The sequence below is a fragment of the Oncorhynchus kisutch genome, linkage group LG28 (assembly GCF_002021735.2).
Source record: "Oncorhynchus kisutch isolate 150728-3 linkage group LG28, Okis_V2, whole genome shotgun sequence".
Taxonomy (NCBI): Eukaryota; Metazoa; Chordata; class Actinopteri; order Salmoniformes; family Salmonidae; genus Oncorhynchus; species Oncorhynchus kisutch.
In genome coordinates, this window is record NC_034201.2 from 40,175,691 (window position 1) to 40,288,198 (window position 112,508).

At 42.5% G+C, this 112,508-nt stretch overlaps 2 protein-coding genes across 6 annotated transcripts; both read right to left on the reverse strand.

The window, feature by feature from the left end:
- Window positions 1–15,406: 15,406 nt before the first annotated feature.
- On the reverse strand, window positions 15,407–65,349 carry LOC109872752 (septin-8-A-like). Of its 3 annotated transcripts, none has more exons than XM_020464058.2 (10): window positions 65,081–65,349; window positions 50,480–50,594; window positions 49,999–50,194; window positions 48,967–49,153; window positions 36,558–36,719; window positions 35,181–35,277; window positions 31,195–31,363; window positions 30,045–30,177; window positions 27,399–27,568; window positions 15,407–17,792 (listed from the first exon to the last, which is right to left on the reverse strand). In XM_020464058.2, exons 1-10 carry the CDS (start codon window positions 65,108–65,110, stop codon window positions 17,630–17,632), a joined length of 1,422 nt encoding a protein of 473 aa, XP_020319647.1. In that variant the 5' UTR covers window positions 65,111–65,349; the 3' UTR covers window positions 15,407–17,629. The 3 variants fall into 3 exon arrangements, with proteins under 3 accessions (XP_020319647.1, XP_031663661.1, XP_020319648.1); XM_031807801.1 differs by lacking the exon at window positions 15,407–17,792 and adding an exon at window positions 20,578–25,491 and having other exon boundaries at window positions 27,395–27,568; window positions 65,081–65,336; XM_020464059.2 differs by lacking the exon at window positions 15,407–17,792 and adding an exon at window positions 20,578–25,491 and having other exon boundaries at window positions 65,081–65,335.
- Window positions 65,350–75,863: 10,514 nt separating this feature from the next.
- LOC109873188 (protein Shroom1-like) lies at window positions 75,864–109,744 on the reverse strand. 3 transcript variants are annotated; one of them, XM_020464774.2, is made up of 9 exons: window positions 109,557–109,744; window positions 83,972–86,691; window positions 83,758–83,810; window positions 82,846–83,442; window positions 80,446–81,045; window positions 80,290–80,364; window positions 80,090–80,195; window positions 78,152–78,424; window positions 75,864–77,718 (listed from the first exon to the last, which is right to left on the reverse strand). In XM_020464774.2, the coding sequence occupies exons 2-9, from the start codon at window positions 86,552–86,554 to the stop codon at window positions 77,464–77,466; spliced, it is 4,542 nt and encodes a 1,513-aa protein (XP_020320363.1). In that variant the 5' UTR covers window positions 86,555–86,691; window positions 109,557–109,744; the 3' UTR covers window positions 75,864–77,463. The 3 variants fall into 3 exon arrangements, with proteins under 3 accessions (XP_020320363.1, XP_020320362.1, XP_020320364.1); XM_020464773.2 differs by having other exon boundaries at window positions 80,446–81,048; XM_020464775.2 differs by lacking the exon at window positions 80,290–80,364 and having other exon boundaries at window positions 80,446–81,048.
- Window positions 109,745–112,508: the final 2,764 nt, after the last annotated feature.

Sequence of the window (112,508 nt, forward strand, 5' to 3'; positions counted from 1 at the left end):
ACTAGCTATTCATGTTAAAAAAATGTTTGGGTTCAGTTCTGACACCTTGGTCTCCTCCCACATAGCTGCGTGGTTTATTGTGACCCCAGGTTTGTCTCAGAAAGCTGATGACATCATCCACACAAAGGATCTGTTTCCAAGGTTATTGGAACTAAGCAACAATGTCGGATCAATTGTTATGTAAAGAAAGAAATGGTTTAATTTAGAACATGTACTGTACATACTGTTCAGGCATATTGTAATTCATTTTGAGTCGGAGAGAGAAAACAACAGTTACGTGGTAGATGTGAAAGATTAGCATATTCATTGGAGTAGCATTGTTAGCTTCATGTCTTGTCACCTTTTCCAGCACAAACTATCAGAATGAATCATTATTATTTTAACTAGGCAAGTCAGTTAAGAAGAAAATACTTATTTACAATGACGGCCTACCCGGGCCAAACACTGACAATGCTGGGCCAATTGTGCGCTGCCCTATGGGACTCCCTATCACAGCCAGATGTGATACAGCCTGGATTTGAACCAGGGGCTGTAGTGACTCCTCTTGCACTGAGATGCAGTGCCTTAAACCTCCCTACATTTACAGGGTACCATAATCATTGTGTTCACTACCAGTCAGTCACCTTCGGTACAACATACTATGTATGGGGAGTCGCACTCTTGCTGGAGTTTGGTTGTCGGACCTAAAATCCCGCCTGACAAGGCCAATGAAATCCACACCTCGCTGGAAGCCACGCCTTCCAAAGATGATAAGTGTGACAGTGGTTTTTGACCAGAGCTGGCACCTCCTCTTGACAATGCTTCGCTCTTTTCTAACACTTTGCTAGAAATTTGCATAAATTAGAGCAGAGCTCACCTTTTTCTACCGCTCCGCTAGCAGGTTTTTCGCTGCTCACCTTCCCACAATTCCCCACACATTTCTCCACATGCCCTTGGGGAGACTTTCGAGACCAGGCTAGCTAGCTAACAAGCTCTGCATATTGTGCCAGCCAGGTTAGCTAACTCGTGGAGGTGAGCTAGCTACCGCTAGCTATTCTGGCTACCTAACAGTGGAATTGCTTTGGTAGCTTGTTTAGTATATGTAGCTAGCTTGGTTATTCTAAACTGCTGTAATCAAAGAGGCTAGCTAACTGTCATCGGAATTGAATCATTCCTATATGTGTTCATTGACCAATTCAATTAAAATCACTCTGTCTATTTCTAAGAATTTGTAAGATCCTTATTTGCATAAAATAGACAGAGACCAGTCTATTACAAATTAGTCCATCCTTAAATCTCCTTGACATGTTTATATTACAGAGATGAAGATTGCACAAAAAAGTACTGAGAGAGGCTTGTAAGGACAGAGCCAGCTGATTTTGAAGTGGGACACATACCTTTGCTTAAACCAAATCATGTGATTGCTCTGAAAATGGATCCACCCATAGCACCACTGCGTCACTGTAGCAAGTGATTTAGTACCTAAACATCTAAATGTCCAAGCTCCATCGACTCCAATTACCATGACATAACCGAAAAGGGGGAGTGGACTAATTCAATAAGCTTGTGGAGTAAAAAGGTAGCACTTAAAAGTCTTAAATACTTTCAGTGTGAGTTACTGTATACCCACACTGGCAGAGCTGGGCAGCGACTAAAGTGATGGTTTGGCGTTTCAGAAGTTCCTCACTGATGCACCTCTGCATCAGTCATGATATCATTATATAATATGCTGTTGCTTAGAGATGTCCTCAGCGGTGATAATAATGATGAACACCATAGGACAAGGTTTCTGTGCACCAACACTGCCATCCATTAGATGAGTGATGTACTGCACTCTCTCCCACACACTCCTCCGCAGAAGAACTCCTTCCTATCTGCATCTATTTTACAGCCATGGTGTGGCAGTGAGGGCTAAGAAATCAACTCTAGAGTGGATAATGTAAAATGACATGAAAAATAAACAACAAAAAAATACTGAAATGTAATCTGCGGGTAGATAACAAACAGGGGCTATGTTGATCTTCACAATAAATGATTGAGGTCATTGGTAGAATTGAGTCTGATTGCAACTTCAATAATATACATAGACTCGTGGCTAGAGGGAAATGTAAACACTCCCTGGAAGTAATCAGCCTTTTGAAGCGAAAAATAACAATATTAGAGAAACATGTCCTTCTCACAGAGAAAGGGAAACATGTCCTTCTCACAGAGAAAGGGAAACATGTCTTTCTCACAGAGAAAGAGAAACATGTCCTTCTCATAGAGAAAGGGAAACACGTCCTTCTCATAGAGAAAGAGAAACACGTCCTTCTCACAGAGAAAGAGAAACACGTCCTTCTCACAGAGAAAGAGAAACACGTCCTTCTCACAGAGAAAGAGAAACACGTCCTTCTCACAGAGAAAGAGAAACACGTCCTTCTCACAGAGAAAGAGAAACACGTCCTTCTCACAGAGAAAGAGAAACACGTCCTTCTCACAGAGAAAGAGAAACACGTCCTTCTCACAGAGAAAGAGAAACACGTCCTTCTCACAGAGAAAGAGAAACACGTCCTTCTCACAGAGAAAGAGAAACACGTCCTTCTCACAGAGAAAGAGAAACACGTCCTTCTCACAGAGAAAGAGAAACACGTCCTTCTCACAGAGAAAGAGAAACACGTCCTTCTCACAGAGAAAGAGAAACACGTCCTTCTCACAGAGAAAGAGAAACGCGTCCTTCTCACAGAGAAAGAGAAACGCGTCCTTCTCACAGAGAAAGAGAAACGCGTCCTTCTCACAGAGAAAGAGAAACGCGTCCTTCTCACAGAGAAAGAGAAACGCGTCCTTCTCACAGAGAAAGGGAAACGCGTCCTTCTCACAGAGAAAGGGAAACGCGTCCTTCTCACAGAGAAAGGGAAACGCGTCCTTCTCACAGAGAAAGGGAAACGCGTCCTTCTCACAGAGAAAGGGAAACGCGTCCTTCTCACAGAGAAAGGGAAACACGTCCTTCTCACAGAGAAAGGGAAACACGTCCTTCTCACAGAGAAAGGGAAACACGTCCTTCTCACAGAGAAAGGGAAACACGTCCTTCTCACAGAGAAAGGGAAACACGTCCTTCTCACAGAGAAAGGGAAACACGTCCTTCTCACAGAGAAAGGGAAACACGTCCTTCTCACAGAGAAAGAGAAACACGTCCTTCTCACAGAGAAAGAGAAACACGTCCTTCTCACAGAGAAAGAGAAACATGTCTTTCTCACAGAGAAAGAGAAACACGTCCTTCTCTACTATAACATTGAGTAAATAATTTATCTGTATACAGAACAACCATCTTATCTCCATTGTCCCAAAGCAGAGCTACACACATTCAGCCACAACCTATTCATAGCCTCCAGTCATCCAGACTGTACTGTACACTGCCAGCTGGATGTTATAGGGAACAGGACAGTGTTGATGATACTACAAGCAATGGCTTCTATAAGTTGTACAGCGTGTCTTTAGGGACAGTTTGCAGCAGTGAGAGATGATGATTATTATACAGTTCATTGGGAAAGTACTCAGACCCCTTGACTTTTTCCACATGTTGTTACATTACAGCCTTATTCTAAAATTGATTTTAAGGCTGTAACATAACAAAAATGAGGAAAAAGTCAAGGGGTCTGCGTACTTTCCCAATTCACTGTATTCCCTCCCCAGGAAAGGAGGAGTCAGTCATTGAAAAAAAAAAAAAAATTAATGATACAATGACAAACCATTTTGATGAGAGATTTTCCAGAGTTAGTGAGTGAAGCAAATGTCTAAGCCTCACCCCAGGCAACATTTACATTTGCTTCACTGAGGGAAAATTGGCTAAATGTGTCACCAGTCATGATCTCCATCAGCCCCTAAACAGAGCGTGCCCCCTGGCTCACATGGCTAATGGAGCAGCACTAAGTTCAATGAGAAGGCCTCTAGAGAGTCAAATGTGTGATTGATAACATTTTTGGCAAACCAAGTTAAGATTTATGGATAGTGTCGAAAAAGAACGGCCTGGTATTTATTGTCTGGATGATGTCTCCCTCAAGTGGTTGTTTGGATGTAGTACTCCTAAACGCTGCCAGAAATAATACATTCTTCATCAAATAAATCATTAAATCTACATGACAGAAAGTCCTACATCAAAGAAGCTTGACAATGAGCAAAAAACTATTTTGCTTGACTTTCTTCATCATGGTGGACCTCTAAGAACAAACGTCTGACATGCCAGCTGGATCTAAAGCATTCCTATTAAATGCAGGACAGCATGCCACCTACGTCTTCCATCTCTGTACACACAAGACTAATATTACATTATTCATACGTGACATTTCATGCATTTACAGTTATTACTTCAAGGGCAACAGCCAGCGTGAACGTGCGGTAGAGCGAACAGCTCTTACAAAATGCCGAGGTGAAAACATCTCCTAATGTTTCCAACCTCAGGGGACAGGTTGCTTTATAGACTGCCTGCCAATCACCAAGAACCGATAGAATGAGCAGCATCCTGGAATGATCTTATCTGTCTACCAGACGCTTACAGAACAGCGGGAATTCTACTAATCCAAAGTATTACACACAGTTGACCCTCCCCCTTAACAATGTGATAATACCTACTGACTGCGGTTATTCCTGAGGAGATCTAGCAAACTGAAAGTACATAGGTTTGATCAAAAAGATTTAGCGTCTGAGACCAAGCATGAATCCACATGCAATCGCGAAATATGCAGCCTATCTCCGCTGCACTGTATCAGCACAATGGACAGCGCCCTACACACTAAAGCGAGGCCGTTTTGGTAACTAATATATGCTACAAGATAGGGTAATTCACATAGTACAAACAGCCTTTGTGAATGCAGCCGTACACAGAGATACCTTACCAAAATAATGCAAACTAAATGCGGAAAGTAATAGCCTGGTGATTCATGCATGCAATCAAAAATACTGAATAGCAGTTTGGCTTAGAATACCGACATGAATGAGAACAGAACAAAATAGCAGATCGATACTAATAGGCCTAGTAAACAAAATATCGGATCGATAAAGGCATGGCAAAATATATATTATGGCAAATTACATTGACAGTTAACAAGCACAGTAAACAAAAAGTGAATGGAGACCCAAATAACCAAAACAGCCTACAATGAGATACAGCCACGCACAGCTGTCGTGACAAATAAATAGGCCTATAGACCCGCTTCAAACATGGAAAATCATGGCGCTCATGAGTTCAGCAACACGTTGTGATATGGCACAATACACTTCTGTGGATCCAATTCCACCCACGTAATAAATTAAGCAATGCCAGCCTACCATAAACACGTTTCCAATATGTACAGTTCCATTTATGACCACGAAAATCAATAGGCTACCACACCCAGAGAGCCTCTGTATTGCCCTCTGTAATGATCATTACATGAAACAAAAACAGCCTATAGACTGCATTGGATGCTGGACAGTTTGAAGCATTGAGTGACTCGGTCTGTATGGAGTTGAAGTCAGAAGTTTACATATGCCTTAGCCAAATACATTTAAACTCAGTTTATCACAATTCCTGACATTTAATCCTAGTAAAAATGCCCTGTTTTAGGTCAGTTAGGACCACTCTATTTTAAGAATGTGCAATGTCAGAAAAATAGAGCATTTTTTTCAGCATTTCTTTCTTTCATCACATTCACAGTGGGTCAGAAGTTAACATACACTCAATTAGTATTGGGTAGCATTGCCTTTAAATTGTTTAACTTGGGTCAAACTTTTGGGTAACCTTCCACAAGCTTCCCACAATAAGTTGTGTGAATTTTGGCCCATTCCTCCTGACAGAGCTGGTGTAACCGAGTCAGGTTTGTAGGCCTCCTTGCTCGCACACGCTTTTTCAGTTCTGCCCACAAATTTTCTATAAGATTGAGGGCTTTGTGATGGCCACTCCAATACCTTGACCTTGTTGTCCTTAAGCCATTTTGCCACAACTTGGAAGTATGCTTGGGGTCATTGTCCATTTGGAAGACCCATTTGCGACCAAGCTTTAACTTCCTGACTGATGTCTTGAGATGTTGCTTCAATATATCCACATAATTGTCCTTCCTCGTGATGCCATCTAGTTTGTGAAGTGCACCATTCCCTCCTGAAGCAAAGCACCATCACAACATGATGCTCCCACTCCCATGCTTCACAGTTGAGATGGTGTTCTTCGGCTTGCAAGCCTACCCATTTTTCCTCCAAACATAACAATGGTCATTATGGCCAAACAGTTCTATTTTTGTTTCATCAGACCAGAGGACATTTCTCCAAAAAGTACGATCTTTGTCCCCATGTGCAGTTGCAAACTGTAGTCTGGCTTTTTATTGCGGTTTCGGACCAGTGGCTTCTTCCTTGCTGAGTGGCTTTTCAGGTTATGTCGGTATAGGACTCATTTAACTGTGGATATAGATACTTTTGTACCCGTTTCCTCCAGCATCTTCACAAGGTCCTTTGCTGTTGTTCTGGGATTGATTTGTACTTTTCGCACCAAAGTACATTCATCTCTAGTAGATAGAATACGTCTCCTTTCTTAGCGGTATGACGGCTGTGTGGTCCCATGGTGTTTATACAGTGCCTTGCGAAAGTATTCGGCCCCCTTGAACTTTGCGACCTTTTGCCACATTTCAGGCTTCAAACATAAAGATATAAAACTGTATTTTTTTAATGAAGAATCAACAAGTGGGACACAATCATGAAGTGGAATGACATTTATTGGATATTTCAAACTTTTTTAACAAATCAAAAACTGAAAAATTGGGCGTGCAAAATTATTCAGCCCCCTTAAGTTAATACTTTGTAGCGCCACCTTTTGCTGCGATTACAGCTGTAAGTCGCTTGGGGTATGTCTCTATCAGTTTTGCACATCGAGAGACTGACATTTTTTCCCATTCCTCCTTGCAAAACAGCTCGAGCTCAGTGAGGTTGGATGGAGAGCATTTGTGAACAGCAGTTTTCAGTTCTTTCCACAGATTCTCGATTGGATTCAGGTCTGGACTTTGACTTGGCCATTCTAACACCTGGATATGTTTATTTTTGAACCATTCTATTGTAGATTTTGCTTTATGTTTTGGATCATTGTCTTGTTGGAAGACAAATCTCCGTCCCAGTCTCAGGTCTTTTGCAGACTCCATCAGGTTTTCTTCCAGAATGGTCCTGTATTTGGCTCCATCCATCTTCCCATCAATTTTAACCATCTTCCCTGTCCCTGCTGAAGAAAAGCAGGCCCAAACCATGATGCTGCCACCACCATGTTTGACAGTGGGGATGGTGTGTTCAGGGTGATGGGATGTGTTGCTTTTACGCCAAACATAACGTTTTGCATTGTTGCCAAAAAGTTCAATTTTGGTTTCATCTGACCAGAGCACCTTCTTCCACATGTTTGGTGTGTCTCCCAGGTGGCTTGTGGCTAACTTTAAACAACACTTTTTATGGATATCTTAAAGAAATGGCTTTCTTCTTGCTACTCTTCCATAAAGGCCAGATTTGTGCAATATACGACTGATTGTTGTCCTATGGACAGAGTCTCCCACCTCAGCTGTAGATCTCTGCAGTTCATCCAGAGTGATCATGGGCCTCTTGGCTGCATCTCTGATCAGTCTTCTCCTTGTATGAGCTGAAAGTTTAGAGGGACGGCCAGGTCTTGGTAGATTTGCAGTGGTCTGATACTCCTTCCATTTCAATATTATCGCTTGCACAGTGCTCCTTGGGATGTTTAAAGCTTGGGAAATCTTTTTGTATCCAAATCCGGCTTTAAACTTCTTCACAACAGTATCTCGGACCTGCCTGGTGTGTTCCTTGTTCTTCATGATGCTCTCTGCGCTTTTAACGGACCTCTGAGACTATCACAGTGCAGGTGCATTTATACGGAGACTTGATTACACACAGGTTGATTGTATTTATCATCATTAGTCATTTAGGTCAACATTGGATAATTCAGAGATCCTCACTGAACTTCTGGAGAGAGTTTGCTGCACTGAAAGTAAAGGGGCTGAATAATTTTGCACGCCCAATTTTTCAGTTTTTGATTTGTTAAAAAAGTTTGAAATATCCAATAAATGTCGTTCCACTTCATGATTGTGTCCCACTTGTTGATTCGTCACAAAAAAAGACAGTTTTATATCTTTATGTTTGAAGCCTGAAATGTGGCAAAAGGTCGCAAAGTTCAAGGGGGCCGAATACTTTCGCAAGGCACTGTACTTGCATACTGTTTGTGCAGATGAACGTGGTACCTTCATGTGTTTGGAAATTGCTCCCAAGGATGAACCGGACTTGTGGAGGTCTACAAATTTTTTTCGGAGGTCTTGGCTGATTTATTTTGATTTTCCCATGATGTCAAGCAAAGAGGCATTGAGTTTGAAGGTAGGCTTTGAAATACATCCACAGGTACCCCTCCAATTGACTCAAATGGTGTCAATTAGCCTATCAGAAGCTTCCAAAGGTATGATATCATTTTCTGGAATTTTCCAAGCTGTTTAAAGGCACAGTCAACTTAGTGTATGTAAACTTCTGACCCACTGGAATTGTCATACAGTGAATTATAAGTGAAATAATCTGTATGGAAATAAGTGTTGGAAAAAATTACTTGTCATGCACAAAGTAGATGTCCTAACCGACTTTCCAAAACTATAGTTTGTTAACAAGAAATTCGTGGAGTGGTAGAAAAACGAGTTTTAATGACTCCAACCTAAGTGTATGTAAACTTCCAACTTCAACAGTGACAGCCAATGTTAAAATATACCTTAAAGTCAAATGGCCATGGTATGTCCATGGCTTTGATGCAGACTGAAATATGGTTGTTTACTGACATCTAGTGGTGGTGATACGCAACTGCAGGTAATTTGAGTCAATATTCTGCAGGATTCAGTGCTGTTCAATTTTTTCCGTGGTGCATGCAGTTAATTTAAGTCAACAAAATGTAGTAACTGAAATTTTGTTTATGATGTTATTACAAATGGTATTATATTATAGGATATATTATCATGTGTCATGTACACTCTACAGAGCGAGCCAGGACCCTGATACAGTTTTGTCAGGGAGGAGTGTGGAAGTGGAAGAAGAGGTGAAAGACAGTGCAGCAGAACCAATGCAGACGATGAGGATGGAGCAAATGAGAGAAGGTGCACAGAAAGAGACAGACAAAGTGGGGAAGTAGAAAAACAAGCTGATCAGTGACTTTGCTAGCAAGAAGGCTCAGTGGTGGGCTCTTGGTGAGTAAGGCTGAGCAAGGGACAGTGATAACTGTTAAATGGCATTGTTATGGATATTGGAACACTACACCCATGATGCCCACAAGCTGAGAACAAGACTGAGAACAGACTGAGAACAAGATATATCTCAAAGGAATGGCTGGATTGCCATACAATTGGTTGTGCACAATCAAGACCCCAAGTGGAAGAAACCTATTGATTTGGTGACCACTTGACCTTTTCCTCTAGAGCCACCATCAGGCATTTTCATTTCCATTTTGTTTTCCATTTTCCATTTCCACTTTTACAGCTGCTTATTGTCTAGTTGGTATGTATACTTAGTTAAATTTGCTGCTGAAATTATTATTTTGTTTGTTATATCATTCTATAGGTGATAATGTTCATTTATTTTAATTGAAGAGGTTAATGTATATTTAAGTTATATTTATTTTAAGTTATTCATGTTAAGAGAATTGTCCATTAGAGAATTGTCCATTAAAATTACATTTAGACTGTAAAAGATGTCCTTTAGCACATTTCTTTTAAGGGGTATCAGTCTTGCATCAATAGTGAATTCCACTGGATGCAGAATGTTGCATGTATGACTGCACAATGTTATATTTTCACAGCTCACTGTCAGTAAATATCCTACGGTAAATATTGGACTACAAGAGAGTTGCAAGCCTGCAAAGGTAGAGTTATTTAAAGCTTTGAATGGCTCGATTGAGTTCTGGAGGTGTGTGGTTTCAGCAATTACGCAGGATTGGTGTGGCCTGTGGTGGTGGGGCCCAATGTTCTATATTTTCATGGGGCCCAAAATCCCTGACAGCGCCCCTGATTATGGCAGCCTCCCAAACCTCTCTGATTCAGAGGGTTGGGTTAAATGGGGCGGCAGGGAGCCTAGTGTTTAGAGCGTTGGACTAGTTACTGAAAGGTTGCAAGATCGAATCCCTGAGCTGACAAGGTAAAAATCTGTCGTTCTGCCCCTGAACAAGGTAGTTAACCCACTGTTCCTAGGCCGTCATTGAAAATAAGATGTTATTCTTTAACTGACTTGCCTAGTTAAATAAAGGTAAAATTAAAAATAAAAAAATGTTTAAAAATGCGGAAGACATTTCAGTTGAATGCATTCAGTTGTACAACTGACTACGTATCTCCCTTTCCCCATCACTACCTTCAGCAGCCCTGTATCCTCAAGTCTTGCTTGTGTTGTACGAGCGCATTTGATGTTAGAGGAACTTTACAATTTGGTCACAACTTTTAACAACCAATGACACAGTAGCCAGGTGTCCCCTTCTCCTTTGGCTTTGTTTGAATACTTTGACTAAGCAAATTTCTGATATCCAACGTGGCAGCAGCAGATTAGTTGGTCAGAGCTATCTAAATTGGCTAAGGCTAATAAACACGAACATTTGTACAGCTAGCTAATAAGATAACTAAACTCTGTAGTGGTGGGGCGTGAGGCAGAGTTGAGTGAAGCAACTTTAATGGTAAACTTGACCCTGCCCTTATAAGTCAAAATCAGCTATTACAGGTATCACGTAATTCACTTAGCCTACCACAGACGAGAAGCGTTTTTTCCCGCTTTTTATGGAAACCCAAAAGAGTCATACCTATCCGCCCCAGTGGCTTTCCATAGCCCTCCTACACACACCGTGGTGAGCTCTATCAATTGTGCTTACACATTGCATGTGCTGACACAGCGCAGCGGAGATACAGATTTTGTGCCAACCTGTCATTCAATCATTTGAAGTTGTTTTCTATTTTTATATAGGGACATAAAACTAAAACTGAAGGGGCACAAGTTTCAGCTGAGGGGGCTAAGCCACCTTTTGGCCCCTAGTGGAGCCAGGCCCAAGGGTACATTGACTACATTGGTTGGTTGGAAAATGTTAGCCAATAGTGGCAATGGCTACATATACATATACCAACCGAAAGTGTGGACTGCACTGTCTTTGTCCATGGCCTCCTTACAAGGCAACAAAAATGAAATGTTGTCATTTGGGTGAACTATCCATTGAATATTGTCCATAACCTTTATTATCGTCCAATTAATATAATTAGACAATACAAATGGTAAATATAAATCATTCATCTATTTGCGCCAACTTATTTTTCCTTATTTGTTTCTTCCTGAGGTTATCTTGATGGATTGATACAGTAGGTAGCACAACAGCATATGCATAGTATACTAAGGTGTGGTGGGGTGATGAAAACAGAACAAAAGCAACCGGATACTAAACCTCACTGACATCAGAGATAAAACCCAACAATAGCTTTAAACTAAAAAGAAAGAACATTTGTTTTGCACACTAAATAATGACAACGAAACCATTTATTATTCAGTATCCACAAGTAGTATGTTCTCCAACGCATGTGAAACAGTCTTTACACGCAACTAAATCATGTATTTGTTGTAACATATAGTGTTAACGTCAATGCACCTTTCTTTTACAAAATAATGTCTAAAATGTAACAAAATTGTCTATTGATATCCTTCATTGAGGGCCTTATATATCGTAAAGCACATTTTATTTGGGGAGAACAAATGCCACCAGAGAGAACTGTGCCACCAACTGTGGTTGGAGGTATAAACTTGTTTCAGTTTCATGGTTAAGAGGGATTTATGAGGTGTATGGGCCCTGGGGGAGGCATTGTAAATACTTACCAGCCTGTGAGTAAATTATTTTGGAGCCATAAAAGGAACATAAACATATCCTTTTGAATGTGACTGAGACAATCTTGTCTGTCTAATAAAATAATTGTTAATCAACAGAAAATAAATTGACGTTTTGATTCAGATTTCATGTTCCAAGTTTACAATTATGCCAAATACAGTGTGTTTCTGGAAAATATACATGATCAGCTATTCTGTCTTGTGTTGGTACACTGTGTGAACAGGCAGAACAATAGATCGATATATTGATGGATATGTCCACTACCATTCAAAAGTTTGGGGTCACCTAGAAATGTCCTTGTTTTTGAAAGAAACGCACATATTTTGTCCATTAAAATAACATAAAATTGATCAGAAATACAGTGTAGACTAGAGGTCGACCGATTAATCGGAATGGCCGATTAATTAGGGCCGATTTCAAGTTTTCAAAACAATCGGAAACCGATTTGGCCAATTATTTATTTCTTTTTACACCTTTATTTAATCTTTATTTAACTAGGCAAGCCAGTTAAGAACACATTCTTATTTTCAATGACGGCCTAGGAACGGTGGGTTAACAGCCTTGTTCAGGGGCAGAACGACAGATTTTCACCTTGTCAGCTCGGGGGATCCAATCTTGCAACCTTACAGTTAGCTAGTCCAACGCTCTAACCACCTGCCTCTCATTGCACTCCACAAGGGGACTGCCTGTTACGCGAATGCAGTAAGCCAAGGTAAGTTGCTAGCTAGCATTAAACTTATCTTGTAAAAAAACAATCAATCATAATCACTAGTTAACTACACATGGTTGATGATATTACTAGTTTATCTAGCGTGTCCTGCGTTGCATATAATCTGACTGAGCATACAAGTATACAAGTATCTGACTGAGCGGTGGTCTGCAGCAGCAGGCTCGTAACCATTCATTCAAACAGCAATTTTGTGCGTTTTGCCAGCAGCTCTTCGTTGTGAGTCAAACATTGCACAGTTTATGACTTCAAGCATATCAACTCCCGAGATTAGGCTGGTGTAACCGATTTGAAATGGCTAGCTAGTTAGCGGGATGCGTGCTAATAGCATTTCAAACATCACTCGCTCTGAGACTTGGAGTAGTTGATCCCCTTGCTCTGCATGGGTAACGCTGCTTCAAGGGTGGCTGTTGACGTTGTGTTCCTGGTTCGAGCCCAGAGGTTCGGAAGCTATACTGTTACACTGGCAATACTAAAGTGCCTATAAGAACATCCAATAGTCAAAGGTTAATGAAATACAAATGGTATAGAGGGAAATAGTCCTATAATTCCTATAATAACTACATCCTAAAACTTCTTACCTGGGAATATGGAAGACTCATGTTAAAAGGAACCACCAGCTTTCATATGTTCTGAGCAAGAAACTTAAACATTAGCTTTCTTACATGGCACATATTGCACTTTTACTTTCTTCTCCAACACTTTGTTTTTGCATTATTTAAACCAAATTGAACATGTTTCATTATTTATTTGAGGCTAAATTGATTTTATTGATGTATTATATTAAGTTAAAATAAGTGATAATTCAGTATTGTTGTAATTGTCATTATTACAAATAAACAAAAAATACAAAAAACAAATTGTCCAATTAATCGGAATCTGCTTTTTTGGTCCTCCAATAATCGGTATCTGAGTTGAAAAATCATAATCGGTCGACCTCTAGTGTAGACATTAATGTTGTAAATGACTATTGTAGCTGGAAATGGCTGATTTGTTTAATGGAATATCTACATAGATGTACAGAGGCCCATTATCAGCAATCATCACCTGTGTTCCAATGGCACATTGTGTTAGCTAATCCAAGTTTATAATTTTAAAAGGATAATTGATCATTAGAAAACACTTTTGCAATTATGTTAACACAGCTGAAAACTGTTGTGCTAATTAAAGAAGCAATAAAACGGGCCTTTTTTCAGACTAGTTGCGCATCTTCAGCATCAGCATTTGTGGGTTCGATTACAGGCTCAAAATGGCCAGAAACAAAGGACTTTCTTCTGAAACTCTTCAGTCTATTCAGTACCGAAAGTACTGACTGTCATGTAAAGCCATGTTATTGATGGGAAATATGCATTGTCAGCATTACTGCAAAAGTGGTATTAGACCTACTTGTTTTGTGGTATCACTGATCTATGCCATGTCTGTAAATGGTCAAATTATTTCCATCCTATGCAGTAGCCTAACACTCAACCTTTCTATGCTTACATCTAAGCCTAAGCAGTTGTTTGCTGCAGTTGTTTTGTGTTGTATTCCTGTGAATCGAAATAATACAAAATGGTTTCAGAATAGTGGTTGAGGGAGAACAACCAAAACAGGTAAGCATAGCCTACTGCCCACTGTAGGCCCCTTTATAATGTAATGTCCCAATTTTCTGTACTCAAGAGAGAGCTCAAGGAAAACAACTTGATTAGGTTTCAGATTGAAAACAATATTCAGAATAATAACTTGATTTTATGCACATACAAAAAGTAGCTCAAATAATATATTATTTGATACTTATTAGGGGCTGGATTTGGGTTCTCTTATTGTGGTGGCTTTATTTATATTTCATTTTTTTCCCGTGTTTATGCTGTTTTTTTTTGTTTGTCAGTATAAGACTGCATGGAATTAAGTGTGAGCTATCCTACAATATTTTACTGACAACATTCCATCTTGTTTGATTTAATCATTTTGCTATGGTAAACATGGAAGATTAAAACTTGAACATAAATACGCCTGTTGTCAAAGAATAACATACCTGCATTTCGAACGGAAGAGGTAGGAAGACTGATTGAATAAATAGGTAGAAAGAGCTCAGCATGCAATAATTGGCTGTAGCTGCGACCAGCTGCTCACTATCCCACTCATGTTGTGTGTTCTGTTTTGTGCATAATAAGCCAAAGTAGTTTTGCGCAGAACTTAGAGTACATTACTTTAAAAATGTGCAATGTTTTTGTACACCACGCACAAAAAAGCAGAAAATTGCGTGCAATTGTTTACAAAAATATAACGCGTATTTCTTGATTTCCTATATTCAATCCATCAATGGAGCGCTTTATGAGCTTGTAGCTACACTGTCGACAAATCACTTCGCACCTTATCCACAATCCATTCAGTGGGTGGGTATATTCTGTTTAGAATTGTGTATTCACTCTATCCAAATTTGACATTTCCAGCGTGGGACAAGTGACAAGATTAACCTTTTGCGAGGAAGAAAACAAATACTAGTGCTATTTTTGATTGGACACTGTAACCTAATACATTTCAGACAGGGTTTTGTTACAAAGTATTTATGACGTGGATGTTCAATGTACCCTATTATTTTTTTTGAAATCTTCAATTGTGTTTAGCTACTCTGTGATGCATATCATAATCTCATTGTAAATGTCATGGCCTGTAACACTAAACAGTGTGTCCCTCTCAGGTGGTGGAGAAGCCTGGCCAGCACCAAGGTCACATTGAAGAACCCAGGAGCTTTCAAGAAGCAACGTTTTGATGGCTATTGGAGGGTGCACTGGTCAGGGAGAGGTGCTTGTAAAGTGCCAGGCCTTTAAGATTAGAATCTACAAGGAGGATGAGGTGGGATTTTTTAATCTCTTGTAAATTTAACATCAACACATCATTTAACAGTAAACAAAGAACAAGTGTATTCTTTCTTATAATCGATCAAAAAACAAAATGTTTGTTTAATACATTTATTGGCTTCCTTGTTGCTGTCTGTTGAAGCAGGTGATTGGGTCAGTCAAGGACCTTGTTGTGCAGAGCGGGTGCAACTTTTCAATAGCTGAGATTCTTTGCATGGAGAGTTTTATACTAGATGAGCTGAACTGGGACCTGTACGCCACAACACCAATCGACTTCCTTTGCATGGTAAGTAGCTGTTAAAACGTCCTCGCTGCTTTGACAGGCTCACACAGCAGTAGAAAAGCACAAGGGACACACACACTTCTTCTCGTCAAAGATGTCCATTGTTAACTTCTCCCCCTCTTGGAGAATTGGTCCTATAAATTGTGCATTGATTTGACTTGTGCCCCCCTGTGATATGTCTCTGTCCACACTTGACACCATTGGAAAGCTGTTGTCTAAAACATGGGGATTGAGTGCTCTGTAGATCCTAGATCAGGCCAAGGCACTTATCTGACTGTAAAGTAGAACCCTGGTTGCTAACAAAGGGAGAGCCATTTGATATAGAATTTGTCTAACCCACTCCCAAGTACAATCTTAACAAAACGCATAACCTAGATCAGTGGTATTCAAACTTTTTCAGCGGGAACCCCATTTTTCTTTTCAGCCAGAAATACTAGGGTCCCCATTTTTCTTTTCAGCCAGAAATACTAGGGTCCCCATTTTTCTTTTCAGCCAGAAATACTAGGAACCCCATTTTTCTTTTCAGCCAGAAATACTAGGGTCCCCATTTTTTCTTTTCAGCCAGAAATACTAGGGTCCCCATTTTTCTTTTCAGCCAGAAATACTAGGGACCCCATTTTTTTCTATAAGGATTACTTGCAAACCCACCCCAAATCTAATGGCACGACCTTAAATCGGTATATTCCGATTTTTACATCAACCAATAACCTTTAATTCATTACATTTTCATCTCTTATCAAAATGAAAAGAAACCAATAAATATATTTACTAAATTAAATAGCATTTTTCAAATTATCTTTCTCAAAAACATTTGTATATTGTCCCATACAATAATCTGTACTCTTCATTTTTTGTAAAAAAAAATGTATATCATAATTTTGGCTACCCCACTGTAGTTCCCCCTGGGGTTACAACCCAGACTTCGAATACCACTGGCCTAGATGAACTGGAATATTACCATGCGGTCAGGTATGCACATTTAGTGTAGTTCAATTCCATGCTGCATATTTTCAGATTTGGCACACTGGAGTTTGACTTCTTGGAAAGATCCATACTTTTATACTACACTCTACAAACTGGAAGTCAAATAAGTGTTAAATACTAATCGCACTACCAGACATATTTAATCCTTTAGTAATAGTTATTTCCATCTTAAATCTTTCTTTGTTTTAATGTAAGACGTCTCTGCAATGTTATCTTCACAAACCACAACCATTGGCCAAAACACTCTGGAATAGAATTCTGTCTGTGTGAATTAGTGTTTAGTGTTTCAAACCAGGGCCAAAGGAAAAATGTCCTCAAATTATAACAACATAACATTGCGCTGAATACTAAAATATTTCAGAGGTTGATGAACACCAGTTAGTTGTGTGTAGATTATAGTGTAATCCATAAGACCTATTCCATATTGTCCTAGCTCACAATAGGTAATATTATTACAAAATACAAAAAGTATTGTAGAATTTAAAAAAAGAAACATGATACATAAAAAATACATTTCCTCTTAATACTTTTCAAATAAATACTTTCCAACAATAAGTATTTCCCAATTACATTCCCCTGAAAATGTACCTTGCATTGAACTTAAATAAAGTGTATGCAACCAATAAAATGTGATTTGGTGTAGTCATGTCTCCATTGTCTTTCAAATCACAATGGGTACTATCTATAGGGATATTGGCGCATACTTTCCACCGTAACACATTTGGGGGGGGGGGGGGGGGTTACTAAGATTGCAATGTAATATGGGAATGGCTGGTAAAGGGAAGAAGTGGGAAATTGTCCATGATCGATATGAATTGATGATGATTGAATGAATTAAACAGTGGGTGGATATGTAGTAATTTTGGTCTCCATTTATCTGTATGATTGCGGTTCCATGCCCTGTTGATCTCTAGACATCCCCACCTTCCCACCATGGGTCCTGAGACTCAGAAGAGGCCTTGCTTCCAGGTGGCATTGTGGACCAGGCAGGTGCAGCACTGTATGGCCTGCCACCAGCTGTCGCATTTCAAAGGCTCCACACTGGCCTTGGCCATCATTACCTTGGAGTTGGAGAGACTCACCCCAGACTGGTTCTCCGTCTTCACCGATCTGCTGAGGAAAACACAGGTAAGACACGCAACGCCTCTCTTTGCCGCTATCGCCACCCCTCACACTGTTCAAAACGCTTGAGACTGTTTGGTGTTGTGCTTTAGTGTTTGCTGTGTAATTATTTGACCAAGTTGGTGCTCATGTAAGTAAATATTAGGTAAGTATGTTAGAGGTAGTATTTATACAGTACCAGTCAAATGTTTCAGCCACACCTACTCATTCCAGTGTTTTTCTTTATTTTTTACTATTTTGTACATTGTAGAATAATAGTGAAGACATCAATACTATGAAATAACACAGTAACCAAGAAAGTGTTAAACAAATAAAAATATGAGATTCTTCAAAGTAGCCACCCTTTTCCTTGATAACAGCTGTGTACACTCTTTGCATTCTCTCAACCAGCTTCATGAGGTAGTCACCGGGAAGGCCTTATTAAAAGTTAATATCTGGAATTTCTTTCCTTAATGTGTTTGAGCCAATCAGTTGTTGTGACAAGGTAGGGGTGGTATACAGAAGATAGACATATTTGGTAAAAGACCAACTCCATATTATGTCAAGAACAGCTCAAATAAGCAAAGAGAAATGACAGTCCATTACTTTAAGACATGCAGGTCAGTCAATCTGGAAAATGTTGTTTCAAGTGCAGTCGCAAAAAACATCAAGCACTGTGATGAAAGGACCACCACAGGAAATGAAGACCGAGAGTTACCTCTGCTGCAGAGGATCAGTTCATTAGTTTCCAGCCTCAGATTGCAGCCCAAATAAATGCTTGTTTCTTTCATTTGTTTAACACTTTCTTGGTTACTACATGATTCCATATGTGTTTATTTCATAGGTGATGTCTTCACTATTATTCTACAATGTATAATATAGTCAAAATAAAGAAAAGCCCTTGAATGAGTAGGTGTCCAAACCTTTGACTGGTAGTGTGTATGTAATGTGTGTGTGTGTGTGTGTGTGTGTGTGTGTGTGTGTATATTCAGTTCACAATAACACCTTTTGTTCTCACTTTATCAATTAGACAGGTCTGTCTATGTTCCTGGTTGGTTCATACTGTATGTATATCAATATATTACATTTTTTACAGTTGAGTTTAAAACATGGAACCCACACACAATTAACTACATCTGTCATGTGTTTTCATTTGACAAAATCTCTTGTGATGTTTGTTTTTCTGTGCCAGATTCAGAGCATCCACTGCAAGGAGATGGTTGACAAATAACACAGTACCTCACCAGCCTGGAGTTCTCCCTGCCAGCCACAGAAGTGTACATATTTTAACATGACCAAGCAGCACCAGGATGATGAGGGGGCCTGCAGGGAGACTGGGACTCAAGCAGACCGGGAGACAACTTCTACGATGGTTTTGGGTGCCTATACAATGACGTGTTGGCTCTGGAGGTCAGCGGGGTTCCCCATGAGGCCCACCAGAATGTGAGCCAATATCCTGTTGGACTGATGAACAGGTCTGAGTGCATGTGTGGGGGATTGTGTTTATATTTTGCGATTGAGGACATAGAATACTTTATCATGAACGTGGAACTGCCTCTTCCTTACCTATTTAGAGCTTTTTATATACAATATTTTTTAGTTTTTACTTCCTTGTACTAAAACATGTTTGTTCTGTTGACCTCCAAGTTATTCACTAACTACTTTTACAAAATGCTTTATTTACAAGTGACAATGTGCTGCAAAGACGTTTTATTATTCATTTAAAGGTGGTCACATCTCAGAAGCAATGTGAGGAAGTGTTAACATGTGCTTCTTTATTTACCACTAGCATTGTACTTAGGTTTGGGATACAGTGGAGTATTGTAATGCTGTCAAATACATTGTCATTGATGTTACGGTTTTCCAAATTGTGTGACGATCTCGTCGGTCGTTTCTGATAAAGCAGCTTTTGTCCCCAGAATGAAACTATAACAGAGAAACATTACATTTCATGATCACACTTGTTAATGAAAATTATCCATAAGCCATCATCCCTTTCCACCTTATTTTTCCAAACTGGCAAAATAACTGAATTCCATACACATGATTACGCAATATAGTCTGCCATTTCAATTGGTCATGTTGGTAAATGGATGACAGAGCTCTGTTCTACTTTGGGTTGGGTTTTGTAATCATGTTTTTGAATTTGCCCTCAGGAGAAAATAGAATTCCTGCTCAAACCTCTTACAATCCAGTAAATAAATGTCCCCCCTCCCAAATCCAATAAGACATGTACAAAGCACATCTTTCATCCCATCATAATACAACTTGTGATTTGAAAAGGCAGTAGCTTAAAGCAAATGACATGGAGTTATGCCAACAAAAGCCTTTGGATGAAATTGACATTTGCTCATAAAGGTCTAACAAATAATATTTTTCAAATGAAGTGGTTAAAAGAAACCTTAAATAGGGAAGTGCTTTGAGGTTAGCTGGGAGGAATACGACAGGGTCATCAGTGAGCTGTAACTGTCTGGATGACACTGGCACAGCACGAACCTCACCCAGCAGCTGAAGGCTAACCCACTGCAGAGGTCAGCATGTGGTGGGGTAGAGCACAGAGTAACATCCTCTTTCAACCATTGGTCATGGCCCATTTCCCGAAAGGTAAGGTTAAGGTTAAGACCAGAGGGCTTCTCCTTATTGCATGGATACCATGAGCTCTCCATTTCTATTGGCCTAAACTTACCTACTGAACAACTTCTCAAAGGGGGTATTGAGCAGGTATGCACAAATAACAGCTGTCGTCTCTGTCGAACTACACACTAGTTCTCTTAACAATCAAATAAATCATGGGATAGGGGCACATCCAAGGCGAGGGCTTGCATTTATTTCCAATAAAGTGAGTGAGTACATCTTTCTTCTAGCCTTTCGATGTAAACATTTCTACTGTAAGTCGTGGCCTCTATTAGACGCTGCTTTGCATATGGGTAGTGTAAACTGACTTCTCACATCAATGGCGTATGGTACATCACAAACATACAGCATTATGTGCTTCATCATATACATTTTAATAAGCCACGTGAGCTCAATATTCACATACATGTTTCTGGATGAATATAAAACAGCACCAGTATTTATTGTATATTTTAGGACTAGTTTACTCGATGGTACCTACATATACTTGTTTGCAAAAATATAAATATACAGGTATTGTACTTATATCAGTTTTGTTATTACTATTCATGACTAAAAGGTCTGGTCTAGTTTGGCACAGAATTCAGACCCAACTCTAAGGTGTATGGCCACTGTCTAACATCAGATAGAGGCACACTGGTGTATGGCCACTGTCTAACATCAGATAGAGGCACACTGGTGTATGGCCACTGTCTAACATCAGATAGAGGCACACTGGTGTATGGCCACTGTCTAACATCAGAGGAACACTGGTGTATGGCCACTGTCTAACATCAGATAGCAGAACACTGGTGTAAGGCCACTGTCTAACGTCAGATAGAGGAACACTGGTGTATGGCCACTGTCTAACATCAGATAGCAGAACACTGGTGTATGGCCACTGTCTAACATCAGATAGCAGAACACTGGTGTATGGCCACTGTCTAACATCAGATAGAGGAACACTGGTGTATGGCCACTGTCTAACATCAGATAGAGGAACACTGGTGTATGGCCACTGTCTAACATCAGAGGAACACTGGTGTATGGCCACTGTCTAACATCAGATAGCAGAACACTGGTGTAAGGCCACTGTCTAACGTCAGATAGAGGAACACTGCTGTAAGGCCACTGTCTAACGTCAGATAGAGGAACACTGGTGTATGGCCACTGTCTAACGTCAGATAGAGGAACACTGGTGTATGGCCACTGTCTAACATCAGATAGCAGAACACTGGTGTAAGGCCACTGTCTAACGTCAGATAGAGGAACACTGCTGTAAGGCCACTGTCTAACGTCAGATAGAGGAACACTGGTGTATGGCCACTGTCTAACGTCAGATAGAGGAACACTGGTGTATGGCCACTGTCTAACATCAGATAGCAGAACACTGGTGTAAGGCCACTGTCTAACGTCAGATAGCAGAACACTGGTGTAAGGCCACTGTCTAACGTCAGATAGCAGAACACTGGTGTATGGCCACTGTCTAACGTCAGATAGAGGAACACTGGTGTATGGCCACTGTCTAACATCAGATAGCAGAACACTGGTGTAAGGCCACTGTCTAACGTCAGATAGCAGAACACTGATGTATGGCCACTGTCTAACGTCAGATAGAGGAACACTGATGTATGGCCACTGTCTAACGTCAGATAGTGGAACACTGGTGTATGGCCACTGTCTAACATCAGATAGCAGAACACTGGTGTAAGGCCACTGTCTAACGTCAGATAGCAGAACACTGGTGTAAGGCCACTGTCTAACGTCAGATAGCGGAACACTGGTGTATGGCCACTGTCTAACATCAGATGGAGGAACACTGGTGTATGGCCACTGTCTAACGTCAGATAGAGGAACACTGGTGTAAGGCCACTGTCTAACGTCAGATAGAGGCACACTGGTGTATGGCCACTGTCTAACATCAGAGGAACACTGGTGTATGGCCACTGTCTAACATCAGATAGCAGAACACTGGTGTAAGGCCACTGTCTAACGTCAGATAGCAGAACACAGGTGTATGGCCACTGTCTAACGTCAGATAGAGGAACACTGGTGTATGGCCACTGTCTAACGTCAGATAGAGGAACACTTGTGTATGGCCACTGTCTAACATCAGATAGCAGAACACTGGTGTAAGGCCACTGTCTAACGTCAGATAGCAGAACACAGGTGTATGGCCACTGTCTAACGTCAGATAGAGGAACACTGGTGTATGGCCACTGTCTAACATCAGATAGAGGAACACTGGTGTATGGCCACTGTCTAACATCAGATAGAGGAACACTGGTGTATGGCCACTGTAACATCAGATAGAGGAACACTGGTGTATGGCCACTGTCTAACGTCAGATAGAGGAGCACTGGTGTATGGCCACTGTCTAACGTCAGATAGAGGAACACTGGTGTATGGCCACTGTCTAACATCAGATAGAGGAACACTGGTGTATGGCCACTGTCTAACATCAGATAGCAGAACACTGGTGTATGGCCACTGTAACATCAGATAGCAGAACACTGGTGTATGGCCACTGTCTAACATCAGATAGCAGAACACTGGTGTATGGCCACTGTCTAACATCAGATAGAGGAACACTGGTGTATGGCCACTGTCTAACATCAGATAGAGGAACACTGGTGTAAGGCCACTGTCTAACATCAGATAGAGGAACACTGGTGTATGGCCACTGTCTAACATCAGAGGAACACTGGTGTATGGCCACTGTCTAACATCAGATAGCAGAACACTGGTGTATGGCCACTGTCTAACGTCAGATAGAGGAACACTGGTGTATGGCCACTGTCTAACATCAGATAGAGGAACACTGGTGTATGGCCACTGTCTAACGTCAGATAGCGGAACACTGGTGTATGGCCACTGTCTAACATCAGATAGAGGAACACTGGTGTATGGCCACTGTCTAACGTCAGATAGAGGAACACTGGTGTAAGGCCACTGTCTAACGTCAGATAGAGGCACACTGGTGTATGGCCACTGTCTAACATCAGAGGAACACTGGTGTATGGCCACTGTCTAACATCAGATAGCAGAACACTGGTGTAAGGCCACTGTCTAACGTCAGATAGAGGAACACTGGTGTATGGCCACTGTCTAACATCAGATAGAGGAACACTGGTGTATGGCCACTGTCTAACGTCAGATAGTGGAACACTGGTGTATGGCCACTGTCTAACATCAGATAGCAGAACACTGGTGTAAGGCCACTGTCTAACGTCAGATAGCGGAACACTGGTGTATGGCCACTGTCTAACATCAGATAGAGGAACACTGGTGTATGGCCACTGTCTAACATCAGATAGAGGAACACTGGTGTATGGCCACTGTCTAACGTCAGATAGAGGAACACTGGTGTAAGGCCACTGTCTAACGTCAGATAGAGGCACACTGGTGTATGGCCACTGTCTAACATCAGAGGAACACTGGTGTATGGCCACTGTCTAACATCCGATAGCAGAACACTGGTGTAAGGCCACTGTCTAACGTCAGATAGCAGAACACTGGTGTAAGGCCACTGTCTAACGTCAGATAGAGGAACACTGGTGTATGGCCACTGTCTAACGTCAGATAGAGGAACACTTGTGTATGGCCACTGTCTAACATCAGATAGCAGAACACTGGTGTAAGGCCACTGTCTAACGTCAGATAGCAGAACACAGGTGTATGGCCACTGTCTAACGTCAGATAGAGGAACACTGATGTATGGCCACTGTCTAACATCAGATAGAGGAACACTGGTGTATGGCCACTGTCTAACATCAGATAGAGGAACACTGGTGTATGGCCACTGTCTAACATCAGATAGAGGAACACTGGTGTATGGCCACTATCTAACGTCAGATAGAGGAACACTGGTGTATGGCCACTGTCTAACGTCAGATAGAGGAACACTGGTGTATGGCCACTGTCTAACATCAGATAGAGGAACACTGGTGTATGGCCACTGTCTAACATCAGATAGAGGAACACTGGTGTATGGCCACTATCTAACATCAGATAGAGGAACACTGGTGTAAGGCCACTGTCTAACGTCAGATAGCAGAACACTGGTGTAAGGCCACTGTCTAACGTCAGATAGCAGAACACTGGTGTATGGCCACTGTCTAACGTCAGATAGCGGAACACTGGTGTATGGCCACTGTCTAACGTCAGATAGCGGAACACTGGTGTATGGCCACTGTCTAACATCAGATAGCAGAACACTGGTGTAAGGCCACTGTCTAACGTCAGATAGCGGAACACTGGTGTATGGCCACTGTCTAACATCAGATAGCAGAACACTGGTGTAAGGCCACTGTCTAACGTCAGATAGAGGAACACTGGTGTATGGCCACTGTCTAACGTCAGATAGCGGAACACTGGTGTATGGCCACTGTCTAACGTCAGATAGAGGAACACTGGTGTATGGCCACTGTCTAACGTCAGATAGCAGAACACTGGTGTAAGGCCACTGTCTAACGTCAGATAGCAGAACACTGGTGTATGGCCACTGTCTAACGTCAGATAGCAGAACACAGGTGTATGGCCACTGTCTAACGTCAGATAGCAGAACACTGGTGTATGGCCACTGTCTAACGTCAGATAGAGGAACACTGGTGTATGGCCACTGTCTAACGTCAGATAGCAGAACACTGGTGTATGGCTGGTGGTGAGTTGAGTCCACCTACACTACCAGTAAATGCTTAGCCATTAACATTACATTAACTGACAACATGGGAGAACAAGGTAATACATGTCAGTACCAAAAAGCATTGCATGTTGAAAGTCCATGATTTGTTGTGCCTTCAGTCACAAAACCAGTGATGGTGAGCAAAACAGATCAGTAAGTCTCAAACAAGAAAAAGAAAAACTGAACTAAATGTATTAAAAAAAAAGACAAATCATAACATGAATGATCCTAGAAGGGAATGGCCACTTTCAGCGAGTCAGCTCTCTCGCTCAATCTCTTCATATCCTGTCCCATCAGCATCTTTGGTCCATGTGTACATTGTCATGAAGGAATGTATAAAAAAATGTAAAACGTTGACGTCGCTATGATGATGGAAGACAAATCCATGGTTGGCTTGGGCCCGTATATTAACTGAAAGAAAATTACAAAGGAAATGACAATGACAAAATAAAGTGAATGTGAAATCATGCAGTGAAAATGCATACCACATTCACATTCTTTCAGAAAAATGTCTGACTTCATGAAGGTAAAGTATAATGAAAGTGAAATGAAAGAATAGAGAAAATAAGTGGATTGTACCTCAGAGAATCATAACTTCAGTACAGCAGAATAAATTCTCAGAGCTGTCAAGGGAGGGAGCCCTTCAAACCCTTCAAACCCATTGTGAAGAAAAACACTTTATGGCACTGTAAATGTAAAGTTCTAACATAAAAACGGGGCTTCTCAACTAAACATTACTTTGGCCTACAATAATGTAGTTAAAAACAATCCAAGCACTACCTCTGGAACTACAGAATCTGTCAGACTAACCCCAAAATGGATCAACTGTTTCACTAATATAACTGCCATTGCACATACACTACATGGCCCAAAGTATGCAGACACCTGCTTGTCGAACATCTCATTCCAAAATCTTGGGCATTAATATGGAGTTGGTCTGCCATTTGCTGCTATAACAGCCTCCACTGTTCTGGGAAGGTTTTTCCCCTAGATGTGGGGATTTGCTTCCATTCAGCCACAAGAGCATTAGCGAGGTCGGGCACGGATGTTGGGCGATTAGTCCTGGCTCACAGTCGGCGTTCCAATTCATCCCAAAGGTGTTCGATGGAGTTGAGGTCAGGGCTCTGTGCAGGCCAGTCAAGTTCTTCTACACCAATCTCGACAAACCACTTCTGTATGGACCTCCCTTTGTGCACTGGGGCATTGTGATGCTGAAACAGGAAAAGGCCTTCCCCGAACAGAATCATCTAGAAAGTCATTGTATGCTGAAGCGTTAAGATTTCCCTTTACTGGAACTAAGGGGCCTAGCCCAAACCATGGTCAACAGCCCCAGACCATTATTCCCCTTCCACCAAACTTTACAGTTGGCACTATGCATTGGGGCAGGTAGCAGAGAACGCGTTTCCACTGCTCTAGAGTCTAATTGCGGTGAGCTTTACACCACTCCAGCCAATGCTTGACATTGGGCATTGTGAACTTAGGCTTGTGTGCGTGCGACTGCTCACAAAGCTCCCAACAAACAGTTCTTGTGCTGATGTTACTTCCAGCGGCAGTTTGGAACTCAGTCAGTGTTGCAACCGAGAACAGCGGTCCTGTTCTGTGAGCTTGTGTGGCCTACCACCTAGCGTCTGAGCCGCTGTTCCTCCTAGAAGTTTCCACTTCACAATAACAGCCCTTACAAATGACCGGTGCATCTCTAGCAGGCCAGAAATTTGACAAACTGACTTGTTGGAAAGGTGACATCCTAAGACAGTGCCAAGTTGAAAGTCACTGAGCTCTTCAGCACAGGCCATTCTACTGCCAATGTTTAGCTATGGCTGTGTGCTAGATTCTATACAGCTGTCAGCAACTGGTGTGGCTGACATAGCAGAATCCATTAATTTGAAAGGAAGTCCACATACTTGTATATAAACTCAGTACCCAGTTTATTAGGTACACCACAGTGTATTATCCACTACTAGATGTTGCCTCACAGAGAACCTGCCTCTCCAACCAGGAGCTGCAGAGTTTAGGTATTTTCCATGTCTGCTCATATTCACATAACTCTATTTCAGTATACAATAAACACTGCACCCTGGTATGGAACTTAGGGGGAGCAGAGAAGAATACCACATCTGATCAGGACACGGACTCAGCCATCTCTTTACAGCTTCTGCTTCTCACATAGTTTAAGTCAATCCACTACTCCCTGCGATCTCAATTCACTCCTCTTGGGGGAAAAGGGAGTGAAAGCTAAACCTAACATAAGAGTGGTTGAGGTTTGGGAGGAATATAGGGAGAAAGAGGGAGATGAAAAGAGATGAATGGAAAGCACTTACTTTTTTTTGTCCTTGTCCTTCTTGAGTGGCTGGGCTAAGGACAATGTCTCAGCTGCCACTTTCCTGCGGTTGAAGGCGTTCATTTCCTCCTCCAGGTCTCGCCTCTTCTCCTCCACCTTCCTCTTCTCCTCCTGGTGCATGTGCTTCAGCTGCTCAAACTTGTTGTGTAACTGATAGCGGCAGAAAGATATGCTATCAGGCCAAGAGCTAAAACTTGATCCACAATCCAATCACATATTGAAAGTTCTGCACAGGTATAAACATGCCCTGTTACATTTTACTGTATGTACAGTGCCTTCAGAAAGTATTCACACCCTTTGACTTTTTCCACATTTTCCTGTTGTTACAAAGTGTGATTAAAATGGATTTAATTTACTTTTTTTGATCAACGATCTACACAAAATACTCTAATGTCAAAGTGGCAGAACATTTTTTACTTTATTTTTTATTAACAGAAAATAAAACACTCATATCTTGATTAGATACATATTCAACCTCCTGAGTCAAGACATCCTGAGTCAAGACATTTGGCTGCAATTACAGCTGTACATCTTTAAGAGCTTTGCACCACTGGATTGTACAATATTTGCCCATAATTCTTTAAAAAAGTATTCATGCTCGGTCAAGTTGGTTGTTGATCATTGCTAGAAAACCATTCTCAAGTCTTGCCATAGATTTTCAAGACGATTTAAGTCAAAACTAACTAGGCCATTCAGGAACATTCAATGACATCTTGGTAAGCAAGTCCAGTGTATATTTGGCCTTGAGTTTTAGGTTATTGTCCTGCTGAAAGATTAATTTGTCTCACCGTGTCTGTTGGAAAGCAGACTGAACCAGGTTTCCTCTAGGATTTTGCCTGCCTGATTTTTTTCAGTTTCTTTTAATCCTCAAAAAAACTTGTCCTTTTTTTAAACCTTTATTTAACTAGGCAAGTCAGTTAAGAACAGATTCTTATTTACAATGATGGTCTACCCCGGCCAAACCCTAACCTGGACAACGCTGGGCCAATTGTCCACCGCATCATGGGACTCCCAATCACAGCCGGTTCTGGAATCAAACCAGGAATCACTGCACCACTCGGGACCCCACAAACATAACGCTTTTTATTCAGGACAAAAAGTTAATTTATTTGGCCACATTTTTTGCAGTATTACTTTAGTGCAAACAGGATGCATGTTTTGGAATATGTGTGTTCTGTACAGGCTTCCTTCAATGTTGTTGATCCATCCTCAGTTTTCTCCTATCACAGCCATTAAACTCTGTAACTGTTTTAAAGTCACCATTGGCCTCATGGTGAAATCCCTGAGCAGTTTCCTTCCACTCTGGAAACTGAGTTAGGAACGACGCCTGTATCTTTGTAGTGACTGGGTGTATTTATACACCATCCAAAGTGTAATTGACAACTTCACCATGCACAGAAGGATAGTCAATGTCTTATTTTATTTTTGACCCATCTACCAATTGGTGACCTTCTTTGCGAACCACTCACTGCTCGACCTTACATATGTGTGGGTTACAGAGATGAGGTAGTCATTCAAATTTTATTTTGAATTATTATTATTTTTTAAATGTACTCTTTATTTAACTAGGAAAAATGGTTAAGAACAAATTTCTATTTACAATGACGGCCCTCCGGGGAACAGTAGCTGCCTTGTTCAGGGGCAGAGCGACAGAATTTTACCTTATCATCTTGGGGATTTGATCCAGCAACCTTTCGGTTACTGGCCCAATGCTCTAACCACTAGGCTACCTGCTGCCCCTAATAGTGAGTCCAAGCTACTTATGTGACTTGTTAAGCAAGACATTTCAGCTTTTCATTTTTTATTAATTTATAAACATTTCTAAAAACACAATTCCACTTTGACGTTATGGGCTATTGTGTGTAGATCAGTGACACCAAATCTCAATTTAATAAACTTCAAGTTCAGGCTGTAACACAACAAAACGTGGAAAAAGTCAAGAGGTGTAAATACTTTCTGAAGGCACTGTAGGTTTCAATGTCAAGCTCACCTTATCTACATGTAACTGACAAAATAAAGGAAACACCAACATAAAGTTTCTTAATGGGACATTTGGCCACCACAAGCCAGAACAGCTTCAATGTATCTTACCATACATTCTACAAGTGTCTGGAACTCTATTGGAGGGATTCTTACACAATAAATTCCATAATTTTGTGTTTTTGTTGATGGTGGTTTCAGCTGCCGCTGTCTCAGGCGCCCCTCCAGTATCTCCCATAAGTGTTCAATTGGTTTGAGATCTGGTGACTGTGATGTCCATGGCATATGGTTTACATCGTTTTCATGCTCATCAAACCATTCAGTGACCACTCGTGCCCTGTGGATGGGGGCATAGCCATGATGACCAAAATAATGGCCTGCCCAGCATTTTTATACATGACCCTAAGCATGATGGTATGTTCATTACTTAACTCAGGAACCACACAACTGCTTTCAATATTCTTTGTATCCCTCATTTACTGCCAAAATAACGTTCCCATAATTTTTGGCAGTTACCTGTATGCACACCACTGACATATTTACAGTATATGGAACTGAATCCTCAATACGACAGCAAACCCATTTACTGAAATACTTCACCCCCCACCCACAATCCCCCATTCCCAGCCAGCAGCTACACCCTCACCTCTCTCTCCTTCTCTTTCAGCTCTGCCTCAGTCTCCTTCACTTTGTTGACAAACATCTGTCGCATCTCCTCCTCTTTCTTCTGCAGGTCTCCCATGAACTCTTTCCTCTTGGCCTCATAGGTCTCCTGGAGACTGTGGACAGGGAAGAGAGAGAAAGAGAAATGGATTACTACATCTGAGCCTAACTACAGTACACCTCTGACTAACACAGGGTTCAAATCACTCACAGAAAGAGCATCTTTACATGCTGAACTCTGAGATTAATTGGTCCGCTTCCCCAGTAACATATGACTAGCTTGATTGTTAATTTCACAGACAAACTGAAATGGTCCCACCACACAAACAGTGTGGTGAAGAAGGCGCAACAGCGCCTCTTCAACCTCAGGAGGCTGAAGAAATTTGACTTGTCACCCAAAACCCTGACAAAGTTTTACAGATACACAATCGAGAGCAACCTGTCGGCTGTATCACCGCTTGGTACGGCAACTGCACCGCCGGCAACTGCAACCACAAGGCTCTCCAGAGGGTGGTGAGGTCTACACACACCATCACCGGGGGCAAACTACCTGCCCTCCATGACACCTACAGCACCTAATGCCACAGGAAGGCCAAAAAGATCATCGACAACAACCACCCGAGCCACTGCCTGTTCACACTTACCATCCAGAAGGCGAGGTCAGTACAGATGCATCAAAGCTGGGACTGAGAAATAGAATCTGTTTTTCAATTTCAAGGCCAGCAGACTGTTAAACATTAATCACCATCTCAGAGAGGCTGCTGCCTACATTGAGACTCAATCACTGGCCACTTTAATAAATGGATCACTAGTTACTTTAAACAATGCCACGTTAAATAATGTTTACATATCTTACATCACATGTATATACTGTATTTTAGACCATCTATTGCACCTTGCCTTGCCTATGCCGCTCATCCATATACTTATATGTACATATTCTCATTTACCCCTTTAGATGTGTGTGTATTAGGTAGTTGTTGGTGAATTGTTAGATATTACTGCACTGTCAGAACTAGAAGCACAAGCATTTTGCTACGCTCGCATTAACATCTGCTAACCATGTGTATGTGACCAATAACATTTGGTTTGATTTTTGTTTGTGTGTTCTGTTCTCAGCCTTGCTGCCTCACCTGAACGGCTGACAGTCGGGGTCTGTATCTGTGAATCCCATCTCCTCCAGTTTGCAGCGGCGGTAGAGCTCGTAGTGTCTGGCGTGAGTCTGCTCTCTCAGATCCTCCATGTTCACCCTGATCAGCATCTCACGCAGCTTCACAAAGTCACAGTGGCTCTCGTTCTCCACTGGACGGGACAGCACAGAGACAATACAATGTCAATGAGCCTATGTTACTAATGTATTTCGGGGGACACATGGCTCTTGACCTTCGCCTCTCCCAAATCTGTACGGGAGTTGCAGCGATAAGACAAGACTAACTACCAATTGGATACCACGAAATTGGGGAGAAAAAAGGGAGACAAAAATATATTTGTTTTTATTAATGTCTCGTGGGCCGGATTGAAGTGCCCGGCGGGCCGTAATTTGCCCGCCCTCCTTGAGCTAGAGGGTAGTGTACATTAATTATTACACTTCTGGATGTTTATGTTCCACTAACTCTCTGAGAAAAAGCTCTCTCATGCATCCCATTGTGTGGACTGGAACAGGAAGCATTTCCTGCTTTCTGACTGACATAAGTGGGGAAGAATTTGCCCTGGAGAAGACCAGAGGGAGCACATGGGCTACAGTGGTATACTGTAGGATATAGTGGAACTAAATATCAACCCCAGCTGTGAGCGCTGTGCTGGATGTAAGGATGTTGCTAAAAATAGTGCCAATTAGAGAGGCATTTCGCGCGGAACATGATTACATTCCACATGATAGCCACTACACCATGAGGGTAAAACATCCTTCAGTAAACAGAGACTGTGAAAATACTGTTTGAGGGAGAAATGACACACAAACAAATTAACTCCACTTTGAAGAATTTGAGGAGGAAAAATGGTTGACATCTGGCATCTAACAACCTCTCTGGTAAACTCTCCCCGCTGAGATCTGAGGTGATGACCCCTGCCAAAAGCCCCCAGAAATCCTGAGCCGCCAGGGCAGGGGATTCACACATTACACACACTGTACAGAAATAGCTGGGAGGGAAGAAATACCAGTGGTCTGCTATCTGTCATAGTCGTCTGGGCGTCACAAAAAACAGCAGTGAGATCCTGGGGTGAGATTAGTAAAAGCCCTCAAAAGTAATTTTTGTTTTTGTAAAGACTTTCTCTGTTTCTGGGTTATATTAACCCACAAATGACTTAGGAAAACAATCAAAACAGTTTTCCTATGGGGTAGGGGGTTCGGACTAAAACTGACTATCTTAGCGACAGAGATTCAATCAAGTAAACACAACATAACATGATTTCGACACCCACTATCTCATACGATTAGCATTCGTGAAACATTATTTTGTTCAAATATTATTTGAAAATGTAAGTTAATTGATTGCTCCTGAATTGGCCATTTGAATTTATAGGATTCAGATAATATTCAATAAATATAGTACCAACATCCAAATTGGACCAAACTTCTTCCTACCAATGAGTAAGACATTAGGAATCCATTTTTTGTCAAAAGCCACCCACGTACCCCCCCACACCGCATGCCAATCCCACCTCAACAACCAGTACGCAGTATCAGTTCTCTGTTTGACAAGTATGAAGCTGCGACATTGTCATGTTTCTTTTGTATTAGCATGCCTCCATTTCAGAATAATACAATGTTTTCCTTGACAGAATAATTATTCTCCTCTGACTGTGCATGTTCTGCGATCTTTCTTTCGCCACTAGAGGGCGAACTAACACTTTCTGGGGGTCTGTACTCCCAAAGCTGTTGACTGTTGACTGTTTTTGTGCTTGCTGTTAGCAACCAATGGCTAGCTTTTTCTTACTGGTTAGTGCTATCCAGGATCCTTGGGACATCCCTACCCTAAACCCTAACCCCATGGCCTTACCCTAAACCTAACCTTAACTCTTACCTAACCATTTACATTTTCAACTTCAAAATGGGGGTGTAAATCAAATCAAATTTTATTTGTCACATACACATGGTTAGCAGATGTTAATGCGAGTGTAGCGAAATGCTTGTGCTAAGGATGGTAAGGATGTCCCAAGGATCCCGGATAGCAAGGACCAGTTCTTACTGGCGATAAAAACCAACGGATGATAGCCATAATATTTTTGTCATTATTATTATTTATTACATTAAATAATTCAGTAACCATTACACCTCATAAATAATTCATGGTAACTTCATAAACACTTAATTTAGACTGTGTTTATTTGAAACAGGCTTTTATTTTCTGAAATGTGTGCCGTTGCACGGCTATTTAAAGGGATACTGTAGGCGGCTATTTGAGCCTCAGCGTTTAATTGAAGTTTTACGGTAATTTGAAAGAACCAGGTTTTAATCACTAGATGCCGCTGTCCTGCTATACCGCCACACTCGTGTTTATTAAATAGATCACAACATTTCCCTTTCAACTTGTAGAAAAGGGTTAGGGTTACAATTCAAACCAGTCATCCATGAAAGCAATTCAGTTTGTCCTAATAGCAACCTGATGCTTCAACCCAACTCAACTCTACTTGAATAATCCAAGTGGCCGCTCTCTGAGATGGCTATCCCTATGCAATTGTCATATGAAGACTTTTCTTACAAGCTCAACACTTTGATGGAGAAATAGGCTAAGGACTAAAATGTTGTGACAATCTTAAAATAATTGATTGCATGGTCTTGAGTTCTTCAATAAAATGATCAGGAAATAGCTCTATATGTTTGGTGAATAGTGACATTTATCATTTAACCCAATACCATTACAAAACACTAAACAGTGTGTGTGTGTGTGTGTGTGTGTGTGTGTGTGTGTCTGTGGGGGCCTTTTACCATTGAAGATCATAACATTTAAACCATTAGAACTGCTGTAGCCTAATGGTTTGCTTGTTTTCCATGAATGGCCTAACAGTAGCTAATCAATAACTTTTTTGAAGGGAATAAATCACACACAAAAGGGGTCGTTTCTTGGACACAGTTTAAGCGTGAAAGGAGGACATACGGAATTACTTTCATGGAGGACTGGCTTGAATTGAGGATGACCACACCATTTCTTTTCATCATGATCCAAATCTATTGGTTTTCTACCCAAAGTTGCAAAGAAAATTGTGATTTATTTAATAAAACACAAGAGACAAGCAAAATAGATTGTAGCAGGTATAGCAGGAACATTGGCATCTAGTGGTCAAAACCTGTTACTTTCACACTACTTTATGGTAAATAATGCAAGTGATTTTAATTACTAATTTCAGTGGGGGGGATACATCACCAGATTCACAGGGAATACATTACATAGTAAGGAGAAGCAATACTCCAAGCTGCAGCTTCATACTTGTCAAACAGAGAACTGATACTGTGTACTGGTTGTTGAGGTGGGATTGGCATGGGGGGTACGTGGGTGGCTTTTGACAAAAAATTGATTCCTAATGTCTTATTCATTGGTCGGAAACAGTTGAGTCCAAATCAGATGTTTTGTACTATATTTATTGAATATTATATGGGTGCATTCAATTAGCCTAATTTCTCTGATATAAAACTACATTTCAACAAAATAATGTTTCTAGGAATGCCAATCTTACTTGATTCTAACTACAGAAACAATTTTTGAAACAAACAGTTGGCGGGCGTCATGGAACGACTGATTGGAATGCTTTCCTACGAGACCGGGTTTATAAATAAAACTAAACCACTGTCCTGGGAGGATTGGGGAATGGAAACAACAGGCACAGGATAATGGAGAGACCGTTCTGAATCTGAAAACTCCCAGCTGGGTTAAAATATTCTACCAGCAGTGCTCTGTGACATAATCTAATTATAACGTTTAGAGTCCCTGTCAACCACAGCTGAAGGTCTATAAACAAAGCAAACAATGTACTGTAGCAGTGTCCCTGTAGTAATACTACCAATAGTGCATTCATCGGCCTATGCCATTTCCCCAACACACTAGGGAATCTGTCTGAGCAGCAGTTCTCTCTTGAAATGGAAAGAGGAGCCAAGAGGTACAGAAAGAGGAGAGATACTCACCTTGTACTACTCCCCAGGGGTACTGCCTGGCCCTCACCGTTTTGTTTCCCACTTTAACCTCCTCGACGCTCCCCACCACAGCGAAGGGGAGGTGAGCCTGAAGGAGTTCAAAAGGTCAACAGCTCTGACCAAAAGCTGCTTTCAAACAACAATCTGTCTCTCACACAGGTTACACTCCTTCCTTACAGCTTAGTCAACATATTTATTAGGCAGGTCTAACTGCTTAGACAGATGGCCATGTTTGGAATTTTTTACCCCTTTTTCTCCCCAATTTCGTGGTATCCAATTGGTAGTCCTGTCCCATCGCTACAACTCCTGTACGGAATCGGGAGAGGCGTGCGTCCTTCGAAACACAACCCAGCCAAGCTGCACTACTTCTTGACACAACGCCCGCTTTACCCGGAGGCCAGACGCACCAATGTGTTGGAGGAAACACCGTACACCTGGCAAACGTGTCAGTGTGCATTGTGCCCGGCCTGGCAAACGTGTCAGCGTGCATTGTGCCCGGCCTGGCAAACGTGTCAGCGTGCATTGTGCCCGGCCTGGCAAACGTGTCAGCGTGCATTGTGCCCGGCCTGGCAAACGTGTCAGCGTGCATTGTGCCCGGCCTGGCAAACGTGTCAGCGTGCATTGCGCCCGGCCCACCACAGGAGTCGCTAGTGTGCGATGGGACAGGAACATCCCTGCCGGCCAAACCCTCCCCAGGACGACGCTGGGCCAGTTTGTGACAGAGCCTGGACTCGAACCAGGATCTCTAGTGGCACAGCTAACACTGCGATGCAGTGCCTTAGACCACTGCACCACTCGGGAGGCAAGATGGCCATGTTTACTAGCAGGTGTAACTGACAGACAGCCATGGAAGAGAGGAAAAAGACAACAGGAGAGAAAATATGAATGTTTAATTTAGAATACAACTTTGGTTGTAACAACGTTGCCATAGACAACACAAGAATAACTCTAGGCCAAAACAGTGTTGACATGGGCTGTGTTTAACATCTGGCCAGCAGTATTTAGAGGCATGTCTTGTTGGCCTGATTAATAACATGGTTCTGTATTTCTCCCAGAATTACTCTGGCCAGTGAGATCCTACATCATGAGAAAAACACGTTCATCAAAGCAACCTCAAGAATGAAGTGGTAAAAGCCGAAACTGTCTAGAGCCCAGGTAATGAGGCCATCAAGCCTGAACACAGAGCTATAGGGTGGGTCCCGTAGACACTAGACAGGCCAGACAGACCAGATCAACTGATTTGCTGCTCTACCAATTCTCCATCAATGCGGTACACAGAGGAAGTTTCAAAGGGAGGAAACTATGTGCAGCTATTAAAACCATATATTAAAACCACCTATAGTGAGGGAAAAACAGTGAGTGACTCACATTCATGGAGGAGTTGATCTCTGTGACTGCGTGGTCATCTGTGGGGAATTGATAGATCTGCACTCCGTTGCTCACCAGCTCACTCATGATTTTAATCTTGAATTTATGGAGCTCGCTCTTGGAGATTGTATCGGCTTTAGCGATGATAGGGATTATATTCACCTAAAAAGGAGAGAAAGGAGAGCATTCTGGCCATTAGGATAAACTCCATCTGGTTTGCTTTTTAGGTTTTTCTACAAATTGTACATCTTTAGAAAATCTGCTTTGATTTAACAAAGGTTTCATGGCGATTTTATCTTAAAATGAAAGATCAATGCATATCAGAGAATCTGAATTTGTCAGAGTATCATCAACAAATACTTGAAGTACTGAATGTCGCCATAAGCAAAACACGACAGGTTGATCTCAGTCAAACCCACACAGAACAATAAAACAAACAGCAATTAAGAAAACAAACTGACCGGGGTCCCATCTCAGCACTAAAACAGATGGGAAAATAAACACAGTCTCAGAGTACTGGGACGATGTAGATAATTATCATAGATTAAAGTCACTGACGTCCTATAGCCAGGAGGTGATGAGAGACAATTTGTTAGGGTCAAAAAGGAGGCCTTGTTCGATGTAACCATTCAGCATCATTTTGCTACAAAGCAGATGTCATGGTTGTTTTGCATAGATGCCTCCGTCCTTTACACAATGTCTATTGAGGTAAAACAGCAGATGCTCATCTCATCCCTAAACCAGACTGACCACCTTACAATACTATATTTAGGTGTTGGTCCCTCAGTGCTGTGAACCTGTCAACATTCTGCCTCAATAGTCTTTATGGAAGTATAAGTTAAACCCCATTGCCTGTCTGCTTTACATCATAGACATATAGGCTGATTTTCAGTCTGCCCTGTGTCCCCTGTGAAAAGGCTCATTAGTGACAGCTCAGAGAACGATAGAGCCATGCTGTTGGCTGAGGTAAGCTGCCATGCTGTTGGCTGAGGTATTGGCCTAGACTTGGGCGATATCCAGATTTATACAGGGGTATTTAAAAATACAGACCGTATGATTTTCAATACTGTTTAAAAAAACAAAATGTTATATACACAGTATACAGTGCATTCGGAAAGTATTCAGACCCCCTGAACGTTTTACACATTTTGTTTAGGTTATAGCCTTATCCTAAAATGGACAAAAAATATACAATCTACACACAATAGCCCATAATGATAATGATAAAGCAAAAACAGGTTTAGACATTTTAGAAAACGTATTAAAATAATAAATAAAAATATATCACATTTACATAAGTATTATGACCCTTTACTCAGTACTTTGTTGAAGCATCTTTGGCAGCAATTACAGCCGAGTCTTCTTGGGTATTACGCTACAAGCTTGGAACACCTGTATTTGGGGAGTTTCTCCCATTCTTCTCTGCAGATCCTCTCAAGCTCTGTCAGGTTGGATGGGGAGCATCACAGCACAGATATTTTCAGGACTCTCCAGAGATGTTAGATCGGGTTCAAGTCCAGGCTCTGGCTGGGCCACCGAAGGACATTGAGACTTGTCCCGAAGCTACTGCTGCATTGTCTTGGCTGTGTGCTTAGGGTCGTTGTCCTGTTGGAAGGTGAACCTTCGCCCCAGTCTGAGGTCCTGAGCGCTCTGGAGCAGATCTCTCTACATTGCTCCATTCATCTATCCTGACTAGTCTCCCAGTCCCTGCCTCTGAAAAACATCCCCACAGCATGATGCTGCCACCCATGCTTCACCGTAGGGATGGTGCCAGGTTTCCTCCAGATGTGACACTTGATGCAAAGGAGTTCAATCTTGGTTTCATCAGACCAGAGAATCTTGTTTCTCATGGTCTGAGAGTCCTTTAGGTGCCTGTTGGCAACCGCCAAGTGGGCTGTCATGTGCATTTTACTGAGGAGTGGCTTCCGGCCGGCCACTCTACCATAAAGGCCTGATTGGTGGAGTGCTGCAGAGATGGTTGCCCTTCTGCAAGGTTCTCCCATCTACACATCGGGTTCTTGGTCACCTCCCCGATCAAGGCCCTTCTCCCCCGATTTCTCAGTTTGGCCAACTGAGTCTTGGTGGTTCCAAACTTCTATACAGTGGATTCAGAAAGTATTGTATCTTGCCTATGCCGCTCTGTACCATCACTCATTCATATATCTTTATGTACATATTCTTTATCCCCTTACACTTGTGTGTATAAGACAGTAGTTTTGGAATTGTTAGTTAGATTACTTGTTGGTTATTACTGCATTGTCAGAACTAGAAGCACAAGCATTTTGCTACACTCGCATTAACATCTGCTAACCATGTGTATGTGACAAATTAAAATTTGATTTGAACTGCTAAAACCATGTGCGCCTCACAAAAGACCTCATCCAACATCATCCCATGTCCAGTTTGACATAAAAAGTCAGCAGGACCGTCAGAGAGCAGACAGACCTCATGCAGCGATTTGATAAAGACTGAGCTTTAGCCAGAGTCTGGAAAGCACTCAATCTGAGGATATAGATCTGAGGATATCAACCATACAGTGTTTTGGATCAGCTACCACAAACCCAACTTAAACCGAGAGAAGAAGAAACCATTTGCTCGTTTGGATCGCAGACAGAGGCACACACATTGACAGTTGATTTCAGCTGTAGTGCTGAGACCCTAGAATGGACATCCTGTTATATTCCACAGAAGTAGAGAAGTAACAGAAGAGAGAAAACACGTAGTACTGTCACCAATGACAATGTAGATGCACAAAACGTGTATTTACTTTAATAACGTTACATTCTTTGTTGCATTTATTTGTGTAATTACTTTAACTGAAAATATTCTATGTACCTTTTTATTTTAATTTTAATGATGTGTAATTACTTTTATTACAATCTTATGTACAGTTAACTTTCTTCCTGTTGTTCCTGTCTGTATATAGGAATACGTTTTACGGGCTGTGATGTGTAAAGCGTGTCAGAGCAGTAACAACTGCTATAGCCTAGCCTTTTCCAAATTCTCTGGGCCAACACCGGATAGCCCACACTTTTTCTACTTTGAATGTTGTATTTGCCTTTTTTTGGATGAAATAAGTAACAAGTTAATTTACAATAAAGTCATACAATCATCTGAGCATTGATGTTTCCAAATCTGGATTATTTATTGAAGTCAAGTGAAGGAGAAAAGTGAAAGATTCAAAAAAAAAATACAGTTTATAAACAAGTAACTATGGGTGACAGGTTACACCTTGACCCACTCTATACTTTAGATAGGGCCCAACTGAAAATTAGTATTAGAACAAATCTTTAAGCTAAATTATAAAATGTACTGTGTGTGTGTGTGTGTGTGTGTGTGTGTGTGTGTGTGTGTGTGTGTGTGTGTGTGTGTGTGTGTGTGTGTGTGTGTGGCATACATAATATCATTCCATACAGCTCAATGCCAAAAGGGCCTGTTTCCACAACAATAAAGTATTTTAAGCAGACGAGACAATACTTACAGTATTTTTCAACATAGCATCTAAAAGGACTCATGTCAGTCATGTTTGCAAAAGTCCCAAGCTGTCCCAACACTGAATAGTCGTTATAATAATCATCACTCAAGGTGTTCATCACCAAAAACATCAGTGATGATAGACAGGTGATGATAGACAGGGCCCCCCCCCCCCCTTAAAGTCTAGCCCCATTCCCAGTGCAGAAGTAGCCATCACAACTCTGAGATTAAATGACTCATCTTCCAAGGCAGCGATGATGCACAGTTTTATGTGCTCGGGTATCTCTGAGTGGTACATGTTGAAAAGCCTGTTTTCCAGCCTGCCCTCTACTCCTGCTGGATGCACTGGAGTTCTCCAAGGAAATGCTGAAAAACAGGACCGTTTGACAGTCCTTGGGGTTTCAGGCCCCTTTGACTCCACCTCTTGTGAGCAACCATGAAAACATCTCTACAGGGTCAGATGACACCTTCTTTCATCACAGCCTGTCTGATGGTGTCCCTGTCAGGACTTTTCACCACCCCCAACACATTGCTGTATGCCCAGTGTTCACCACCCTCAACACATTGTTGCATGCCCAGTGTTCACCACCCTCAACACATTGCTGTATGCCCAGTGTTCACCACCCCCAACACATTGCTGTATGCCCAGTGTTCACCACCCTCAACACATTGTTGCATGCCCAGTGATCACCACGCTCAACACATTGCTGTATGCCCAGTGTTCACCACCCACAATACATTGCTGTATGCCCAGTGTTCACCACCCCCAACACATTGTTGCATGACCAGTGTTCACCACCCCCAACACATTGTTGCATGACCAGTGTTCACCACCCTCAACACATTGTTGCATGCCCAGTGTTCACCACCCTCAACACATTGGTGCATGCCCAGTGTTCACCACCCTCAATACATTGGTGCATGCCCAGCTGCTTCATTATGCTATTCCTTATAGCCTTAGAAACACAATACAGGAATTGGTAGGAGTGACCGCAGCTCGCCAACCATTCTCCACCACTTCCGAAAAGCAAGCTCCTTCCCCTGTGCCTTAACCCCTTATAGGAAATGGAAATGCATTAGTTGTCAAAAGGACTAAATAATACTTGTTTAATGACAACATTGTCATGTTGAAGGTAGAGCGTGGCCTGTGTGTTCATTTAGAAGGAGGGTTATTTTAAGAGAAGGTCCAACATTATTGATCCATACTAAAATGCACAGAGACACAACTGATCAAAGAATTAGCAGGTTTCACGCATGAGACAGTAGTTTTACAAGTCAAATAATTACCATACACCACATGGCAATAAAAACACATGGCATGTCTCCCACCCCAACCCACATAGCTGCAACCACATCCCCTTCTCCTGCTCTCACCACATAGATGCACCTCCATCACCCCTCCTCTCTCCCCCAATATCGATAAGACAGTTTTAGTTAACACATTTTAGTTCCACACAAATAACTCACCATTGAACCTCATCGACACCCATTCCAATGAGACGCTCACGGATCAATGACGTTTGAAGTAGGCCTCACCATTTCTCTGAGCCAACAAAAGTTTCAGGAGTCCTGGAAGACAATCGTATATTCACCCTTGGCAATTTTCTCGTCCTTCTCACTTTGACCAGTGAAAACGGCGGCAATTCCTTGAGAGTTCAGAATACGAACCTGATCCTCGATTATTGACTTCAGAGAACTACTATTACAGACGATTTCTCCACTTTCAATAAATCGCAGACTGTCGGCCACCCTTAATACACTAAACTTGTACCATAGCCTGTAGCTAGACACACCAAAATGTATATTTTCTTCAATAGAATTCTCAAGAGAGGGGTTATAATGCCTTCATTGATTCGATGTTGTGTATAGAGCACGCTTCTGGCAAAACGGAATACAATTTTTCCTCCATATTTTCTCCAATGTTGAAAACTAGCTAGCATACAAAACAACTTTATACAAAATGTGTCCTACCCGGTTGGAAAACAGTGACGAACACATACCACCCTCTAAATATCCTGATAAAAAGGACTTCACTTGGAGTAACAAGGACATGTCCAGACAGTCAAGAATTGACTTCTGGTTGATTTACAATTCATGAGATAACACTGGAGCCAAGGTATCCATTGAACCATCAATTTGTACTGATCATAAAGTTACCTTCTTATCTTTAAATATTAATGGATCTGAAGTTAAAGCGAATTGAAGCAGTAGACTGTTGAAAGATGATGATCATATCAAGATGGATGCAAAATATATTATACAAGACAATTGAAGGAAAGCCCATCTATTTAAGTCTCATGGGAAATACTGGGAATTAATGAAGTATGAAATAAGACAAACAGCCATGAAGAGAGGTAAAGAAATTGCTGAACTTAAGATTGAGGGAAGATGAATTTATGTTTGAAATACTTTCTCTAATCTCTATGGAGGACCTTGGTCAGTTATTTTCTTTACAACTAGAAATGGACCGAATGTATGAAGAGAGAGTAAAAGGGACATTTGTAAGATCAAGAAGGAGATGGTTGGAGGAAGGTGAAGAAAAAAAACTTACGCAATTTAGAGAGAGAAAAAAATAATATCTGAATTTACCTCTATTCATAAGCTTAATATAGATGGCAAAGAAAATGAAAACCCCAAAGATATTTCAAAATAGGTTTCAGAATTCTATGGTCATCTTTTCGCCTGTCCTACTAGTGACATATCTCCCTTTCTAGACTCTGTCAAAGACTATGCAAAATTAATAGATGAAGACTTCCAAAAGTCTTGTAATACATTTTTTATTTCATTAATAGAAATAAATTAATCAGCAAGTTAAGCGAACAAATCTCCAGGGAATGATGGCCTTTAGTGAAATCTATAAATATTTTCAGGAGGACATTGTTGAATTTATATTTTATATTTTTAAGGAGGCAATTGATTTAGGGTTCCTGCCTGTTTCTATGACACAAGGCCTCTTTCTGTAATACCCACACCAAACAAAGATACTATGATGTTAGAAAATTGGAGACCAATCACATTAATGAACAATGATGGAAACCTACTTGTATCCATTTTTGCAATAAGACTTAAAAAAGGTCTTGACCTAATCATTGACGATACCCAGTCTGGTTTTATGAAGGGCAGACATATAGGTAATAATATTCTACTAGTATTGGACTTGATAGACAACAATGAGCACATTATGGAAGATAGCTTTATTTTATGTGTAAACTTTTACAAGGCTTTTGATACAGTTGAAGATTATTTTATTTTTGAGACTGATTTTTTGGGGGGGTTTGGTCAATATTTTCAAATCTGGTTTCTCTCTGAATATTAGGAAATGTGAATCATTTACGTTGAAAAGATGTGACAAACTCAGTATGTAATATTCCTAAAGAAGATGTGATTACATATTTTGTTATTAAACTTAGCAAAGATCAGAAAGAAAGGGCCAACAAATCTTTCCTATTGTAGAGGACATTTGAAAGAGATTTAACTCCTGGTTATTAAGAGATCTTTCTTTATCTGGACGTGTACTTTTGTCCAAATCTGAAGGTCTGTCCAGATTAGTTCTTACCTCTCTTGGATGTAACTAAAATGGTTGATACTAAATGATTTAACTTCATATGGAGGAATAAACCTCGTTATTTAAGAAAAGTGGTAATGTGTAGAACCCAAGGTGAGGGAGGGTTGAATGCTCTGGATATTAAAACCTCTACTATAATCTTTGAGATCAAAATGGATACAAAACTATTTAAGAAATAAGGATTGCATTTGGAATATAATCCCTAATTTAACATTCCAACAGATTGGTGGTCTAGAATTCTTACTCAAATGCAACTTTGATGTGGGTAAGATTCTTATTAAGCTTGCTAACTTTCATAAACAAATAGTTCACAAGCATTAACATCTGCTAAACACGTGTATGTGACCAATAACATTTGATTTCTAACTTGGAACCTCATGTACAAACATCATTTTTCCCCACATAGGTATACAATCTGGAATAATAGAGACATAAAATACAAAAACAAGTCTATATTTTTCCAGAACTGGTTTGACAACAGCATTATCTGGGATAAACAATTATTGAATAATGATGGACAACTATATGATTATCCAGCACTCATGAGAACACAATGTTACATTCACTCCTGAGGAGTATCAAATTGTTGTTAGAGCTGTCCCTACAGGTGCTATTCTTCTTTTAGGAGAATAGAACAGTACTCAAAGCAGATATAACAGTACTGTTGAGGATTTTGTAGGAATTGACATTTTAAACTATAAATGTAATAACATATATATAAGGAAAACAGTCAAAATGTTGCTATTCCCTCTGCTAAAATGTACTGGAATGCAGCCCTTAGGACAAGTCAACTGGAATGCAGCCCTAGGACAAGTGAACTGGAATGCAGCCCTAGGACAAGTGAACTGGAATGCAGCCCTAGGACTAGTGAACTGGAATGCAGCCCTAGGACAAGTGAACTGGAATGCAGCCCTAGGACAAGTGAACTGGAATGCAGCCCTAGGACAAGTGAACTGGAATGCAGCCCTAGGACAAGTGAACTGGAATGCAGCCCTAGGACAAGTGAACTGGAATGCAGCCCTAGGACAAGTGAACTGGAATGCAGCCCTAGGACAAGTGAACTGGAATGCAGCCCTAGGACAAGTGAACTGGAATGCAGCCCTAGGACAAGTGAACTGGAATGCATCCCTAGGACAAATGTACTGGAATGCAGCCCCTAGGACAAGTGAACTGGAATGCAGCCCTAGGACAAGTGAACTGGAATGCAGCCCTAGGACAAGTGAACTGGAATGCAGCCCTAGGACAAGTGAACTGGAATGCAGCCCTAGGACAAGTGAACTGGAATGCAGCCCTTAGGACAAGTGAACTGGAATGCAGCCCTAGGACAAGTGTACTGGAATGCAGCCCCTAGGACAAGTGAACTGGAATGCAGCCCTAGGACAAGTGAACTGGAATGCAGCCCTAGGACAAGTGTACTGGAATGCAGCCCCTAGGACAAGTGACCTGGAATGCAGCCCTAGGACAAGTGTACTGGAATGCAGCCCCTAGGACAAGTGACCTGGAATGCAGCCCTAGGACAAGTGACCTGGAATGCAGCCCTAGGACAAGTGAACTGGAACAAAGTCTCGTTGTTGTCTGGTAAATATTGTATATCTAATAAGGTGAAAGAAGTATCATACCAACTCATTCATAGAATCGACCCTGTAAAATACCTTTATTATACACAGATTTAAAATAGCTATTGATAACAAATGTGTATTTTGTGGTTGTGACCCAGAAACTCTTGACCATTTATTTTGGGACTGTTCTTATGTCAGAAGATTTTGGAGCGAGTTAGATTTTATTTGAAACGAAACGACTATTAATGTTAATTTGAGAGACTCTGATATTATGTTTATTTTGATCCAAATGATTTAACTTTCATTGTTCATTTGTTTATTTTTCCTAGCAGATTAGTTATACATAAAATGAAGTGGGCAGAGAACAAACCCCTCTTCACATTATTTAAGAAATGATCAGTAAGTGAAAAAACTAAAAAGCAATACCATAAAACTTTGACAAATGTAAAATGTATCTAGATATGAAATACCCGTCGGTTAGGTTTATGTAAATGTTTGTGTATCTTTGAATTTGTTTTGTTCTTAATACAAATAAATAATAAAATAAAAAATAAAGACCCTTCAACGGGCGTATGGGGGGAGGGGGGGTTCTTAAAATGTAACATCAACTCCCAGCGGACAATTCAAAATGTTGCTGCTAAATTCTCCAGACCTCTAAGGAAGGCGTGACAACAATGTGATTTTAGAAGTATGACAACTACACCGCTTAGAAGTAGAAGAAATCTAAGATGAGTCAAATAAATTATATCCAGATCAGGTCTCCAGCTATTCATTTGGTTTGCTAACTTGCTAGCTAAGTGGCTAGATGTCAAGATCAAGCGTCTTGGTTACAGCAGAGACATTCAATCCCCTCCTGGACCAAGATCCATGTTGCCTAAATTGTTGTGTGCGTAAAAAAATTTATAAAACATTTATTTACATACTGAGTGTACAAAACATTAAGAACACCTTAAAACGCTGCTAGTTTTTGACATTGAGTTAAAATGAATTGAGGATGTGGACTCGACAAGGTGTCGAAAACATTCCACAAGGATATTGGCCCATGTTGACTCCAATGCTTCCCACATTTGTGTCAAGCTGGCTGGATGTCCTTCGGGTGGTGGACCATTCTTGATACAGTTCTTAACACTGTCAAACCGGTGCGCCTGGCACCTACTACCATCAACCATTCAAAGCCACTTATGTTTGGTTTTGCCCATTCACCCTCTGAATGGCACACATACACAATCCATGTCTCAATTACCTCAAGGCTTAAAATTCCTTCTATAAACAGTCTCCTCCTCTTCATCTACACGGATCGAAGTGGATTTAATAAGTAACATCAATAAGGGATGTTCTTAATGTTTTGTACACTCAGTGTGTATGTATTTGACAGTATGAAAATCTGGATAACGCCCAACCCTATCATAACCATACCATCTGTTTGATATGAGTCATCGCATTTCTAGACACAAACAAGCCTGGCATTTCCTCTCCACCATTCCTAGAACAGCTTTATAGGCCATACAACTGGCCTGATACAGTGGGGCAAGAAAGTATTTAGTCAGCCACCAATTGTGCAAGTTCTCCCACTTAAAAAGGTGAGAGAGGCCTGTCATTTTAATCATAGGTACACTTCAACTATGACAGACAAAATGATAATGTTTTTCTCCAGAAAATCACATTGTAGGATTTTTTATGAATTTATTTGCAAATTATGGTGGAAAATAAGTATTTGGTCAATAACAAACGTTTCTCAATACTTTGTTATATACCCTTTGTTGGCAATGACAGAGGTCAAACGTTTTCTGTAAGTCTTCACAAGGTTTTCACACACTGTTGCTGGTATTTTGGCCCATTCCTCCATGCAGATCTCCTCTAGAGCAGTGATGTTTTGGGGCTGTTGCTGGGCAACACGGACTTTCAACTCCCTCCAAAGATTTTCTATGGGGTTGAGATCTGGAGACTGGCTAGGCCACTCCAGGACCTTGAAATGCTTCTTACGAAGCCACTCCGTTGCCCGGGCGGTGTGTTTGGGATCATTGTCTTGCTGAAAGACCCAGCCACATTTCATCGTCAATGCCCTTGCTGATGGAAGGAGGTTTTCACTCAAAATCTCACGATACATGGCCCCATTCATTCTTTCCTTTACACGGATCAGTTGTCCTGGTCCCTTTGCAGAAAAACAGCCCCAAAGCATGATGTTTCCACCCCCATGCTTCACAGTAGGTATGGTGTTCTTTGGATGCAAATCAGCATTCTTTGTCCTCCAAACACAACGAGTTAAGTTTTTACCAAAAAGTTATATTTTTGTTTCATCTGACCATTTGACATTCTCCCAATCTTCTTCTGGATCATCCAAATGCTCTCTAGCAAACTTCAGACGGGTCTGGCACTGCAGGATTTGAGTCCCTGGCGGCGTAGTGTGTTACTGATGGTAGGCTTTGTTACTTTGGTCCCAGCTCTCTGCAGGTCATTCACTAGGTCCCCCCCGTGTGGTTCTGGGATTTTTGCTCACCGTTCTTGTGATCATTTTGACCCCACGGGGTGAGATTTTGCATGGAGCCCCAGATCGAGGGAGATTATCAGTGGTCTTGTATGTCTTCCTAATAATTTCCTAATAATTGCTCCCACAGTTGATTTCTTCAAACCAAGCTGCTTACCTATTGCAGATTCAGTCTTCCCAGCCTGGTGCAGGTCTACAATTTTGTTTCTGGTGTCCTTTGACAGCTCTTTGGTCTTGGCCATAGTGGAGTTTGGAGTGTGACTGTTTGAGGTTGTGGACAGGTGTCTTTTATACTGATAACAAGTTTAAAACAGGTGCCATTAATACAGGTAATGAGTGGAGGACAGAGGAGCCTCTTAAAGAAGAAGTTACAGGTCTGTGAGAGCCAGAAATCTTGCTTGTTTGTAGGTGACCAAATACTTATTTTCCACCATAATTTGCAAATAAATAAATAAAAAAATCCTACAATGTGATTTTCTGGATTTTCTTTTCTCATTTTGTCTGTCATAGTTAAACTATACCTATGATGAAAATTACAGGCCTCTCGTCTTTTTAAGTGGGAGAACTTGCACAATTGGTGGCTGACTAAATACTTTTTTGCTCCACTGTATATGAGCTTGGTAGGGTCGTAATAGGAGTTGGAGTACTGGATGTATTGTCTGGTTTGTCAAGTGTCAGCCGGAGTATTTCACAGATTTCACCTGCCCTCTTTGGGGTCAATAAAATGTGACTGCACTAGTAACTAGTAGTGACACTCTCTTTCCCTCACCCTCATTCATGCTTAAACTGCAATAGTGAAAAGATTCATTCCACCAGTTCACTAATTGAGGCAATGATCATTCAGGTGTTTCCAATAGACCGCAGTCAATTTTAGGGATGGGTACAGTTAATCGATTAATCAAATATCCAAACGGTTAGGTTAGAATTAGACTACTTCAGTGAGTGTATATTTTTGGAAAAAATAAATGGTAGGGCTATTTTATAACAATGTAAAAGCTAAGTTATATTCAAATTATCCTAAACTATGGATGGATCTGCTGCCCAATACTCAGTTATTCACATGAAAAGCAATGATCTTCATAGGGATAAGTCACAACAAACATACTTGTTTATGTCTGCCAGACACATTAGGGAACGATATGAACCTAAAATTTGATCTGGAATGTCTGTCAGCTGGTCCCCACCCCAACATGAAGAGCTAGCTATTCCACAACTGTGAGAAATCCACACCAGTCAAAGTAAAAGGATTTCAGCATCTATACAAGTCAAACAATAGGATGGTGTGTGTTTTCTGCCCATAAGGCATTGGTGGCAGTGATCCTTTACCTTGCTGTCCAGTTTCTTCATGGTAACTAAATCCAAGGACTTCAGTGAATGCCCCGTGGGAGCAATGAAGTACAGACAGATGTGGACCCTCCCGTCGTGGTAGTTGAAGAGGGAGCGCTTGATTTTCAGCTCTTCCTGGAGGTAATTTTCAAACTGTGTGTCGATATAGTCCACTATCGGTTTATAACTGAAAAAATAAAATAAATGTTGTTTTACTAAGTGGTTATTGGTTTGACATTTTGGTCCCACTATCTCATGTTCTTTCTTTGTTTCTTTCAAAGTTTGACAGTGGGGATATCAGATGCCTGTGTGTGTACAGAAATAACCTGCATCTACTCAGGTTAATCTGACCTTACACTATCAAGTATCACAAATTGTAAATACTTAAGAGGTCACAGAGAACATTTAAAATGCCAGTGTGTTTAGTCTAGCATTCTACAGATGAAGTGAGACAAATAACATAGAAAGTCATTGATCAACCCTGGAAATCAGATGAAATCAAAAACCTAAAGTATTAGCCATCCCTGTGTCCATCATTATACTGTAGCTTGGAGGGCAGGTAGGTGATATGGAGGCTTTCCAAGAACATATGTACAATGTTTAACCTTCCCCTCTTTACATCTGAGCTATTTTCCCAGAATGCATCATTGATGACCTTTAAAAGGCTGTTTGGGATGCATCGCTGCAGCAGTATTTTCCCAAACACGATGAGTTACGGCCTGTTCCTCTCACTGTATCATTCAGGGGGGGTGTGAGCCCTCTTGCTGCAGAGGTTACACAAACACTCAGTCTGACAGCTGTAGTTCAAACCAAGAATGTCCTCATCATTCTACACCCCCCTCCATTCAGGGGGAGATTAAGTCCTCAAAATGACATTAGTTTAACTGTGCTTGTCTTGTCTACATTCCAGGCAATGTAAGCAATTTACTCCAAAAGATGGCATGCACTGTGAGAGTATGAACACGATAAAGAGCCTCCATACTTCCAACTATTTATCAGCTGAATATCTGATTCTCAGCATCAGCTGCTTACCTCTCCTCTTTGTTGATCTGGTCCCCGAACCCCACAGTGTCCACAATAGTCAGCTTGAGGTGGACGTTGCTCTCCTGGAGGTCATATGTTCTGGGCCGCATACACACGCCATTCTGGTAGTGGCTGGCCTCCTCATTCTCAAACATTGTGTTAAAAAGCGTATTCATTAACGTTGACTTGCCAATACCCGTTTCCCCTAGAAAGCATGAGAGAGAAAAGTGTTGTTAGGTCTCAGTAACTCTCAGGAGGGACATTCTGATTACAGCCTCTTCACAGCAGCACAGACATTTGTTCTCTTTCGAGTCAATGGAAGAAACAACCCTGGCTGCATACCAAATGGCACCCTATCCCCTACATAGTGAACTACCTTTTACCAGAGCCCTATAGGTAGTGCACTATATATAGTAGGAAATACAGTGCCATTTGGGATACAACCCGTGAGACACACAGTTAGTTTTCTAGCATGTGGTTTGATACTCACCTACACAGAGGATATTGAAGCAGAAACCCTGTGTCACCGATTTACTGACCAACTGATCGGGAAGGCTGTCAAAACCAACATGGCCACCCAAACTGAGATTACGCTTTTCTTCATTCTGAAAAAAAGACAAGATTTAAACAAATAAAAAATCACGGCAAAGCTAGAGATACGCGAGGGAGAAAACAGAGGAAATGGACGTACTGAATCCAGAACAGGATTATGGAAAACTACTGCCACGCTAAATTGTTTCCCTGTGCATATGAAATGTTCTTATAATTCTACAGACATGTAGCTCCTCATAATGTGCCTTGAATTATGAGATGAGCACTCTGGCCGAGGTTGGTGGAATAATCCTTCAAAACAGGAGCTGGCATCTCTGCACTGAGAACAGGCACCAGAGATTCCAACAGTCAAATGACTTCGGTTTAATTGAGGTCATACCAAAGAAATCTGTCACCCGCAAAGGAAGTTAGCCTGCTACTCTCATGTGAACAGCACATCTCTAATTATGGATGATTTGTGGGGAAGCAATAATGTAGTCCCTTATCTTGCTCATCTCAGATGGATAGCACCTTGAGATCAATGGGTCCATCCATGTCTGGCTTAGCCTTTCCCACGAAGGCTGCATATTTGGGGGCTGATTTCACCGGACACAGCCTGAGAGCTGAGCGGTGTAGGCAGGCAGGCCAATGTGTAACTAGAATCGACTGAGGGCCACAAAGGAAATGCACACACAAAAACTACCCCAGTGTGTCATCTCAAGGATCATGCAAAACTGTGGACGTGGACACAAACTCCACAGATATGAACTCTGATTGAATTACGCATGTCAGAAAAGCTGAGACAGAGGCATCCATCCTTGCTCTAAAGGAAAGAGGTCAGTATAGGAGTACAAAGTATGAGAGGAATGAGAAGGTGCCATTCAGGGAGCCTCTGTTTAAAAAAGTCCGTAGGTAAGGAAACAACACTTCCCATGTGAATCAATGGATCACAGAGAAATAGCTGAGCGTAAACGATGCCAAAAAATGGAAATGCTCCTTTATGGGAAACTTTGTACAGTCCCTTGCTTCATCCGTGACAATATATTACACAAATTACAAATAACTCAAACAAGGGCAAAACCTGGATCTTTGAACCAGACAGACTGACAGAGACCTCCAGTAGAGTAAGCCTGACTTGAAAAACTCATTTCCATCCCCAGCTGAAGTCTCTCTGCTTCAGTGAACTGAAACACGACAACCCATCAGCAACATCCGGACACCACTACTACCATCACTACTACCACTGCTACCACCATCACTACTACCACTGCTACCACTGCTACCACCATCACTACTACCGCTACCATCACTACTACCACCATCACGACTACAATTACTAATACTGCTACCACCATCACTACTACCACTGCTACCACCATCACTACTACCACTGCTACCACCATCACTACTACCACTGCTACCACCATCACTACTACCACTGCTACTACCGCTACCATCACTACTACCACCATCACTCCTACTACCGCTACCATCACTACTACCACCATCACGACTACAATTACTAATACTACTACCACCACCATCACTAATACTATTGTCGCTACTACTACTGCCACTACCATTACCTCTACCACCACCACCATCACTACTATTATTGCCGCTACTACTACTGCCACCGTCACTAATACTATTGCCGCTACTACTACTGCCACCGTCACTAATACTATTGCTGCTACTACTACTGCCACCATCACTAATACTATTGCCGCTACTACTGCCACTACCTTCACCTCGACTACTACTATTGCCACTACTACTGCTACTGCCACTACCTCTACAACCACCACCACCACCACCACTACTACTATTGCTGCTACTACTGGCACTACCATCACCTCTACTACTACCATCACTACTACTACCATCACTATTTATATTACCACCATCACAACTACAATTACTAATACTACTACCACAATCACTACTACTACCACCATCACCACGACTACTACCACCATCACGACTACTAATACTACTATCACCGCTACTACTACTACCACCACCACAATTGCTGCTACTACTACTACTACTACCACCACTATTGCTGCTACTACTACCACTACCACCACCACAATTGCTGCTGCTACTACTACTACTACCACCACCACCACAATTGCTGCTACTACTACTACTACCACCACCACAATTGCTGCTACTACTACTACTACTACTACTACTACTACTACTACTACTACTACTACTACTACCACCACCACCATAATACTACTGCCACTACCATCACCTCTACTTCTACCACCACTACTACTATTGCTGCTACTAATATTACCACCACCATCACTGCCACTACCTCTACTGTCACTACTACTACCATCACTAATACTATTGCAGCTACTAATGCTACTACTGTCACTACCACCATCACTACAACTATTGCCGCTACTACTACTGCAACTACCTCTACTGTCACTACTACTACCACCACCATCACTAATATCATTGCCGCTACTACCATCACTTCTACTACCACCACCATCACTACTACTATTGCTGCTACTACCACCATCACTACTACAATTGCTGCTACCAATACTACCACCATCACTACTACTAATACTACCACTACTATTGCCGCTACTACTACTGCCACTACCTCTACTGTCACTACTACTACTACCACCACCACCATCACTAATAATATTGCTGCTACTGCTACCACCACCATCACTACTACTATTGCTGCTACCAATACCACCACCATCACTGCCACTACCTCTACTGTCACTACTACTACCATCACTAATACTATTGCAGCTACTAATGTTACTACTGTCACTACCACCATCACTACAACTATTGCCGCTACTACTACTGCAACTACCTCTACTGTCACTACTACTACCACCACCATCACTAATAATATTGCTGCTACTACCACCACCATCACTACTACAATTGCTGATACCAATACTACCACCATCACTACTACTAATACTACCACTACTATTGCCGCTACTACTACTGCCACTACCTCTACTGTCACTACTACTACTACCACCACCATCACTAATAATATTGCTGCTACTGCTACCACCACCATCACTACTACGATTGCTGCTACCAATACCACCACCATCACTACTACTATTGCTGCTATTGCTACCACTACCATCACTACTAGTATTGCTGCTACCAATACCACCACCATCACTACTACTATTGCTGCTACTGCTACCACCACCATCACTACTACTATTGCTGCAAACCAATACCACCACCATCACTACTACTATTGCTGCTACTGCTACCACCACCATCACTACTACTATTGCTGCTACCAATACTACCACCATCACTACTACTATTGCTGCAAACCAATACCACCACCATCACTACTACTATTGCTGCTACTAATACTACCACCATCACTACTACTATTGCCACTACCTCTACTGTCACTACTACTACTACCACCATCACTAATACTATTGCTGCTACTGCTACCACCACCATCACTACTACTATTGCTGCTACTAATACTACCGCCATCACTACTACTAGTACTGTCACTACCACCATCACTAATACTATTGCTGCTACTAATACTACCACCATCACTACTACTATTTCCGCTACTACTGCTACTACTACTACTGTCACTCCAGCCACTGTCACTACTACTACTACTACTACTACTACTACTACTACTACTACTACTACTATCAATACCACTACTACTGTCACTACTACTACCACCACCACCACCAATATTATTGCATCTACTGTCCCTACTACTATGGTCACTCCAGCCACTGTCACTACTACTATCAATACCACTACTACTGCCACTACTACTATTGTCACTACTACTACTACTACTACTAGTCCTACTACTGTCACTACTACCGTCACTACTACTGCTACTGTCAGTTCATCTACAGTCACTCCAGCTACCGTCACTACTACGGTCACTCCAGCTACCACTGTCACTCCAGCTACCACTACTACGGTCAATACTACTGCCGCTACTACTGTCACTCCAGCCACTGTCACTACTGCTAATTCTACAGCGGTGGCAAGTTTGCTGCTTCAGAGTCTTTAGATATTTTTTGTCAGATGTTACTATGGAATACTGAAGTATAATTACAAGCATTTCATAAGTGTCAACGGCTTTTATTGACAATTATATGAAGTTTATGCAAAGAACCAAATATTTGCAGTGTTGACCCTTCTTTTTCAAGACCTCTGCAATCTGCCCTGGCATGCTGTCAATTAACTTCTAGGCCACATCCTGACTGATGGCAGCCCATTCTTGCATAATCAATGCTTGGACACTGTCAGAATTTGTGGGTTTTTGTTTGTCCACCCGCCTCTTGAGGATTGACCACAAGTTCTCAATGGAATTCAGGTCTGGGGAGTTTCCTGGCCATGGACCCAAAATATCGATGTTTTGTTCCCCGAGCCACTTAGTTATCACTTTTGCCTTATGGCAAGGTGTTCCATCATGCTGGAAAAGGAATTGTTTGTCACTAAACTCTTCCTGGATGGTTGGGAGAAGTTGCTCTCGGAGGATGTGTTGGTACCATTCTTTATTCATGACTGTGTTCTTAGGCAAAATTGTGAGTGAGCCCACTCCTTTGGCTGAGAGGCAACCCCACACATGAATGGTCTCAGGATGCTTTACTGTTGGCATGACATAGGACTGATGGTAGCGCTCACCTTGTCTTCTCCGGACAAGCTTTTTTCCGGATGCCCCAAACAATCGTAAAGGGGATTCATCAGAGAAAATGACTTTACCCCAGTCCACAGCAGTCCAATCCCTGTACCTTTTGCAGAATATCAGTCTGTCCCTGATGTTTTTTTTCTGGAGATAAGTGGCTTCTTTGAGTTGAGTTTATTTTTATTTTTACAGGGACAGTGCACATTAATCAACATTTCAGTAAAAGTGCCGGTTTTAGCCAGCCGGCTAATTTTCAACCGCAGTCCCTGGGCAGGTTATTAAAAACAATTACAATATAGACAATAGCAACATAGAACAAGCAAGACATAGCAACATAGGACAAGCAAGACATAGCATACAGACAGAGCAACATAAAACAAAAAGCAGCAAGACAAAATTCATAAAAGCAACAAGTGTTTCCACACCTCACAAGCTACAGACAACAGACAACATGGAGAGCGGCAACACACAGCTAGGGACCATGTTCACAAATCTGATTGACCTTTAGCCATGTCTTCAAGCATTTTGTGAAAGTGTGATATGTGGTGCAGTTATGTGTGTCTGATGGCAGTGTATTCCAGACATGGGAAGCTCTCACAGAGAATGCAGATTTACTAAAGGTGCTTTTCCTTAGGGGAACTATACAGTCACCTCTCATGGCAGACCTTGTGGATCTGCTGCCATATGTCTGGGTTTTCTGTTTAACAAAAATATTGAGTGGAGGGGGAGCCAGGCCATTGAGGATCTTGAATACAAGACATGCGTCGGTGTATTGCACAAGATTTTCCCAACTCAAGAGCTCATGCTTTCTAAGGATGTGACAATGATGATGGCTATTGGGCTTCCTATCAAGCACTTTGAGAGCCTGTTTGTAGACAGACTGAATAGGTTTTAATGTTGTACAGCAAGCTTGGGCCCAACTAGTCAAGCAGTATTTTAAGTGGGGGAGTATCATAGATTTGAAGTACAGTTTTGCTACCTCTGTAGTCAAACAATTTCGTATAAATCGGAAATTAGCTAGGTTGAATTTGGTTATTTGAATTGCCTTTTTCACATGCTTTTTAAAAAAGAGAGGTTGGAATCAAGTATGATGCCAAGGTACTTAAAATCGGATACCACCTGGAGCTTCTCCCCTGACACATAGACATCTGGCTCAGTAGCATCTGTTTCCCTCTTTGTGAAGAACATGCAAACTTTGCTGCCCTTCTTGACACCAGGACATCCTCCAAAAGTCTTCACCTCACTGTGCGTGCAGATGCACTCACACCTGCCTGCTGCCATTCCTGAGCAAGCTCTGTACTGGTGGTGCCCCGATCCTGCAGCTGAATCAACTTTAGGAGACGGTCCTGGCACTTGCTGGACTTTCTTGGGCGCCCTGAAGCCTTCTTCACAACATTTGAACCACTCTCCTTGAAGTTCTTGATGATCCGATAAATGGTTGATTTAGGTGCAATCTTACTGGCAGCAATATCCTTGCCTGTGAAGCCCTTTTTGTGCAAAGCAATGATGACAGCACGTTTCCTTGCAGGTAACCATGGTACACAGAGGAAGAACAATGATTCCAAGCACCACCCTCCTTTTGAAGTTTCCAGTCTGTTATTCGAACTCAATCAGCATGACAGAATGATCTCCAGCCTTGTCCTCGTCAACACTCACACCTGCGTTAACGAGAGAATCACTGACATGTCAGCTGGTCCTTTTGTGGCAGAGCTGAAATGCAGTGGAAATGTTTTTGGGGGATTAAGTTCATTTGCAAAGCAAAGAGGGACTTTGCAATTAATTGCAATTCATCTGATCACTCTTCATTACATTCTGGAGTATATGCAAATTGCCATCACATAAACTGTCACTACTACTCGTGTTGCTACTGCTACTACTGTCTTTACTACTACTGTCACAACTACTACTGCTGCTGCTGTCACTACTACTACTAAGACTACTAATGTCACTACTACACCTAATATGTTCCCCCTGTTTGATGATGCTCATTATACATTACATTAGCGCTGAACCAAAAGATTACATGTAACAAATATGAAATGAAATACGAAATTATGTGAAATTGAATGAAACAATGTATGTTGATGCTAATATGATGTAAAGTATTCCATTATGTTTCTATATGATAACAATAGTGTAATATTTAATATGCCATATACTATTTATTTTAACAGTTTCACTAATTCATTTTAATTAAGTTAATAATTATGACACACCCCTCACTAGTCATTGGTTGCACTAATTGCACTGTTTGTCTACATAACCTGGTTCAAGTATTCATGACATTGCCCTGAGGAAGGCACAGTGATGCCGAAACGTTGGTAAATATCCATTAAATTGCTGGGAGTTTATACGGAGTGTGCGACTTTATTTTGATAGTTTGTAGTTTATTCACCGTTAGTCAGAACCTCCACACAAATTATTTTTTCTGGGTGTGCACCAGCTCGTTTAAAAAAAAACTACTACTACTACTGCCGCTACTACTAGTGATCCTACCGTCACTACTGCTGTCACTACTACTACTACTACTGTTGTCACTACTGCTACTACCACCACCACTACTACTACTGTCACTCCAGCTACTACAACTGTCACTACTACTACCACTGTCAATACTATAACTACTACTGTCACAACTACTACTATTGTCCCTACTACTAGTGCTGCTACCGTCACTACTGCTGTCACTACTACTACTACTGTCACTACTACTACTGTCAATGCTACTACTACTGTCCCTACTACTAGTGCTGTCACTACTACTACTACTACTACTGTCACTACTACTACTGTCAATACTACTACTACGGTCCCTACTACTAGTGCTGTCACTACTACTACTGTCAATACTACTACTGTCAATACTACTACTACTGTCCCTACTACTAGTGCTGTTACTGTCACTACTGCTACAACTGTCCTTACTATTAGTGCTGTTACCGTCACTACTGCTGTCACTACTACTACTACTACTGTTGTCACTACTGCTACTACCACCACTACTACTGTCACTCCAGCTACTACAACTGTCACAACTACTACTACTGTCCCTATTACTAGTGCTGTTACCGTCACTACTGCTGTCACTACTGCTACTACCACCACTACTACTGTCACTCCAGCTACTACTACTGTCACTACTACTACCACTGTCAATACTATAACTACTACTGTCACAACTAATACTACTGTCACAACTACCAGTGCTGCTACTACTAGTAGTGATGCTACCGTCACTACTACTAATTCTACTGCTGTCACTACTACTACTGTCAATGCTACTACTACTGTCCCTACTACTAGTGCTGTCACTACTACTACTACTACTACTGTCACTACTACTACTGTCAATACTACTACTACGGTCCCTACTACTAGTGCTGTCACTACTACTACTGTCAATACTACTACTGTCAATACTACTACTACTGTCCCTACTACTAGTGCTGTTACTGTCACTACTGCTACCACCACCACTACTACTGTCACTCCAGCTACTACTATTACTGTCACTACTTCTACAACTGTCCTTACTATTAGTGCTGTTACCGTCACTACTGCTGTCACTACTACTACTGTTGTCACTACTGCTACTACCACCACTACTACTGTCACTCCAGCTACTACAACTGTCACAACTACTACTACTGTCCCTATTACTAGTGCTGTTACCGTCACTACTGCTGTCACTACTGCTACTACCACCACTACTACTGTCACTCCAGCTACTACTACTGTCACTACTACTACCACTGTCAATACTATAACTACTACTGTCACAACTAATACTACTGTCACAACTACCAGTGCTGCTACTACTAGTAGTGATGCTACCGTCACTACTACTAATTCTACTGCTGTCACTACTACTAATTCTACTGCTGTCACTACTACTAATTCTACTGCTGTCACTACTACTACCACCACTGCCACTGCCGCCACTACTACTACTGCTGCCACTGCCGCTACTACTACAAATACCACTACTACTACAAATACCACTACTACTGCCACTACTACTGCTGCCACTGCCGCTACTACTAAAAATACCACTACTACTGCCACTACCGCTGCTGTCAATACTACTACCGCTGTCAATACTCCTACTACTACCGCTGTCAATACTACTCCTACTACTACTGCTGTCAATACTACTACTACTGCTGTCAATACTACTACTGCTGCTGTCAATACTACTACTGCTGCTGTCAATACTACTACTGCTGCTGTCAATACTACTACTGCTGCTGTCAATACTACTACTATTGCTGCTGTCAATACTACCGCTGTCACTACTAGTACCACTGTCACTACTATTACTCCCGCTGTCACTACTAGTACCACTGTCACTACTAGTACCACCGTCACTACTAGTACCACTGTAACTACTACTACTACTACTTCCGCTGTCACTACTACTACTGCCACTACTACTGATACTGCTGTCACTACACCTGCTGCTGCTGTCACTAATACTACTACTGTCACGCCAGCTACTGCTGCTGCTACTACTGCTGCTGTCACTACTACTGCTACTACTGTCACAACTACTACTGTCACAACTACCAGTGCTGCTACTACTGCTAGTGTTGCTACTACTACTACTAGTGATACTACCGTCACTACTACTATTTCAACTGCTGTCACTACTACTACCACCACTGCTGCTGCCATCACTACTACTACCACCACTACAACTACTGCTGCCCCTACTACCGCTGTCACTACTACTACTACTACTGTCACAACTACTGATACTACTGTCACTCCAGCTACTGCCACTACTACTGCTGCTACTGTCACAACTACTACTACTACTGTCACAACTACCAGTGCTGCTACTACTTCTAGTGTTGCTACTACTACTACTAATTCTACTGCTGTCACTACTACTAATTCTACTGCTGTCACTACTACTAATTCTACTGCTGTCACTACTACTAATTCTACTGCTGTCACTACTACTAATTCTACTGCTGTCACTACTACTAATTCTACTGCTGTCACTACTACTAATTCTACTGCTGTCACTACTACTAATCCTACTGCTGTCACTACTACTAATTCTACTGCTGTCACTACTACTAATTCTACTGCTGTCACTACTACGACCACCACTACTGCTACCGTCACTACTACTGCTGCCACTGCCACTGCCGCTACTACTACAAATACCACTACTACTGCCACTACCGCTGCTGTCAATACTACTACTACTGCTGTCACTACTACTACCACCACTACTACTGCTGCCACTGCCACTACTACTACTGCTGCCACTGCCGCTACTACTACTGCTGCCGCTACTACTACAAATACCACTACTACTGCCACTACCTCTGCTGTCAATACTACTACTACTACTACTGTCAATACTCCTACTACTACTGCTGTCACTACTAGTACCACTGTCACTACTACTACTACTGTCACTCCAGCTACTGCTGCTGTCACTACACCTGCTGCTGTCACAACACCTACTACTGTCACTAATACTACTACTGTCACTAATACTACTACTACTGTCACTCCAGCTACTACTGCTACTGTCACTACTACTGCTAATGTCACTGTCACTACTACCACTACTACTGCTGCTGCTGGCACTACTACTACTACTACTACTGTCACTCCAGCTACTGCTGCTGCTGCTGTCACTGCTACTGTCACTACTACTGCTACTGTCACTGTCACTACTACTACTACCACCACCACCATCACTACTACTACTGTCACTCCAGCTGTAACCCCAGCTACTGTCACTACTAGTGCTGTTGCTACTGTTGCTGCTAGTGCTACCACTAGAACTGCTAGCGCTGCTACTGCTACTAGTGCTGCTACTACTGCTAGTGCTGCTGCTACACCCACTACTGCTGCTGCTACTACTCCTACTACTCCTCTACTGCTAGTGCTGCTACTGCTAATTCTGCTGTTAGTGCTAGTGCTGCTGCTGCTCATACTGCTGCTACTAATACTGCTAGTGCTGCTACTAATACTGCTGCTAGCGCTGCTACTGCTAGTGCTGCTAGTGTTGAAATTGCTGCTGATAGTGGGGCTGCTGCTCGTGTTGCTGCTACTAATACTGCTGCTAGTGCGACTAGTGCCGCTACTACTACTAGTACCGCTGCTGCTACTACTGCTCGTGCTGAAATTGCTGCTGCTAGTGCGGCTGCAGCTAGTGCTGCTGCTAGTGCTTGTGCTGCTGCTGCTACTACTACTACTACTACGCTGGTGCTGCTGCTAGTGCTGCTGCTGCTAGTGCTGCTACTACTGCTGCTGCTACTACTACTGCTCATGCTGCATCTACCACTACTGCTACTAGTGCTGCTGCTACTACTACTGCTATGCTGCTGCTACTGCTGTTAATGCTATTGCTGCTACTGCTAGTGCTGCTAGTGCTGACATTGCTGCTGCTGTTGCTAGTCCTGCTGCTACTACTGCCGCTGCTGCTACTACTAGTGCCGCTAGTGCTGCTACTACTGGTGCTACTGCTAGTCCTAAAATTGCTGCTGCTAGTGCTGGTGCTGAAATTGCTGCTGCTAATAGTGCTGCTGTGCTGCTGCTACTACTACTCGTGCTGCTGCTGCTGCTACTACTACTGCTGCTGCTACTACTACTACTGCTGCTGCTACTAGTGCTACTACTGCTGCTAGTGCTACTACTGCTGCTGCTACTAGTGCTACTACTGCTGCTGCTGCTGCTACTAGTGCTACTGCTGCTGCTACTAGTGCTACTGCTGCTGCTACTAGTGTTACTACTGCTGTTGCTACTACTAGTGTTACTACTGCTGCTGCTACTAGTGTTACTACTGCTGCTGCTACTACTGTTACTACTGCTGCTGCTACTACTGGTGCTGTTGCTGCTACGGCGGCTAGTGCTGTTACTACTAGTGCAGCTACTACTACTACTAGTGCAGCTACTACTACTACCAGTGCAGCTACTACTGCTGCTACTAGTACTAGTGCTTCTGCTACTAGTGCTGCTACTAGTGTTTCTGTTACTACTAGTGCTGCTGCTGCTCCTAGCGCTGCTACTACTACTACTACTAGTGCTGCTACTACTAGTGCTGCTGCTGCTACTACCAGTGCTGCCACTACTGCTAGCGCTGCTACTGCTAGCGCTGCTACTGCTACTACTGCTGCTGCTACTGCTACTACTAGGGGAAAGGGGATACCTAGTCAGTTATCCAACTGACTAACCCAACCACTCTGAATCAGAGAGGTGCGGGGGGCCGCCATAGACAACATCCACGTCTTCGCGCCCAGAGAACAGTGGGTTAACTGCCTTGCTCAGGGGAAGAATGACAGATTTTTACCTTGTCAGCTCGGGATTCAGTCCAGCAACCTTTCGGTTACTGGCCCAACACTGTAACCACAAGGCTACTACTGCTGCTGCTCCTACTGCTACTGGCACTGAGTCTAATGGAGAAATCTTAACACGTGTTTTATTTTTTGCCAGTACATATGTAGATGGTTAAGATTGTGGTCATCGCATGGCACCAGGCATCCAAGGAAAGAGAGAGAAGAGAAGTCCATATTTTCTTTTGATCAAACACACTCGTGCACAGAGCTGTCTGTCTGGCAGCAACTTCTCAGTCTGTCTCCCGTCACACGCCTCTGCCCAACAGGAAAAACAGAAACAAGACAGGAGCCAGCAGAGGCCATTTTATGAGACAGAAGCACACCAATCTGTAGGTGTCACAAAATACAAATAGAGAGAATTATAACGCAGGTCACAAAGCACATTTTCATTAGAGTACATGTGCAGCTATAACATCAGAGGGGGAGTGGTGGCCTCCACAGGACAACACAGATCACTGACTCCCAATAAACACAGCCTGAAATAATCCATGTTTTCCGACAGTGGATGTGACAGCCCTGCCTCCAGACTGTCCTGTGGTAAATATAAGACTGATGACCCAACAACAAGAAGCTGTCCTCACAATCTTTATCCAGAGACTGTTTCAAACATCATGGGGATATACATACGAGTGTCAAATAAATAGTAAATTTCCAAGACAATAATGGTACCAGTTTTCTAAGCGGATGATTTTCTTTAGAGATTGTCTCATGTCAAAAATCTCACACTAACTTGTGGTACTTCATATATCATTGAATCTAGTATCATATGCATCACTAAAGCCATAATTAGACAAATTTAAAGCAAAATGAAGTTAAGTTCCAAGGAATATTGTGGCAATAAAGCTCATAAGCAACAATCAATGTGGCTCTAATTGCAAGAATATCATGTAGGCCTCATGATACAGCTGATGTTATTAGGGGTCAGTATTCCTTCCTTCCTTCCTTCCTTCCTTCCTTCCTTCCTTCCTTCCTTCCTTCCTTCCTTCCTTCCTTCCTTCCTTCCTTCCTTCCTTCCTTCCTTCCTTCCTTCCTTCCTTCCTTCCTTCCTTCCTTCCTTCCTTCCTTCCTTCCTTCCTTCCTTCCTTCCTTCCTTCCTTCCTTCCTTCCTTCCTTCCTTCCTTCCTTCCTTCCTTCCTTCCTTCCTAGCTAGCTAGCTAGCAGCATACCACCCTGCATACCACTGCTGGCTTGCTTCTGAAGCTAAGCAGGGTTGGTCCTGGTCTGTCCCTGGATGGGAGACCAGATGCTGCTGGAAGTGGTGTTGCAGGGCCAGTAGGAGGCACTCTTTCCTCTGGTCTAAAAAAATAAAAATATCCCAATGTGCCAGGGCAGTGATTGGGGACATTGCCCTGTGTAGGGTGCCGTCTTTCAGATAGGACGTTAAACGGGTGTCCTGACTCCGAGGTCATTAAAGATCCCATGGCACTTATCCTAAGAGTAGAGATGTTAACCCCGGTATCCTGGCTAAATTCCCAATTTAACCATCACAGTCACCTAATAATCTCCAGTTTACAATTGGCTCATTCATCCCCTGTAACTATTCCCCAGGTTGTTGCTGCAAATGAGAATGTGTTCTTAGTCAACTTACTTGTAAAATAACAAATAAAAAAATGAAGGCCAAAATAGATCTCTATAGTAGAATACAATCGATCTACTCCTTTTGTTTGGACACATTGATTGTTTCCCATAGCTATGTGCACCCTGCTGTGTTCAACCAGACATCCTCACTATCAAAAACCAGTCACGATGAACAGAGTGCCCCAGTTTGGCTGGGGTAGGCCGTAATTGTAAATAATAATTTGTTCTTAAACGACTTGCCTAGTTAAATAAAAGGTTAAATTAAACGATGAACAAAAATAAAGTGGAGAAAAAAATCATCAAAATGGCTATGTTCTGAGTATTTTGAATTACTGAACAGAAAGATGCCAACCTTGTTTTCTACTTCAAATTATTAGACTGGCTTGCTGTAAATAGCAGTTAAATCTCCATCACAACGTTGACATAGTTAAGTACGTTGGTTAGCCTATAAGCATCATTTTAGACTGCTTAAACAGGAAGTTACAATGTAACCACAAGTCAACACCTTTGTTTTTCATAAGGAACCATGTAAAACATAAAACCAACTAATGGTTAGTAAAACAATGTTGCTACATTGTAGCTGGTGTGGGGTAGGCTAAATGCTTGACATAGGAGACTTTGGGAAAACTACAATTGTCTGTGCCATACGGTGGTAGAGCACCAATAAACAGTTGATGCAACTCAATGAGGAATGATACTAATGCACATTTATACTGCCGGTATTAACTATCGACGGCCCATATGTAGGCCTATTCATTCAGAAGCTCGCAAATAATGAATAATCCATGTCCTGAGCAGAACCCCATCAGGACCAACCAACGTGAATCCCTATTGATAGTCCACACTTCCAGGAATAATTAGAATGTACTTTATAATTCTGTATATTACTCATAGGCGGAACATTATATCAGTGTGTACTTACAGAAAATATGTCTACGTCCGTAGCAGCCATGGTGCGAAATGTATGCGTTTTAATGCCGATCTGGGCGAAAGGAAACTGCCCTCGTCTCACTCTCTCTGTAAACTAGCTGACACAGTGGAACAAGCTTGATTGCGCTTCCAATATGGCTACTTCCTGGAAACTCCCATTTGCCTTCGGAGCTACACAATCCAGAAGGACAGGAATGCGCGCTGAAAATATGGAACGTTCTGACGGTTGTAATTAAATCATCTTTGACAATTTGCAATACTGTATCATTGACGTTTACGCGCTGATGATATGAAAAGCCATCGATGAACTATATTGCCTCGCAGGTCGCTCATGGGATTTGTAGTTTGCAGAGCCTTAGCTGCCTTTGTAACGTTTTGTTTTGGCTACTTTAAAAACGATTAACCTATATTGAGTTACAAAATTTTACTTTTAGTGAATATCGAGACATGAACCCTAAAATATATTGCCTAAAAACGATAACTCGCATTCTACACCACTTCAGAAAAAGTGATGTGAGCCAGGTCTGAGGTCTTGAAACAGTGTAACCTGACATTTCTACTGTTTTTGAAACATTGTATCACCTTTTCCTAAAATATTGTAACGCATAATTGTATCAATGTTTATCATTCTATGCATATGATATGTGAAATAAATATGAGAATGGTAACTTTTTGTTAGCTACAGTAACAGTTAATGTTAGACGACTACAGGCTACTGCCCCAGACACCTCTGAGCACCGCCCGAAGACAGAAGTCTGCACACATTATTCAAATTAATTCCACGTGTCACCGGAAACTGCAGGTAGGGCGAAGGTATAGTTTCTGACAGGTATCGCGGATTATATGTACGATAAGACTTTTCACTTTCGGTTGTTCCTTCTGAATTGACATTTTTGGTTGTGGGGTGCTCAAAATGGATTTCACTCAAGAAGCTATTATCTCGCTGTTGATAGAAGAAGGGGGGAAGTTGAAGAATTCCGAGTTGCTGACTAAATTCAAAGATTCCTTGAACTGCACTGATCCCGCAGAGAAGAAACAGAACAGGGATCTATTCAAAAGGTTTGTGAACACTGTTGCTGTCGTGAAAGAAATTGAAGATGTCAGGTATATTGTACTAAAGAAAAAATATCAGCATTTGTTACAAGAAACAGAGGATGTTCAAAAGTCTGAAAGTGAAGAGGTCCCCGAGCCAGGTGAACCCTCACCTGTATGGAACAGCGAGAACAATGCACATTCTCAAAATGGAGGAAGTGAGATGAGTTCTGAGAATGTCCAAGAGCCTGTTATTACAAGTGTCGGTGAATGTGTCTCAAATGACGGTGACATGCATTCATTTATAGAGCTGGCATTTAAAGAAAAAGTTGATTTCAAACCAAAAAGGTCACTGAATTTCAACATAGACCATACTTCTGATGCGCAGAGAGAATATATCTCCTCTGGGGGGGCTGTGTATCCTGGGAAGACAAAGAACCCTAGTGTGCAGAAGCCATTTGCACTGCCTTTACGAATGCCTCCAAACTTGGCCAGAGTAGAGATCCATAAACTCAAATCTGAGGATGACGCTGGCCCTCCAAGGAGAGCTGGATCCACTGACCAAGATGCACACAGCTCCTCTAGAACCAAGAGAAGACCATCCACTATGAGTGTGGGTTTAAGCTCTCCGCTACCAAGGAGGGCTGTCAAGATCACCAACCCTTCTGAGGAGCCCAAGTACACATCTACAGTCCCCCTGGAAGAGGCAGAGCATGAGTGGCTGGTGAGGTCTGCTGCTGGACACTGGAGACGGGTGTACGGCCTGCTCCTCAGAGACACACAGCTGGCAGAGAAGAAGGACTTCATGTCCGGCTTCACAGCCCTTCACTGGGCAGCCAAGTGTGGTAACAGTGAGATGGTGGGTAGTATCATCAACATATCCAGACAAGGTGGAATGGACCTCGATGTCAATGCCAGAACATATGGAGGGTACACGCCACTGCACATTGCTGCTTTGCATGACCAGGAGTTTGTGTTGGCCATGCTGGTGCATGAATACGGAGCGGATGTGAATATAAGGGACAATTGTGGAAAGAAGCCATATCACTACCTGCACAAAGGGATTTCTTCTGAGGTGAGGGAGCTGCTTGGTGAACCTAAGGTCCAGCCCCAGGAAGTTTTCCAAGCGGAAAGGGAGGAGCTAGATATCTTCCCGGACCTCTCCAAAGGCTTGCATACAATAAGTCGCCTCTTCAATCCCCATGTGGAAAAAAAGAAAAAGCACAAGCAAAGACCCTCTGTCTATTTGCTGGGTGTCAACCCGAGGGATGAGAGAGATGAGAGTTCATCCAATCACAGAGAGACCTCAGATGCATTTAAGTAACATGAGTCTGATGTGAAATACGATAATACAGTTTGATATTTTGCACAAAATCTATTTGGCTTTTCATGGTTTTTACTCTGATATAGATACACACATATGGGGTTATGAAAGGAACATTCAGTTGTGTTGAACTTCGTTTTTTTATAAATCAACAAGTGCAACCATCGTCATTTCATTACTCCCTTTTTAATCAAACAACCACTTATTACTAGTATGGAAGGTATAGTATGAAATGTGCTACTCTCTCTGTGTCGTGTAATCAATATCATTTATAATGTATCTAATCGTGTTAATATTGAATAAGTAATGCATGACTTCATATACGAGATAATGCATTTTTTGCTCGATGGGATTTAACATCAATTTCAGCAGATCAAAAAAAAAATCTGTGTCCCTGTACTAAACCTGTACATGAGATGAATAGGATTCATGTCTGGATATTAACATGGCCTTCACTCTCAGGGGTCGTCATTTGTGTCATCTTTTCAGATCGATTTTCTGTCTAAGAAACACATTTGTTTGAAGAGGTTGCCGCAGTACTGAATAATTGTGAAAGTGAACAATACTATGTGGCCTTACTGTTTAAGATTCCTGTAGTATGAATGTGTTATGATGAGTGAATATTGATACATTTTTTAAAGGATTGATTTGGTGAAATGCAAAGATATACTCTGAAAAAGTTATCTGTGATTTTCAAGTCACATGCATCTTGTCTTTCTTCCATGTCTTATACAATACTTACTTTAGGAATAATCTAATTTGTTAGTTTTAGTAAAGAAAACATTGTTTGATGTACAGTGCCTTCAGAAAGTATTCACACCCCTTGACTTTTTCCACATTTTGTTATTTTACAGCCTGAATTTAAAATGGATTAAATGTAGATTTTGTGCCACTGGCCGACACACAATACCCCATGTGGAACTATGTTTTTAGAAATGTTTACACATTAATACAAATGAAAAGCTGAAATGTCTTGAGTCTATAAGTATTCAACCCTTTTGATTATGATGAGCCTAAATAAATTCACTACTAAAAATGTGCTTAACAAGTCATTTAAGTTGCACAAACTCACTCTGTGTGTAATAATAGTGTATAACATGATTTTTGAATGACTACCTCATCTCTGTACCCAACACATATCTGTAAGGTCCCTCAGTCGAGCAGTGAATTTCAAACACAGATTCAACCAAAAACACCAGGTAAGTTATCCAATTCCTGGCAAAGAAGGGCACCTATTGGTATAGATAAAAAGCAGACATTGAATATATTTTATTTTTGAATTAACCTTTACTTAACAAGGAAAGTCAGTTAAGAACAAATTCTTATTTACAATGACAGCCTACCCCGGCCAAACCCTAACCCCGACAACACTGGGCCAATTGTCCCTATGGGACTCCACATCACGGCAAGTTGTGATACAGCCTGGAAGCAAACCAGGGTCTGTAGTGACAGCTCTAGCACTGAGATGCAGTGCCTTAGACCACTGCACCACTCGGGAGCCTCTTGAGCATGGTGATGGTATTCATTACTCCTTGGCTGGTGGTTCAATAGACCCAGTCACTACAAAGATACAGGCGTCCTTCCTAACTCAGTTGCCAGAAAAGAAGGAAACCGCTCAGGGATTTGACCATGAGGCAACTGGTGCCTTAAAAATAGTTACAGAGTTTAATGGCTGTTATAGGAGAAAACTGAGGTCGGATCAACAACATTGTAGTTATTTCTGGGGCGGCAGGTAGCCAAGTGTTTAGACCATGGGGGCCAGTAACCGAAAGTGGATCAAATCCCTGAGCTGACAATGTAGAAATCGGTCATTGTGTCCCTGAGCAAGGCAGTGAACCCACTGTTCCCCGGGTGCCATGGATGTCGATTATGGCAACCCCCGCACATCTCTGATTCAGAGGGGTTGGGTTAAATGCGTAAAGCATTCAGTTGTACAACTGACTAGGTATCCCCTGAACAATACTTACCTAAATGACAGAGTGAATAAAGGAAGGCTGTACAGAATACAATGTGTTATGTGGGGCAAATCACTGAGCACCACAGTGAGGGGAAAAAAGCATTTGATCCCCTGCTGATTTTGTACGTTTGCCCACTGACGAAGAAATGATCAGTCTATTATTTTAATGGTAGGTTTAAAAAAATTTATAAATTGATTTGCATTTTAATGAGGGAAATAAGTATTTGACCCCCTCTCAATCAGAAAGATGTCTGGCTCCCAGGTGTCTTTTATACAGGTAACAAGCTGAGATTAGGAGCACACTGTCTTTTATACAAGTAACAAGCTGAGATTAGGAGCACACTCTTAAAGGGAGTGCTCCTAACCTCAGTTTGTTACCTGTATAAAAGACACCTGTCCACAGAAGCAATCAATCAGATTCCAATCTCTCCACCATGGCCAAGACCAAAGAGCTCTCCAAGGATGTTAGGGACAAGATTGTAGACCTACACGAGGCTGGAATGGGCTACAAGACCATCGCCAAGCAGCTTGGTGAGAAGGTGACAACAGTTGGTGCGATTATTCGCAAATGGAAGAAACACAAAAGAACTGTCAATCTCCCTCGGCCTGGGGCTCCATGCAAGATCTCACCTCGTGGAGTTGCAATGATCATGAGAACGGTGAGGAATCAGCCCAGAACTACACGGGAGGATCTTGTCAATGATCTCAAATCAGCTGGCACCATAGTCACCAAGAAAACAATTGGTAACAACACACTACGCCGTGAAGGACTGAAATCCTGTAGCGCCCGCAAGGTCCCCCTGCTCAAGAAAGCACATATACATGCCCGTCTGAAGTTTCCCAATGAACATCTGAATGATTCAGAGGGCAACTGTGTGAAAGTGTTGTGGTCAGATGAGACCAAAATGGAGCTCTTTGGCATCAACTCAACTCGCCGTGTTTGGAGGAGGAGGAATGCTGCCTATGACCCCAAAAACACCATCCCCACCATCAAACATGGAGGTGGAAACATTATGCTTTGGGGGTGTTTTTCTGCTAAGGGGACAGGACAACTTCACCGCATCAAAGGGACGATGGACGGGGCCATGTACCGTCATATCTTGGGTGAGAACCTCCTTCCCTCAGCCAGGGCAGGATGGGTATTCCAGCATGACAATGACCCAAAATACATGGCCAAGGCAGCAAAGGAGTGGCTCAAGAAGAAGCACATTAAGGTCCTGGAGTGGCCTAGCCAGTCTCCAGACCTTAATCCCATAGAAAATCTGTGGAGGGGGCTGAAGGTTCGAGTTGCCAAACATCAGCCTCGAAACCTTAATGACTTGGAGAAGATCTGCAAAGAGGAGTGGGACAAAATCCCTCCTGAGATGTGTGCAAACCTGGTGGCCAACTACAAGAAACGTCTGACTTCTCTGATTGCCAACAAGGGTTTTGCCACCAAGTACTAAGTCATGTTTTGCAGAGGGATAAAATACTTATTTCCCTCATTAAAATGCTAATCAATTCATAACATTTTTGACATGCGTTTTTCTGGATTTGTTTGTATTTATTCTGTCTCTCACTGTCCAAATAAACCTACCATTAAAATGACAGACTGATCATTTATTTGTCCGTGGGCAAACATACAAAATCAGCAGGGAATCAAATACTTTTTCCCCTCACTGTATATTCAAGAATGGTGGTGGCTGAAAATAAATAGAATAGAGCTAAGCACAGGCGAAAACCTGGTTCAGTCTACTTTCCAACAGACACTGGGAGACAATTTTACCTTTCAGCAGGACAATAACCTAAAACACAAGGTCAAATATACACTGGAGTTGCTTACCAATACGGCACTGAGTGGCCTAGTTACATTAGCAATGATCAACAACCAATTTAACAGAGCTTGAAGAATGTGCAAATATTATAGAATCCAGGTGTGCAAAGGTCTTAGAGACTTACCCAGAAAGACTCACAGCTGTAATCGTGAGACAAATGTGATTCTATGGGAGTGAACATTATTTACAATAAGGATTACATGGAGAAAACCGGACCTGTCTGAGATGAAAATATATTTTACCTAATCCCTTCCTGAACACTTGAAAAAGTGCTGTTATAGATCACATTATATAATCTGATATGTTTTATATTAATCAAAGTCTTCAGCTAACTAGGGGTAGGCCTGTGCTTTTTGCAATTTTCTTTAATAAAAAGTAAGCCTATGGCATACCCTCTCATACCCCCTTAATTTGAGTCTTGGTTTTTAACTTAACTGCCCTTCACTGCTGTCTGTCGAACAGGTAACGTTAGGACTAGCTCTTATTCCTTAAATAGGATTAAATAGACTCCAACACAAAGCCCTCTTGTTGTTAGTAAAGTCTAATTAAAATGAGATGGTGGAAATGAATTATGCCTACTCTAATTTTCCTACTTTCAGCACCATGAGCTGTCCATTTGTGATTGATTGTGTTACGGCTGCTGCTTCAAGTTTCAGCACCACAATGTCATTTGGTTAATTTTGAGGTCAATAACTCTGATAAATAGGCCTACAACATGGGCAATAAACATCTTGTATTTGAATTTATAAAATTATAGAAGTAGCAAGCTATCAAAGTTGACCTCCGACCTCTTCTAATCTTTGGCTCTCCTTAACAAACTGAACAAAACATAGGCTAGTCCCCACGCAAGACTAAACCTAATCAACAAGCCTTTGACTCTCCTCCTGAACTGCCACCATAGTCCTACACAGCAGCCATTGGTTAGGCAGCACACAAAAAAGTTTTTGATCAGAAGAGCAGAGCAGGCTGGGGCTCAGGTTTGGAATATCCATTGCAGTGTGTAATGCAGCCTAGTTTTATGTACACCATTCCAGCAGCTATCTTAGGAATATAACTTTGCTCTGTGTTTCTTCGAGCATGCACTTCTTAGCCTATAGGCTATGAATCATTTGAGACCACACGAAGTAGCCTATAGGTGCACTTGATTTTGCGCGCCCAGTGGAGAATCAGAGATTAGGGGCGACACCGATATATAGCCTAATAAGCAACTAATTCTAAAACACTGAGGAATATTGACATTTCATCAATCACAAATGACATGACCCTCTCCTGGACTAGATTAAAAAAAAAATACTAAACCCTCCACTTGACTGAAATTAAAAAACATGACCCTCCCCCATTTTCTTCCAGGTGCCATTATGTAAATGTATTCCATCCCTTTCTGTCTTTTTTTCTCCAATAAATGTGCTAATATTTCTAAAAACATGTTTTCACTTTGTCATTATGGGGGATTGTGTGTAGATGGGTGAGAAACAAATATATTACATTTATTTAACAACAAAATGTGGAATAAGTTCAGGGGTATGAATACTTTCGGAAGGCACTGTAGATTCAACCATCTACTGAACTCAGGAATCCCAACTATCAGCATGTGAAATGTCTCCCTGTTGGTTTCGTGGCTTTATACAGGCAGCACGAGATTGTGATTCAGCTAACTGAGCGTGGACACTGAGGCTGAAGAGATGAGAAGTGAACAGACTTACTCAAGCTATGTTCCTGGCATTTTCATGACGTCACCTCCCTCTGTGCCAAGCCAGTTCTCACCCTGTGGTCAGAGCAAATGTTTCCACTGCAGCAAGGCCAGGGGCAAGAAGGACACAGTACTGGTTGCTGTTTAATACACAACATTCACTGGACCTCTACCCACAGTCCTACACTTCTGTAGCCATTCACTGGACCACCAACCGTCACCCCCAGTGGCTTGAATATGAGATCTGTCTCTGAAATGTATTGTATCACACAGGTGTTGCCATCGTTGTATGCATTGTTTGTCAGTGCAGAATCCCAGTTAGTTGTATGTCCTGTTTGCTTCCGTAGGTCTACGCTAGGCGTGATCTCCTCTGGTAACCGTGGGAGTCAGATGAAAGGTACTTTGGGATGGGAAGTGAGATAGTGGTTGGTGTATTCTGGCGTCTCTCCTTCCCCTTGGCTTCTAGAGTGATGTGACATTCAGCACCTCATAATAGGCATTTGTTGTTGTTCACTAACAAACTTGGTAGCATTCCATCAGAGATGCTAACGAGGCCAGAGAACATGGGGCGATGCCTCTCTTCAACACGCCGATCCAATCCCACTGAATTAGAGCAACACAGCCTCTCTCCATATAACATGTAACATATTACGGAAGAGATACAGCAATAACTGTTATTAACTTCTATTAACCGTGTGAATCTGTTCAAGTTGTTTCAAAACGTCTAAACTAGTCAAATGTACTTCAGAACATTTTTATTTAGCGATAGCAAACTCACGGTTTGGTGGAAGGAGAAAGTTTAATGTATTCACAATATAACAAACACCATGGAATTCAAAATTCCAAGCAACAAATGAAGCACTCTCCACAAGGCAAACAAAACACAAAACAGAGGGGTGACAGTCAGTCAGACACAATGAAGACAGCCAGAGGAAATGCAAGTATAAAGGCTCATTGTCATCACAAGACTGGGATTGATTGAAAACCAATGAACGTGTCATTCATTGTGATCATCTCTCTCTTTAATCGGGTCTCTGTCTCAGTTACAAAACCCTACCCCCACTAAACAAACAATACCTCTTTCAAAAACAACCCTTTTGTGGGGATTTTGAAAAAACAATTTTTGACAAATGGATAAAAGAAGTGATAAGTCAAACAATAACGCATGTTTATATACATAACAGGAAATAGCATGGGTCAGTTAAACGTAAGAATGTGCACTTCTGTTGGTCCTATGCTGTCTCTCTGCTCCCTATCATTGGTCTTTCGCCTGCCTCAGGAATTCCTTCATGCCATATAAACAAGAAGTCTGAGGCAGAGTCCCACTCACTTAACTGTTGAGGCTGTCCTCTGTAAAGTTTGTTTACCAAACCGAAATGGACATCGCCGTAAATCTACAAAGAAATGTTTAGGGTGAGAGATGAGCAGCATAAATCTTCATATTTTGTGGAAATGTATGTTTGCGTTCTCTTCTCTCCAATCATTTGACATTTCACAAAACAATTCACACCATTCTGTTGATGAACAGTACATTTAATTTTTTTGTTGTTGCTCAAAACTGGATTTTCAGAGTCCTCAAACAGAAGATCCACACATAGGTGAACGTGATATATAGTCTCGCTATTGTTATTTCACTGCTGCTCTTTAATGACTTGTTACTTATTCTTATCCGTATTTTTTAAAACTGCATTGTTGGTTCGGGGCTCGTAAGTCAGCATTTCACTGTTGTATTTGGCGCATGTGATTAATACAATTTTATTTGATATAGTACATCAGCACATGTACACTACATGACCAAAAGTGAACATCTCATTACAAAATCTTGGGCATTAATACGGAGTTGGTCACCCCTTTGCTGTCATAACAGCCTCCCCTCTTCTGGGAAGGCTTTCCACTAGATGTTGGAACATTGCTGCTATAACAGCCTCCCCTCTTCTGGGAAGGCTTTCCACTAGATGTTGGAACATTGCTGCTATAACAGCCTCCCCTCTTCTGGGAAGGCTTTCCACTAGATGTTGGAACATTGCTGCTATAACAGCCTCCCCTCTTCTGGTAAGGCTTTCCACTAGATGTTGGAACGTTGCTGCGGAGACTTGCTTCCATTCAGCCACAAGGGCAGTAGTGAGGTTGGGTGATTAGGTCTGGCTCGCAGTCAGCGTTCCAATTAATCCCAAAGGTGTTCGCTGGGATTGAGGTCAGGGCTATGAGCAGGCCAGTCAAGTTCTTCCACACCGATCTCAACAAACCATTTATGTATGCACCTCGCTTTGTGCACGATGGCATTGTCATACTGAAACAGGAAAGGGCCTTCCCCAAGATATACCTTTACTGGAACTAAGGGGCCTAACCCAAACCATGGAAAACAGCCCCAGACCATTATTCCTCCTCCACCAAACTTTACATTTGGCACTACGCATTGGGGCAGATATTGTTCTCCTGGCATCTGCCAAATCCAGTCGTCCATCAATGTCAGAAGAGTGATTCATAATTTCAGAGAACGCGTTTCCACTGCTCCATAGTTCAAGGGCTGCAAGCTTTATACCATGGTGATGTTAGGCTTGTGTGTGCCTGCTCTGGCATGAAAAACCATTTCATGAAGCTCTAGAGAAACAGTTATTGTGCTGACGTTGCTTCCAGAGACAGTGTGGAACTCGGTAGTGAGTGTGCAACCGACAGAGACAATTTTTACGCACTATAGCACTAGGCAGTCCCGTTCTGGAGACCAACCACTTCGTGGCTGAGCCGTTGTTGCTCATACACATTATCAGTACTTCCAGCTCTAGCAAGGCAGAAATTTGACGAACTGACATGTTGGAAAGGTGGCATCCTATGACGGTGCCACATTGAAAGTCACTGAGCTCTTCAGTAAGGCCATTCTACTGCCAATTTTCTGCTATGAGATTGCATGGCTGTGTGCTTGATTTAGCCAAATCCACTAATTAGAAGAATGAGTAGGTGTTCCAAGGGTTTTTCCTTTATTATAACTAGAATAATAGTGAAAACATCAAAACTATGAAATCACACATATGGAATCAGGTAGTAACCAAAAAAAAGTTTCTAACAAAGCAAAATATATTTTACATTTGAGACTTTTCAAATAGTTACCCTTCGCCTTGATGACAGCTTTACACTCTTGGCATTCTCTCAACTAGCTGTATGTAGAGTATGAGGAGAGCAATAAAATATTTATCTGTGAATGAATAGGATTGGGAAAACAAACAAGGACCAAACACAAAGAAAACTCACGGTACTGTTACACAACAGGAAAAGGCTTCTCTCATCCTAATCCCCTCACAATGAACACATATCAGAGTGCTGCAAGTAAGCCTTGCTGGATCATCATTAAACACAGAATAATAACAGCTCTCTGTGCTTTCACTTGGTCAAATATTCAATAGAAATTAATAAAACCACAACATTGATCATATCAAAACAGAACGACACCACACAAGACATTCATTATTATGGAAATAATGTCTAAAATGAAGATTTATTGTAGTGCAAATCCACACAAGTCAAAACAAATAATACGTTCCCTGGTGAGGAGGGCCTTTTCTGGGTAAGGCTGACATTGAAGGTCAGCATGGGGATTCCATATTGTTAGAGTGAGAACAGAGTCACTGCTTCTAGAGTGCAGCCTAAAATAAAACATCTGGTGGAAGGAGGTAGAGGACCGACAGGGAGAGTTCTTGGGCATTTCATTTTGAATCATTTAAAGTAAGCATAGTTTGTGAGACCCAAAAGATATTTCAAGCAAATATAATCAGGACTGGAAATGCATCATTTCATTAAAAAAATATTAAAAAAAAAATTTAAAAAAAAGAGTTTTACCCCTTTAGTGGAACTTTGTGAGACCACAATACATGACTGTAGCCTAAATAGCACTGGTAATACTGTACATAATCGGCCTCGTTGAATGTGCTTATGTACCATATAAAACCCCATCATGCGGAAAATTCCTCTACAAATCAGTTGGAAAAGAATAACATTGGCTGGAGTAAGGCTTAGCGATTGAAATAAGTGTTTTCAAAAGAAAACAGAAATGTGCAGTTACATATCAAAGTGCTTTTTTCCATTCACCTTTTTGGTTTTTATCTATAGTGCCTTCATTTTAAATGCATTAAAAAAAACTACAAATATATGGAGATTAAATCTACTGCCTATTTTGACAGATATACAGCATTTATCACCCTCTTTCAGATTCTGACAAACACATACAGTCTAGTATGAATGATGAAAAAGACCACAAGGCCAGAATATAATCCTAAAGCTTATTTTATATATATCTTTTCTTTTCTTTTTTTAAATTGCAGGCAGAGGTGAAAAGGACATCAAATGAAAAGTGATACAAGGTGATGTACAGGACATTCCACATTGTAGTCCTAACTTTAAAACCCTTCTAAGACACATATATTCCTTATACATATGGACACCCATGTGATTGTGCTGGCTGGTAACAACCCAGGATGGAGGAAACAGAGGGGGTTCAGGACTCTAAGCCCAGAGAGGTGATGGATGGCTGGGGGAAATGAGTAGAATTGGGACCTAGTGGTGGTCCTCACGGAGGGAGGGTGTTGAGCAGGGACTCCAGCTGCTCTTCCCCCAGACGCTGCGTCTCATCTAGGTCCTTCATCCTGATGAGGAGCGAGGCCTTGGTCTGGACGAAGTGCCGGTAGTCCTGGAGCTGCTCGGCTGTCAGGCAGCGAGACAGGAAGTTAGACACCATCTGCTCCCGTCTGTCCAGGTTGTCCTTCAGGTCTTTGGCGTCCTCCCGCTGCTTACACAGTAGACGGTGACGGTTGTCCAGAGAATCCTGCCAAGGAAATGTAAAAAAAAGATTGGATGAAATTAAGCACAACATTCCCTAAAATGTTTACTCATTATCCAATGTGTACTAGTAGTGTAAATGGAAAGGCGTTTTTCTGTTCATGGTGCAGTATTTCTTTAGGTCAACAGAGGGCAGGGTAGATAGAAATGTGCATGGAAACTGGTTGAGTTTCAGTGAGTCAATGTAAATCCCAGCACTGCTGATAGTGCACTGTATTTTCTGCTGCTAAAACACACTCAGGAGTCAATGTGAAATTCACAGAAAATACAGTGCACTAAAACACACTCAGGAGTCAATGTGAAATTCACAGAAAATACAGTGCACTAAAACACACTCAGGAGTCAATGTGAAATTCACAGAAAATAATTCAACTATGAGCCTATTGAATGCACATCTGTTCAAAGCATGTCTCTCTCACTTTCTCCTCTGCTTCGGTGTGCTGGTCCACGGTACTCAAGGCGTTCTGCACGCGGGCTAGCCGGGCGGACAGACACAGCAGCAGGCTAACCACACGCTCCAAGTCTCCTACGAACAGGCAATAGCGCTCCACCTCCACCGCTGTACAGTGCTCCCGAACCAGGGCCTCCACGGCCTCGCCACGCAACCCGTTCTCCTTCACCTCCACCTGCAGGGCACCACGGGGCTCCTCCAAGGCCAACAGGCGCTCCTCAATACACGTCACTAGCAGCCTCTATAGGAAGGGGAGGGAACACTATACATTACAATACAGTCTGCTTGTGGGTGTGTGATTTGTGCAAGAGAAAGAGAGGGGACATAAGGCTTGTCACAGTCTGCTCAAAACAAACAGGAAATAAGATAGGAGTCTGACAGTTTCTGGTATCTCAATAATCTGGTAAGACGTTAAACTGATGCCAAACATAGTTAAACTGCATCCAGGGCACAGTTTTCTAAATGTTTTATCCAGAATGATAGACTCCGTAATCCTCTTTTTTGCTATACAGGATTAGATCGATCTGGCATTTGAGCCAGTTTGAGAAAATAACCTGATAGGATCCTTTCTGACCCAGATATGGTATGGAAACTGCACCGCCCTCAACCGTAAGGCTCTCCAGAGGGTAGTGAGGTCTGCACAACGCATCACCGGGGGCAAACTACCTGCCCTCCAGGACACCTACACCACCCGATGCTACAGGAAGGCCATAAAGATCATCAAGGACATCAACCACCCGAGCCACTGCCTGTTCACCCCGCTGTCATCCAGAAGGCGAGGTCAGTACAGGTGCATCAAAGCTGGGACCGAGAGACTGAAAAACAGCTTCTATCTCAAGGCCATCAGACTGTTAAACAGCCACCACTAACATTGAGTGGCTACTGCCAACACACTGTCAATGACACTGACTCTACTCAAGCCACTTTAATAATGGGAATTGATGGGAAATGATGTAAATATATCACTAGCCACTTTAAACAATGTTACCTTATATAATGTTACTTACCCTACATTATTCATCTCATATGCATACGTATATACTGTACTCTATATCATCGACTGCATCCTTATGTAATACATGTATCACTAGCCACTTTAACTATGCCACTTGGTTTACATACTCATCTCATATGTATATACTGTCCTCGATATCACCTACTGTATCTTGCCTATGCTGCTCTGTACCATCACTCATTCATATATCCTTATGTACATATTCTTTATCCCCTTACACTGTGTATAAGACAGTTTTTTTGGAATTGTTAGTTAGATTACTTGTTCGTTATTACTGCATTGTCGGAACTAGAAGCACAAGCATTTCGCTACACTCGCATTAACATCTGCTAACCATGTGTATGTGACAAATAAAATTTGATTTGATACCACAATATCACAGAATCCACATGTTCAGTTCTTTGAACAGGCCTCCACCTCGCCATCTACTGGGCAGGTTGTGGTACTACTTCCCAACTCTCAACAGAAAACAAAGCTGATTAAACTACACAAATAAAGGTTGATAAAAAAAAACATGTATAAAAACATACAATCCTGATTAAAGCTCAGATTGGATTACCAAATTGTTATCCTATCCAGAGGATCAGAATATAACTTTTCAGTTTTGAAAAACCCAATTCTAACCTTTAATCCTATCCGATCGGAAAACTTTTGAAAAACTGGGCCCTGATGATATTCAGATCACATGAGGTTGGTATCTGGAGCAGAAAAAGTGGAATGTTATCAAACACATGGTTTCCGTGTTTGCTGCCATTCCATTTGCTCCGTTCCGGACATTATTATGAGCCGTCCTCCCCTCAGCAACCTCCACTGATTCAGATGACATCATCAACTGGAAGAGATCAAGTAAATACACTTCTATTACAAAAAAAGAATGCAGAGCTAAATTACCTTCTTCTCTGTGACATCCATCTTGCTTTGTGGCTCTGGTTGGGGTTGGACTTTCTCATCAACAGGAGATGTGGGAGGTGCTTCAGGATCATCCACTGTTTTAGAGCTTTAGGAAGACACACACAGTGATATTGATGTATATGGATGAGATCAACCTTGGAATAATGTCCATGTGTCTTTAGCCATGCATTTGTCTTTACATGGACACGTGACTTTTAATCTGTCCAGGTGCAGTGAGGTAACAGCCGCTGATCCAGGAAGTGGCCACCAGACACCTGAACAGTACAATATAACAGCTGCTGAAACAGGACGTGGCCATCAGACACCTGAACATTACAACATAATGAGATACTCACCCGTCAGCAGCATGCAGTGTCATGATGTCTCTCTGCTTCTTCTTATAGTACTCCTCCATCAGCAGAGTGTCTTCTGACAGGAGCTGCTCCATCAGCATCAGCACCGTCTTACGATTGGTCAACGGGTACAGCACCCGTGCCAGCGATTGGTCCGTTGTGACCACCTCCTCCACCAGCTCCTCCCACTTTGTATCCTCGGTGGTGGGTGTCTTTTCTGGGCTCTCCGTCTCTCCTGCTGGGGTCTCCTCCTCCCCCTCCTTCTCGGTTTCCTTGTCTTCTCCTGGGTGTTGGCCCTCTCCACTCTGGCAGGTGTCAGTGTCAGGGACTGGTGTGGTGGAGGAAGTTGTAAGGGGCTCACTAGCTGCTGTAGCACAGGCTAGAGTTGGAGTCTCTCCCTCGGTCAGATTATCAGAAAGGGCTGGGCCCTCATCCTCCACTTGGCTCCCTGGTTCAGGTGGTATGACCCACAGAGTCGGGTCTGTGGTGACTCCACAGCTCAGGGAGACTTCCTGAGAGGCCTCGGGCTGAAGAGTCTCAATGGGCTCGTCCACCGACTGCTCTCTCTCCATAGTGTGTTGTATAGGAGGGGCGGTTTTCACACTGCTGGAATAAGAGCGATATTAGAAAATGGAATATCAACAGTGATCAATAGCCATTGTTACTTTATACGGTGCCCTCCACTAATATTGGCACCCTTGGTAAATATGAGCAAAACAGGCTGTGAAAAAAAAAATATATATATATATATATATATATATATATATATATATATATTTGTTTATCTTCTTGGTCATCCATTCAAAATATTCACAAAAACCTAACTTTTAAAAATAAATTCTTAACTTCAAACAAATATTTTTCTCAAATATATGTGTGCCACAATTATTGGCACCCTTTCATTCAATACTTTGTGCAACCTCCCTTTGCCAAGATAACAGCTCTGAGTCTTCTCCTGTAATGGGTAACGAGGTTGGAGAACACATGGCAAAGGATCTGAAACCATTTCTCCATACAGAATCTCCAGATCCTTCAGACTCCCAGGTCCACTGGGAGCTCATCCCACAGGTTTTCTATGGGGTTTAGTACAGGGGACGGGGTTGGCCACGGCAAAACCTTGATTCTGTGGTCAGTGAACCATTTTTGTGTTGATGTGGAGGTGTGCTTTGGATCATTGTCCTGCTGGAAGATCCAACCAAGGCCCAGTTAAAGCTTCCTAGCAGAGACAGTCAGGTTTTGATTTAATATCTGCTGGTACTTGGAGTCCATGATATTATGTTTCCTAACAAGTTGTCCAGGTCCTTTGGAAGAAAAACATGCCCACAACAAAGATAAACCACCATACTTCACAGTGGGGATGAGGTACTTATCTTACGTATCTTTCGGTCTACTCCAAACCCACCTCTGGTGGTTGTTTCCAAAAAGCTATATTTTAGTCTCATCTGACCATAGAACCCGGTCCCATTGAAACTATATTTTGGTCTCATCTGACCATAGAACCTGACCCCGTTGAAACTCTATTTTGGTCTCATCTGACCATAGAACCTGGCCCCGTTGAAAGTTCCAGTAACGTTTGGAAAACTGTAGGCGCTTGAGTTTGTTGTTTGATGACAGCAAAGGCTTTTTATGTCAACCCTCCTAAACAACTTGTGGTTACGTAGGTGGCGTCTGGTTGTAGTTTTGGACCCAACTAACGTCTGCAATTCTCCATGCTGATAGTTAACATCTCCAGTTGCTTTAAACTTCTTAAATTATTGCCCTGATAGTGGAAATGGGCCTTTTCAACCACTGAGCTATTTTCTCATAGTCAATTCCTGATCTGTGCAGCTCAACAACCTTTTGTCGCACATCATTACTGTATTCTCGGGTCTTTCCCATAGTGATGGATGACTATGGGAACTTGGCCTGTATGTCACCGCATATTTATACCCCAGTGAAACAGGAAGTCTTAGCATACCATTTAAGTATTCCTAAGCATACCATTTAAGTATTCCTTAGCATACATTTTAAGTATTCCTAAGCATACCATTTAAGTATTCCTTAGCATACCATTTAAGTATTCCTTAGCATACCATTTTTAAGTATTCCTAATCACTCAGGTGAACTTAAATGTAAAATAAGAATGGGAATGTACTTTAGTTAGGTTTTACTCATAAGATTTTTGAGTTTGAGAAAAATATTTATTTCACATTTCTTTTTTTCAATCATTTTACTTCAATTAAAAAAAGGTTTGATTTTTTGAATGAAGACCAAGAGGATAAACAGCAAAGACATTTTTTTACAGCCCGTTTTGCTCATATTTACCAATGGTGCCAATATAAGTAGAGGGAACTGTACATTAACTTAATGATGAGAATTTTGTTTGGAGAGTGAGGGTCACTTTATCATAATATAGTTACATACTTCGAGCCAGTCTTGCTCCCGCCAGTGCCCCTGGGATGGGTATGTATGGAGGGAAAAGTTGAGGTGGACTTGACCAATCTCTCACTGGACTGCTGACCATTAAGGTACGGTGGGAGTGGGACGTCGCAGGAGAGCCTAGTGGTCTCTACCACCTCTTTAACCAAAGGGACAAAGTTGTATGATCCAGGGGACCCATCTGAACGAGCCCTGACCTGAGACGAGGTGTTTGATACTGGGGAGTTAGACGTAGTGGACTCCCTGGTGCTTTTTGTCATCTCCCTACTTTTCTCCCTACTGCCCAGCTGTGGTGCAGAGTCCTGCTTGAAGAGGGGCTTCCTCTGGGTCTCGCTGAAGGACGGTACGCTGCTTTTTTCCTGGCCTGGTCCTGGGGCTCCCTGCCTGCTGTGGTGCTGGCCCAGCTGCTCAGAGGTCTTACTGAGGACTGAGGAGCTGCTGACCTGGGACACACCCAACTCCTCCAAGGACTTTCCCCGCTTGACCACCATCCGGACCCGCCGACCCATCACCCGGACAATCTTCGCTTGGTCTCTCCTTACCACCACACTCTCCTCATCCACTGGCCTCTGAGTCTGAGCACTGAAAAGTTATACAGAGATTCTGATGAGCTAGAGATGCTTTGGAGACTTACATTCCTGGTTCCACTCAGATATTCTATGCCTTTATCTTACCCTAACCATAGCTGATGAAAAAAAGACTCCCTGAACATAGCTGAAATGAAGTTTGATGTTTTGTCTACATACGTCATAGAATGGAATGTTGGTATATGGGTGTTCACTTTCAGTGCTGCAATAAATCCCATCTGAGCAAACATCCATGTTCAACAGCAAGGCATACAGTAAATCTTACAGGCGCAGATACTCCCACTTTCACAAACTAGTGAGGGCAACATACCTGGACGTGTCCATAGCATTGACTGGTGAGGGATCATTCATGTAGTTGTGACCCTGTAGCCAAACATACCAAGAATCCCCATTCATAACACCCTTTGAACAAATGTGTTACATTCAGTAAAGTGACATGGTCCTCTATAAAACTCAATACAAGTCCACAAATCCTATTCAATTATTTTAAATGCAATAAAATCAAGAGTTCTGATAAGGCTTACCTGAAATACATGGGGTGTTGAGGTGAAGCGGTTTCTGAACAACTCAAGTGGTTCTGGTTGGTCCAGAAGACTCTCCTCAGAGGCAGACTTCCCCTGAGAGGGGCTGGTTGACTCTCTCCAGCTAGCCTGGTGGGAATGACCTCTGGACTGAGAGGAGCTGAACTGGGCATGCTTCATGGAGCTGGAGCTCGAGTCCAGGACACATCCAGCGGAATGGGGCCTGTACAGCTTCTTCTTGGGGCCTCCTTTATTCCCAGACTGAGGCTTGGGACCCCAGTCAGATGGCTTCTCAGCCATGGAGTGCCCCTGTTTGGGGGATTGAGAGGCTTGAGGGGCAGGCTGCTGGGGCTCAGCCACCTTGAGACCCGTTTTGCGCTCCATGTAGGCCACCAGGGCCTTGTGCTGGAGGTGCTGCAGGGAGGTCTTGGAGAGGCTGGAGGTGGACAGGGCCCTGCCTTTGGTCTCAAACATCTTCCTCCTAGCTGCCACCAGGCCCTGTTCTCCCAGCTCCTCATCATCGCCTGAGAGTACCAGCAGTCCTACTTCACCTGAGTCACCCAGCTGGTTCAGCTTCTCCGGCTCGGAGTAGCACAGCTCCTTCTGCTCTGGAGTCAGACGCCTCCTGCCCCCGATACGAGCCAACTGAGGCTGGGCAACATTCGCTGGCCTCTCTTTCTCAACCTCCTTCAGCATTTCCTTGATGTCCTCCTTATCTGTCCCCTCAGACTGTGTTGGGGACGGGGTGAGTGTGTCTGCTGAGGTCTCAGAGTCCTGTGAAGAGGAGACTGTGTGAAGTACCGTGGGCCTGAGCTCACTCTGCCTCACTCTGTGGGGCCAGGACAGCTGCAGGTCACTCCTCTTAAAGGAGGTCTCCCTGAGGACCTGATCCTGGGCTCCCTTCAGTTTCTCCTTGTAGTACTTGTTAAAGGAGTCATCCAGCGTGTTGCAGGGGTGGGCGATAGCCTCCGAGCTCTCCTCCTTGGATGTTTCACCCTGTGATGTCCTATCACTACAGCTAACGGAAGCTTGCCTTTCCTGATGAGCAGCATTGAGGCCTGCATCTTCACCTTGCATACCGACCTCAATGTCATTTTTGAGCTTCAAATTCAAATTCAGGCCCGCCCTGTTGGCTCCAGTGAGGTGGTACAGCAGCGGGGTGTTTTCCTTGTTGATGTTCTGGCTGGCAACGCCTCCTAATGGCCGCCTCCTCCCTGCGTTGACTTGTTCGTCTCTCTTGTAGTGGGTGGCCTGCTCCATGCTAATTGGTGGAGGGACTTCCTGGTTGTGGGAATTTGATAACAGGGGACAGTTCTCCTCTGGGCCGCAGGAGAAGATGTGGTGGTTAGGGCTGTGATGCCTGCCGATCTCTCTGCTCTGGATCTTGAGACTTTGTTGTAAAGCATCTGAACTGTGGGAGCGCCGGTTTAAAATGTGAGCGGGGCCATATGAAATCCTACTCTGAATCTGTTTCGCCTCATCTTGGCTTCTGGAGTTTATATCTTGACGCTTGGTGTAAAACTCCCTGACATCGTTTTTTGTGGTGTCATGGGTGATAGAGTTCCTCTGTTGGGTGTTCCTGAACATGTGGTCCATGGTGCTGTGCAACCTCTCCCTGTCCACAGGCTCAGACACAGGGCTCTCACTGCCTTCTGACACACACAGAGAACCATGGTTCAGACTGGACTCTGACGACTTACAAACACCTGTAACGAAGTAGAACTGGCCCTTGTGTTGGATGCTGCTGTTGGCCATGTTCTGTGCCACATGCAAGGGGATGGCAGATGGCGGTGGCTCCGGCAGGAGGGACCCGCTGGGCTCTTGCACGCTCTTACAGTGACCCTCCAAATGGCCTCCACCGGCACTACCAGCCTGCTGATTAGGGTGCTGCTCTGGCTGACTCGTGCGAGGGGGTGACCGGCTTAAGACGTTTCTTGACGTTTGCTGCTCAGGGTTCTTATCCGTGTGGTCAGAGTTGACTGTGTCCCTGTGATAGGGCTGTGAGGCCCTACGACCATAGACTAGGTCAGGCCTGAGACAGGCAGCATCAGGATTATCTGTCCGGGGTCGTGGAGGAGACCTGTCTGCCAGCTGGCCCTCGGGACTGTGCTGCGCCCTGCAGTTCTCCAGGTTCCTGGTGGCTATGAAGCTGTCCAGGCGGTCGGGGGGCGGAGGAGGAGGGGGTGGCAGCTTTTCTTGATTCTGATCACAGTACTGTGTTGCACTCAGGCAGCCATTGTTGTTGCGATACTGGTTTGAGATGGCCTCCATGGAGCGGTAGAGCTGATCCATGCTCTTGGCGTCAGAGTCGAGGACGTTGGGGTGGTAGATGGCCTTCACATACTTCAGGTCGGCATAGTGCAGGCTGTGGTGCTGGAGGTCATCTGGAAAGAAGGGGGAGGAGTAGTCTGGGGCGTTGGAGCCCCCAGAGAAGGAGCTGTAGGCCGAGTCGCCCTTGCCGTGGTGGTATGTGAACTGGTCGATGCTGCTGGTGGACTTGGCTGGGGAGAGCCGACTCAATGGTAGGCTCAGAGGGTGCAGGTCCAGGTTGCTCATTTTCTCAAAGTTTAAATTATAGGAATCCATCTGGCTTTGGAAACTGAAGTGTGGACACAGGTGAAATGGAGGTGACACCGACACATTCACCTTCAGTCTTTCACTTCAGAACTCAGGGTCATTTTCTGCCTTCTAAGCTTCCTCAGTAGTGTTCTTCTTGAATAACTCTTGGAAAACAAAGAAAAGCAAAAACAGAAGAGTTATCTTAACAGAAATTAAATGTTATTTAACATGCTCCTTTTCCTCCTCCTACAGCTGGGAGGTGTGGAAAACCCAACCCAAATAGTTTTTTCTTGCCAACAGAAAACTCATAGGAAATGAGCTGCATTCTCAGCGTAGCGACTGTGTTGACTACTAATACTATGTTTGTGTTAGATTCTCAACATGGCATGTCAACTGGGGCAACACCCGCTAGATCAAAAAAAGGTACAACCACAGAGCCTTTCATCTACACGCAATTAAAGAAATTCTCAGAGGATTGCAGGGTTTCTCTGCATACAATTTCATATCCCCCCCGCCTATGTCCAAATAGTTTTTTCAAAATACACTGTAAAAAAAAAATATAAAAAAAATGTTGTAACACTTGGACAGGACACATTTCTGTCAGGGGTGCAGTGTTTCCCTATATTCATTTAACAGTACTCCAAAAACCTCTTCAGTCTATTCTTGTTCTGAGAAATGAAGGCTATTCCATGCGAGAAATTGCCACTGGAGATCTCGTACAACGCTGTGTACTACTCCCTTCACAGAACAGTGCAAACTGGCTCTAACCAGAATAGAAAGAGGAGCGGGAGGCCCCGGTGCACAACTGAGCAAGAGGACAAGTACATTTGAGTGTCTAGTTTGAGAAACAGAAGCCTCACAAGTCCTCAACTGGCAGCTTTATTAAATAGTATCCGCAAAACACCAGTCTCAACATCAACAGTGAACAGGCGACTCCGGGATGCTGGCCTTCTAGACAGAGTTCCTCTGTCCAGTGTCTGTGTTCTTTTACACATCTTAAGATTTTATTTTTATTGGCCAGTCTGAGATATGGCTTTTTCTTTGCAACTCTGCCTAGAAGGCCAGCCTCCCGGAGTCACGTCTTCACGGTTGATGTTGAGACTGGTGTTTTGCGGGTACTATTTAATATAAAAAACAGAAATACCTTATTTACAGAAGTATTCAGACCCTTTGCTGTGAGACTCGAAAACGAGCTCAGGCGTATCCTATTCCCATTGATCAATCAAGTTGTAGAAACATATCAAGGATGGAGTCCACCTGTGGTAAATTCAATTGATTGGACATGATTTGGAAAGGCGTGCGCACACACACACCTTTTAAAAGGTTCCAGAGTTGCCAGTGTATGATCGACCTCATGGCTTTGTTTTTGCTCTAAGGAATTGTCCATAGAGCTCAGAAACACGACTGTGTTGAGGCACAGATCTGGTGAAGGGTACCCAAACATTTCTGCAACATTGAAGGTCAAGAACACAGTGGCCTCCATCATTCTTAAATGGACGAAGTTTGGAACCACCAAGACTTTTCCTAGAGCGGGCCGCCAGGCCAAACTGAGCAATCGAGGGAGAAGGGCCTTGGTCAGGGAGGTGAGCAACCTTCCAGAAGGACAACCATCTCTGCAGCAGTCCACCAATCAGGCCTTTATGTTAGAGGACCGCCGAAGCCACTCCTCAGTAAAAAGTCACATGACAGCCCGCTTGGAGTTTGCCAAAAGGCACCTAAAGACTCGCAGACCATGAGAAACAAGACTCTCTGGTCTGATGAAACCAAGACTGAACTCTTTGGCCTGAATGCCAAGCACAACGTCTGGAGGAAACCTGCAGAGAAGAATTGGAGAAACTCCAAAAATACAGGTGTACCAAGCTTGTAGCGTCATATCCAAGACTACGCTGTAATCACTGCCAAAAGTAAACCAACAAAGTACTGAGTAAAGAGTCTGAATACTTGTGTAAATGTAATATTTTTGTATTTGTAATAAATTGTATTTGTAATACATTTATTTTGTAATAAATTGTGTAGATTCAGGGGGCAAACCAGTTGAATCCATTTTAGAATAAGGCTGTAATGTACAAAATGTGTCAAATCAAGGTGTCTGAATACTTTCTGAAGGCACTGTACAGCATGGAACACCTGTTAGAGGTGCCTGTGAAACCAGACCCTAATTACAACTTTGAGGTATACATCACAGCGCACAGAAAATGCCTGGAATTCCCTATCTACTTGGCAAACATACTGTATTTGGGGATTAGTCATGTGTGTAATGACTATTTTATGGTTAGCCACATCTGAAGCACTGCATGTTGCACTGTGTGTTGGTTTAACTTATCAGGAAACCAACCAAGCACATACACCGTACTCAATGAATGTGTTTGAATGACTAGACCTAATGAAAAACATACTGACCACATTAACTTTTTTATTTTATTACTAAAATTATATAATATGTTGAGTGTTTGGTGTTAGATACAGAAAGGATGTAAAAACATGTATTTGTTTAACAGGGTAAATCAGTTAAGAACAAATTCTTATTTACAATGACAGCCTACCCCGGACGACGCTGGGCCAATTGCGCCGCCCTATGGGACTCCCAATCACGGCCGGATGTGATACAGCCTGGAGTCGAACCAGGGACTGTAGTGATGCCTCTTGCACGGAGATGCAATGCCTTAAACCACTGCACCACTTGGGAGCCCCTGTGGTAATCTGTGGTTTATTTTATTGTTTCAATTTAATTTTATAAAACATACAAGTTCCCCTCGAGAGTTGCCTCTCAAACATCCAAGATCCCCGCCCCCCCCAGTTCCCCTCGAGAGCTGCCCCTCAACCATCCAAGATCCAATCCAAAATCAAGGACATTTTCCTCATTCTGTATCAGGAAGCAATAACAAGTTCCAAAATAACTTTCTCCAATAACTTAAATATTTTTATTTCATGTTGGCCTTGTTTATGTTCCTGCAACGGAAGAGATTCACTAAGCTTTCATTAACAGTGAAACTGGTCTTTCTGCCCAAAATGGTGTTTACAATACAGATATTACCAAACATCAAAATAATGATAAAGTCCACCAACAGGCGGCCTTAATGTGGGGTGATGGTAGACTAAGAAGAATGCAGGCCTCCTGGCGATTACAGTCACACATACAAACAGATCAGTGTGGCCAACACAAAGACAAGCCAATGAGCACCACAGTCCTCCATGCCGACCAGGGTTCACTCCCTCATGGGCCAACACAGATAAACAAACAAATCGGTCAAATAACCACCATTCAAAATGGCTGAGGTTGCTCTGTTCTAAGTCCCACCACACCCCAAAGTGTGACAGAGCTCACCCTAGTCCCCTGGTTTGCAGCAGACTGTATGAAAATCTCCAGCTACCAGGCATACATGCACACGTATACAGACCTCCCAGGTCTAGTTAGTGATGTTAAAAGGGGTTTGTTTGTGTGTGTTGTGGAGGGACACCAGTTTCTCCATGTGCAGCGGCTGCCTGGGCCTGCCAGGCTTCTCCCCAGTCCTGAACTGCTAGCTAGAACACATTAATGGGACCAAACAGGCCAGCGCTCATGTGGAAGTGATGGGAAGGACAGCCGGTGACAAAATGTACAGAGAGGACAGAGGCTAAATGTCCCAGACAAATACACTAACACGCACACCAGCAAACTGAACAAACCATCACAGTGACTTCCATTAGAGTCGACTCAACTCATACCAACAGATCTAAAATAGAATTCTCTTTGAAGAGCACCAGATGGAAACAACTTACCAAATCCACTGACCAATTTGTTCACGTTTTTGATTCCGTATGAGAAAAATAATAAATGACACCAAATTTCCAAGTTAAACACTTGACTTTAATAAAACTATTAGGGTTAGAACGAGGAAAATGAGGAAAAAACAAGTTACCAGGAGAAGATGTAAAGAAGAGTTCCAGAGAAAAGAGTCCTCCCCCCCCCAAGACCAAGCAGAGAGGCGGCGATCGCATGCCTGTGACGTCTGTCCGCCTTGCTGATGCACAATGAGCTCTGTGGCAGAGGGAACATTTCACCACAGATAGCTAGTGCTGTCCGGGAAAAAAAAGGCCATGCATTCCTCGCTGGCTTCAAAGAAAGACCGGGCCCAGGCACGATTCATTCCCAGGGTCCTAGGCACATGGACAGCAGCCAAGCAGCAGGGGTGGGTGCTGCTCTCGCCCAAACACTCAAAGACCGACAACCAGGAGGACCCCAAAACCATTTTCCATCCTCTCCCCTATTGCAGGCCCCAAACAACCAAACATTTGTCTTAATTTCCAAACACATTGGGCCTAGAAGTTAGATTTTACTCACTTGTGTCAGTGCAAGGTCGTGCAGATGTTATGACATTATGCTCATTGCCTGACTGCTAAGCATCTAGACCCATTTCACCAGCTTTCATCATGGTCAACAGAGTGCAAACTCACAGCTAGTCTAGAGATGTAGGTTTTTTTACTGTATGATAGTGACCTGTATGTATTTATCTGATGAGGACTTGGTTGTTATGCTTAATATTTTGGTTCATGCTGGAAGTGTCTGGTCTGAAGGGTGGTGCGAGGTGCTCCGTTGTTATGGTCACCTCTGTGACCTGCTGCCATTCTCACCTGTCAACCAACTGAATGAGTCGAAGGCTAAACAACACATGAGAGCAGGGCTATTCTTAACATCCACCACTGACAGACCCAGTACATCTACATGTTTTTGTGCAAGTATGCACATGACTATTGACACACACACACACACACACACACACACACACACACACACCACTGAAGGGAAAGTTTAAAATCTAAATTTTAAGTGATGTAGTTTAAGACCCTGCAGTGACTTGATGTGGGACTGATGCAGTGCATTCGGAAGGTATTCAGACACCTCTACTTTTTCCACATTGATACATTTTAGAATAAGGTATTAAAAATCCCCCCTCAATCTACACACAAAGCCCCATAATGAATGCCAAAGCAAAAACAGGTTTAGAAATGTTTCCAAATGTATAATAAAAAAAAAATGAAATATCACATTTACATAAGTATTCAGATTAGAAGTTGGCCGATTTAAAAATAATAATAATAATTTTTAAAAATTCGGCATGGCCGAATAATTAGGGCCAAATTCAAGTTCTTAACAATCGGTAATTGGCATTCTTGGACGCCAATTACATTGCATTCCACGAGGAAACTGCGTGGCAGGCTGACCACCTGTTACGTGAGTGCAGCAAGGAGCCAAGGTAAAGAGCCAAGGTAAGTTGCTAGCTAGCATCAAACTTATCATATCAAAAAAAAAAAAAAAAACTATCTTAACATAATCACTAGTTAACTACACATGGTTGATGATATTACTAGGTCAACTAGCTTGTTCTGCATTGCATATAAATCAATGCAGTGCCTGTTCATTTACAGCCTACTTCACCAAACAGGTGATGTTTTAAAAAAAACATCAGTGACTTTAAAATCAATACACAGAAGTATATATTTTTTTTTACCTGCATATTTAGTTAAAATAAATTCATGTTAGCAGGAAATATTAACTAGGGAAATTGTGTCACTTCTCATGCTTTCATTGCACGCAGAGTCAGGGTATATGCAACAGTTTGGGCCACCTGGCGCGTTGCAAACCAATTTGCTAGAATTTTACATAATTATGACATAACAGCAATATTTAGACTTAGGTTGCCACCCGTTCAATAAAATACAGAACAGTTCCGTATTTCACTGAAAGAATAAACGTTTTGTTTTCTAAATTAGTTTCCGGATTTGACCATACTAATGACTAAAGGCTCATATTTCTGTGTTAATTATAATATAATTAAGTCTATGATTTGATATTTGATTGAGCGGTGGTAGGCAGCAGCAGGCTCGTAAGCATTCATTCAAACTTTACTGCGTTTGCCAGCAGCTCTTAGCAATGCTTGATTCACAGCACTGTTTATGACTTCAAGCCTATCAACTCCTGAGATTAGGCTGGCAATACTAAAGTGCTTATTAGAATATCCAATAGTCAAAAGGTATATGAAATACAAATGGTATAGAGAGAAATAGTCAATGCGTCATAATTCCTATAATAACTACAACCTAAGGCTTGTTAACTGGGAATATTTAAGAACTGGGAATATTGAACCAGCTTGAACCAGTACCAGCTTTCATATGTTCTGAGCAAGACACTTAAACGTTAGCTTTTTTTACATGGAACAGATTGCACTTTTACTTTCTTCTCCAAGACTGTTTTTGCATTATTTAAACCAAATTGAGCATGTTTCATTATTTATTTGAGACTAAATAGATATTTTAGGTTTAAAATAATACAGAAGTGTTAATTGTTCATTCAGTATTGTTGTAATTGTCATTATTAGAAATATATACACACACCACACACACACACACACACTTTTTTTAAATGGCCGATTAATTGGTATCGGCTTTTTTTGGTCCTCCAATAAATCGGTATCGGCGTTGAAAACAAATCATAATTGGTCGACCTCATTCAAACCCTTTACCTTTGGCAGCGATTACAACAGTCTTCTTGGGTATGATGCTACAAGCTTGGGACACCTGTATTTGGGTAGTTTCTCCCATTCCTATCTGCAGATCCTCTCAAGCTTTGTCAGGTTGGATGGGGAGCTGCAGACATTTTCAGTTCTCTCCAGAGATATTCATTCGGATTCAAGTCCGGGCTCTGGCTGGTCCACTCAAGGACATTCAGAGACTTTTCCTGAAGCCACTCCTGTGTTGTCTTGGCTGTGTGCTTAGGGTCGTTGTCCTGTTGTTATGTGGACCTTCGGCCCAGTCTGAGCACTCTGGTGCAGGTTTTCATCAAGGATCTGTACTTTGCTCCATTCAGCTTTTCAGCGGTCTAAGACACTGCATCTCAATGCTGGAGTTGTCACTACAGACCCTGGTTCGATTCCAGGCTGTATCACAAGCTGTATCCAGGCTGAGTCCCATAGGTTGGTGCACAATTGGCCCAGCATCGTCCAGGTTTGGCTGGGGTAGACTGTCATTGTAAAAAAGAATGTGTTATTAACTGACTTGCCTCGTTAAATTAAAGGCCAAATAATTTTAAAAATCCCGCGATCCTGACTAATCTCATAGTCCCTTCCGCTGAAAAACATCCCCATAGCATCCTTTAGGTGCCTTTTGGAAAACTCCAAGCGGCCTGTCATGTCACAATAAAGGCCTGATTGGTGGAGTGTTGCAGGGATAGTTGTCCTTCTGGAAGTATCCCCCATCTCCACAGAGGAACTCTGGAGCTCTGTCAGAGTGACCATCGGGTTCTTGGTCACCAACCTGACCAAGGCCCTTTCCCCACCGATTGCTCAGTTTAGGCGAGCGACCAACTCTAGGAAGAGTCTTGCCGGTTCCAAACTTCTTCCATTTAAGAATGACGGAGGCCACTGTGGTACCCTTCCCCAGATCTGTGCCTCGACACAATCCTGTCTCGGGAGCTCTATGGACAATTCCTTCAACCTCATGGCTTGGTTTTTTCTCTGATATGCACTGTCAACTGTGAGACCTTATATAGACATGTGTGCCTTCCAAATCATGTCCAATCAATTTAAATCACAGGTGGACTCCAATCAAGTTGTAGAAACATCAAGGATGATCAATGGAAACAGGATGCACCTGGGCTCAATTTTGAGCAATGGGACAAGACTGCAACTCCCGTACAGACTCGGGAGAGCCAGGTATCCTCCAAAACACAACCTTGCCAAGCCGCACTGCTTCTTGACACACTGCTGGCTTAACCTGGAGGAAAAACCGTACAACTGGCACCCGGCCCACCACAGGGGCGGCAGGGTAGCCTAGTGGTTAGAGCGTTGGGCTAGTAACCGGAAGGTTGCAAGTTCAAATCCCCGAGCTGACAAGGTACAAATCTGTCGTTCTGCCCCTGAACAGGCAGTTAACCCACTGTTCCTAGGCCGTCATTGAAAATAAGAATTTGTTCTTAACTGACTTGCCTGGTTAAATAAAGGTAAAATAAAATAACAGGAGTTACTAGAACGCAATGGGACAAGGACATCCTGGCCGGCCAAACCCTCCCCTAACCCGGAAGACACTGGGCCAATTGTGCGCAGCCTCATGGGTTTCCCGGTCACGCCCGGGATCGAACCCGGGACTCTAGTGATGCATCAAGCACTGCGGTGCATAAATAAGATATTTCTGTTCTTTATTTTTAATACATTTTCAAATGTGTCAACAATTGCAACAAATGCAACATAACTAAATGTGGGAAAGGGTCTGAATACTTTCCCAATGAACTGTATGGCAGCTATACTGTATGTGGCACCATTCAGGACAGACTTAGTCTACTTCACATGGTAACAAACCATTTTATACCTGGCAACTAATCTCCATTGCACCCAATCATAGACAGGCATTCAATTAGGGAAAAGAGAGCGAGAGGGTGCTTATTAGGGAGGGGTTAAAAACATCAGTAAGAAGATTTGACTGCAAGACCGGGTAAGTGCATTTCAGATACCTATTCTTTTCAGCATGCCCTCCATTTTAGTGCCTAGGTCGAGAATGGGCCAAACAACTGGCCTCAACAAGGGAAAATCCTGACACGCATTAAGAGACAAAGAATTCGAGATGCAGATTTGCTCATCCTTAGTTCCAGGACTTTCCTCATGGTCCCAAGGTGAGAGAGAATGTCACTGTTAAAGACAAAGCAAACCAACATTGAGAGGAAGAGCTTTGTGATGGTGGAGATATTCAGTTACTGCAGAGCAGTCAGTGAGAAATGCCACAAAAAGACCCTGGGTGATAGTGACAGGCTAACAGGCTCTAATAAGCACCACATTCTCACAAATTAATATTGGAATGTGCCCACCAAGCATGGCGGGGGACATCAGCTTGACACTGTGGGACACTTTCTGTCCACTCTGGTAGGAGTGCCCAGTACCAGTTGATATTTTACCTTTTTAGCACACAGAGAGCAAGTTAGAACATTCTGCACTACAAAAGAATACCACAGTTAAGCATTCTGACTCATCCTAAAGCTGAAGCTGGTCAAACATTAACTTGTGAAGCCTCCTCCCCCAGAGCTTATGGATGAAACAAGAGCAGGGCTGTAGCCTAGTGGTTAGAGCGTTGGGCCAGTAGCCGAAAGGTTGCTAGATCAAATCCCCAAGCTGAAAAGGTAAAAATCTGTCGTTCTGCCCCTGAAAAAGGCAGTTAACACACTGTTCCTAGGCCGTCATTATTTAACTAGGCAAGTCAGTACAGAAAATTAGAGTTAACTTTGTATTAAGAGCCCGAGGCAGAAAACTAGCAATATGACACTACGAAGGGGATAAACCTAGACATTGTACTCAGTACAAACAACGTGAAGCTGCGGGGCAGGCCATATTCAGTGTGTTTATTTAGGGTAACAACCTAGCTAATCTCCAGCTAGTCCTACCGGACTTGTGTCAACCAGCCACACAGAATTAGGCCATCTTGAGGGAAACATAGAAAGTACAATGATGTCTTCACTTGGGTCGGTGAAACTCACAACCCTGGGCAGATCATTCACCATTTCATACACTGGATTAAATAATGACAGTGTCAACATTAAGCATAACCTTATGAACTAGAGGTGACACAACAGCAGTGACAGAAGCGGGCTACGGAATGTGTGAGGGGAGAGAAAGAACGGCAGGCTGTGGAAGACAAACAAACAATTGAACCACTTCGTGACAGGAGGCTGATGTAGGTTGAAAAAAGTTGCTCTGCTGGCATGTCTTTTTCTCAAGACCTCACAGTACTCCTGTCCTTCCCAAACTCCTTCCTACGACAATGTTGTGCCATAGCCTCTACAGAACCAGTCCAATTCAGAAAGTATGGGAGAGTCATCTCTATAGCGGTCTCTGAGCATTTACACAACTGCCACCCCCCACCGATGGTCCAGACCCTGCCATTGTGCCTGCCGTAGTATGCCTGACTTCCCAGAGAATTTATTACAGGGTAGTCAGTGAATAGGATACTCCTAGATAGAACATCTTACCCCACCACACAAACCTATTAGAGACAGAAACCCTGTCAGAGCTCAGAAAATTATCACATTAGAGATTGTATATAAACTGTGGAGGAAATATGTCCTATGTCAAATATGTAACTGGCCCTCACAACATACAATATTTTCCTCATTAAAAATGGTATACTTATTGTCCATTAGAAGCATATGCATGATACGTTCCACGATTAAGCCAAAGTGGGAGGGCAAATTAATTACACTACATGTATTTATTTTATTGAACCTTTATTTAACTAGGCAAGTCATTTAAGAACAAATTGTTATTTACAATGACTGCCTACAAAAAGGCAAAAGACCTCCTACAGGGAGAGGGGCTGGGATTAAAAATACATTACATAAAAGGACAAAACACACATCACGACAAGAGACACCACAACACCACGTAGAGACCTAAGGCAACATAGCATGGTAGCAACACAAAACATGGTACAAACATGATTGGGTACAGACAACAGCACAAAGGGCAAGAAAGTAGAGATAACAACATATCATGCAAAGCAGCCACAACTGTCAGTCAGAGTGTCCATGATGGAGTCTTTGAATGAAGAGATTGAGATAAAACTGTCCAGTTTGAGTGTTTGTTGCAGCTCGTTCCAGTCGCTAGCTGCAGCGAACTGAAAAGACAAGCGGTTCGATACAGTTACGGGATTGACAAAAGCCCTTACAGGCCTAGTTTTAATGATTACATGTAATACAGATGGTCATACACACACCCTTAAAACCTAATTGCTGGGATAATGACGTATACTGCACATTTTAAAACAGTTTGACCTTACGAAGACCCTTGTGGATCGAAACATTGGTCAATACAGGTGTTAATTGGAAGCATATTCAATGTGCAGGCCTTTTAACAGAGAGATACTGCAATCAAAGTGAGCCAAGATTTACGGCAGAAAGCATTTAGTAATTGGAGTTCTCCCTTCATGACATAGTAATAAAATACCAAAAGTAGGAAAGTTAAAATAAGAGTAGCCTAGATTTCTGACAAGAGGAGAGAGCTCCCAAATTTGATCAAATCTGGCACATTCGCCTTAAATCACTTTCACAATAGTACATCACGTTTGGGCTTTCACATTTTCCTTTGTCAGAGGTGGGAGCCTTCGGCTGTGTTTACACAGAGTAAAAGCAGCCCGATTCAGCCCCCCCCCCCCCCCCCCTCCCACAAAAATTGGTCTTTTGACCAAACACATCAGATCTTTTTCAGAGCTGGTCTGATTGGTCAAAATAACAATGAGTGAATCAATTATCAGAATTGGTCTGCATGTGTAAACACACCCTAAGTGACCTTATTGTGATTCAGAGGGATTAGGTTCAATGGGGAAGACACATTTCAGTTGAATACAGTACTCTTTCCCCTTATTGCCAGGAGATCAAGGTCATTGTCTAGCTCCCTCCAATAACCTGTATTCAGACAGCCATTTTAGGCCCAGGATGACAACCTCCCCTTCACTCTCAGGAGGTGGTAAAGGAAAGCTATGTAAAAAAAAAAAAAAAAAAAAAAGTACTTTTGAAGGACGGAATAACACAACGGTTACATTGTTAACACACCAAGACCTCTAACACAACCATGTACGTAATCCTCAAGAGAGATTTGATGATTCAATTCAACTGTGTCCCTAGTCAGTGGACAACAGAAACCCAGAGGACAACAGAAACCTAAATCAAAGTTGTGACAACCTCTGGTCCGGTGGCTGTCAGACATGGTGTTCTTTGTTGACGCTGCAATGGCATGTGCATCATCGCATTCATGGAACCCACTCCTTATCACGGCCTCGTTAGCCACGAGCACTAGCAGTGGCCTCGTTAGCCACGAGCACTAGCAGTGGCCTCGTTAGCCACGAGCACTAGCAGTGGCCTCGTTAGCCACGAGCACTAGCAGTGGCAATTACTGCACACATGGAAAGGAATGTGCTTGATAAAGCTGACAGGTACAGCAGGTACATAAGCCTGTAGCTGACAGGTACATAGGCCCTACTGGTACAGGTTGTATTATGTCATATATCTCCATTTAACATCTTCACTGGGAGATGGGACTACAAATACTAGCGTAAAGCCCAACACCCCAACGGTAAAATGGCGCAGGGTAACCCTAACTAGCCTTCATAAAAAAAAATTTTTTTTTAAAATCCAGTCACTCAGGTTGCCCACCAACAGGTGTCCAGTCACTCAGGTTGCCCACCAACAGGTGTCCAGTCACTCAGGTTGCCCACCAACAGGTGTCCAGTCACTCAGGTTGCCCACCAACAGGTGTCCAGTCACTCAGGTTGCCCACCAACAGGTGTCCAGTCACTCAGGTTGCCCACCAACAGGTGTCCAGTCACTCAGGTTGCCCACCAACAGGTGTCCAGTCACTCAGGTTGCCCACCAACAGGTGTCCAGTCACTCAGGTTGCCCACCAACAGGTGTCCAGTCACTCAGGTTGCCCACCAACAGGTGTCCAGTCACTCAGGTTGCCCACCAACAGGTGTCCAGTCACTCAGGTTGCCCACCAACAGGTGTCCAGTCACTCAGGTTGCCCACCAACAGGTGTCCAGTCACTCAGGTTGCCCACCAACAGGTGTCCAGTCACTCAGGTTGCCCACCAACAGGTGTCCAGTCACTCAGGTTGCCCACCAACAGGTGTCCAGTCACTCAGGTTGCCCACCAACAGGTGTCCAGTCACTCAGGTTGCCCACCAACAGGTGTCCAGTCACTCAGGTTGCCCACCAACAGGTGTCCAGTCACTCAGGTTGCCCACCAACAGGTGTCCAGTCACTCAGGTTGCCCACCAACAGGTGTCCAGTCACTCAGGTTGCCCACCAACAGGTGTCCAGTCACTCAGGTTGCCCACCAACAGGTGTCCAGTCACTCAGGTTGCCCACCAACAGGTGTCCAGTCACTCAGGTTGCCCACCAACAGGTGTCCAGTCACTCAGGTTGCCCACCAACAGGTGTCCAGTCACTCAGGTTGCCCACCAACAGGTGTCCAGTCACTCAGGTTGCCCACCAACAGGTGTCCAGTCACTCAGGTTGCCCACCAACAGGTGTCCAGTCACTCAGGTTGCCCACCAACAGGTGTCCAGTCACTCAGGTTGCCCACCAACAGGTGTCCATCCAGGTGACATCTTCCAGCTACAACTCAAACGGACCCTCCTTTCAATGGCTGAAACAGACCTCTTTCCTCTGACAACTGATGACATAATGGGATGGACGTCAATGCATGGTCTCAACATATTGACAGGCTGTTTTTACATCGTCAGTCTGCTTCCTGATGAGAAGCAGAATTCCTTGCGATTGTTGGCCACCCGTCACGAGGATATAAGCAGGGATTCTTCTGCTCTCAGTTGGCCACTGTTCAATAGTACTTCTTCATTAGCGATAAAGCAGTGCTTAGTCACACCCCCCATCACAATCAGATGCCTGAAAAAATGACAATGTTGTCCCCTTAATTACAGCTCCACCTCCAGCCACAGTCCTGATCCTCAATTTGTTCCCATTGTATGCCGCCAACTCCACTGTAAAACCATCATATGATGAAATTAGACTCCTTCAAGCCACATAATGGCTTCTTTAATAAAAATCTTAACCATCGTTCCGAAGAGTCAAGTGATTTGTAATCTCCATTGTGTGCAGTCTGCCACCGTGGCTAACTTTGACTGGGTTCCTTCATACAGAGCCCAGGCAAAGAGAGGGAGAAAGCTGTGAAACAGAACCCATAAAGAGATTCAACTTCACCCCACAGCATTACCACAATGCAACACCGCCTGAACTGTGTAACCTGAAATGAAAATGCGAGAACAGATAAGAGGTAAAAACAAAAAATTGGGGGAAAATAAAATCTAAATTGAGTTTGTCACGTTGTTGGTAAACAGGTGTAGACTAATAGTTAGCTGGTACTTTACCAACAGAGTTAACTATTTAAAAGATAAACCATTTAGAAAAATATATAAATAGCGACAAGGAATAACAAGAGAGTAAAAATAACATAGCTATGTACAGCAAGTAGAAAATAACATGGCTACATACTCAAAGTACCAATACGGAGTCAATGTGCAGGAGTGAGGTCATTGAGGTAGCTATGTGCATAATACACTTAGTGTAGAAAACATTAAGAACACCTTCCTAATATTGAGTTGCATCCCCCCTTTTGCCCTCAAAACAGTCTAAATTATTCGGGGCATGGACTCTACAAGCTGTCGAAAGCGTTCCACAGGGATGTTGGCCCATGTTGACTCCAATGCTTCCCACAGTTGTGTCAAGTTGGTTGGATGTCCTTCGGGTGGTGGACCATTCTTGATAGACACAAGGAAAAACGGTTGAGCTTGAGAAAACCCAGCAGCGTTATATTTTACGTATATATTTAACACCCCAATTTCGTGGTATCCAATTGGTAGTTACAGTCTTGTCTCATCGCTGCAACTCCCGTATGGAATTTGAAGAGGCGAAGGTCAAGAGCCATGCGTCCTCCGAAACACGACCCAACCAAGCCGCACTGCTTCTTGACACAATGCCCACTTAACCCGGAAGCCAGCCACACCAATGTGTCAGAGGAAACATTGTACACCTGGCGACCATGTCAGCGTGCATAAGATGTTTGATGAGCAGGTGTCCACATACTTTTGGTCATGTAGCGTAGCAATTAGCCCAGCCAACCACCACGAATATGGTCGGCAAGCTAGAGCCCAACTACTGGAGACTAGCTTGAGCAACGAACACAAATCTACTAAAAACACAACCACGGATCAAAGCAAAGAGAGAGCAGAGACTAACAAATTGATGGCTGGGGCCCATCCAAGAAATAGTGCATTGTGGGTAGTTTAGAAGCTATTTATTAACCTATGTAATTACCTAAAAACATAACTGTTTGTACATATAGGTAACCAGATCATGAATACAACTAAAGTTAAAGTATTTGACCACACTGTGTTGTTCCATTGGTGAGTAAAAACTCATGCTTCCTACCTTTTAAAAGCAAACAGAGTTCAAACCGTTTCTACATTTAGAAAAAGGGCGAAAATGACGTCTATCGGTCGCTAATGGTGGGTGGTCCCTTTAACACATCGCGCCGACAGCAAGCGAACGAACCGCCCTGTACTGTGCAGACCGACAATCGGTTTGGTGATTTTTCTCCTTTAGAGTTAGAAGAAGCGAAGATTAGTTATTGGAAACAGAGTGGACTGTAGAAGGCTGCTTGTTTGTGAAACCTGTATATGTATAGTGGACGGGGTCTTTGATGACATGGTTAACACAATATTGATGTACTCACGGCATCTGCCATTGCACATTACTTGACTGGCATAAGGAAGAAAACCAAGATAAGATTGATTACGACAGTTGTTAAGAGTGTTCTACCAGCAGCCAGTAGATTTGTAATAAACTTGCTAAAATGATGATAGGGGATCAATGTAACTGTCCAAAATAGTCTTGTGTGTTGAGGATGATATCGAGTCATCTCACTTCCATGACGCATCACTGCAGGAATATGAATGACCCTAACAGCAGCTCTTGCTGATTGGTTCAGACAAGGTGCAGTATGGGGGAATTTCTCCAGAGTGCAGTGTTAAGTGTACCTCCCCGAGAGAGATTGGGACTGACAGAGGCCCGCTGCAGGAGACCAGGATGTCTGACATTTCATACACACTTGGGAGACAGGAGAAAGTCTACCACAACCTACAGTTCTCAGGAAGCACTGTGCTTCTCAAAAGAGAGTCAGTGTCTCATTGAAGATCCCTGCACCCCTTCCTCATCTTTAAATCATAGTTCCCCTTTGCAGTAGGACTCGGGCTCTCATCTAGACTAAGGCTGGCTTGTTGTCAAATCCCTTTTGTGATTGAAAAAAAAAAGGGGTTCTTATGTCTCGTGGAACAAATGGATATGGAGTAAACATAGACCCTGCCAGGTGAGATTATCAGTCATGGAGTCACCTTTGTACCCAAAGGACCCTCCATGTGATCTGCAGGGTCAAGCCTCGTGTCACATGTCCACAGTGAAGTTCCATTTCTTTGCAGCCCTCCATTTACACTGACATCTAACTTTCAAATCAGTGGTCTTTCTTCCTCCTATTCTCTCGCACTCAACGAGCTGTATAGGGTCATAAGCAAACGAGAAAATGCATATCCAGTGGTAGCGTTTCTCATGGCCTGTGGTTTTAATGCATAGAAACTGAAATCAGTTTATTTTTACCAGCATGTCACCTGTGCAACTAGAGGCAACAAGACTCAAGATTGTGTTTGTAAAGTAAAAGCAAACGCATACAAGGCTCTTTGCCCTCCATTTGGCAAACCGTATCTCACAATTACAAGCAAAACCTTAAACAAAAGGAAGTACTAGTGACGTGATCAATAGGGAGGTGGTCCAATGAAGCGGATGCTAAGCTACAGGACTGTTTTGCTAGCATTGACTGGAATATGTTCAGAGATTCACCCAATAATATTAAGGAGTTTACCACATCAGTAGTCAGCTTCATTAATAAGTGCATTGACGACATCGTCCCCACAGTGACTAAATAAACTCTGCAAAAAAAGAAACATCCTCTCACTGTCAACTGCGTTTATTTTCAGCAAATTTAACATGTGTACATATTTGTATGAACATAACAAGATTCAACAACAGACATAAACTGAACAAGTTCCACAGACATGGGCTGTAACAGTCAGAATCTGGTATGGCTACCAGCTGCATTAAGTACTGCAGTGCATCTCCTCATGAACTGCCCCAGATTTACCAGTTATTGCTGTGAGATGTTACCCCACTCTTCCACCAAGGCACCTGCAAGTTCCTGGACATTTCTGGTAGGGGGGGCGGCTAGCCCTCACCCGCCGATCTAACAGGTCCCAAACATGCTCAATGGGATTGAGATCCGGGCCCTTCGCTGGCCATGGCAGAACACTGACATTCCTGTTTTGCAGGAAATCACAGTACGAGCAGTATGGCTGGTGGCATTGTCATGCAGGAGGGTCATGTCAAGATGAGCCTGCAGGAAGGGCATGAGGGAGGAGGATGTCTTCCCTGTAACATACAGCACTGAGATTGCCTGCAATGACAACAAGCTCAGTTTGATGATGCTGAGACACACCGCCCCAGACCATGATGGACCCTCCACATCCAAATTGATCCCACTCCAGAGTACAGGCCTCGGTGTAACGCTCATTCCTTCGACGATAAACGTGAATCAGACCATCACCCCTGGTGAGACAAAAATCGCAACTTGTCAGTGAAGAGCACTTTTTGCTAGTCCTGTCTGGTCCAGCGACGGTGGGTTTGTGCCCATAAGCGACGTTGTTGCCGGTGATGTCTGGTGAGGACCTGCCTTACAACAGGCCTACAAGCCCTCAGTCCATCCTCTCTCAGCCTATTGCGGACAGCCTGAGCACTGATGGAGGGATTGTGCGTCCCTGGTGTGACTTGAGCAGTTGTTGTTGCCATCCTGTACCTGTCCCGCAGGTGTGATGTTCAGATGTGCCGATCCTGTGCAGGTGTTGTTACACGTGGTCTGCCACTGCGAGGATGATCAGCTGTCCGTCCTGTCTCCCTGTAGCGCCGTCTTAGGCATCTCACAGTACGGACATTGACATTTATTGCCCTTGCCTCATCTGCAGTCCTCATGCTTCCTTGCAGCCTGCCTAAGGCACATTCACGCAGATGAGCAGGGACCTTGGGCATCTTTCTTTTGGTGTTTTTCCAGAGTCAGTAGAAAGGCCTCTTTAGTGTCCTAGTTTTCATAACTGTGACCTTAATTGCCTACCGTCTGTAAACTGTAAGTGTCTTAACGACCGTTCCACAGGTGCATGTTTCATTGAACAAGCATGGGAAACAGTGTTTAACATTCATGAAAATACAAGTGTCATAAATCAGAATAAAGCTTAACTTCTTGTTAATCCAGCCGCTGTGTCAGATTTCAAAAAGGCCTACGGTAAAAGCACACAATGCGATTATCTGAGGACATCACCCAGCACACAAAAGCATTAAAAACATTTTCCAGGCAGGTGCGCCACAAGAGAGCCCAGATCTCAATCCCATTGAGCACGTCTGGGACCTGTTGGATCGGAGGGTGAGGGCCAGGAACTTGCAGGTGCCTTGGTGGAAGAGTGGGGTAACATCTCACAGCAAGAACTGGAAAATTTGGTGCAGTCCATGAGGAGGAGCACTGCAGTATTTTTTTATTTAACCAGGAAGGGCTCATTGAGATTAAAATCAATTTTTCAAGAGCGCCCTGGCCAAGATATGCAGCACCAAGTCATTACAAAAAATTAGACAAACATGAAAAACTACATCTAGTAAAAACCATTGAATTCACAAGAGTATAAAACAGCGAATTAAAAACATTGACAGGTCAGGGAATCACCCTCAAAATCCTTCTTCAGTGATTTAAAAACACCAATCGGGACAAGTTCTTCCAGTTTAAAAGTATTTTGTAAGGCGTTCCAAGACGATGGGGCAGAGTACATAAAAGCCCCCCCCCCCTCCTTTGAATTTCACGCTCTGAAATTTCACCGGATGTTGTCGAGGTGGGTGGCTAGCGCCCAGTCTAGCCCAAAGAGGTTAACTTCCTGACTGATATCATGAGATGTTGCTTCAATATATCCACACAATTTTCCCCCTTCATGATGCCATCTATTTTGTGAAGCACACCAGTCCCTCCTGCAGCAAAGCACCCCCACAACATGATGCTGCCACCCCAGTGCTTCACGGTTGGGATGGTATTCAGCTTGCAAGCCTCCCCCTTTTCCCTCCAAACATAACAATGATCATTATGACCAAACAGTTCTATTTTTGTTTCATCAGACCAGAGGACATTTCTCCAAAAAGTACGATCTTTGTCCCCATGTGCAGTTGCAAACCGCAGTCTGGCATTTTTATGCTGGTTTGGAGCAGTGTTTTCTTCCTTGCTAAGTGGCCTTTCAGGTTGTCAATATAGGACTCGTTTTTACTATGGATATAGATACTTTTGTACCTGTTCCCTCCAGCATCATCACAAGGTCCTTTGCTGTTGTTCTGGGATTCATTTGCACTTTTCGCACCAAAGTACATTCATCTCTAGGAGACCGAACGAGTCTCCTTCCTGAGCTGTATGACGACTGTGTGGTCCCATGGTGTTTATACTTGCATACGATTGTTTGTACAGATGAATGTGGTAGCTTCATGCGTTTGGAAATTGCGCCCAAGGATGAACCAGACTTGTGGTGGTCTACAATTTCTTGGCTGATTTATTTTAATTTTCCCATGATATCAAGCAAAGAGGCACTGAGTATGAAGGTAGGCCTTAAAATACATGCACAGGTACACCTCCAATTGACTCAAATTATGTCAATTAGCCCATCAGAAGCTTCTAAAGCCATGACATCATTTTCTGGAATTTTCCAAGCTGTTTAAAGGCACAGTCAACTTAGTGTATGTAAACTTCTGACCCACTGGAATTGTGAAAGTGGATTATAAGTGAAATGTCTGTAAACATGCGTTTGAAAAATGACTTGTATCATGCAAAGTAGATGTCCTAACCAACTTGCCAAAACTATAGTTTGTTGACAAGAAATTTGTGGAGTGGTTGAAAAACAAGTTAATGAATCCAACCTGTACTGCAGCTACTCAGCAAATATGACGATGTATTCAATGACAATGAATAGGAACCTGGGCTGGTACATTTTGAATTGGATGAGAGCGTCACTCCAGCCCAGTGTGCTTCTCACAATGTGCGCATTGCAATGAAAGCCCAGCTAAAGAAGGCCCAGCTAAAGAAGTATGAGGCCAATGGCCACATGACATCTGTGACTGAGCCAACTAACCGGATCAGCAATATGGTCATAGTGAAAAAGCCAGAGAAGCGGAGGGTCTGCATCGACCCAAAAGCATCTGAACCAAGCACTGAAACGCTCACACTACATCATGCCAACACTGGAGGATGTCCTCTACAAGCTTCCCAATGCCAAGACTTTCACCTTGGTGGACGCACGAGATGCATTTCTGCAATGCAAGCTGGACGCAGAGAGCATCTTTGTGACTACCTTCTGGACCCCCTGGGGTCAGAAACGTTGGCTTAAGCTCCCGTTTGGTGTCTCAGTGGCGCCTGAGGAATACCAATGCAAGCAGCATGAGTCACTGGCTGGGCTCAAGGGCATTGAATGCATCGCTGATGATGTTCTGATCATAGACTGTGATGACAGACGAAGAAGCAGAACGCTACCACAATGTGAAGCTCTTGGTACAGATGGAGTGCTGCCAATCAGTTAACTGCAGCTTCTTCAGGCCAATGCGCAGCTTCAAGGTGAAAGACTTCCACATTCTCTCGGCCAAAGGCCTGAAGCCGGACCCAAACAAAGTCAGAGCAATCGTCAACATGCCAAACTCGTCCGATGCAAAAGGAGTGTAGCGTCTCATCGGCTTCGCAAATTATCTTGCAAAGTTCATGCCACACCTATTGGCAGTCCATGAGCATCTGCGCCGGTTGCTGGACAAAGACACACCATGGCACTGGCTACCCAAACAAGAGGCCGTGGTGCAGGATATTACATCTCTGGCTTCATCCATGGTAGTGTTGCACTACTATGACATTACGACGCCTGACTCCAGCCAGTGGACTTGGATGCTGACATGCACGAAAGCTAGCCCGATGAGAAAGTGCCTCAGCATCGTCTTCTCCTGCCAGTGGTTACATCACTACTTATATGGCCGAGAGCTGGTCAACGCTGAAACTGACTACAAACCACTCATTGCCATATTCAGTAAACCTCTCCTCAAGGCGTTCAAGAGGCTTCAAAGCATACTCCTTACTCTACAAAACTACAGCATGAAGATCATCAGGACCAGAGATGTACATCAGCGACACACTGAGCAGGGCAAAAGCACAACTTAAAAGCTACTTATCTGTTTGCTACAGCAGGAACAAAATGGTCATTATCCCCAAATCACTACGTCCAGAGATCAATCAAATGTATTTTTAATGCCCTTTTTACATCAGCCGATGTCACAAAGTGCTGTACAGAAACCCAGCCTAAAATCCCAAACAGCAAGCAATGCAGAAGCACGGTGGCTTGGAAAAACTCCATAGAAAGGCCGTAACCTAGGAAGAAACTTAGAGAGGAACCAGGCTCGAATACACTCCAGTCACGTTTGAGGTGACGCATGTTATCGCCAGGCACATGAAACATTGTACTGGCCAAACATGCATGCAGAAATTAAAGACGTTGTCAGCAGCTGTACGACATTCAACAAGTACGCTCATAAACAGCAAAAGGAAACCATGATGTCATATGAACTGCCCACAAGAGCCTGGAAAATCATCAGCATGGACTTAGTCCTTTTGTCTGACTGAATATCTTGTCATTGTTGATCACTACTCTGACTTTAAGGAAATGTAACTGCTCCCTGACTTGTAGGTAGAGACGGTCATAAAGCACTGAAAGGTGCAGTTTGCAAGGCAAGGCCAGTCTGACAAGGTCATCATGGACAATGGCCCACAATTCACTGCACAGTTCAAGCATTTTGCCTCAGAATGGGAGTTTGACCATGTGACCTCGCCTCCAAGGCACCCAAAGGAAAATGGCAAGGCAGAGTCAGCTGTCAAGATTGCAAAAAACCTCTTACGCAAAACCTTGCATGACAGCAACGACCCCTGATAAAAACCTGTTACCCAAGGCCTTGCGTGACAGCGATGACCCCTGGAAAGCCATCTTACAGTGGAGGAACACAGTCTGAAAGCAGCACCCCAGCTGTCCAAACTACAATCCCCATAGCTAACAAGCTACTTGAGCCCTGCGTCATGGTTGGCGCCACAGAAAGCAACTCGCTAAGTGCTTCTACGACCGGACTGCTCGAGACCTACCAGAGCTGGAGGTGAAACGATAAGGATGAAACCTCTGCCGGGAGACCACACAGGACTTGGGAGGCTGGGAACATGCCTACAGAGAATTGCACCATGTTCTTACCTGGTGTATGTTGGTGGCTCCCTCTATCATCGTAGTCAGGTGGATCTGCACATAGCAGAGCAGACAACAAACCAGAACACGCCATACACTCACCTAGGTGAGCTGGATCATAGTCCAGGCCTACGGGCAAGGGGCGCAGAATTGAGAAATGAGCCAACTGAAGGTGAGGCTTCTACCCCACCAAGCTCTCCAGCTCGTGGCCCTAATCCTACCCCTGTCAGAGACCACACTTGCTCACGGGTGGGTAGGCTGTGTAAGCCACCGGACAGGCTCACTCTGTTACCGGGGATACCATTTTATGTCTGTGTCCAGTATGAAAAAAGTTCAAGGTAGTTTCGTGTCTGGAATTTACTCATGGCCTCTAGTTTGTGTGTCAAATTAGAAACAAAAGTTCCCAATCTATGCTTCAGTTATTTAACCATGTCAAGGGGGGAAAAAAAGTCTACCAATAACAGCTTCGCTTTGAACCCCAAATAAGTAAATGGTATAGTGAAAGTGATCAATAATATATTGTTTTGGGATGATTTACAAATAGCCTGGCTGACGCGAACCACGTGACTACTCGAGAGCTGGTGTCAACCAGACTATTACAAATATGCTTCCTTTGCACAATGAATTATCGATCTCAAATGCCTTAGTGCTATCAATCAGGCTATGATCTCAGTCTTATTAAAAAGCCACATTAGCAGATCTGAAAATACTGTAAGCCATCTGCCTAGCTACAAAACGAAAAGTTTTACTTGGATGGTTACAATTACACAGTGTAGTTCTGTAATTTCACGATTTAATAAAACATCACTATAACTAAAACGCTACATTATATTTATGTATATACAGTTTGGGAAATATTCCGAAAGCATTTCACAACTGATGATACAAGTGTAATTTTTGGGAGCTATAGTCAAACTGTATGGTTAGGTTAAAAATCTGATTCTATGACTTTGTGGCTGTGCCAACTAGTGACCACTCTGCAGAGCAGCCTCCAGAACAAGATTCATGACGAAAAACGCTAACCTGCAAAGAATTTCCTGACCAGGACCGAAACTGTAACAGGTTGGTAGAGAATACAGCGAAACCAACACACCTGCTAAACTTCATAATAACACACATACCTGGGTGATCGATGTTGAAGGCATCTGCGAATCCTTGCGTCGCTCAGGTATGATTCACCTTCTTATTTTTAACTCAAACTGAATAAAAACAAAACCGTTTCCCCTCATTTCAAATATTAAATAAATCGACAAACGGTTTTTGAGGGGAAAAAAACACAGCTAATAGGCTTCCCGTATTGGCTACATTTAACAGCCACACAGGAAAGTCTGACAGGTAATAGAATTCCAGCCCAACCAATGAGCAGATGAGTGGGCGGAGCTTTCTGAATATTAGTCCTTTTATTAAATATTCCCTTTACAAATTGATTGCAAGTCATTATACTATCTTATTTCAAATAACTTATTCAAACATTAAGGGGAGTTAGTTTAGATGTCCCATATAAATAGGTTATACAAGCTAATGGTTTTATGAAATGCCTATGGGATGTTTGTATAATAAGCAACAACTGCAGGTTTCTTACACACCATAACAAAATACCAACTGTAGTCAAGGTTTCAAGTTTTAATGTTGCGTGCACAAGTACAGTCAAATGCCTTTCTTCCTAGCTCTAAACTCAACAATGTAGTAATCGGTATTACTAAAAATAACATAAGGTAGAACAAAAACACACAAAAAATAAGAAGAACATGGGGAAGTAAGTAAGATATTTACAGGGTCAGTTCCAATACAATATTTACAATGTGCAGAGATACTGGAGTGGTAGAGGTACAGTGCCTTCAGAATGTATTCATACATACCCCATGACTTATTCCACATTTTGTTGTGTTACAGCCTGAATTCAAATTTGATTAAATTGATTTTTTTCTTTCAACTCATCTATCTGCACACAATACTCTATAATGACGAAGTGAAACCATTTGTTGAAAATTAAATACAGAAATATCTCACTCACATAAGTATTCCCACCAGACTCAATAGATGTTAGAATCACCTTTGGCAACGATTAGACTTTATGGGTATGTCTCTAAGAGCTTCGCACACCAAGATTGTACAATATTTGCATATTATTTTTACAATTATTCAAGCTCTGTCAAGTTAGTTGTTGATCATTGCTAGACAGCCATTTTCAAGTCTTGCCATACATTTTCAAGCATATTTGAATCAAAACTGTACCAGGTCACTCAGGAACATTCAATGTCATCTTGGTAAGCAACTCCAGAGTATATTTGGCCTTGTGTTTTAGGTTATGGTCCTGCTGTTGGATTTGCTCCAAACACTACGCTTTGTATTCAGCACATAAAGTAAATTTCCTTGCCACATTTTTTACAGTTTTACTTTAGTGCAAAAATTATGTACGTTTTGGAATAGTATTATTCCGTACAGGCTTCCTTCTTTTCACTGTCATTTAGGTTAATATTGTGGAGTAACTACAGTAGTAACTACAGTTACTATTATCACAGACATTAAACTCTGTAACTGTTTTAAAGTCACCATTGGCTTCATGGTGAAATCCCTGAGCAGTTTCCTGTGGTAGTCATTCAGAAATCACTATTATTGCACACAGAGGCCATGCAATTTATATGGCTTAAGAAATATTCTACTCCTGAACTTATTTAGGTTTGCCATAAGAAAAGGGTTGAATTCTTATTTATTCAAGACATTTCAGTTTATAATTTTTCATTCATTTGTAAACATTTATGAAAACATAATTCCATGACATTATGGGTTATTGTGTGTAGACCAGTGACACAAATTCTCAATTTAAACTATTTTAAATTCAGGCTGTAACACAACAAAATGTGAAAAAAGTCAAGAGGTGTGAATACTTTCTGAAGGCACTGTAGAAATGTATAGGGGTCATTTAATTTAACTAGGCAAGTCAGTTAAGAACATTGTTATTTATAATGACGTAAGATAAGGTGACTAGGCATCAGGATATATGATAAACAGAGTAGCAGCAGCATATAGGATGATTGTATATGTGTGTATTCAGTATAAATGTGTGTGTAGGTTATGTGTTATGTGCGTGAGTGTGTAGAATCCTGGGAGTGTGCAAAAAATACAATACAAGGGTCAACTCAGATAGTCTGTGTAGACATTTTGTTAGCTATTTAGCAGTCTTATGGCTTGGGGATAGAAGCTGTTCAGGAACCTGTTGGTGTCCGACTTGAGGCACCGGTACCACTTGCTGTTCTATGGCTTGGTTGGCTGGAGTCTAACGATTTTCCGGGCCTTCCTTTCACACAACCTGATATAGAGGTCCTGGATGGCACGGAGCACAGCCCCATTGATGTACTGGGAAATGTGAACATAGAATCTGAACATCAGCGTCTATTCCCTTGGCACAAATGGGTTACTGTTCACCAACCAGATAAATGTGGGTTGAAATGTAATTATTTTAAGAGCTTTTGTACACATCAGCTTTCAGTAATGCACAACCTAGCATAGTTAAACACGCTGTAATGCTGAGGACCCAACAATATTGTTAAATCACTTACAGAGAAAGTAACCGTACAGATGCAGCTCTTTGGCTGTGGATATGTTTTGGGAATCTTCCACTCAAATGACCAGTGGACTTTGTCAGGCAGACCAGAAAGCACCACATTTTTTTAAATTCTAAGACGGTCTCCAAACCAAGACAGACACAGTCAATGTAGTGACATGACAATTAATGTCCACGGTGTGGCTACGGTATGAAAGTGACGATTCTTTGCTCCTAGTTTTGTTGGCAAAGAATGAACCTTACATTTGCTTTATCGAAGTCATGAAAACCCGCTCATTAAAATGTACGTGTTTCAGAGTGAATTCACTTACCAAGTGCGAAGGCGAAAAGTTACAACCGTCTCATTACTAACGACAGAACTACAAACACGAACCACAACTCTCACTATATATTTTGCATTTCGATAAAGTACTGTCTGGCAAAATAAAGTTCAAAATAAAAAATAAACACAACCGTTGGGTGAGTCCGAGTCAATTTGAGCAGGCTAACTGTAGGAGTTGTTGCTAGT

Coding starts and splice junctions, on each gene's coding strand:
- LOC109873188 (XM_020464773.2), bottom strand. CDS start 86,554: ATGGATTCCTATAATTTAAACTTTGAGAAAATGAGCAACCTGGACCTG. Junction 81,049..82,845: donor GGGAGCAAGACTGGCTCGAA/GTATGTAACTAT, acceptor CTCTTATTCCAG/CAGTGTGAAAACCGCCCCTC. Junction 77,719..78,151: donor ACACCGAAGCAGAGGAGAAA/GTGAGAGAGACA, acceptor TTTCCTTGGCAG/GATTCTCTGGACAACCGTCA.
- LOC109872752 (XM_020464058.2), bottom strand. CDS start 65,110: ATGGCTGCTACGGACGTAGACATATTTTCT. Junction 31,364..35,180: donor CCCCTGGGGAGTAGTACAAG/GTGAGTATCTCT, acceptor TGTCCCGTCCAG/TGGAGAACGAGAGCCACTGT. Junction 17,793..27,398: donor AAGGACAAGGACAAAAAAAA/GTAAGTGCTTTC, acceptor TTTCCTCAGCAG/ATCGGTGAAGACGGAGAACC.